Genomic DNA, 144179 nt, shown 5'->3' with positions numbered 1-144179 from the left:
GGCAGTAAAAGGGGTCCAGGCCAATTGGCAAAATAGGTATTGTAGCCCCAAGAGTGGCTGATGGACCTCTTCAGCTAGCCGGGAGATGGGCCTAGCACGAGGCTAGTTCCAGGCTCACTAGTGGTTGCTTCGGGACACAGACGTTATCCAGGGAGTAGCCACTCAGATAGCAGCTAGCTAGCTACGATGATCCAGGTGAAAAGGTGCAGAGCTTGCGGTATGAAATGTGGAGAAAAAGCAGTCCGGTATGTTCTAGGTTGAATCACGCTGTGCAGACTGGCAGGAGTTGACCAGGCTAAGGCTGGCTGATGACCGCTAGCAGTGGCTAACTGACTACTAGCTAGTAGCTAGTAAGCTGGCTAACTTCTGTTGGGGGTTCCGGTTCTAAAGTACAGAAAATAGCAGATCCATACCACATTGGGTGAAAGCGGGTTGTAGGAGAGTATGTTGAAACTGAGGTTAAAAAGATGTACGAAATATATACGAAGGGGAAAAAAAGATATATACACGGGGCACGACAAGACGTCTGAACTCCTACGCCATCTTGGAAATCTACCCCCTGCATCACTTTGTTCTCCCTGCATAGTGAGGGATACAGAGTAATCCCCTCTATTATTCCCCCTGCATACTTATGGATACAGAATAATACACACAGGAGTGTATACACACACACACACACACACACACACACACACACACACACACACGCATGTGGATGCATAATTGTACACAAGTGGATGTGATGCACACACACCCTTACCTAAAGACATAAATTGCAGACGCACAAGTGTAACAGTATAACTTTAGACCGTCCCCTCGCCCATACCCAGGCGCCACCTCGAAGCATCGTCACCCATCGCTCCACAAAAGGTCTCAGAGCAAGTGACGTCACCGATTGAAACGCTATTTAGCGCGCACCGCTAACTAAGCTAGCCTTTTCACATCCGTTACACTAGCACACAGACACGCATGTGGCACACACACACACACACACACACACCTCAGCGGTCCAGTGTGCTCGGCCCTCACTGACCTGTTAAAGGTATCAGGTATCAGTTGACCCTTCACCCTTAACCCTTCACCCTACAGACGAAAGCAGAGTCGTTTCTGTGTGGTTTTAAAGCAGTGTGGAATTGATTGATTTTGGCATCAAAATAGATTTAATTAAACACATGGAATATAGTCTTGTAATGTTATTTATTTTACAGCCAACTGGAAACTATAGTCTTTATAGTCTCTATTTTTCCTCCACCTCTGCAGCAAAGGGGGGGTGTGTGTCATCAGGTGTCATCAAATCCCATTCTCTCCTACTTGACCGTAGCTTAAACCCCACGAACATCATGGGTGTGTGGGTGCATCCAAGCTGCTAATATAAACCTAGACACTAACATTACACGTGTGTGTCACGTGTGCGTCACGTGCACCACGTATGAGTCACTGATTTGTTTTTCTACATCAGTGGGAGTTTCGAAAACAGAGAAGTCTAATTTAGAACAAAAGGACGGGAACACTGCCGCTACCTTGCTTTCCAACCAAGGTGCTAGGAACACTGCCGCTACCTTGCTTTCCAACCAAGGTGCTGGGAACACTGCCGCTACCTTGCTTTCCAACCAAGGTGCTAGGAACACTGCCGCTACCTTGCTTTCCAACCAAGGTGCTGGGAACACTGCCGCTACCTTGCTTTCCAACCAAGGTGCTGGGAACACTGCCGCTACCTTGCTTTCCAACCAAGGTGCTAGGAACACTGCCGCTACCTTGCTTTCCAACCAAGGTGCTAGGAACACTGCCGCTACCTTGCTTTCCAACCAAGGTGCTAGGAACACTGCCGCTACCTCGCTTTCCAACCAAGGTGCTGGGAACGCTGCCGCTACCTCGCTCTCCAACCAAGGTGCTGGGAACACTGTCGCTACCTCGCTCTCCAACCAAGGTGCTGGGAACACTGTCGCTACCTCGCTCTCCAACCAAGGTGCTGGGAACACTGTCGCTACCTCGCTCTCCAACCAAGGTGCTGGGAACACTGTCGCTACCTCGCTCTAAGGTGCTGGGAACACTGTCACTACCTCGCTCTCCAACCAAGGTGCTGGGAACACTGTCACTACCTCGCTCTAAGGTGCTGGGAACACTGCCGCTACCTCGCTCTCCAACCAAGGTGCTGGGAACGCTGCCGCTACCTCGCTCTAAGGTGCTGGGAACACTGTCACTACCTTGCTCTCTAACCAAGGTGCCGGGAACACTGTCGCTACCTCGCTTTCCAATCAAGGTGCCGGGAAAACTACCACTACCTCGCCCTCTAACCAAGGTGCCGGGAAAACTACCATTACCTCGCCCTCTAACCAAGGTGCCGGGAAAACTACCACTACCTCGCTCTCTAACCAAGGTGCCGGGAAAACTACCACTGCCTCGCTCTCTAACTAAAGTGCTGGAATCACTACCTCGCTCTCTAACCAAGGTGCTGCGAACACTACCTCGCTCTCTAACCAAGGTGCCGGGAAAACTACCACTACCTCGCTCTCTAACCAAGGTGCTGGGAACACTACCTCACTCTCTAACCAAGGTGCCGGGAAAACTACCACTACCTCGCCCTCTAACCAAGGTGCCGGGAAAACTACCACTACCTCGCTCTCTAACCAAGGTGCTGGGAACACTACCTCTCTCTAACCAAGGTGCTGGGAACACTACCTCTAACCAAGGTGCTGGGAACACTACCACTACCTCGCTCTCTAACCAAGGTGCTGGGAACACTACCTCGCTCTCTAACCAAGGTGCTGGGAACACTACCTCGCTCTCTAACCAAGGTGCTGGGAACACTACCTCTAACCAAGGTGCTGGGAACACTACCTCGCTCTCTAACCAAGGTACTGGGAACACTACCTCGCTCTCTAACCAAGGTGCTGGGAACACTACCTCGCTCTCTAACCAAGGTGCTGGGAACACTACCTCGCTCTCTAACCAAGGTGCTGGGAACACTACCTCGCTCTCTAACCAAGGTGCTGGGAACACTACCTCTAACCAAGGTGCTGGGAACACTACCACTACCTCTCTCTCTAACCAAGGTGCTGGGAACACTACCTCGCTCTCCAACCAAGGTGCTGGGAACACTGTCACTACCTCGCTCTAAGGTGCTGGGAACACTGCCACTACCTCGCTCTCCAATCAAGGTGCTGGGAACACTGCCACTACCTCGCTCTAAGGTGCTGGGAACACTGTCACTACCTTGCTCTCTAACCAAGGTGCCGGGAACACTGTCGCTACCTCGCTTTCCAACCAAGGTGCAGGGAAAACTACCACTACCTCGCTCTCTAACCAAGGTGCTGGGAACACTACCTCGCTCTCTAACCAAGGTGCTGGGAACACTACCACTCGCTCTCTAACCAAGGTGCTGGGAACACTACCTCTAACCAAGGTGCTGGGAACACTACCTCGCTCTCTCTAACCAAGGTGCTGGGAACACTACCTCTAACCAAGGTGCTGGGAACACTACCTCTAACCAAGGTGCTGGGAACACTACCTCTAACCAAGGTGCTGGGAACACTACCTCTAACCAAGGTGCTGGGAACACTACCTCTAACCAAGGTGCTGGGAACACTACCTCTAACCAAGGTGCTGGGAACACTACCTCTAACCAAGGTACTGGGAACACTACCTCTAACCAAGGTACTGGGAACACTACCTCTAACCAAGGTACTGGGAACACTACCTCGCTCTCTAACCAAGGTACTGGGAACACTACCTCGCTCTCTAACCAAGGTACTGGGAACACTACCTCGCTCTCTAACCAAGGTACTGGGAACACTACCTCGCTCTCTAACCAAGGTGCTGGGAACACTACCTCACTCTAACCAAGGTGCTGGGAACACTACCTCTAACCAAGGTGCTGGGAACACTACCACGACCTCTCTCTCTAACCAAGGTGCTGGGAACACTACCTCTAACCAAGGTGCTGGGAACACTACCACTACCTCTCTCTCTAACCAAGGTGCTGGGAACACTACCTCTAACCAAGGTACTGGGAACACTACCTCTAACCAAGGTACTGGGAACACTACCTCGCTCTCTAACCAAGGTGCTGGGAACACTACCTCGCTCTCTAACCAAGGTGCTGGGAACACTACCTCGCTCTCTAACCAAGGTGCTGGGAACACTACCTCGCTCTCTAACCAAGGTGCTGGGAACACTACCTCTAACCAAGGTGCTGGGAACACTACCACTACCTCTCTCTCTAACCAAGGTGCTGGGAACACTACCTCGCTCTCCAACCAAGGTGCTGGGAACACTGTCACTACCTCGCTCTAAGGTGCTGGGAACACTGCCGCTACCTCGCTCTCCAATCAAGGTGCTGGGAACACTACCTCACTCTCTAACCAAGGTGCCGGGAAAACTACCACTACCTCGCCCTCTAACCAAGGTGCCGGGAAAACTACCACTACCTCGCTCTCTAACGAAGGTGCTGGGAACACTACCTCTCTCTAACCAAGGTGCTGGGAACACTACCTCTAACCAAGGTGCTGGGAACACTACCACTACCTCTCTCTCTAACCAAGGTGCTGGGAACACTACCTCGCTCTCTAACCAAGGTGCTGGGAACACTACCTCGCTCTCTAACCAAGGTGCTGGGAACACTACCTCTAACCAAGGTGCTGGGAACACTACCTCGCTCTCTAACCAAGGTACTGGGAACACTACCTCGCTCTCTAACCAAGGTGCTGGGAACACTACCTCGCTCTCTAACCAAGGTGCTGGGAACACTACCTCGCTCTCTAACCAAGGTGCTGGGAACACTACCTCTAACCAAGGTGCTGGGAACACTACCACTACCTCTCTCTCTAACCAAGGTGCTGGGAACACTACCTCTAACCAAGGTGCTGGGAACACTACCACTACCTCTCTCTCTAACCAAGGTGCTGGGAACACTACCTCGCTCTCCAACCAAGGTGCTGGGAACACTGTCACTACCTCGCTCTAAGGTGCTGGGAACACTGCCGCTACCTCGCTCTCCAATCAAGGTGCTGGGAACGCTGCCGCTACCTCGCTCTAAGGTGCTGAGAACACTGTCACTACCTTGCTCTCTAACCAAGGTGCCGGGAACACTGTCGTTACCTCGCTTTCCAACCAAGGTGCTGGGAACACTGCCACTACCTCGCTCTCTAACCAAGGTGCCGGGAAAACTACCACTACCTCACTCTCTAACCAAGGTGCCGGGAAAACTACCACTACCTCGCTCTCTAACCAAGGTGCCGGGAAAACTACCAATACCTCGCTCTCTAACCAAGGTGCCGGGAAAACTACCACTACCTCGCTCTCTAACCAAGGTGCCGGGAAAACTACCACTACCTCGCTCTCTAACCAAGGTGCTGGGAACACTACCTCTCTCTAACCAAGGTGCTGGGAACACTACCTCTAACCAAGGTGCTGGGAACACTACCACTAACCAAGGTGCTGGGAACACTACCACTACCTCTCTCTCTAACCACGGTGCTGGGAACACTACCTCGCTTTCTAACCAAGGTGCTGGGAACACTGTCGCTACCTCGCTCTCCAACCAAGGTGCTGGGAACACTGTCACTACCTCGCTCTAAGGTGCTGGGAACACTGCCACTACCTCGCTCTCCAATCAAGGTGCTGGGAACGCTGCCGCTACCTCGCTCTAAGGTGCTGGGAACACTGTCACTACCTTGCTCTCTAACCAAGGTGCCGGGAACACTGTCGCTACCTCGCTTTCCAACCAAGGTGCAGGGAAAACTACCACTACCTCGCTCTCTAACCAAGGTGCTGGGAACACTACCTCGCTCTCTAACCAAGGTGCTGGGAACACTACCTCGCTCTCTAACCAAGGTGCTGGGAACACTACCTCTAACCAAGGTGCTGGGAACACTACCTCTAACCAAGGTGCTGGGAACACTACCTCTAACCAAGGTGCTGGGAACACTACCTCTAACCAAGGTGCTGGGAACACTACCTCTAACCAAGGTGCTGGGAACACTACCTCTAACCAAGGTGCTGGGAACACTACCTCTAACCAAGGTACTGGGAACACTACCTCTAACCAAGGTACTGGGAACACTACCTCGCTCTCTAACCAAGGTACTGGGAACACTACCTCGCTCTCTAACCAAGGTACTGGGAACACTACCTCGCTCTCTAACCAAGGTACTGGGAACACTACTACTCGCTCTCTAACCAAGGTGCTGGGAACACTACCTCACTCTAACCAAGGTGCTGGGAACACTACCTCTAACCAAGGTGCTGGGAACACTACCACGACCTCTCTCTCTAACCAAGGTGCTGGGAACACTACCTCTAACCAAGGTGCTGGGAACACTACCACTACCTCTCTCTCTAACCAAGGTGCTGGGAACACTACCTCTAACCAAGGTACTGGGAACACTACCTCTAACCAAGGTACTGGGAACACTACCTCTAACCAAGGTACTGGGAACACTACCTCGCTCTCTAACCAAGGTACTGGGAACACTACCTCGCTCTCTAACCAAGGTACTGGGAACACTACCTCGCTCTCTAACCAAGGTGCTGGGAACACTACCTCACTCTAACCAAGGTGCTGGGAACACTACCTCTAACCAAGGTGCTGGGAACACTACCACTACCTCTCTCTCTAACCAAGGTGCTGGGAACACTACCTCTAACCAAGGTGCTGGGAACACTACCACTACCTCTCTCTCTAACCAAGGTGCTGGGAACACTACCTCGCTTTCTAACCAAGGTGCTGGGAACACTGTCGCTACCTCGCTCTCCAACCAAGGTGCTGGGAACACTGTCGCTACCTCGCTCTCCAACCAAGGTGCTGGGAACACTGTCGCTACCTCGCTCTAATGTGCTGGGAACACTGTCGCTACCTCGCTCTCCAACCAAGGTGCTGGGAACGCTGTCACTACCTCGCTCTAAGGTGCTGGGAACACTGCCGCTACCTCGCTCTCCAATCAAGGTGCTGGGAACGCTGCCGCTACCTCGCTCTAAGGTGCTGGGAACACTGCCACTACCTCGCTCTCCAATCAAGGTGCTGGGAACGCTGCCGCTACCTCGCTCTAAGGTGCTGGGAACACTGTCACTACCTTGCTCTCTAACCAAGGTGCCGGGAACACTGTCGCTACCTCGCTTTCCAACCAAGGTGCAGGGAAAACTACCACTACCTCGCTCTCTAACCAAGGTGCTGGGAACACTACCTCGCTCTCTAACCAAGGTGCTGGGAACACTACCTCGCTCTCTAACCAAGGTGCTGGGAACACTACCTCTAACCAAGGTGCTGGGAACACTACCTCTAACCAAGGTGCTGGGAACACTACCTCTAACCAAGGTGCTGGGAACACTACCTCTAACCAAGGTGCTGGGAACACTACCTCTAACCAAGGTGCTGGGAACACTACCTCTAACCAAGGTGCTGGGAACACTACCTCTAACCAAGGTACTGGGAACACTACCTCTAACCAAGGTACTGGGAACACTACCTCGCTCTCTAACCAAGGTACTGGGAACACTACCTCGCTCTCTAACCAAGGTACTGGGAACACTACCTCGCTCTCTAACCAAGGTACTGGGAACACTACCTCGCTCTCTAACCAAGGTGCTGGGAACACTACCTCACTCTAACCAAGGTGCTGGGAACACTACCTCTAACCAAGGTGCTGGGAACACTACCACGACCTCTCTCTCTAACCAAGGTGCTGGGAACACTACCTCTAACCAAGGTGCTGGGAACACTACCACTACCTCTCTCTCTAACCAAGGTGCTGGGAACACTACCTCTAACCAAGGTACTGGGAACACTACCTCTAACCAAGGTACTGGGAACACTACCTCTAACCAAGGTACTGGGAACACTACCTCGCTCTCTAACCAAGGTACTGGGAACACTACCTCGCTCTCTAACCAAGGTACTGGGAACACTACCTCGCTCTCTAACCAAGGTGCTGGGAACACTACCTCACTCTAACCAAGGTGCTGGGAACACTACCTCTAACCAAGGTGCTGGGAACACTACCACTACCTCTCTCTCTAACCAAGGTGCTGGGAACACTACCTCTAACCAAGGTGCTGGGAACACTACCACTACCTCTCTCTCTAACCAAGGTGCTGGGAACACTACCTCGCTTTCTAACCAAGGTGCTGGGAACACTGTCGCTACCTCGCTCTCCAACCAAGGTGCTGGGAACGCTGCCGCTACCTCGCTCTAAGGTGCTGGGAACACTGTCACTACCTTGCTCTCTAACCAAGGTGCCGGGAACACTGTCGCTACCTCGCTTTCCAACCAAGGTGCAGGGAAAACTACCACTACCTCGCTCTCTAACCAAGGTGCTGGGAACACTACCTCGCTCTCTAACCAAGGTGCTGGGAACACTACCTCGCTCTCTAACCAAGGTGCTGGGAACACTACCTCTAACCAAGGTGCTGGGAACACTACCTCTAACCAAGGTGCTGGGAACACTACCTCTAACCAAGGTGCTGGGAACACTACCTCTAACCAAGGTGCTGGGAACACTACCTCTAACCAAGGTGCTGGGAACACTACCTCTAACCAAGGTGCTGGGAACACTACCTCTAACCAAGGTACTGGGAACACTACCTCTAACCAAGGTACTGGGAACACTACCTCTAACCAAGGTACTGGGAACACTACCTCGCTCTCTAACCAAGGTACTGGGAACACTACCTCGCTCTCTAACCAAGGTACTGGGAACACTACCTCGCTCTCTAACCAAGGTACTGGGAACACTACCTCGCTCTCTAACCAAGGTGCTGGGAACACTACCTCACTCTAACCAAGGTGCTGGGAACACTACCTCTAACCAAGGTGCTGGGAACACTACCACGACCTCTCTCTCTAACCAAGGTGCTGGGAACACTACCTCTAACCAAGGTGCTGGGAACACTACCACTACCTCTCTCTCTAACCAAGGTGCTGGGAACACTACCTCTAACCAAGGTACTGGGAACACTACCTCTAACCAAGGTACTGGGAACACTACCTCTAACCAAGGTACTGGGAACACTACCTCGCTCTCTAACCAAGGTACTGGGAACACTACCTCGCTCTCTAACCAAGGTACTGGGAACACTACCTCGCTCTCTAACCAAGGTGCTGGGAACACTACCTCACTCTAACCAAGGTGCTGGGAACACTACCTCTAACCAAGGTGCTGGGAACACTACCACTACCTCTCTCTAACCAAGGTGCTGGGAACACTACCTCTAACCAAGGTGCTGGGAACACTACCTACCTCTCTCTAACCAAGGTGCTGGGAACACTACCTCGCTTTCTAACCAAGGTGCTGGGAACACTGTCGCTACCTCGCTCTCCAACCAAGGTGCTGGGAACACTGTCGCTACCTCGCTCTAATGTGCTGGGAACACTGTCGCTACCTCGCTCTCCAACCAAGGTGCTGGGAACGCTGTCACTACCTCGCTCTAAGGTGCTGGGAACACTGCCGCTACCTCGCTCTCCAATCAAGGTGCTGGGAACGCTGCCGCTACCTCGCTCTAAGGTGCTGGGAACACTGTCACTTCCTTGCTCTCTAACCAAGGTGCCGGGAACACTGTCGCTACCTCGCTTTCCAACCAAGGTGCCGGGAAAACTACCACTACCTCGCTCTCTAACCAAGGTGCCGGGAAAACTACCACTACCTCGCTCTCTAACCAAGGTGCCGGGAAACCTACCACTACCTCGCTCTCTAACCAAAGTGCTGGAATCACTACCTCGCTCTCTAACCAAGGTGCTGGGAACACTACCTCGCTCTCTAACCAAGGTGCCGGGAACACTACCTCTCTCTAACCAAGGTGCTGGGAACACTACCTCTAACCAAGGTGCTGGGAACACTACCACTACCTCTCTCTAACCAAGGTGCTGGGAACACTACCTCGCTCTCTAACCAAGGTGCTGGGAACACTACCACTACCTCGCTCTCTAACCAAGGTGCCGGGAACACTACCTCTCTCTAACAAGGTGCTGGGAACACTACCTCTAACCAAGGTGCCGGGAAAACTACCACTACCTCGCTCTCTAACCAAGGTGCCGGGAAAACTACCACTACCTCGCGCTCTAACCAAGGTGCCGGGAAAACTACCACTACCTCGCTCTCTAACCAAGGTGCCGGGAAAACTACCACTGCCTCGCTCTCTAACCAAAGTGCTGGAATCACTACCTCGCTCTCTAACCAAGGTGCTGTGAACACTACCTCGCTCTCTAACCAAGGTGCCGGGAAAACTACCACTACCTCGCTCTCTAACCAAGGTGCTGTGAACACTACCTCGCTCTCTAACCAAGGTGCCGGGAAAACTACCACTACCTCGCTCTCTAACCAAGGTGCTGGGAACACTACCTCTAACCAAGGTGCTGGGAACACTACCTCTAACCAAGGTGCTGGGAACACTACCTCTAACCAAGGTGCTGGGAACACTACCTCTAACCAAGGTGCTGGGAACACTACCTCTAACCAAGGTGCTGGGAACACTACCTCTAACCAAGGTACTGGGAACACTACCTCTAACCAAGGTACTGGGAACACTACCTCTAACCAAGGTACTGGGAACACTACCTCGCTCTCTAACCAAGGTACTGGGAACACTACCTCGCTCTCTAACCAAGGTACTGGGAACACTACCTCGCTCTCTAACCAAGGTGCTGGGAACACTACCTCACTCTAACCAAGGTGCTGGGAACACTACCTCTAACCAAGGTGCTGGGAACACTACCACTACCTCTCTCTCTAACCAAGGCACCTTGGTTAGAGGTAGTGTTCCCAGCACCTTGGTTAGAGAGAGGTAGTGTTCCCAGCACCTTGGTTAGAGAGCGAGGTGTTCCCAGCACCTGGTTAGAGTAGTGTTCCCAGTGCCTGGTTAGAGGTAGTGTTCCCCAGCACCTGGGCTGGAGGTAGTGTTCCCAGCACCTGGTTGAGTGTTCCCAGCACCTGGGTTGGAGGTGGTGTTCAGCACCTGGTTAGAGAGTGAGGTAGTGTTCCCAGCACCTTGGTTAGAGAGAGAGGTAGTGGTAGTTTTCCCGGGAAAACTACCACTACCTCGCTCTCTAACCAAGGTGCCGGGAAAACTACCACTACCTCGCTCTCTAACCAAGGTGCCGGGAAACCTACCACTACCTCGCTCTCTAACCAAGGTGCCGGGAAAAATACCACTGCCTCGCTCTCTAACCAAAGTGCTGGAATCACTACCTCGCTCTCTAACCAAGGTGCTGGGAACACTACCTCGCTCTCTAACCAAGGTGCCGGGAACACTACCTCTCTCTAACCAAGGTGCTGGGAACACTACCTCTAACCAAGGTGCTGGGAACACTACCACTACCTCTCTCTAACCAAGGTGCTGGGAACACTACCTCGCTCTCTAACCAAGGTGCTGGGAACACTACCACTACCTCGCTCTCTAACCAAGGTGCCGGGAACACTACCTCTCTCTAACAAGGTGCTGGGAACACTACCTCTAACCAAGGTGCCAGGAAAACTACCACTACCTCGCTCTCTAACCAAGGTGCCGGGAAAACTACCACTACCTCGCGCTCTAACCAAGGTGCCGGGAAAACTACCACTACCTCGCTCTCTAACCAAGGTGCCGGGAAAACTACCAGGGCCTCGCTCTCTAACCAAAGTGCTGGAATCACTACCTCGCTCTCTAACCAAGGTGCTGTGAACACTACCTCGCTCTCTAACCAAGGTGCCGGGAAAACTACCACTACCTCGCTCTCTAACCAAGGTGCTGTGAACACTACCTCGCTCTCTAACCAAGGTGCCGGGAAAACTACCACTACCTCGCTCTCTAACCAAGGTGCTGGGAACACTACCTCACTCTCTAACCAAGGTGCCGGGGCAACTACCACTGCCTCGCCCTCTAACCAAGGTGCCGGAAAACTACCACTAACCAAGGTGCTGGGAACACTACCACTACCTCTCTCTCTCTAACCAAGGTGCTGGGAACACTACCTCGCTCTCTAACCAAGGTGCTGGGAACACTACCTCTAACCAAGGTGCTGGGAACACTACCTCTAACCAAGGTGCTGGGAACACTACCTCTAACCAAGGTGCTGGGAACACTACCTCTAACCAAGGTGCTGGGAACACTACCTCTAACCAAGGTGCTGGGAACACTACCTCTAACCAAGGTACAGGGAACACTACCTCTAACCAAGGTACAGGGAACACTACCTCTAACCAAGGTACTGGGAACACTACCTCGAACCAAGGTACTGGGAACACTACCTCGCTCTCTAACCAAGGTACTGGGAACACTACCTCGCTCTCTATCCAAGGTGCTGGGAACACTACCTCGCTCTCTAACCAAGGTGCTGGGAACACTACCTCTCTCTAACCAAGGTGCTGGGAACACTACCTCACTCTAACCAAGGTGCTGGGAACACTACCTCTAACCAAGGTGCTGGGAACACTACCACTACCTCTCTCTCTAACCAAGGTGCTGGGAACACTACCACTACCTCTCTCTAACCAAGGTGCTGGGAACACTACCTCGCTCTCTAACCAAGGTGCTGGGAACACTGTCGCTACCTCGCTCTCCAACCAAGGTGCTGGGAACACTGTCGCTACCTCGCGCTCTAACCAAGGTGCCGGGAAAACTACCACTACCTCGCTCTCTAACCAAGGTGCCGGGAAAACTACCACTGCCTCGCTCTCTAACCAAAGTGCTGGAATCACTACCTCGCTCTCGAACCAAGGTGCTGTGAACACTACCTCGCTCTCTAACCAAGGTGCCGGGAAAACTACCACTACCTCGCTCTCTAACCAAGGTGCTGTGAACACTACCTCGCTCTCTAACCAAGGTGCCGGGAAAACTACCACTACCTCGCTCTCTAACCAAGGTGCTGGGAACACTACCTCACTCTCTAACCAAGGTGCCGGGGCAACTACCACTGCCTCGCCCTCTAACCAAGGTGCCGGGAAAACTACCACTAACCAAGGTGCTGGGAACACTACCACTACCTCTCTCTCTAACCAAGGTACTGGGAACACTACCTCGCTCTCTAACCAAGGTGCTGGGAACACTGTCGCTACCTCGCTCTCCAACCAAGGTGCTGGGAACACTGTCGCTACCTCGCTCTCCAACCAAGGTGCTGGGAACACTGTCGCTACCTCGCTCTAATGTGCTGGGAACACTGTCGCTACCTCGCTCTCCAACCAAGGTGCTGGGAACGCTGTCACTACCTCGCTCTAAGGTGCTGGGAACACTGCCGCTACCTCGCTCTCCAATCAAGGTGCTGGGAACGCTGCCGCTACCTCGCTCTAAGGTGCTGGGAACACTGTCACTACCTTGCTCTCTAACCAAGGTGCCGGGAACACTGTCGCTACCTCGCTTTCCAACCAAGGTGCCGGGAAAACTACCACTACCTCGCTCTCTAACCAAGGTGCCGGGAAAACTACCACTACCTCGCTCTCTAACCAAGGTGCCGGGAAACCTACCACTACCTCGCTCTCTAACCAAGGTGCCGGGAAAAATACCACTGCCTCGCTCTCTAACCAAAGTGCTGGAATCACTACCTCGCTCTCTAACCAAGGTGCTGGGAACACTACCTCGCTCTCTAACCAAGGTGCCGGGAACACTACCTCTCTCTAACCAAGGTGCTGGGAACACTACCTCTAACCAAGGTGCTGGGAACACTACCACTACCTCTCTCTAACCAAGGTGCTGGGAACACTACCTCGCTCTCTAACCAAGGTGCTGGGAACACTACCACTACCTCGCTCTCTAACCAAGGTGCCGGGAACACTACCTCTCTCTAACAAGGTGCTGGGAACACTACCTCTAACCAAGGTGCCAGGAAAACTACCACTACCTCGCTCTCTAACCAAGGTGCCGGGAAAACTACCACTACCTCGCGCTCTAACCAAGGTGCCGGGAAAACTACCACTACCTCGCTCTCTAACCAAGGTGCCGGGAAAACTACCAGGGCCTCGCTCTCTAACCAAAGTGCTGGAATCACTACCTCGCTCTCTAACCAAGGTGCTGTGAACACTACCTCGCTCTCTAACCAAGGTGCCGGGAAAACTACCACTACCTCGCTCTCTAACCAAGGTGCTGTGAACACTACCTCGCTCTCTAACCAAGGTGCCGGGAAAACTACCACTACCTCGCTCTCTAACCAAGGTGCTGGGAACACTACCTCACTCTCTAACCAAGGTGCCGGGGCAACTACCACTGCCTCGCCCTCTAACCAAGGTGCCGGGAAAACTACCACTAACCAAGGTGCTGGGAACACTACCACTACCTCTCTCTCTAACCAAGGTGCTGGGAACACTACCTCGCTCTCTAACCAAGGTGCTGGGAACACTACCTCTAACCAAGGTGCTGGGAACACTACCTCTAACCAAGGTGCTGGGAACACTACCTCTAACCAAGGTGCTGGGAACACTACCTCTAACCAAGGTGCTGGGAACACTACCTCTAACCAAGGTGCTGGGAACACTACCTCTAACCAAGGTACAGGGAACACTACCTCTAACCAAGGTACAGGGAACACTACCTCTAACCAAGGTACTGGGAACACTACCTCGAACCAAGGTACTGGGAACACTACCTCGCTCTCTAACCAAGGTACTGGGAACACTACCTCGCTCTCTATCCAAGGTGCTGGGAACACTACCTCGCTCTCTAACCAAGGTGCTGGGAACACTACCTCTCTCTAACCAAGGTGCTGGGAACACTACCTCACTCTAACCAAGGTGCTGGGAACACTACCTCTAACCAAGGTGCTGGGAACACTACCACTACCTCTCTCTCTAACCAAGGTGCTGGGAACACTACCACTACCTCTCTCTAACCAAGGTGCTGGGAACACTACCTCGCTCTCTAACCAAGGTGCTGGGAACACTGTCGCTACCTCGCTCTCCAACCAAGGTGCTGGGAACACTGCTCTACCTCGCGCCTAACCAAGGTGCCGGGAAAACTACCACTACCTCGCTCTCTAACCAAGGTGCCGGGAAAACTACCACTGCCTCGCTCTCTAACCAAAGTGCTGGAATCACTACCTCGCTCTCGAACCAAGGTGCTGTGAACACTACCTCGCTCTCTAACCAAGGTGCCGGGAAAACTACCACTACCTCGCTCTCTAACCAAGGTGCTGTGAACACTACCTCGCTCTCTAACCAAGGTGCCGGGAAAACTACCACTACCTCGCTCTCTAACCAAGGTGCTGGGAACACTACCTCACTCTCTAACCAAGGTGCCGGGGCAACTACCACTGCCTCGCCCTCTAACCAAGGTGCCGGGAAAACTACCACTAACCAAGGTGCTGGGAACACTACCACTACCTCTCTCTCTAACCAAGGTGCTGGGAACACTACCTCGCTCTCTAACCAAGGTGCTGGGAACACTACCTCTAACCAAGGTGCTGGGAACACTACCTCTAACTAAGGTGCTGGGAACACTACCTCTAACCAAGGTGCTGGGAACACTACCTCTAACCAAGGTGCTGGGAACACTACCTCTAACCAAGGTACTGGGAACACTACCTCTAACCAAGGTACTGGGAACACTACCTCTAACCAAGGTACTGGGAACACTACCTCGCTCTCTAACCAAGGTACTGGGAACACTACCTCGCTCTCTAACCAAGGTGCTGGGAACACTACCTCTCTCTAACCAAGGTGCTGGGAACACTACCTCACTCTAACCAAGGTGCTGGGAACACTACCTCTAACCAAGGTGCTGGGAACACTACCACTACCTCTCTCTCTAACCAAGGTGCTGGGAACACTACCACTACCTCTCTCTAACCAAGGTGCTGGGAACACTACCTCGCTCTCTAACCAAGGTGCTGGGAACACTGTCGCTACCACTCTCTCCAACCAAGGTGCTGGGAACACTGTCGCTACCTCGCTCTCCAACCAAGGTGCTGGGAACACTGCCGCTACCTCGCTCTCCAATCAAGGTGCTGGGAACGCTGCCGCTACCTCGCTCTAAGGTGCTGGGAACACTGTCACTACCTTGCGCTCTAACCAAGGTGCCGGGAACACTGTCGCTACCTCGCTTTCCAACCAAGGTGCTGGGAACACTGCCGCTACCTCGCTCTCTAACCAAGGTGCCGGGAAAACTACCACTACCTCACTCTCTATCCAAGGTGCCGGGAAAACTACCACTACCTCTCTCTCTAACCAAGGTGCTGGGAACACTACCTCACTCTCTAACCAAGGTGCTGGGAACACTACCTCTAACCAAGGTGCTGGGAACACTACCTCTAACCAAGGTGCTGGGAACACTACCTCTAACCAAGGTGCTGGGAACACTACCTCTAACCAAGGTACTGGGAACACTACCTCTAACCAAGGTACTGGGAACACTACCTCGCTCTCTAACCAAGGTGCTGGGAACACTACCTCTCTCTAACCAAGGTGCTGGGAACACTACCTCTAACCAAGGTGCTGGGAACACTACCTCACTCTAACCAAGGTGCTGGGAACACTACCTCTAACCAAGGTGCTGGGAACACTACCTCACTCTAACCAAGGTGCTGGGAACACTACCTCTAACCAAGGTGCTGGGAACACTACCTCTAACCAAGGTGCTGGGAACACTACCACTACCTCTCTCTCTAACCAAGGTGCTGGGAACACTACCTCGCTCTCTAACCAAGGTGCTGGGAACACTACCTCGCTCTCTAACCAAGGTGCTGGGAACACTACCTCTCTAACCAAGGTGCTGTGAACACTACCTCTAACCAAGGTGCTGTGAACACTACCTGTAACCAAGGTACTGGGAACACTACCTCTAATCAAGGTACTGGGAACACTACCTCGCTCTCTAACCAAGGTACTGGGAACACTACCTCGCTCTCTAACCAAGGTGCTGGGAACACTACCTCGCTCTCTAACCAAGGTGCTGGGAACACTACCTCGCTCTCTAACCAAGGTGCTGGGAACACTACCTCTAACCAAGGTGCTGGGAACACTACCACTACCTCTCTCTCTAACCAAGGTGCTGGGAACACTACCTCGCTTTCTAACCAAGGTGCTGGGAACACTGTCGCTACCTCGCTCTCCAACCAAGGTGCTGGGAACACTGTCGCTACCTCGCTCTCCAACCAAGGTGCTGGGAACACTGTCGCTACCTCGCTCTAAGGTGCTGGGAACACTGTCGCTACCTCGCTCTCCAACCAAGGTGCTGGGAACACTGTCACTACCTCGCTCTAAGGTGCTGGGAACACTGCCGCTACCTCGCTCTCCAATCAAGGTGCTGGGAACGCTGCCGCTACCTCGCTCTAAGGTGCTGGGAACACTGTCACTACCTTGCTCTCTAACCAAGGTGCCGGGAACACTGTCGCTACCTCGCTTTCCAACCAAGGTGCCGGGAAAACTACCACTACCTCGCTCTCTAACCAAGGTGCCGGGAAAACTACCACTACCTCGCGCTCTAACCAAGGTGCCGGGAAAACTACCACTACCTCGCTCTCTAACCAAGGTGCCGGGAAAACTACCACTGCCTCGCTCTCTAACCAAAGTGCTGGAATCACTACCTCGCTCTCTAACCAAGGTGCTGTGAACACTACCTCGCTCTCCAACCAAGGTGCCGGGAAAACTACCACTACCTCGCTCTCTAACCAAGGTTCTGGGAACACTACCTCTCTCTAACCAAGGTGCTGGGAACACTACCTCTAACCAAGGTGCTGGGAACACTACCACTACCTCTCTCTCTAACCAAGGTGCTGGGAACACTACCTCGCTCTCTAACCAAGGTGCTGGGAACACTACCTCTAACCAAGGTGCTGGGAACACTACCTCTAACCAAGGTGCTGGGAACACTACCTCTAACCAAGGTGCTGGGAACACTACCTCTAACCAAGGTACAGGGAACACTACCTCTAACCAAGGTAATGGGAACACTACCTCTAACCAAGGTACTGGGAACGCTACCTCGCTCTCTAACCAAGGTACTGGGAACACTACCTCGCTTTCTAACCAAGGTACTGGGAACACTACCTCGCTCTCTAACCAAGGTGCTGGGAACACTACCTCTCTCTAACCAAGGTGCTGGGAACACTACCTCACTCTAACCAAGGTGCTGGGAACACTACCACTACCTCTCTCTCTAACCAAGGTGCTGGGAACACTACCTCGCTCTCTAACCAAGGTGCTGGGAACACTACCTCGCTCTCTAACCAAGGTGCCGGGAAAACTACCACTACCTCGCTCTCTAACCAAGGTGCTGGGAACACTACCTCACTCTCTAACCAAGGTGCCGGGGCAACTACCACTGCCTCGCCCTCTAACCAAGGTGCCGGGAAAACTACCACTACCTCGCTCTCTAACCAAGGTGCTGGGAACACTACCTCTCTCTAACCAAGGTGCTGGGAACACTACCTCGCTCTCTAACCAAGGTGCTGGGAACACTACCTCTAACCAAGGTGCTGGGAACACTACCTCTAACCAAGGTGCTGGGAACACTACCTCTAACCAAGGTGCTGGGAACACTACCTCTAACCAAGGTACAGGGAACACTACCTCTAACCAAGGTACTGGGAACACTACCTCTAACCAAGGTACTGGGAACACTACCTCGCTCTCTAACCAAGGTACTGGGAACACTACCTCGCTCTCTAACCAAGGTGCTGGGAACACTACCTCTCTCTAACCAAGGTGCTGGGAACACTACCTCACTCTAACAAAGGTGCTGGGAACACTACCACTACCTCTCTCTCTAACCAAGGTGCTGGGAACACTACCTCGCTCTCTAACCAAGGTGCTGGGAACACTACCTCGCTCTCTAACCAAGGTGCTGGGAACACTACCTCTAACCAAGATGCTGGGAACACTACCTGTAACCAAGGTACTGGGAACACTACCTCTAACCAAGGTACTGGGAACACTACCTCGCTCTCTAACCAAGGTACTGGGAACACTACCTCGCTCTCTAACCAAGGTGCTGGGAACACTACCTCGCTCTCTAACCAAGGTGCTGCGAACACTACCTCGCTCTCTAACCAAGGTGCCGGGAAAACTACCACTACCTCGCTCTCTAACCAAGGTGCTGGGAACACTACCTCACTCTCTAACCAAGGTGCCGGGAAAACTACCACTACCTCGCCCTCTAACCAAGGTGCCGGGAAAATTACCACTACCTCGCTCTCTAACCAAGGTGCTGGGAACACTACCTCTAACCAAGGTGCTGGGAACACTACCACTACCTCTCTCTCTAACCAAGGTGCTGGGAACACTACCTCGCTCTCTAACCAAGGTGCTGGGAACACTACCTCGCTCTCTAACCAAGGTGCTGGGAACACTACCTCGCTCTCTAACCAAGGTGCTGGGAACACTACCTCTAACCAAGGTGCTGGGAACACTACCTCTAACCAAGGTACTGGGAACACTACCTCGCTCTCTAACCAAGGTACTGGGAACACTACCTCGCTCTCTAACCATGGTGCTGGGAACACTACCTCGCTCTCTAACCAAGGTACTGGGAACACTACCTCGCTCTCTAACCAAGGTGCTGGGAACACTACCTCTAACCAAGGTGCTGGGAACACTACCACTACCTCTCTCTCTAACCAAGGTGCTGGGAACACTACCTCTCTCTCTAACCAAGGTGCTGGGAACACTACCTCGCTCTCTAACCAAGGCGCTGGGAACACTACCACTACCTCTCTCTCTAACCAAGGTGCTGGGAACACTACCTCTAACCAAGGTGCTGGGAACACTACCACTACCTCTCTCTCTAACCAAGGTGCTGGGAACACTACCTCGCTCTCCAACCAAGGTGCTGGGAACACTGTCGCTACCTCGCTCTAAGATGCTGGGAACACTGTCGCTACCTCGCTCTCCAACCAAGGTGCTGGGAACACTGTCACTTCCTCGCTCTAAGGTGCTGGGAACACTAACGCATCCTCGCTCTAAGGTGCTGGGAACACTGTCACTACCTTGCTCTCTAACCAAGGTGCCGGGAACACTGTCGCTACCTCGCTTTCCAACCAAGGTGCCGGGAAAACTACCACTACCTCGCTCTCTAACCAAGGTGCCGGGAAAACTACCACTACCTCGCTCTCTAACCAAGGTGCCGGGAAAACTACCACTGCCTCGCTCTCTAACCAAAGTGCTGGAATCACTACCTCGCTCTCTAACCAAGGTGCTGGGAACACTACCTCGCTCTCTAACCAAGGTGCCGGGAACACTACCTCTAACCAAGGTGCTGGGAACACTACCTCTAACCAAGGTGCTGCGAACACTACCTCTAACCAAGGTACTGGGAACACTACCTCGCTCTCTAACCAAGGTACTGGGAACACTACCTCGCTCTCTAACCATGGTGCTGGGAACACTACCTCGCTCTCTAACCATGGTACTGGGAACACTACCTCGCTCTCTAACCAAGGTGCTGGGAACACTACCACTACCTCTCTCTCTAACCAAGGTGCTGGGAACACTACCACTACCTCTCTCTCTAACCAAGGTGCTGGGAACACTACCTCTCTCTAACCAAGGTGCTGGGAACACTACCTCTCTCTAACCAAGGTGTTGGGAACACTACCTCTCTCTAACCAAGGTGCTGGGAACACTACCACTCTCTAACCAAGGTGCTGGGAACACTACCTCACTCTCTAACCAAGGTGCTGGGAACACTACCTCACTCTCTAACCAAGGTGCTGGGAACACTACCTCACTCTCTAACCAAGGTGCTGGGAACACTACCTCACTCTCTAACCAAGGTGCTGGGAACACTACCTCACTCTCTAACCAAGGTGCTGGGAACACTACCTCTCTCTCTAACCAAGGTGCTGGGAACACTACCTCTCTCTCTAACCAAGGTGCTGGGAACACTACCTCTCTCTAACCAAGGTGCTGGGAACACTACCTCGCTCTCTAACCAAGGTGCTGGGAACACTACCTTGCTCTCTAACCAAGGTGCTGGGAACACTACCTCTCTCTAACCAAGGTGCTGGGAACACTACCTCACTCTAACCAAGGTGCTGGGAACACTACCACTACCTCTCTCTCTAACCAAGGTGCTGGGAACACTACCTCGCTCTCTAACCAAGGTGCTGGGAACACTACCTCGCTCTCTAACCAAGGTGCCGGGGCAACTACCACTGCCTCGCCCTCTAACCAAGGTGCCGGGAAAACTACCACTACCTCGCTCTCTAACCAAGGTGCTGGGAACACTACCTCACTCTCTAACCAAGGTGCCGGGGCAACTACCACTGCCTCGCCCTCTAACCAAGGTGCCGGGAAAACTACCACTACCTCGCTCTCTAACCAAGGTGCTGGGAACACTACCTCTAACCAAGGTGCTGGGAACACTACCACTACCTCTCTCTCTAACCAAGGTGCTGGGAACACTACCTCTAACCAAGGTGCTGGGAACACTACCTCTAACCAAGGTGCTGGGAACACTACCTCTAACCAAGGTACAGGGAACACTACCTCTAACCAAGGTACTGGGAACACTACCTCTAACCAAGGTACTGGGAACACTACCTCTAACCAAGGTACTGGGAACACTACCTCGCTCTCTAACCAAGGTACTGGGAACACTACCTCGCTCTCTAACCAAGGTACTGGGAACACTACCTCGCTCTCTAACCAAGGTGCTGGGAACACTACCTCTCTCTAACCAAGGTGCTGGGAACACTACCTCACTCTAACCAAGGTGCTGGGAACACTACCACTACCTCTCTCTCTAACCAAGGTGCTGGGAACACTACCTCGCTCTCTAACCAAGGTGCTGGGAACACTACCTCGCTCTCTAACCAAGGTGCTGGGAACACTACCTCTAACCAAGGTGCTGGGAACACTACCTGTAACCAAGGTACTGGGAACACTACCTCTAACCAAGGTACTGGGAACACTACCTCTAACCAAGGTACTGGGAACACTACCTCGCTCTCTAACCAAGGTGCTGGGAACACTACCTCGCTCTCTAACCAAGGTGCTGCGAACACTACCTCGCTCTCTAACCAAGGTGCCGGGAAAACTACCACTACCTCGCTCTCTAACCAAGGTGCTGGGAACACTACCTCACTCTCTAACCAAGGTGCCGGGAAAACTACCACTACCTCGCCCTCTAACCAAGGTGCCGGGAAAATTACCACTACCTCGCTCTCTAACCAAGGTGCTGGGAACACTACCTCTCTCTAACCAAGGTGCTGGGAACACTACCACTACCTCTCTCTCTAACCAAGGTGCTGGGAACACTACCTCGCTCTCTAACCAAGGTGCTGGGAACACTACCTCGCTCTCTAACCAAGGTGCTGGGAACACTACCTCTAACCAAGGTGCTGGGAACACTACCTCTAACCAAGGTACTGGGAACACTACCTCTAACCAAGGTACTGGGAACACTACCTCGCTCTCTAACCAAGGTACTGGGAACACTACCTCGCTCTCTAACCATGGTGCTGGGAACACTACCTCGCTCTCCAACCAAGGTACTGGGAACACTACCTCGCTCTCTAACCAAGGTGCTGGGAACACTACCTCTAACCAAGGCGCTGGGAACACTACCACTACCTCTCTCTCTAACCAAGGTGCTGGGAACACTACCTCTAACCAAGGTGCTGGGAACACTACCACTACCTCTCTCTCTAACCAAGGTGCTGGGAACACTACCTCGCTCTCCAACCAAGGTGCTGGGAACACTGTCGCTACCTCGCTCTCCAACCAAGGTGCTGGGAACACTGTCGCTACCTCGCTCTAAGATGCTGGGAACACTGTCGCTACCTCGCTCTCCAACCAAGGTGCTGGGAACACTGTCACTTCCTCGCTCTAAGGTGCTGGGAACGCTGCCGCTACCTCGCACTAAGGTGCTGGGAACACTGTCACTACCTTGCTCTCTAACCAAGGTGCCGGGAACACTGTCGCTACCTCGCTTTCCAACCAAGGTGCCGGGAAAACTACCACTACCTCGCTCTCTAACCAAGGTGCCGGGAAAACTACCACTACCTCGCTCTCTAACCAAGGTGCCGGGAAAACTACCACTACCTCGCTCTCTAACCAAGGTGCCGGGAAAACTACCACTGCCTCGCTCTCTAACCAAAGTGCTGGAATCACTACCTCGCTCTCTAACCAAGGTGCTGGGAACACTACCTCGCTCTCTAACCAAGGTGCCGGGAACACTACCTCTCTCTAACCAAGGTGCTGGGAACACTACCTCTAACCAAGGTGCTGGGAACACTACCTCTAACCAAGGTACTGGGAACACTACCTCGCTCTCTAACCAAGGTACTGGGAACACTACCTCGCTCTCTAACCATGGTGCTGGGAACACTACCTCGCTCTCTAACCAAGGTACTGGGAACACTACCTCGCTCTCTAACCAAGGTGCTGGGAACACTACCACTACCTCTCTCTCTAACCAAGGTGCTGGGAACACTACCTCTCTCTAACCAAGGTGCTGGGAACACTACCTCTCTCTAACCAAGGTGCTGGGAACACTACCTCTCTCTAACCAAGGTGCTGGGAACACTACCTCTCTCTAACCAAGGTGCTGGGAACACTACCTCTCTCTAACCAAGGTGCTGGGAACACTACCACTCTCTAACCAAGGTGCTGGGAACACTACCTCACTCTCTAACCAAGGTGCTGGGAACACTACCTCACTCTCTAACCAAGGTGCTGGGAACACTACCTCACTCTCTAACCAAGGTGCTGGGAACACTACCTCACTCTCTAACCAAGGTGCTGGGAACACTACCTCACTCTCTAACCAAGATGCTGGGAACACTACCTCACTCTCTAACCAAGGTGCTGGGAACACTACCTCTCTCTAACCAAGGTGCTGGGAACACTACCTCTCTCTCTAACCAAGGTGCTGGGAACACTACCTCTCTCTAACCAAGGTGCTGGGAACACTACCTCGCTCTCTAACCAAGGTGCTGGGAACACTACCTCTCTAACCAAGGTGCTGGGAACACTACCTCTCTTTAACCAAGGTGCTGGGAACACTACCTCTCTCTCTAACCAAGGTGCTGGGAACACTACCTCTCTCTCTAACCAAGGTGCTGGGAACACTACCTCTCTCTAACCAAGGTGCTGGGAACACTACCTCTCTCTAACCAAGGTGCTGGGAACACTACCTCACTCTCTAACCAAGGTGCTGGGAACACTACCTCTCTCTCTAACCAAGGTGCTGGGAACACTACCTCTCTCTCTAACCAAGGTACTGGGAACACTACCACTACCTCACTCTCTAACCAAGGTGCTGAGAACACTACCACTACCTCACTCTCTAACCAAGGAACACTACCTCACTCTCTAACCAAGGAACATTACTTCACTCTCTAACCAAGGTACTGGGAACACTACCACTACCTCGCTCTCTAACCAAGGTACTGGGAACCCTGCTGCTAGTACAGTCCTTGAGTTGATGTTACTCCAGTCTAGCCTTCCTCTTCCCACAGCCACTGTAAATTCGAGAAAATTAGTCTTACAATAACTAGCTACCTGTACAATTACTACTGTCTTGAGTTCTGGTCCAGGGTGTTAATGCAGCTTCCTCCAGGTTGAACAATGAGCACTAATGCCCTGGACCAGAGCTATCCTCTCCGTTGGTTGGGGGGGTGCTGTCCTGCAGCAAGTATATTCACAGCTTGCCTTGGGGCTGGTATCCACCCACTGGGTTTAACTTGAAACTGCACCTTGTAAAAGAGTCCTGTCCTATACAAGCTGTGAGCTGGCTCTCTGTCTGACGCAGCATGCCTTCATTCACCTTGGCAGTGTCCCGAATGGCACCCTATTCCCTATATAGTGCACTACCTTCGACCAGAGACCTATGGGCCATGGTCAAAATGAGTGCACTATATAGGGAATATACGTGCCATTTGGGACGTAGATCTTCTTGGCTCTGTGGTCCTGACTGCGACTCTCTCCTCTAGGTGATGCCATCATCATCATCCAGATATACATGCTCTCCTCTGAGTCAGGCCAATATAAAAAAATCACTCGCTCCGTGTCTTTCAATTCAATAGGGCTTTATTGGCATGGGAAACATGTTTACATTGCCAAAGCAAGTGAAATAGATAAATCAGAAATTAACAGTATATATTACACTCACAAAAACCTCTACCTCTCTCTCTACCTCTCTCTCTACCCCTCTCTCTACCCCTCTACCTCTCTACCCCTCTACCTCTCTCTCTCTCTCTCTACCCCTCTCTCTCTACCCCTCTCTCTCTACCCCTCTCTCTCTACCCCTCTCTCTCTACCTCCCTCTCGGCATGGGAAACATTGCCAAAGCAAGAGAAGTAGATAATAAACAAAAGTGAAATTAACACAAAAAAAAGGAACAGTTAACATTACACCCACAGAAGTTCCAAAATATGTTCTTATTCTGTTTTAACTAGGCAAGTCAATTAAGAACAAATTCTTATTTACAATGACGGCCTAGGAACAGTCTGTTCGGGGGCAGAACGGCAGAGTTTTATTTGACCTTGTTTGATCTACCAACCTTTTGGTTACTGGCCCAATGCTCTAACCACTAGGCTACCTGCAAACATGTCAAATGTCATATTATGGCTATACACAATGTGGCTATACACTGGTTGGGTTTCTTTTCAATTATTTGGGGGGTCTGTGTAATCGGAGGGAAATATGTGTCTCTAATATGGTCATACATTTGGCAGGAGGTTAGGAAGTGCATCTCAGTTTCCACCTCATTTTGTAGGTTGTGTGCACATAGCCTGTCTTCCCATGAGAGCCAGGTCTGCCTATGGCGTCCTTTCTCAATAGCAAGGCTATGCTCACCGGGTCTGTACATAGTCAAAGCTTTCCTTAAGTTTGGGTCAGTCACAGTGGTCAGGTATTCTGCCACTGTGTACTCTCTGTTTAGGGCCAAATAGCATTCTAGTTGTGATCGTTTTTTTGTGAATTCCTTCTTATGTGTCAAGTAATTATCTTTTTGTTTTCTCATGATTTGGTTGGGTCTAATTGTGTTGCTGTCCTGGAGCTCTGTGGGGTGTTTGTGAACAGAGCCCCAGGACCAGCTTGCTTAGGGGACTCTTCTCTAGGTTGGGGCGGCAGGGTAGCCTAGTGGTTAGAGCGTTGGACTAGTAACCGGAAGGTTGCAAGTTCAAATCCCCGAGCTGACAAGGTACAAATCTGTCGTTCTGCCCCTGAACAGGCAGTTAACCCACTGTTCCTAGGCCGTCATTGAAAATAAGAATTTGTTCTTAACTGACCTGCCTAGTAAAATAAAGGTAAAATTAAAATTAAATAAATAGGTTCATCTCTCTGTAGGTGATGGCTTTGTTATGGAAGGTTTGGGCATCGCTTCCTTTTAGGTGGTTGTAGAATTTAACATCACCTCTGGATTTTTATAATTAGCAGGTATCGTCCTAATTCTACTCTGCATGCATTATTTGGCGTTTTATGTTGTACACAGAGGATATTTTTGCAGAATTCTGCATGCAGAGTCTCAATTTGGTGTTTGTCCCATTTTGTGAATTCTTGGTTGGTGAGCGGACACCAGACCTCACAACCATAAAGGGCAATGGGCTCTATAACTGATTCAAGTATTTTTAGCCAGATCCTAATTGGTATGTCAAATTTGATGTTCCTTTTGATGGCATAGAAGGCCCTTCTTGCCTTGTCTCTCAGCTTGTTCACAGCTTTGTGGATGTTACCTGTGGCGCTGATGTTTAGGCCAAGGTATGTATAGTTTTTTTGTGTGCTCTATAGCAACGGTGTCTAGATGGAATTTGTATTTGTGGTCCTGGTGACTGGACCTTTTTTGGAACACCATTATTTTGGTCTAACCGAGATTTAGTGTCAGGGCCCAGGTCTGGCAGAATCTGTGCAGAAGATCTAGGTGCTGCTGTAGGCCCTCCTTGGTTTGTGACAGAAGCACCAGATCATCAGCAAAGAGTAGACATTTGACTTCAGATTCTAGTAGGGTGAGGCCAGGTGCTCCAGATTGTTATAGTGCCCTTGCCAATTTGTTGATATATATGTTGAAGAGGGTGGGGCTTAAGCTGCATCCTTGTCTCACCCCACGGCCCTGTGGAAATAAATGTGTGTGTTTCTCTCTCTCTATCGCTCTCTCCAATAGAAGCACAGTGTCTCTCTACCGCTCTCGCTCTCTCTTCCCCTCTCACTGCAATATAACACTTTCTCTCGGTCTCTCTCTCTCTCCAATAGAAGCACAGTGTCTCTCTACCGCTCTCGCTCTCTCACACTGCAATATAACACTCTACCTTTCTTGCTCTCTCTTCCCCTCTCACTGCAATATAACACTTTCTCTCGGTCTCTCTCTCTCTCTCCAATAGAAGCACAGTGTCTCTCTACCGCTCTCGCTCTCTCACACTGCAATATAACACTCTACCTTTCTCGCTCTCTCTTCCCCTCTCACTGCAATATAACACTTCCTCTCGGTCTCTCTCTCTCTCTCCAATAGAAGCACAGTGTCTCTCTACCGCTCTCGCTCTCTCACACTGCAATATAACACTCTACCTTTCTCGCTCTCTCTTCCCCTCTCACTGCAATATAACACTTCCTCTCGGTCTCTCTCTCTCTCTCCAATAGAAACACAGTGTTTTTCTGTAAAACTGTAGAGCTGTAGACTGGGACGTTATATCGATCCTGCTGCTGAAATGATGCTTTTTAAAAAGACAGACCGGCAGAAAATAAAAGAGGAGCACTGTAAGCACATCTCAGCTGTCGTCCGGCTCGTACACACACACACACGCACACACACACACACACGCACACGCACGGTGAGGCCGGACTCGGTTTAGTGAGGCTATAGCCAGAGATATATCAGCATTCTCAGCATATTGCTTTATATCCAGCCACACCCACCCACACAGGGGGAAATAGGATTTGCGCTCCCGGACAGCTAAGTGGAGAGTAATTCTAGTCCGGAACATGGAACAAGAGCTGATTTACTTCCAGACAACACTTCATCACGTTGCACATTCATGGACAAATACGGTTATTTATTGATCTTGTCATAGGTCAAATTAAAATGCTATTATGATCAGGTGATAAGTATCAACATTAGCCGGATGAAAAGAGAAAGACGTAACTGAGTGAGCTATTGCAGAATAATAGCCGAATATTGGGTTTTTATGCTTTTTTATAATCATGATCACGTTAAGTGACTTTTCTGTGTCTGTCTCCTATTATTTGCACAGGATTCCAAGTCAGTCACTTTGAATAAAAAGTGTCTCTTAACACGAACTAAGGTATAATCTCAGAACTGTGTGCATTGAAGTCACTAGATGGCAGTAGAGTCCTTCTACCGGTGTATCATATCGACTAATACATACATTTTTACAGTGACGTCACCGGTGCAACACAGTACATCTATAATCACATAGAAAGCTAGCATAATGTAAGTAGGAAGGAATGATATCAAGTGCACTTGACATCTACATAAGGAATACCTTGAAACAGTTAGTGGGGTCTTTGTGATGTGTCGTGTTTATATACCATATCAATAGGGTTATAACATGACTGGAACAGCACAGGACCCAGGATGACATGTAATAAGTCAGGGCTCCTTGCACATCTTATATTCACAAACTAACACCACAGGGAGTTAATTACTCAGTCCAAACTAACACCACAGGGAGTTAATTACACAGTCCAAACTAATTCCCCAGAGAGTTAATTACACAGTCCAAACTAATTCCCCAGAGAGTTAATTACACAGTCCAAACTAACACCACAGGGAGTTAATTACTCAGTCCAAACTAACACCACAGGGAGTTAATTACTCAGTCCAAACTAACACCACAGGGAGTTAATTACTCAGTCCAAACTAACACCACAGGGAGTTAATTACTCAGTCCAAACTAACACCACGGGGAGTTAATTACACAGTCCAAACTAACACCACAGGGAGTTAATTACTCAGTCCAAACTAACACCACAGGGAGTTAATTACACAGTCCAAACTAATTCCCCAGAGAGTTAATTCCACAGTCCAAACTAACACCGCAGGGAGTTAATTACTCAGTCCAAACTAACACCGCAGGGAGTTAATTACTCAGTCCAAACTAACACCGCAGGGAGTTAATTACTCAGTCCAAACTAACACCGCAGGGAGTTAATTACTCAGTCCAAACTAACAGCGCAGGGAGTTAATTACTCAGTCCAAACTAACAGCGCAGGGAGTTAATTACTCAGTCCAAACTAACACCACAGGGAGTTAATTACTCAGTCCAAACTAACCCCACATGGAGTTAATTACTCAGTCCAAACTAACACCACAGGGAGTTAATTACTCAGTCCAAACTAACACCACAGGGAGTTAATTACTCAGTCCAAACTAACACCACAGGGAGTTAATTACTCAGTCCAAACTAACACCACAGGGAGTTAATTACTCAGTCCAAACTAACACCACAGGGAGTTAATTACTCAGTCCAAACTAACACCACAGGGAGTTAATTACTCAGTCCAAACTAACACCACAGGGAGTTAATTACACAGTCCAAACTAACACCACAGGGAGTTAATTACTCAGTCCAAACTAACACCACAGGGAGTTAATTACTCGGTCCAAACTAACACCACAGGGAGTTAATTACTCAGTCCAAACTAACACCACAGGGAGTTAATTACTCAGTCCAAACTAACACCACAGGGAGTTAATTACTCAGTCCAAACTAACACCACAGGGAGTTAATTACTCAGTCCAAACTAACACCACAGGGAGTTAATTACTCAGTCCAAACTAACACCACAGGGAGTTAATTACTCAGTCCAAACTAACACCACAGGAGTTAATTACTCAGTCCAAACTAACACCACAGGGAGTTAATTACACAGTCCAAACTAACACCACAGGGAGTTAATTACTCAGTCCAAACTAACACCACAGGGAGTTAATTACTCAGTCCAAACTAACACCACAGGGAGTTAATTACACAGTCCAAACTAACACCACATGGAGTTAATTACACAGTCCAAACTAACACCACAGGGAGTTAATTACTCAGTCCAAACTAACACCACAGGGAGTTAATTACTCAGTCCAAACTAACACCACAGGGAGTTAATTACTCAGTCCAAACTAACACCGCAGGGAGTTAATTCCACAGTCCAAACTAACACCGCAGGGAGTTAATTACTCAGTCCAAACTAACACCGCAGGGAGTTAATTACTCAGTCCAAACTAACCCCACAGGGAGTTAATTACTCAGTCCAAACTAACACCACAGGGAGTTAATTACTCAGTCCAAACTAACACCACAGGGAGCTAATTACTTAGTCCAAACTAACACCACAGGGAGTTAATTACTCAGTCCAAACTAACAGCGCAGGGAGTTAATTACTCAGTCCAAACTAACCCCACAGGGAGTTAATTACTCAGTCCAAACTAACCCCACATGGAGTTAATTACTCAGTCCAAACTAACACCACAGGGAGTTAATTACTCAGTCCAAACTAACACCACAGGGAGTTAATTACTCAGTCCAAACTAACACCACAGGGAGTTAATTACTCAGTCCAAACTAACACCACAGGGAGTTAATTACTCAGTCCAAACTAACACCACAGGGAGTTAATTACTCAGTCCAAACTAACACCACAGGGAGTTAATTACTCAGTCCAAACTAACACCACAGGGAGTTAATTACTCAGTCCAAACTAACACCACAGGGAGTTAATTACTCAGTCCAAACTAACACCACAGGGAGTTAATTACACAGTCCAAACTAACACCACAGGGAGTTAATTACTCAGTCCAAACTAACACCACAGGGAGTTAATTACTCAGTCCAAACTAACACCACAGGGAGTTAATTACTCAGTCCAAACTAACACCACAGGGAGTTAATTACTCAGTCCAAACTAACACCACAGGGAGTTAATTACTCAGTCCAAACTAACACCGCAGGGAGTTAATTCCACAGTCCAAACTAACACCGCAGGGAGTTAATTCCACAGTCCAAACTAACACCGCAGGGAGTTAATTACTCAGTCCAAACTAACACCGCAGGGAGTTAATTACTCAGTCCAAACTAACACCGCAGGGAGTTAATTACTCAGTCCAAACTAACACCGCAGGGAGTTAATTACTCAGTCCAAACTAACACCGCAGGGAGTTAATTACTCAGTCCAAACTAACACCGCAGGGAGTTAATTACTCAGTCCAAACTAACACCGCAGGGAGTTAATTACTCAGTCCAAACTAACACCGCAGGGAGTTAATTACTCAGTCCAAACTAACACCGCAGGGAGTTAATTACTCAGTCCAAACTAACACCGCAGGGAGTTAATTACTCAGTCCAAACTAACCCCACAGGGAGTTAATTACTCAGTCCAAACTAACACCACAGGGAGTTAATTACTCAGTCCAAACTAACACCACAGGGAGTTAATTACTCAGTCCAAACTAACACCACAGGGAGTTAATTACTCAGTCCAAACTAACACCACAGGGAGTTAATTACTCAGTCCAAACTAACACCACAGGGAGTTAATTACTCAGTCCAAACTAACACCACAGGGAGTTAATTACTCAGTCCAAACTAACACCACAGGGAGTTAACTAACTCAACTCCGATCCCTACAGGCTCTGGGGCCTAAGAGGGAAGAGTATCTTTGGACAGTATTCCTTGCAATGTTTCGGGCCGTGAAGTCCTGGGGAGAATCTCTATTGCATCCTCACTCGCGTCCTTCTCAAAACGCATTGGATGATAAAGTCAGATGTCCCTCCCCTCTGACCTCTCTTCCAATGGGTTTTGAGTAGGAGGAGAGGGGAGAGGACATGAGGAGTATACGATCGAGATTCTTTCCTGTAGACCCATGAACTTTTCTATGGCGAGTTGCTCAGTAGGGAGACTCAAGCAGCGGTGTCCAACTCCTTCCATAGAGGGCCAAGTGTCTGCTGGTTTTGTGTTGTTTTCCCTTTCAATTAAGACCTAGACAACCAGGTGAGGGTAGTTATTTACTAATTAGTGACCTTAGCTCGTCAATCATGGACAAGGGATGAGCGGAAGCCTGCAGACACTCAGTGCTCAGTGGAATGAGCTTGACGCTGGAGAATGATAGATGCCTCTTGTGGCCAATAGGCCATATTAGCATGGGTAGCACCATATAGTACCACTGTATGAGTCATGAGCAGCACCACTGTATGAGTCATAATGCCCCTAAAACCTAATGGTAAAACAGGGAAATGGTTATAATTTTTCCACCATACATTTTTCCCATAGGGGATTTTAGAAACACTTCAAATAAGGTCTGTGTTTTGTGTAGGCTTTACCCTGACGTGACGTTTTGATAAAGGCGCAAATCTCCCTCGGACAAGGTGACTTCTATCAATATAAATCGGCTCTATTTACTCTCAGATTCAAAATGGTTAATTAAAATCAAAGTAGACATCATGCAAGATTACACATCCCTGCAATATCCTGCACCCAATCTCTAGCTGGCACCTCTGCTAAAGAAATGTTGTCAATTTATTAATTACTAGATTTAGCTAACATTAGATAGTTATTCCAGAGATTCTTACCTTTTCCTCGATTTGGCAGTCTCGTTCAGATCATCCTGGCATTTCTAGTTCTTTATGATAGCCACATTAGCAGCATATTAACATTTCATTTGTTGGGGGTAAATATAGGCAAATATATTGACAAGACACCTTGTCCGAGAGAGATTTACATGGTTATAAACGTCACGAAACACAGCCCTTATTTTAAGTGTTTCTAAAATCCCCCATGGGATAAATGAATGTGGAAAAACGATTGGAATCTCCCTGTTTGACCACTAGGTTTTATGGGTATTATGACACCTCCACTGTGGGGCTCTATTGAGGGCAATCCACCATTTTAATGTCGTAAACTGGGTGGGATTTCCAATTTAATTGGCTGATTCCCTCCAAACGGTAAGAAAACGTTTGTTATGAGATCCGGGTAGTTCCTCCCCGTTTGGTTCCTAATGAATTTACCCCAACAAGGCATCTGGGCGCTATTGGACCACGTGACCACGTGACTGGTTAGGACAGCCATCGTTTTACCTAATTCATGTCCAACCCAAAATGGGAAAGGGGTGCGAGGACTGCAGAGGATAAAACGAACAGCAATGGTATCGTTTAGGAGTTTTGTTTCAATCTCAAAACCTCGTTTTTCAAATCCTCTGTAGGTTCTATTGGTTGAAAAAAAAAGTAACCAAGCAAAGGTGAGTTTTATTTAGTTCGGTTTTTTTTAAGAGGTTTTGTTTTCGGTTTTACTTATGCTGTTTTCATGTCTAGATCGCTAATTGACATTTAATGTTTTTAGTCGCAAACAACAAAACATGTCATGAGAGCAGTTGATAACTTAACAAGTATCAAATGCCAAGAAGTCAATTGTATTAATATATTTTCAACAATGAATCTACTCTGTTGTTGTTGTTGACACACTTTCTCTGTTAGAGCTACAAAGTCACTGTGAAGTACCTTCACCTTGCTTGGTGTTAGAGAGACGTTCTTGCATGGAACTCAAGTGGCGCAGTGTCAAAGTTTACTTCCAGTTTTGAGTGAATGTTACGGAATAACTACTAGCTAGGAGCAGACGGACATCACCGGAATCCCACTAGACGTTCATTATTCTCAAATCAGGACAGCGTTCTGCCGGTGTGAGATATGGCTTGGAAAACGTATCTCAATCCTGGGATGGCAGTATACTCTAATTATCTCAAATGACAAATTGAGAAGATTGAAATACTGCTAGTTTTGTCCTCTACGTACTAGGTTAGCTAATGGTATAACAGCCCATTGAATTCCATGAAAATGTGACGCTTAGTGTTGAGGTGAGAAGCTACCGGAAGTGTTGTCGAATCACAATGGGCTGCAATAACATTAAATAGCCTAGCATACTGATAAACTATCCGTCATTTGGAAAACTAGGGTTATTTTAAATCTTCTCGATTTGCTAGTTGGGTTAATGGGATAATTAGGATTACACTGCCATCTCCCATCCCTGGATTGAGGTATGTTTTCAGAGCCATATATCTCTCGCCGGCTCAGAGCTCAGTGATGTATCCTTGTTCCAACTACAGAATGTGATGAACATCTAGTCGGATTCTGGCTACTGCCTCGCTAAGAATTTAACTCGTGTTTGAATGTAATGAACTTCGATTTGTAAAACGTAATCTCTTTTTAAATCATAGTTATAAACCACACTGTAAAACGCATGTGTTTACGGTCATTTACAGGCAGCCAATTACCTGGAGATTACTGTAATAATTAGTACAGTATGTTACCAGGAATTCCAAAAACGTTGGTTTAACAGTACATTACTGTAAAGTTTACGGTATTGTTCAAAGTTTCTTTAGAATTTATGGTAGCATACTGCATTTTTATTTACAGAAAATTACAATTAAAACTAGTTTTTTTTTTAACAGTGCATGTTTCCATCCAGTTTTTATGCGAGTAAAGTTCTTTTGTACAAAATTAAAAAGAAACAATTTTATAAATGTTGACAATTTGTTTGTTTGACAGTGGCATCTATTTGTTTTGGTAATTTAAACTATGCAATGAATCGAAGTGGACACAATTGATTGTGTAATTGTTGAAAGAATAACCACCATTTTGAGTTAAATTTGCTGTCATGCATTGCTATGTTGTGTGGTCCTCCCACTGTGAACTTGAAAAAGCATGCACAGTTTAGGCTACAGGGTGGTGAAAGTGCACAGTGATGAGCTTGACGCTCTTTTACAATAAAGTCAAGGGTCTTCATTTGTATGCTAGTGACACGATTGGTGCTTAGCTGCCAATTAACACAAAATGTTCTTGCTCTAATCCATCTCATCATAAAATGTAGACTAGACTGGACAGGTAGACTAGACTGGACAGGTAGACTAGACTGGACCGGTAACTTTATCAGTAAACTATTGTCTAGAGAGCATGCGTGAACCACATTGGGCAAGTTGTACTTTTATTGCCACAGTTGGTGTGAATAAACTATTGATAGATTGGAAAATGCAATGGAAATGCATGAAACTCATGTTTTTATTTTAAATTTGGGTCATGGCTTAAGTGTTTTGGTGTACAGTATGTCATCACACAGTCTTTTACCTGCAACAAAGCAATTCTGGTGTGGAAATGCGCATATTTCTTCCATGTTATTTTCTAATATTCATATAAAAATCTGTAGCAAAGATATTGCTCCATGTTGAATAAATCTTTCTTCACCCATGTATATATCTATATCTGGGACTTCCCCAGCAGGTTCAACCTGCTTATTGGCATTGGCTTCTTTCATTTTACTCTTTGTACTCTTTTTAATAGCAACCCAGGATTCAGAAACGGGATGATGGGAGCGTGAAAGTGCGGTGACATCTACATAGTTAGTGTCTTGGCCTAAATGTGGACTTGATCAATGCGAGAGATGAGATGTGGACTCGGTCGATGCGAGAGACTAGTGTTCCTTTGGCTCAGCTAAATCCTTTGGTCCCCTCCACATCTCAATCGGCTCCTTACTAACCCCGGGGTCCAGAAACCCCAACAAGCCCAGCTGCAGGATTATTACACCAAGGCACTCACCCTCACATTTATTTATGGATGGTATGAATAGGGACTGGTACGAACACGTTGAATAAACAATCAAATTGGTCATTTTCAACATCCGTCCTTATTCAATTTAAGACTAAAAATGAAGGAATTTACAAAAGTTTCTGCTATTGGCAGACCACCATGGAAGGGTAGTACAAAACTCAGCCTAAAACCCCAAACAGCAAGCAATGCAGGTGTAGAAGCACGGTGGCTAGGGAAAAACTCCCATACTCCCTATCCTGAGGCCCTGAAGGCTGGACGGGCATTGAGGGACGATTGATTAAACCAGGCTGTGATGATTGTAAACGCCTCTCTATTTAGTGCCCTACTTTTGACCAGGACTTGTTAGAGTGCTCTATTGGTCTCTATGTAAGGAAAAGGGCACCGTTTGAGCCATGTGGCCACCCACTGCAGGGCTATTCTCCCTCTGTTTTGGCCATCCACTGAGGAGACATGACCCACTTAAAATAGTTGTTTACTTGCATTAGAAAAAGAGCCAAAACACTTCTCAATGAACTCTTGTCTACAATTAAATTAGTCGGGCCTTTCCCTTCTCAGCAGCAGCTTGCACAGTTCAGTTTCTGATGCCACAGCTCCCTGGCTGTCTATAGCTCCCTGGCTGTCTATAGCTCCCTGGCTGTCTATAGCTCCCTGGCTGTCTATAGCTCCCTGGCCGTCTATAGCTCCCTGGCCGTCTATAGCTCCCTGGCCGTCTATAGCTCCCTGGCCGTCTATAGCTCCCTGGCCGTCTATAGCTCCCTGGCCGTCTATAGCTCCCTGGCCGTCTATAGCTCCCTGGCCGTCTATAGCTCCCTGGCCGTCTATAGCTCCCTGGCCGTCTATAGCTCCCTGGCCGTCTATAGCTCCCTGGCCGTCTATAGCTCCCTGGCCGTCTATAGCTCCCTGGCTGTGTGGTGATGCCACAGTTCCCTGTGTGTCTATAGTTCCCTGGCTGTGTGGTGATGCCACAGTTCCCTGGCTGTGTGGTGATGCCACAGTTCCCTGTGTGTAATTCGTTTCATGTGTGTCTTCATGACCTCCTAGCAACATGGACAGAAATAGATTAAATCAAACCTGTCGAGGGGGAAATGACATCTGAGGTGTTCCAGTAAAGTGAGTCATCAGGACTTCCTGTGAGATGTTCTGAACTCACTGGCAAACAAACAAAACAGATGTTTGGTTGAAAAGAAATGGATTTGAGTTGGCAGTTATGGATGCGTTTGTTTTCCAAGCTATGCCAACTGTTATTGCATACAATTACAGAATTTGAGTTAGTCAAGAAATTCTCCTATTAATTGATTTTGAAAAAGTAAGGGCTTATGTGAGTTACCTGTATCTGAACATGGTGTCCATCTAGTCCTACACACTGCATTTCTCAAAGTGCAGTGCGTCAAGCTTTCACTTAGGACTTGGTGAAAAGTCTGTAGGGTTGTAGCGCTGTCCAGTAGTAGCCGGTCAGTGTAGCCAGACCAGTAGCCTTGTGTTATCCTGCCCTTGAAAACAACAATATTTTAAAGTTTTGATTGCTTTTCCTGTTAACTGTATAACAGTGAACAACCGGCCCCGACCAGACGACTGTCAACGGCCGGCCCCGACCAGACGACTGTCAACGGCCGGCCCCGACCAGACGACTGTCAACGGCCGGCCCCGACCAGACGACTGTCAACGGCCGGCCCCGACCAGACGACTGTCAACGGCCGGCCCCGACCAGACGACTGTATAATAGGAAACGACTCGAGCTTTCTGCCCTCTATTTCCCAGTTGTGGGCATATATTTAGTTTGTCTGAATATATAAGTTTACTACAGAGATGGAAATCTAGGCCTTAGCAGCTGTCTTGCCCTCTGTCTGCTTACACTAGCAGGGCCTCAGTTGCAAATATTGAGGTTATGTTTTTCCCACTTGCTGTATATGAAACCACAAATATTAGTTGGTTTACACACCCAGTCTTCCCAAGTCTTGAAGGCTGTGTCAGTTGTTTTGAGTCATTTCTGATAATTTAAGGACCTACATTTAGCTGGGGCAAAAACAACATTAAATCCGGTTCAGCTAATCTATTCTGTTTGCATCTCAAATTGCTGACCGTTGAGCTCAGTTGTACTTTTATGCACCATTATTGAGTTAGTTAGGCCTACTAGGTCTTTCCAGGAGGGGAATTTCTTTCGGCAATGACCTATGACGTTGCCCTCGACCTTTCTTCAAGCATTTCTTGGAATAATTGTCGTGGAATTTAAAAAGAAGATTCTGAAGACGTGATTTCATAAAGCCTTAATGATTTCATATCCAGTATCCCCATGAGTTGATGACACCTGGTCCCGTATCCACTGAAGCTTCTCAGAGTAGGAGTGCAGATCTAGGCACTGACCACACAATCTTACTCATTATGAACTAAAAAGGCAAAACGGGATCCTAGAACAGCACTCCTCCTACTCCGAGAAGCTTTTCTGGATACATACGGGTCCTGATTTAGGATCCATTTTAGCCTTTTTGTTTTAATGATTATAATTATATGGATGAGGAGGGAGACCTGATCCTGGATCAGTAATCTTGCTTTGTGAATATGTCCCTGAAGTCGTTTCAAGGCTTGCTCTGATTAAGCAGCATGATCATTACACAGGTGCACCTTGTGCTGGGGGTAATAAAAGACCACTAAAATGTGCAGTTTTTTCACACAACGCCTCGAATGTCTCAAGTTTTGAGGGAGCATGACTAAAGGAATGTCCAGGCTATTACCAACAGAGTCACACAGGACCATAGTATAACTGCTGCTCCAGTTTCAACTGTTCTGCCTTATTATTATTCGACCATGCTGGTCATTTATGAACATTTTAACATCTTGGCCATGTTCTGTTATAATCTCCACCCGGCACAGCCAGAAGAGGACTGGCCACCCCACAGCCTGGTTCCTCTCTAGGTTTCTTCCTAGGTTTTGGCCTTTCTAGGGAGTTTTTCCCTAGCCACCATGCTTCTACACCTGCATTGCTTGCTGTTTGGGGTTTTAGGCTGGGTTTCTGTATAGCACTTTGAGATATCAGCTGATGTACGAAGGGCTATATAAATGAATTTGATTTGATTAGGAAGCAGGGTACTGTGGTGTAATGATTAATGTTCTACCTCTCTTCTCCTTTCCCATCTCTTCGCAGGTGGGATTGAACCCGCAGCTGGTCTGAACCTGTTAACTGGCAACCAGGAGCAGGGACACCAATCCAGCCTCCTGATTGGCTGTGACAAACAGGCTGTGGAGAGGGGGAAACTAACAATCAACTGATTTTGATTTGCTCCCCCCTTTTTTATTTATTTTTTGAGGACTCAGCAGGAGGACTCAGCAGGAGGACTTGGGCTCTGTGTTCTAACTTCCCAGACGAGCATGGGGCAGAGCATCCCTGGAGGCATAAAGACTATTGACATGAGAGACCCGGCGTTCAGGCCTCTGAAGCTGGAGTTGGCAGCCCTGGACCACGCCAAGCCCTCCAGGCTGGATCTGCTGCTGGACATGCCCCCTGCTGGACAGGAGGTCCAGATGCAGCACTCGTGGAACAACAACGACCGATCGCTCAACATCTTCGTCAAGGACGACAACAAACTGGTCTTTCATCGGCACCCCGTGGCTCAGAGCACGGACGCCATCCGGGCCTGTATCGGCTACACCCGGGGGCTCCACGTCTGGGAGATCAGCTGGGCCATGAGACAGCGGGGAACGCACGCCATTGTCGGCGTGGCGACAGGAGACGCGCCGTTACATTCTGTAGGCTACACGACCCTGGTGGGTAATAACCACGAGTCCTGGGGCTGGGACCTGGGACGAAATAAACTGCACCACGATGGGAAGAACCAGCCCAGTAAGACGTACCCTGCGTTCCTGGAGCCGGATGACACGTTTCTAGTCCCCGACTCATTCCTGGTAGTGTTGGACATGGACGAGGGGACTCTGAGCTATATAGTGGACGGACAATACCTTGGGGTGGCTTTCAGAGGACTCAAGGGGAGGAAACTGTACCCTGTCGTCAGTGCTGTGTGGGGGCACTGTGAAATACGAATCCGCTACATCAATGGACTCGATCGTAAGTATATTTTAAGGGGTTCAGGGTTGGCTTTTGTCTTTTTCTCTGAGACTAGGGCTGCACCTTTTTGGACAAAGTATCTAACAAAATTATAATAATACTAATTATTAATAATACAAAATTCTTTGGCCAGATATTGCGATTATGAATTAAAGACTCAATTTTAGAAATCTGTGCGAGATGTAATCTTGTATTTCCTTTCCAGCTTGTTTATGATCTTCTAAAAACTGACTGTCACGACAGGTGTAGACCTGACCTGACCCCACCTTTATTTAACCAGGTAGACCTGACCTGACCCCACCTTTATTTAACCAGGTAGACCTGACCTGACCCCACCTTTATTTAACCAGGTAGACCTGACCCCACCTTTATTTAACCAGGTAGACCTGACCTGACCCCACCTTTATTTAACCAGGTAGACCTGACCTGACCCCACCTTTATTTAACCAGGTAGACCTGACCTGACCCCACCTTTATTTAACCAGGTAGACCTGACCTGACCTGACCCCACCTTTATTTAACCAGGTAGACCTGACCCCACCTTTATTTAACCAGGTAGACCTGACCCCACCTTTATTTAACCAGGTAGACCTGACCTGACCCCACCTTTATTTAACCAGGTAGACCTGACCTGACCCCACCTTTATTTAACCAGGTAGACCTGACCTGACCCCACCTTTATTTAACCAGTTAGACCTGACCTGACCCCACCTTTATTTAACCAGGTAGACCTGACCTGACCCCACCTTTATTTAACCAGGTAGACCTGACCTGACCCCACCTTTATTTAACCAGGTAGACCTGACCCCACCTTTATTTAACCAGGTAGACCTGACCTGACCCCACCTTTATTTAACCAGGTAGACCTGACCCCACCTTTATTTAACCAGGTAGACCTGACCTGACCCCACCTTTATTTAACCAGGTAGACCTGACCTGACCCCACCTTTATTTAACCAGGTAGACCTGACCTGACCCCACCTTTATTTAACCAGGTAGACCTGACCTGACCCCACCTTTATTTAACCAGGTAGACCTGTTCTGACCCCACCTTTATTTAACCAGGTAGACCTGACCTGACCCCACCTTTATTTAACCAGGTAGACCTGACCTGACCCCACCTTTATTTAACCAGGTAGACCTGACCTGACCCCACCTTTATTTAACCAGGTAGACCTGACCCCACCTTTATTTAACCAGGTAGACCTGACCCCACCTTTATTTAACCAGGTAGACCTGACCTGACCCCACCTTTTATTTAACCAGGTAGACCTGACCTGACCCCACCTTTTATTTAACCAGGTAGACCTGACCTGACCCCACCTTTTATTTAACCAGGTAGACCTGACCCCACCTTTTATTTAACCAGGTAGGCCAGTTGAGAACACCTTTATTTAACCAGGTAGACCAGTTGAGAACACCTTTATTTAACCAGGTAGGCCAGTTGAGAACACCTTTATTTAACCAGGTAGACCAGTTGAGAACACCTTTATTTAACCAGGTAGGCCAGTTGAGAACACCTTTATTTAACCAGGTAGGCTAGTTGAGAACACCTTTATTTAACCAGGTAGGACTAGTTGAGAACACCTTTATTTAACCAGGTAGGCTAGTTGAGAACACCTTTATTTAACCAGGTAGGCTAGTTGAGAACACCTTTATTTAACCAGGTAGACCAGTTGAGAACACCTTTATTTAACCAGGTAGGCCAGTTGAGAACACCTTTATTTAACCAGGTAGGCCAGTTACATTACATTTAACATTTAAGTCATTTAGCAGACGCTCTTATCCAGAGCGACTTACAAATTGGTGCATTCACCTTATGACATCCAGTGGAACAGTAGTGCATCTAAATCTTTTAAGGGGGGGGAGGTGAGAGGGATTACTTTATCCTATCCTAGGTATTCCTTAAAGAGGTGGGGTTTCAGGTGTCTCCGGAAGGTGGTGATTGACTCCGCTGTCCTGGCGTCGTGAGGGAGTTTGTTCCACCATTGGGGGGCCAGAGCAGCGAACAGTTTTGACTGGGCTGAGCGGGAACTGTACTTCCTCAGTGGTAGGGAGGCGAGCAGGCCAGAGGTGGATGAACGCAGTGCCCTTGTTTGGGTGTAGGGCCTGATCAGAGCCTGGAGATACTGAGGTGCCGTTCCCGTCACAGCTCCGTAGGCAAGCACCATGGTCTTGTAGCGGATGCGAGCTTCAACTGGAAGCCAGTGGAGAGAGCGGAGGAGCGGGGTGACGTGAGAGAACTTGGGAAGGTTGAACACCAGGCGGGCTGCTGCGTTCTGGATGAGTTGTAGGGGTTTAATGGTACAGGCAGGGAGCCCAGCCAACAGCGAGTTGCAGTAATCCAGACGGGAGATGACAAGTGCCTGGATTAGGACCTGCGCCGCTTCCTGTGTGAGGCAGGGTCGTACTCTGCGGATGTTGTAGAGCATGAACCTACAGGAACGGGCCACCGCCTTGATGTTAGTTGAGAACGACAGGGTGTTGTCCAGGATCACGCCAAGGTTCTTAGCGCTCTGGGAGGAGGACACAATGGAGTTGTCAACCGTGATGGCGAGATCATGGAACGGGCAGTCCTTCCCCGGGAGGAAGAGCAGCTCCGTCTTGCCGAGGTTCAGCTTGAGGTGGTGATCCGTCATCCACACTGATATGTCTGCCAGACATGCAGAGATGCGATTCGCCACCTGGTCATCAGAAGGGGGAAAGGAGAAGATTAATTGTGTGTCGTCTGCATAGCAATGATAGGAGAGACCATGTGAGGTTATGACAGAGCCAAGTGACTTGGTGTATAGCGAGAATAGGAGAGGGCCTAGAACAGAGCCCTGGGGTACATCAGTGGTGAGAGCACGTGGTGTGGAGACGGATTTTCGCCACGCCACCTGGTAGGAGCGACCTGTCAGGTAGGACGCAATCCAAGCGTGGGCCGCGCCGGAGATGCCCAACTCGGAGAGGGTGGAGAGGAGGATCTGATGGTTCACAGTATCGAAGGCAGCCGATAGGTCTAGAAGGATGAGAGCAGAGGAGAGAGAGTTAGCTTTAGCAGTGCGGAGCGCCTCCGTGATACAGAGAAGAGCAGTCTCAGTTGAATGACTAGTCTTGAAACCTGACTGATATGGATCAAGAAGGTCATTCTGAGAGAGATAGCGGGAGAGCTGGCCAAGGACGGCACGTTCAAGAGTTTTGGAGAGAAAAGAAAGAAGGGATACTGGTCTGTAGTTGTTGACATCGGAGGGATCGAGTGTAGGTTTTTTCAGAAGGGGTGCAACTCTCGCTCTCTTGAAGACGGAAGGGACGTAGCCAGTGGTCAGGGATGAGTTGATGAGCGAGGTGAGGTAAGGGAGAAGGTCTCCGGAAATGGTCTGGAGAAGAGCGGAGGGGATAGGGTCAAGCGGGCAGGTTGTTGGGCGGCCGGCCGTCACAAGACGCGAGATTTCATCTGGAGAGAGATGGGAGAAAGAGGTCAGAGCACAGGGTAGGGCAGTGTGAGCAGAACCAGCGGTGTCGTTTGACTTAGCAAACGAGGATCGGATGTCGTCGACCGTCAACCATTTTGAAAAGAAGAAGTCATCTGCAGAGAGGGAGGAGGATTCAGGAGGGAGGAGAAGGTGGCAAAGAGCTTCCTAGGGTTAGAGGCAGATGCTTGGAATTTAGAGTGGTAGAAAGTGGCTTTAGCAGCAGAGAGAGAAGAGGAAAATGTAGAGAGGAGGGAGTGAAAGGATGCCAGGTCCGCAGGGAGGCGAGTTTTCCTCCATTTCCGCTCGGCTGCCCGGAGCCCTGTTCTGTGAGCTCGCAATGAGTCGTCGAGCCACGGAGCGGGAGGGGAGGACCGAGCCGGCCTGGAGGATAGGGGACATAGAGAGTCAAAGGATGCAGAAAGGGAGGAGAGGAGGGTTGAGGAGGCAGAATCAGGAGATAGGTTGGAGAAGGTTTGAGCAGAGGGAAGAGATGATAGGATGGAAGAGGAGAGAGTAGCGGGGGAGAGAGAGCGAAGGTTGGGACGGCGCGATACCATCCGAGTAGGGGCAGTGTGGGAAGTGTTGGATGAGAGCGAGAGGGAAAAGGATACAAGGTAGTGGTCGGAGACTTGGAGGGGAGTTGCAATGAGGTTAGTGGAAGAACAGCATCTAGTAAAGATGAGGTTGAGCGTATTGCCTGCCTTGTGAGTAGGGGGGAAGGTGAGAGGGTGAGGTCAAAAGAGGAGAGGAGTGGAAAGAAGGAGGCAGAGAGGAATGAGTCAAAGGTAGACGTGGGGAGGTTAAAGTCGCCCAGAACTGTGAGAGGTGAGCCGTCCTCAGGAAAGGAGCTTATCAAGGCATCAAGCTCATTGATGAACTCTCCGAGGGAAACTGGAGGGCGATAAATGATAAGGATGTTAAGCTTGAAAGGGCTGGTAACCGTGACAGCATGGAATTCAAAGGAGGCGATAGACAGATGGGTAAGGGGAGAAAGAGAGAATGACCACTTGGGAGAGATGAGGATCCCGGTGCCACCACCCCGCTGACCAGAAGCTCTCGGGGTGTGCGAGAACACGTGGGCAGACGAAGAGAGAGCAGTAGGAGTAGCAGTGTTGTCTGTGGTGATCCATGTTTCCGTCAGTGCCAAGAAGTCGAGGGACTGGAGGGAGGCATAGGCTGAGATGAACTCTGCCTTGTTGGCCGCAGATCGGCAGTTCCAGAGGCTACCGGAGACCTGGAACTCCACGTGGGTCGTGCGCGCTGGGACCACCAGATTAGGGTGGCCGCGGCCACGCGGTGTGGAGCGTTTGTATGGTCTGTGCAGAGAGGAGAGAACAGGGATAGACAGACACATAGTTGACAGGCTACACAAGAGGCTACGCTAATGCAAAGGAGATTGGAATGACAAGTGGACTACACGTCTCGAGTGTTCAGAAAGTTAAGCTTACGTAGCAAGAATCTTATTGACTAAAATGATACAGTACTGCTGAAGTAGGCTAGCTGGCAGAGGCTGCGTTGACTATGTAGGCTAGCTGGCAGTGGCTGCGTTGTTGACACTACACTAATCAAGTCGTTCCGTTGAGTGTAATAGTTTCTACTGTGCTGCTATTCGGGGCTAGCTGGCTAGCTAGCAGTGATGATTACGTTACGTTGCGTTAAAAGAACGACAGTTGAGAACACCTTTATTTAACCAGGTAGGCCAGTTGAGAACCTTTATTTAACCAGGTAGGCTAGTTGAGAACACCTTTATTTAACCAGGTAGGCTAGTTGAGAACACCTTTATTTAACCAGGTAGACCAGTTGAGAACACCTTTATTTAACCAGGTAGGCCAGTTGAGAACACCTTTATTTAACCAGGTAGGCCAGTTGAGAACACCTTTATTTAACCAGGTAGGCCAGTTGAGAACACCTTTATTTAACCAGGTAGGCCAGTTGAGAACACCTTTATTTAACCAGGTAGGCCAGTTGAGAACACCTTTATTTAACCAGGTAGGCCAGTTGAGAACACCTTTATTTAACCCGGTAGACCAGTTGAGAACACCTTTATTTAACCAGGTAGGCTAGTTGAGAACACCTTTATTTAACCAGGTAGGCTAGTTGAGAACACCTTTATTTAACCAGGTAGACCAGTTGAGAACACTTTTATTTAACCAGGTAGGCCAGTTGAGAACACCTTTATTTAACCAGGTAGGCCAGTTGAGAACACCTTTATTTAACCAGGTAGGCTAGTTGAGAACACCTTTATTTAACCAGGTAGGCTAGTTGAGAACACCTTTATTTAACCAGGTAGGCTAGTTGAGAACACCTTTATTTAACCAGGTAGGCTAGTTGAGAACACCTTTATTTAACCAGGTAGGCTAGTTGAGAACACCTTTATTTAACCAGGTAGGCTAGTTGAGAACACCTTTATTTAACCAGGTAGGCTAGTTGAGAACACCTTTATTTAACCAGGTAGACCAGTTGAGAACACTTTTATTTAACCAGGTAGGCCAGTTGAGAACACCTTTATTTAACCAGGTAGGCCAGTTGAGAACACCTTTATTTAACCAGGTAGGCTAGTTGAGAACACCTTTATTTAACCAGGTAGGCCAGTTGAGAACACTTTTATTTAACCAGGTAGGCTAGTTGAGAACACCTTTATTTAACCAGGTAGGCTAGTTGAGAACACCTTTATTTAACCAGGTAGACCAGTTGAGAACACTTTTATTTAACCAGGTAGACCAGTTGAGAACACTTTTATTTAACCAGGTAGGCTAGTTGAGAACACCTTTATTTAACCAGGTAGACCAGTTGTGAACACCTTTATTTAATCAGGTAGGCCAGTTGAGAACAAGTTCTCATTTACAACTGTGACCTGGCCAAGATAAAGCAAAGCAGTGCGACAAAAACAACGACACAGAGTTACACATAAACAAACACACAGTCAATAACACAATATAAAAATCTATGTATGGTGTGTGCAAATGGAGAAGATTAGGGAGGTAAAGGCAATAAATAGGCCACAGAGTCCACATCGGTGGCTGAAGCGCGATTGGCCGACATGCCATGCAGAGTTAGAGAGCCCGCTTGTGATTGGTCAACATCTTCTTGTGCATGTAGAAAGTGAATGAGTCTAGCGCATCTCATTGGAGGAGGTACCGTAGTCTAGTTTGTTGTTGTGTCTCAGGAAGGAGGAAATGGCAGCCTCCCTCTTGTTATATGGATATTACATATTGTCATTATCACAATTTGGATCTGAATTGGAGTATTCGTGCAGCCCTACCAGAGACATTGGTTTAGACTTTCTAAACGCCTTAGACGTCACGTCTCACGGGCCTGTAGGGCGCTTTCAGCACAACACAATGTTTTTGGAACGTTCAGATAGAAACCTGCTATGTAGATCAAACATGCTTCTCTGCGACACAACCCAACCATGCAGTAGGATAAGGAATAATGTTGGCTCAATTAATTTGATCTGTAACGTTAGGGCTATACTGCTCGCGTTCCTAGCGATCCCATGAACACTTCCTTCTAGGGATTCAAAAATAAATAAATGTAAACCCTTTTTCCTCCCCAATTTCGTGGTATCCAATTGTTAGTTACTCTCTTGTCTCATCGCTACAACTCAGGAGAGGCGACGGTGTAGAGCCATGCGTCCTCCGAAACACAAGCCGCACTGCTTCTTAACACAGCGCGCTTCCAACCCGGAAGCCAGCCGCACCAATGTGTCGGAGGAAACACCGCTGACCTGGTCCTGCGCGATGAGACAAGGATATCCCAGCGGCCAAACCCTCCCTAACCCGGATGACGCTGGGTCAATTGTGCGTCGACCCATGGTCCCCCCCGGTTGCGGCCGGCTGCGACAGAGCCTGGGCTTGAACCCACAGTCTCTGGTGGCACAGCTAGCGCTGCGATGTTGTGCCTTAGATCTCTGCGCCACCCAGGAGGCCCCTCCTAAAGACCTTTAGCAGCTGGGTCTGGTCTTTCATTGTACAGACATTTCCCATGGTTACTGTTTTTAATGTGTATATGTTGGTTTGTGTTGCCTTGCCAACACTAATCTGGGACCAGCCTAGAACAGACTACATTTAGGCTTGCCTGGTCCCAGATCAGTTTGTGCTCTCTCGCTTATTTATATTTTGATCATTTTCGCACATTTTGTCTTGCTGGCCGTGACTATTTACAGAGGAGTTAACAAACAGATCTGGGATCAGGTTAGAGGCTTACAGACTGCAGTTAGGCTAGCATGATCCCAGATCTGTTTGTGCTGTTCTCTCAAACTGGAGCTTGCCAAATCAGCAAGATCTGTTTAGGCTAACAGAGCCATTGATCCTAACTATTATCCCAGACAGTTGGGCACTACGTGATAAGGTGCCACTGGCATCGTGATGACATCACTTGATCTCTCTGACCTATGCCCCAGAGAACAACAGTAAATGAATAACTGAACAAGCCTGTTGATCACGTTTATTTTCTTTTTTTCTTCTCTTCTACCATCTTGACTGTGCTGCCTCGTCTCGGGCTTGACTGTGCTGCCTCGTCTCGGGCTTGACTGTGCTGCCTCGTCTCGGGCTTGACTGTGCTGCCTCGTCTCGGGCTTGACTGTGCTGCCTCGTCTCGGGCTTGACTGTGCTGCCTCGTCTCGGGCTTGACTGTGCTGCCTCGTCTCGGGCTTGACTGTGCTGCCTCGTCTCGGGCTTGACTGTGCTGCCTCGTCTCGGGCTTGACTGTGCTGCCTCGTCTCGGGCTTGACTGTGCTGCCTCGTCTCGGGCTTGACTGTGCTGCCTCGTCTCGGGCTTGACTGTGCTGCCTCGTCTCGGGCTTGACTGTGCTGCCTCGTCTCGGGCTTGACTGTGCTGCCTCGTCTCGGGCTTGACTGTGCTGCCTCGTCTCGGGCTTTGGGTAGCATTGTCTGCAGTAAGGTGTCACGAGAATGATCACTGATCTGACATGAGTAGAAGAGTGTACTACTGTACTAACGTGTCTCTGGCTCCTAGATTCTCTCTAGTTTAAATAACAACGTCTCTGGCTCCTAGATTCTCTCTAGTTTAGGTAACAACGCGTCTCTGGCTCCTAGATTCTCTCTAGTTTAGGTAACAACGCGTCTCTGGCTCCTAGATTCTCTCTAGTTTAGGTAACAACGCGTCTCTGGCTCCTAGATTCTCTCTAGTTTAGGTAACAACGCGTCTCTGGCTCCTAGATTCTCTCTAGTTTAGGTAACAACGCGTCTCTGGCTCCTAGATTCTCTCTAGTTTAGGTAACAACGTGTCTCTGGCTCCTAGATTCTCTCTAGTTTAGGTAACAACGCGTCTCTGGCACCTAGATTCTCTCTAGTTTAGGTAACAACGCGTCTCTGGCACCTAGATTCTCTCTAGTTTAGGTAACAACGTGTCTCTGGCTCCTAGATTCTCTCTAGTTTAGGTAACAACGCGTCTCTGGCTCCTAGATTCTCTCTAGTTTAGGTAACAACGTGTCTCTGGCTCCTAGATTCTCTCTAGTTTTAGGTAACAACGTGTCTCTGGCTCCTAGATTCTCTCTAGTTTAGGTAACAACGCGTCTCTGGCTCCTAGATTCTCTCTAGTTTAGGTAACAACGCGTCTCTGGCTCCTAGATTCTCTCTAGTTTAAATAACAACGTCTCTGGCTCCTAGATTCTCTCTAGTTTAAATAACAACGTCTCTGGCTCCTAGATTCTCTCTAGTTTAGATAACAACGCATCGTGTTTTGTTAAGTGTGGAAATGACTGTCACTGGACTGACTGGTCCTCATGACTGCTCCTCTCGGGGTAATGTGGTTTCTAATGAGAATGATTATCAAAACATGTTGTTGTACAGCAACGACTCACTCTGTGTACACTAGTAAATGTTCATCAACTTGTTGTACAGCAACGACTCACTCTGTGTACACTAGTAAATGTTCATCAACTTGTTGTACAGCAAGACAGTTCTGATTGGACATGTGGGGGGGGTGTGTGATTATGTGCTCTATCTCTCTCTCTATCTCTATCTCTCTCTCTCTCTCTCTCTCCCCAGCTGAGCCTCTCCCTCTCTCTCTCTCTCTCTGATATTTAAGGTAAACTAAATGTGAAAGTATTGCTGTACTCTAAATCTCTCTCTCTCCCCAGCTGAGCCTCTCCCTCTGCTGGAGCTGTGTCGGCGCTCTGTGAGGGTAGCTTTAGGCAGAGAACGACTGAGTGAGATCCATGGTCTGCCTCTACCGGCCTCTCTCAAGAATTACCTTCTCTACCAATGACCTCGGGACCCTCAGCACAACAGAACATGCCTCCGATCCGTCGGCTGCCCCCCTGTGCCCCCTCATAATATACACTGAGTGTCACTGTCAGCCTCTGTCCATAGGGCTGTCCCTAATCAACTACTACCAATTACAACTCAAGGGACGGTCCTGTCCCCTCACTAGGGACTGCCTTGTCCCTTCACAACCCTCATCTTGTACACTGAGCACAGGCTCAGAACCACATTCCACCTCTACTGGCCTCCATCAAGAACTACCAATGACCAAGGGAGGGTTTGGGACTGGGACTCACAACATCTCTCTCCCCCGACTCTCCCGTCTGCGCCCACCAATAGATACACAGAGCACGCCTCACCCTCGCTCACCTTCTTTGGGATTGTTCCCACTGAGGGTAAACTAACCAGTTTAACAACCCAACATAACTCCAGCTTCTGTGTTTCATCTCCATGACTAATCCTCCCAACCCAGGGCTCATTTCTACTAATCACATTACACCACAGAGTGAGAAGAACACTGTGTGATGCTTGGCATGTTCAAGAAGCTATAGAGACAGTGGTTGGTGTTGGGTCAGTTTTTAAGATATATTTTTTAATAATCGGCGCATACAATGAACACCCGCCAAATGCGGGAAGATTTAGGTTTTGGCGGGTGGTCAATTTGCAGGGCTCCACAGTGCCAGCGTTACATTCACCAATTAAATAAACAAATAGTCTGAAGAATTATGCAATAGCTGTTTTCAAAGTATTTCTGTTTTATTTCGTAGCTGCTAATTATACTCATCCTATATCCCACCTGGTGCATCAACACCGCCTGGCAGGGGAGCTGAGCTCACATTCTATATCCCACCTGGAGCAGCAACACCGCCTGGCAGGGGAGCTGAGCTCACATTCTATATCCCACCTGGAGCAGCAACACCGCCTGGCAGGGGAGCTGAGCTCACATTCTATATCCCACCTGGAGCAGCAACACCGCCTGGCAGGGGAGCTGAGCTCACATTCTATATCCCACCTGGAGCAGCAACACAGCCTGGCAGGGGAGCTGAGCTCACATTCTATATCCCACCTGGAGCAGCAACACCGCCTGGCAGGGGAGCTGAGCTCACATTCTATATCCCACCTGGAGCAGCAACACCGCCTGGCAGGGGAGCTGAGCTCACATTCTATATCCCACCTGGAGCAGCAACACAGCCTGGCAGGGGAGCTGAGCTCACATTCTATATCCCACCTGGAGCAGCAACACAGCCTGGCAGGGGAGCTGAGCTCACATTCTATATCCCACCTGGAGTAGCAACACAGCCTGGCAGGGGAGCTGAGCTCACATTCTATATCCCACCTGGAGTAGCAACACCGCCTGGCAGGGGAGCTGAGCTCACATTCTATATCCCACCTGGAGCAGCAACACCGCCTGGCAGGGGAGCTGAGCTCACTGAGTGAAGTGCTGATAGATTCATGCTCCTGAACATTTGTCTAATTTACTCAAGTCTACAAAGTGAGACTTTGTCCCCGTGTTTCTTGGCTCTTTCAATTGTTTTGTTCACAAGGTTGTTTTTCAACGTTCGTTTTGAGTCCGCTGCTTCAATGGATAGCAAAAACTCCCTAGTCAGAGCCCAAATCTCTCTCTCTCGCACACACACACACACACACACGACAGAATGCGAGTGGCCCCGTTACCACGGTAACTTCCCTCCCTTAAAGGGGCAACTGAGCATTTTGTCTCAGATATTTTGATTTAAAAGACTGAGGTCACAATTTTAAATGTATTAAATTGTACTTCTTACTAACACATTTCTTTTTTAGAAATATTACAAAGCATGATTGTCAGTTTTTGTTGTAATTATGGCCAAAATATTTCAGCTGGTTAAAGAATTTGAGTGGCTGGTTGATTTTTGTTTCTACCTTCAACAATGACTGCTGGACCAAAAACAACATTTTAGGCCCTGTTTTATTATCCAGTTTTTATGGCATACTTTAATCATTTACTGGGACATCCACAGCTGTGACACATGACATGCAGACAGGACTTTTATCCAGATCTCTGCTGTTCCTGAGGACTACCATGTAAAGACATAAGTTGGTGTCCTGTCTGTCCGTGTTAAAGTGCAATGAGTTTGACGCCAGTCTGTCAGTCTGTTTTGACTGCAACACCTTGGGATTTTACTTTTCTCCTTTTTGTTTGCAGTTTGATTAAAAAAAATAAAAAAAATAAAATCAAAGCCAATCACTTGATGGTTGTATGACATGTCCTGTTGGGGAAAAAGTTGGAATATTGTGTTGAAATCAAACCTAAGTTCGTTGGGGGGGGTTGTGTTGTGTTGTAGAATAGATTTGTCTTTTATTTTTTATGATCCCCATTTGAAGTGCTGAGATTCTTAAATAATAATTTTCCTAACACTTTCTGACCACAAGGTGTCGCCATTTCTCATGTCTTTACAATTCCCCTAGTCGACGGCCCATAATAATATGCTGTTTAGCACTCTTTTATCCAAAGGGACTTAGTCATGAGTGAATACATTTTACGTATGGGTGTATTCGGGAATTGAACCCATTACCCTGTCGTTACAAGCACCGTGCTATACCAATGGCGCTACAGAGGACCACCGTGAGATGGTGCTCCTTTATATACTTGTTGAGACTTAGGGGATTTAACCCTGTGTGTGTGTACTCTCTGGGGGGGTTCAGCCCTGTGTGTGTACTCTCTGGGGGGGTTCAGCCCTGTGTGTGTACTCTCTGGGGGTTCAGCCCTGTGTGTGTACTCTCTGGGGGGTTCAGCCCTGTGTGTGTGTGTGTACTCTCTGGGGGGGGGGGGGGGGGGGGGGGGGTAGCCCTGTGTGTGTACTATCCAAGGGGGATTTAGCCCTGTGTGTGTGTGTGTGCTCTCCAGGGGGGATTTAGCCCTGTGTGTGACCTCTACAGTGGGGTGGTGGGGGGTTTAGCCCTGTGTGTGTGTGTGTGTGTGACTTCTACAGTGGGGGTGGATTTAGCCCTGTGTGTGTGTGACTTCTACAGTGGGGGTGGATTTAGCCCTGTGTGTGTGTGTGACCTCTACAGTGGGGGTGGAGGGGATTTGGCCCAGTGTGTGTGTGTGACCTCTACAGTGGGGGGGGATTTAGCCGTGTGTGTGTGACCTCTACAGTGGGGGGATTTAGCCCTGTGTGTTAGACCTCTACAGTGGGGTGGGGGGGGTGGGGGTTAGCCCTGTGTGTGTGTGTGTGACTTCTACAGTGGGGGTGGATTTAGCCCTGTGTGTGTGTGTGACCTCTACAGTGGGGGTGGAGGGGATTTGGCCCAGTGTGTGTGTGTGACCTCTACAGTGGGGGGATTTAGCCCTGTGTGTTAGACCTCTACAGTGGGGGGGGGGTTAGCCCTGTGTGTGTGTGTGTGACTTCTACAGTGGGGGTGGATTTAGCCCTGTGTGTGTGTGTGACCTCTACAGTGGGGGTGGAGGGGATTTGGCCCAGTGTGTGTGTGTGACCTCTACAGTGGGGGGGGATTTAGCCCTGTGTGTTAGACCTCTACAGTGGGGGGGTTAGCCCTGTGTGTGTGTGTGTGACTTCTACAGTGGGGGTGGATTTAGCCCTGTGTGTGTGTGTGACCTCTACAGTGGGGGTGGTGGGGGATTTGGCCCAGTGTGTGTGTGTGACCTCTACAGTGGGGGGGGGGGTTTAGCCCTGTGTGTTAGACCTCTACAGTGGGGTGGGGGGGGGTTTAGCCCTGTGTGTGTGTGTGTGTGTGTGTGTGTGTGACTTCTACAGTGGGGGTGGATTTAGCCCTGTGTGTGTGTGTGACCTCTACAGTGGGGGTGGAGGGGGGATTTGGCCCAGTGTGTTTTATACTGCAGTACTATCTGCTGGACAGACCAGCACTGACCTCTAATGTTGAGGTGATCGGATGCAATTTCTCCTGGAAGCACCACCATTACTACCACTGTTTTATATCTCAAGGTGACCATTACCCCTCTACCCTTACCCCGCCCCCTACCCCGATCTTTTAAAAGGGATAGTTCAACCAAATTACATATTTAGTTCACAATCATTCTAGTGCCACGCTTTGGGTTAGTTTACCTAGCCTCCCCTTGTCCATAGAATACGTCCAGGGTAAGGAGACCAAGATGTGAAGTATTTTCTATGAACAGTCCCTTTTAACTCAACCTGAGAGGAGCAGAGTATTATTTCTGTAGTATTTGAAGTGCCAAGCTGTTTTATGTTTGGGGGGGGGTGACAGATTTAAGACTTTTTAAAATTTAATTGGAGAGCTTTTTCTATAAACTGAAGGATGACATCGCTGTGATCGTTTGTAGCATGCACCAGCAACTGATGTTTTCTCATTGCCCACCAAGCCAATCACGGTCCATGTTCATTCATTTTTCTTCCTGCTTTGGGATCCATACATATTGTTTTATTTGGAAAATCATAGGTTCAAATGGCACCCTATTCCCTACATAGTGAACTACTTTTGACAAGGGTCCATAGGGCTCTGGTCAACAGTGCACTGAATAGGGTGTGATTTGGGATGTAATAATGGAGACAAGCCAATCCACACGTGCTGCTGCAACGTGATGCCAAGAGGGTACAAATTGACAGCATATTGTCAAATTCTGAGATTTATTTTTTTCTTCATTTTTGAGTAATTTTCAGATGTTCAGATGTGGTCCGAGTTCGGCATTGTGTCTAGCCTTTTGACCATGCGACGTCGATGGGTTTTTATTTCCATCTCACTTGCAACCGCTCGTTCTGTTTTGTGTTCCTTGATGAAATTATTTGTAACTATATATATATAATAAAAGTTTATTTCAAATGTATATATTTTGTGCTGTTTAAGTGACTTATCTGTATGATTTAATTGGTGCTCAAAGTATCAACAAGGTAGCAGAAGCAAGTGGAAATGGAACTGAATTGTGTGACGATATTTCAACCTCTGTCGTTTTGCTGTGATCATAGGTTTGATTCCCGCTGTGGCCACCCAAACGAAAAATATCCACTTTATCTAAAAGCTTCTGATTTTAGTAGGAAATGGGAGCTCTATAGGCATTTTCATTATCTAGCCTGCAGGGGGCGCCAAAGAACAGATACTGGCCTTACTGCACCAACTACCTTAGGACCGTTTTTAGTTCAATTGCAAAAGTCAAAGAACCTCTTCTTATTAAACATTAAACCCCAAAGTGAAAGGTTTACTGTAGCGGCTTAGTGTGTGTGTGTGAGATCATAATGAAGACCTTTGTATCGATACAGATCCACTCAAAATAACTTCTGCAATGTTGCTTATTGCAAACAAAAAACGTGAACATTGACTAAGTCTATGGAAAAGTCAACAACAAGTTGTATTTGTGCCCAGAGTAAACTATTTATTTTATTAGATTTAAAAAAAAAAATTTAAACCGATCAAGCAGCAGATTTCCACTGCCAAACATCCCAATTTACCACGTGGTTGAATGAATGACTTCTGTCTGTACTCCATAGGATATGAACCTTGATACCTTGTAAAGTAGTACTTTAGGAAATAGTTTAATCAATCCGTATCATCAATTAAATCACTATGGACAAAACATGTAACCATGACAAGAAAAAACACCCACATGACGCACCTGCACCTTTTGTAGCCATGTAGGAAGAGTCCCGATTTAAAAAAAAAAAAAAAAATTTAAATATATTTTTTAAAGGCGTTAAATGCTGTTGGCGATCTCACTCATAGAGAATGATCGAGGCCTCCAATAGCCAAAAGACTGTATTCGTATGGGCAGCACCATTTTAGGGCTTCCACCATTTTTTTTTTTATGTAGTCAACTGAGTGAGTGGGACTTTTAACTTCACTGGCTGATCCCTCCTGGTGACCTTGTTGGAGTCATGTCCAACCGGGGTCATCATGAGGAATCGGCCAATCAGGAAATATACTATTTCAAAATAGAGAGAGAATGGGTTGAGGCTGTCGCAGGTAGTTGACCTTGCATCATTTCACAAAGGACTCCTCCGTTGTGTGCCTGCGATGAGCTTCGTCCCCTCTGACACAGATTACTATAGCAGAGTCATCAGAGAAGTTCTGTGTCTGTTCATTGTGTGTGTGTGTGTGTGAAGTCATGTGTTAACAGGAAAGGTTTATTTTCCCTTAGTAAGAATGTGAGTTATCCAGTGACATATTCCATTTTCTCTTTATACCTCCAGAACTGGGTCCAAACGCAATTCGAAATCGTTCAAATACGTCAAACATTTGCTTTAGCCTGTCTGGAGTGCCAGATGGCTTTTTCCTGTTGGTTCCAGTTCAACAGACAAGCTCAATCAAGCAGAACTAAAGTATTTCAAAATTATTTCCAATAGTGCTTGGGTTCCCGTCAGGGAAACGGACCAGAGTTCTTACTAACACATTTCTTTTTTTAGAAATATTACAAAGCATGATTGTCAGTTTTTGTTGTAATTATGGCCAAAATATTTCAGCTGGTTAAAGAATTTGAGTGGCTGGTTGATTTTTGTTTCTACCTTCAACAATGACTGCTGGACCAAAAACAACATTTTAGGCCCTGTTTTATTATCCAGTTTTTATGGCATACTTTAATCATTTACTGGGACATCCACAGCTGTGACACATGACATGCAGACAGGACTTTTATCCAGATCTCTGCTGTTCCTGAGGACTACCATGTAAAGACATAAGTTGGTGTCCTGTCTGTCCGTGTTAAAGTGCAATGAGTTTGACGCCAGTCTGTCAGTCTGTTTTGACTGCAACACCTTGGGATTTTACTTTTCTCCTTTTTGTTTGCAGTTTGATTAAAAAAAATAAAAAAAATAAAATCAAAGCCAATCACTTGATGGTTGTATGACATGTCCTGTTGGGGAAAAAGTTGGAATATTGTGTTGAAATCAAACCTAAGTTCGTTGGGGGGTTGTGTTGTGTTGTAGAATAGATTTGTCTTTTATTTTTTATGATCCCCATTTGAAGTGCTGAGATTCTTAAATAATAATTTTCCTAACACTTTCTGACCACAAGGTGTCGCCATTTCTCATGTCTTTACAATTCCCTAGTCGACGGCCCATAATAATATGCTGTTTAGCACTCTTTTATCCAAAGGGACTTAGTCATGAGTGAATACATTTTACGTATGGGTGTATTCGGGAATTGAACCCATTACCCTGTCGTTACAAGCACCGTGCTATACCAATGGCGCTACAGAGGACCACCGTGAGATGGTGCTCCTTTATATACTTGTTGAGACTTAGGGGATTTAACCCTGTGTGTGTGTACTCTCTGGGGGTTCAGCCCTGTGTGTGTACTCTCTGGGGGTTCAGCCCTGTGTGTGTACTCTCTGGGGGGTTCAGCCCTGTGTGTGTACTCTCTGGGGGGTTCAGCCCTGTGTGTGTGTGTGTACTCTCTGGGGGGGGGGTATTTAGCCCTGTGTGTGTACTATCCAAGGGGGATTTAGCCCTGTGTGTGTGTGTGTGCTCTCCAGGGGGGATTTAGCCCTGTGTGTGACCTCTACAGTGGGGTGGGGGGGGTTTAGCCCTGTGTGTGTGTGTGACTTCTACAGTGGGGGTGGATTTAGCCCTGTGTGTGTGTGACTTCTACAGTGGGGTGGATTTAGCCCTGTGTGTGTGTGTGACCTCTACAGTGGGGGTGGAGGGGATTTGGCCCAGTGTGTGTGTGTGACCTCTACAGTGGGGGGATTTAGCCGTGTGTGTGTGACCTCTACAGTGGGGGGGGGATTTAGCCCTGTGTGTTAGACCTCTACAGTGGGGTGGGGGGGGTGGGGGTTAGCCCTGTGTGTGTGTGTGTGACTTCTACAGTGGGGGTGGATTTAGCCCTGTGTGTGTGTGTGACCTCTACAGTGGGGGTGGAGGGGATTTGGCCCAGTGTGTGTGTGTGACCTCTACAGTGGGGGATTTAGCCCTGTGTGTTAGACCTCTACAGTGGGGGGGGGGGGTTAGCCCTGTGTGTGTGTGTGTGACTTCTACAGTGGGGGTGGATTTAGCCCTGTGTGTGTGTGTGACCTCTACAGTGGGGGTGGAGGGGGATTTGGCCCAGTGTGTGTGTGTGACCTCTACAGTGGGGGGGATTTAGCCCTGTGTGTTAGACCTCTACAGTGGGGGGGGGTTAGCCCTGTGTGTGTGTGTGTGACTTCTACAGTGGGGGTGGATTTAGCCCTGTGTGTGTGTGTGACCTCTACAGTGGGGGTGGTGGGGGATTTGGCCCAGTGTGTGTGTGTGACCTCTACAGTGGGGGGTTTAGCCCTGTGTGTTAGACCTCTACAGTGGGGTGGGGGGTTTAGCCCTGTGTGTGTGTGTGTGTGTGTGTGTGTGTGACTTCTACAGTGGGGGTGGATTTAGCCCTGTGTGTGTGTGTGACCTCTACAGTGGGGGTGGAGGGGGATTTGGCCCAGTGTGTTTTATACTGCAGTACTATCTGCTGGACAGACCAGCACTGACCTCTAATGTTGAGGTGATCGGATGCAATTTCTCCTGGAAGCACCACCATTACTACCACTGTTTTATATCTCAAGGTGACCATTACCCCTCTACCCTTACCCCGCCCCCTACCCCGATCTTTTAAAAGGGATAGTTCAACCAAATTACATATTTAGTTCACAATCATTCTAGTGCCACGCTTTGGGTTAGTTTACCTAGCCTCCCTTGTCCATAGAATACGTCCAGGGTAAGGAGACCAAGATGTGAAGTATTTTCTATGAACAGTCCCTTTTAACTCAACCTGAGAGGAGCAGAGTATTATTTCTGTAGTATTTGAAGTGCCAAGCTGTTTTATGTTTGGGGGTGACAGATTTAAGACTTTTTAAAATTTAATTGGAGAGCTTTTTCTATAAACTGAAGGATGACATCGCTGTGATCGTTTGTAGCATGCACCAGCAACTGATGTTTTCTCATTGCCCACCAAGCCAATCACGGTCCATGTTCATTCATTTTTCTTCCTGCTTTGGGATCCATACATATTGTTTTATTTGGAAAATCATAGGTTCAAATGGCACCCTATTCCCTACATAGTGAACTACTTTTGACAAGGGTCCATAGGGCTCTGGTCAACAGTGCACTGAATAGGGTGTGATTTGGGATGTAATAATGGAGACAAGCCAATCCACACGTGCTGCTGCAACGTGATGCCAAGAGGGTACAAATTGACAGCATATTGTCAAATTCTGAGATTTATTTTTTTCTTCATTTTTGAGTAATTTTCAGATGTTCAGATGTGGTCCGAGTTCGGCATTGTGTCTAGCCTTTTGACCATGCGACGTCGATGGGTTTTTATTTCCATCTCACTTGCAACCGCTCGTTCTGTTTTGTGTTCCTTGATGAAATTATTTGTAACTATATATATATAATAAAAGTTTATTTCAAATGTATATATTTTGTGCTGTTTAAGTGACTTATCTGTATGATTTAATTGGTGCTCAAAGTATCAACAAGGTAGCAGAAGCAAGTGGAAATGGAACTGAATTGTGTGACGATATTTCAACCTCTGTCGTTTTGCTGTGATCATAGGTTTGATTCCCGCTGTGGCCACCCAAACGAAAAATATCCACTTTATCTAAAAGCTTCTGATTTTAGTAGGAAATGGGAGCTCTATAGGCATTTTCATTATCTAGCCTGCAGGGGGCGCCAAAGAACAGATACTGGCCTTACTGCACCAACTACCTTAGGACCGTTTTTAGTTCAATTGCAAAAGTCAAAGAACCTCTTCTTATTAAACATTAAACCCCAAAGTGAAAGGTTTACTGTAGCGGCTTAGTGTGTGTGTGTGTGAGATCATAATGAAGACCTTTGTATCGATACAGATCCACTCAAAATAACTTCTGCAATGTTGCTTATTGCAAACAAAAAACGTGAACATTGACTAAGTCTATGGAAAAGTCAACAAACAAGTTGTATTTGTGCCCAGAGTAAACTATTTCTTTTATTAGATTTTTTCAAATTTTTTAAACCGATCAAGCAGCAGATTTCCACTGCCAAACATCCCAATTTACCACGTGGTTGAATGAATGACTTCTGTCTGTACTCCATAGGATATGAACCTTGATACCTTGTAAAGTAGTACTTTAGGAAATAGTTTAATCAATCCGTATCATCAATTAAATCACTATGGACAAAACATGTAACCATGACAAGAAAAAACACCCACATGACGCACCTGCACCTTTTGTAGCCATGTAGGAAGAGTCCCGATTTAAAAAAAAAAAAAAAAATTTAAATATATTTTTTAAAGGCGTTAAATGCTGTTGGCGATCTCACTCATAGAGAATGATCGAGGCCTCCAATAGCCAAAAGACTGTATTCGTATGGGCAGCACCATTTTAGGGCTTCCACCATTTTTTTTTTTATGTAGTCAACTGAGTGAGTGGGACTTTTAACTTCACTGGCTGATCCCTCCTGGTGACCTTGTTGGGAGTCATGTCCAACCGGGGTCATCATGAGGAATCGGCCAATCAGGAAATATACTATTTCAAAATAGAGAGAGAATGGGTTGAGGCTGTCGCAGGTAGTTGACCTTGCATCATTTCACAAAGGACTCCTCCGTTGTGTGCCTGCGATGAGCTTCGTCCCCTCTGACACAGATTACTATAGCAGAGTCATCAGAGAAGTTCTGTGTCTGTTCATTGTGTGTGTGTGTGTGTGAAGTCATGTGTTAACAGGAAAGGTTTATTTTCCCTTAGTAAGAATGTGAGTTATCCAGTGACATATTCCATTTTCTCTTTATACCTCCAGAACTGGGTCCAAACGCAATTCGAAATCGTTCAAATACGTCAAACATTTGCTTTAGCCTGTCTGGAGTGCCAGATGGCTTTTTCCTGTTGGTTCCAGTTCAACAGACAAGCTCAATCAAGCAGAACTAAAGTATTTCAAAATTATTTCCAATAGTGCTTGGGTTCCCGTCAGGGAAACGGACCAGAGTTCTTCCGGGTCACGTCACACGAACGTCTCACGACACCAAACGGAACACAGGCGATACATCTGCCTAGACGCTCCCAGTCACACCAAGACAAGGAGAGGATACATGGACGTGTGGTTTACAAAATTAGCACTTTATAGTAAGAAAAATAAACTACACAATGTTATTTTTTTTGCAACTATTGTATTTCAATTACCCTCATTGCAGTTTTGTTTGTTTGTTTTACAAAGGACAAAGCGAATAGCTGTAGTTAGAAAATAACTGTTTGGACCTGAATTGCAAAATATTTCGGAGAGGTGCTACCTCAGAGTTGACCTTTTCTTCATCACTGGAAGAGCTAACGGTTGAGTTTGATTTAATTTAAACGTTTTCAAACAGGGTTGTCAAACTATTTGATAATTTCTTGGTTATTATAATTTTTAATAAAAATGTATTTTTACCTTTAACATCAATTATCTAAAAACGCATAAAATCTTTATGTACTCACTTAGTACACTGGCTAAGTGAAAGTAGCATGTTAAGGTTTTATCACCCTTATTTCCACCTACCCAGTTCTTTCTTATCAGTAACCTGGACTAATAAAAGGGCAGGATAGGACATCAGATCCACTCCTTTGGGTATGTTGTTTAATTGGATAAATGATTTATCTCTCTCCGTGGTCAACTGTTCTGTCAATCTTCTTTCCATAAATAAATAGAGGCCCCCCACTTGTATCGTTGCCAGACCTCTCCACGTCACCGTCAACTCCCCCGACCAGCCCCTATGACGTCGATTCTTCAGAATTGGATTACTGTTCTCCTAGCAGCAGGATATTATCTTTTGCCGGCATGATCGCGGATTTTTTTTTCAACATAAGAGTCCCCTTTCAAAGAAACACTAAACTGGGAATATCATATTTTTTTTGCATTGCATTACAGTGCAATACAACTGTTTTTCACACCACTGAAACCACCTTTGAAAAAAATTAATGAATAATTTGCCATATCTTCATTTTAATAGTGTATTTATGTCAGCATTTATTTTGAACGTTTACACAAATACTGTTATGTTGAAAACATTTGTGTAGGCTATATTTAAAGAAATACACTTTAATGAAATACAAATGTGTTATTTGACATACTCAATAGTCTGCAAAACTTAAATGGGTCTCTTGTGCTGAGCAAAGAGTTTAATACAGAGTGCTGGTGAGTCCTTAAAGGCTCTGCATGGTCTTGTGCTTAGCGGAGCAGAGCAATTGTGAAGGAAGTTGTCATGGAAGTAAGTTTGTGTTTATACAGGATGTACTGCCACCACCTACCGTCAACCAAACATGTCAATGCAGAGCTATACAGAGTCCTCCAAGCTGTCCGAGCCCTCCGCATTGTTAAAACATTTGAGAGGCACACAGCGATGCCGTACGAAGCTTGATTTGGCCGTTGCATGCCTCTGGAGGCTCCACAATCGTGTCACACCTTCCATACGAAGCCTCCAACCAACTTTTCAGATCAAGCATAAATTGGCTTTAACTCCACCCACTCTATTCACTGCAATGCAATACACGGTATATGGTATACTTATTGACTCCAGTCCCCCTCCCAAACTAACCACATTCGGTTAGTAGAGACTCTACTGGGTATTTTCCAACCCACTTTCACTCAGATAGGTAGAAAAGTTTTCCTTCTACAGTCCAATATTCTCAACATACCAATGTCAATTTTTTTTTCATTATATTTGTCTTTCAAAAATGTTTTCAAAAACATATTTTATATTTGTTTTCAGAAATGACTTATTAAATGTTTTATATTGGCACAATAAAAGTGGCCATTGATTATTTTTTTTATGAGGTATCCAGATTGCAATGTTTTCAAATGCAGGCTATTATTTTGAAGGTTTCTTCGTTACCATACGAAAAAACTGACATGATCGTTTGTGCTGCTGGCAGAATTAGTAGTCAGAGTTTGAGACCGCCGGCTGGACGACTGGCTAGTGACAGCAGCTGACAAGCAAGATAAACCACATTTTCGCCTCTGACTTGTAGAGATTACATTTACGAGAAGACAAAGAAGATTATGGTTAGATTTTTTAAACATGGCACATAATAATAATACGCTATTACATCTCTTCGCAGGCGGGTAGGTGTTCCTTTTACGACATTTAATTGTTTATTTTTTATCTAGCTAGCATTAGCATAGCTGAATATCTATATTTTTTAATAGTCTAGCGGCTTCTGCTTTTGTCCTGGTAAATTTATGTTAGCTATTGTGTTAGATTGATGGGTTACTCGGCAGCTTGCGTTGTCGTTTTAAGATATTTGTGCCACATCTTGACCAAACGAGTCATTCTCACTAAACCGAAATGTGTTTAACAAGCTAACGTTACTCTCCCCCCTCCACTCAAGGAGTGAGAAGGCCTCGCTACAGCATGAGGTTGCGACCTAAACTCTAATGGTGAACAGTGTGATTTTAACAATTTTGCCAAAGATTTCAGAATAGTATTTTTAACTGGCTAACAAGTGTTTATTGTATCATTCGTCTAGTTATTCAATGTCAGGTGGCCCAACTATTGTCCTTCTCACTGCTAGCATGCTAGCTAGGCTAATCAAACCGGATATTAATTTTTATGAATCGTCTATCCCGACTGGCGTTATAAACAGTTAGCTAACTTAAAAAATAAATAAAAATTAAGTGAAAATCCTAGCCATTTGCAATGACCTCTATTTCTACGAAGGTCCGTAACACTTGAGCTATGAACTCGAATACAACATTCAAGAGTATTCATGTTTTATATTTGATGTGGCATTTAGTTAACTGGTAAGTGTCGCAGTCTATTCTGACCTTAGAATATGTCCTCGAGTTACATAATCGTTCCCCAGTCAATCAGTCATCCATGTGACCATGTAAAGTGCTGCAGCTAGCAAGCTATCTCGTTTTAGCTACTGTAGCTTAGCATAGAGGAATCTACTATATTTATAGCTAGCGATATATTTATTATATTCTAAGATGTATAAAATAAAAAAAAAGATCAAAAGTAACCTAAAATTTATTTGAGCTAATATGTAGCTAGCAATTCATGAGAGAAATATTATCCGGCTTAAACTTGGAAGTTTATAAAGATTTTTTCTTTTGGAAGCTAGCAGGACTATTTGACACTCAAGGTCACCCATTGACAGCTCTTGACATTTGGGAAAGCACTATTCAAAACCTAGAACTGATAATCCATTTAGTTGGGGATATATGATCCTGTATTGGACCCATAGAGAAATAGAAATGCAAGTCGTATAGTTATGTCTATATAGGCCCTATATTTCATAGAACAGCTAATGTTAAGAAGTGCCATAGTGGTGAGGATAATGGTAATAACGCTTACTTTATTTATAAAATCAGAACATAATAATAATAGCCCATCTGTATACAGCCCATCTATCTACCTCATCCCCATACTGTATTTATTTATTTAGTTATTTTTGCACCACAGTATCTCTATTTGCACATCCATCTTTTGCACATCTACAATTCCAGTGTTTAATTGCCATATTGTAATTACTTCGCCACCATGTCCTATTTATTGCCTTTAACACCCTTATTTGACCTAATTTGCACTCACTGTATATAGACTTTGTTTTCTTTTTTTCTACTGTATTATTGACTGTATGTTTTTTTCATTCCATGTGTAACTCTGTTGTTGTATGTGTCGAACTGCTATGCTTTATCTTGGCCAGGTTGCAGTTGTAAATGAGAACTTGTTCTCAACTAGCCTACCTGGTTAAATAAAGGTGTTCTCAACTAGCCTACCTGGTTAAATAAAGGTGTTCTCAACTAGCCTACCTGTTTAAATAAAGGTGTTCTCAACTAGCCTACCTGGTTAAATAAAGGTGTTCTCAACTAGTCCTACCTGGTTAAATAAAGGTGTTCTCAACTAGCCTACCTGTTTAAATAAAGGTGTTCTCAACTAGCCTACCTGGTTAAATAAAGGTGTTCTCAACTAGTCCTACCTGGTTAAATAAAGGTGTTCTCAACTAGTCCTACCTGGTTAAATAAAGGTGTTCTCAACTAGCCTACCTGTTTAAATAAAGGTGTTCTCAACTAGCCTACCTGGTTAAATAAAGGTGTTCTCAACTAGTCCTACCTGGTTAAATAAAGGTGTTCTCAACTAGCCTACCTGGTTAAATAAAGGTGTTCTCAACTAGCCTACCTGGTTAAATAAAGGTGTTCTCAACTGGCCTACCTGGTTAAATAAAGGTGTTCTCAACTAGCCTACCTGGTTAAATAAAGGTGTTCTCAACTAGCCTACCTGGTTAAATAAAGGTGTTCTCAACTAGCCTACCTGGTTAAATAAAGGTGTTCTCAACTGGCCTACCTGGTTAAATAAAGGTGTTCTCAACTGGCCTACCTGGTTAAATAAAGGTGTTCTCAACTGGCCTACCTGGTTAAATAAAGGTGTTCTCAACTGGCCTACCTGGTTAAATAAAGGTGTTCTCAACTGGCCTACCTGGTTAAATAAAGGTGTTCTCAACTGGCCTACCTGGTTAAATAAAGGTGTTCTCAACTAGTCCTACCTGGTTAAATAAAGGTGTTCTCAACTAGTCCTACCTGGTTAAATAAAGGTGTTCTCAACTAGTCCTACCTGGTTAAATAAAGGTGTTCTCAACTAGCCTACCTGGTGTTCTCAACTGGCCTACCTGGTTAAATAAAGGTGTTCTCAACTGGCCTACCTGGTTAAATAAAGGTGTTCTCAACTGGCCTACCTGGTTAAATAAAGGTGTTCTCAACTAGTCCTACCTGGTTAAATAAAGGTGTTCTCAACTAGTCCTACCTGGTTAAATAAAGGTGTTCTCAACTAGTCCTACCTGGTTAAATAAAGGTGTTCTCAACTAGTCCTACCTGGTTAAATAAAGGTGTTCTCAACTAGTCCTACCTGGTTAAATAAAGGTGTTCTCAACTGGCCTACCTGGTTAAATAAAGGTGTTCTCAACTAGCCTACCTGGTTAAATAAAGGTGTTCTCAACTAGTCCTACCTGTTTAAATAAAGGTGTTCTCAACTAGCCTACCTGGTTAAATAAAGGTGTTCTCAACTGGCCTACCTGGTTAAATAAAGGTGTTCTCAACTGGCCTACCTGGTTAAATAAAGGTGTTCTCAACTGGCCTACCTGGTTAAATAAAGGTGTTCTCAACTGGCCTACCTGGTTAAATAAAGGTGTTCTCAACTAGTCCTACCTGGTTAAATAAAGGTGTTCTCAACTGGCCTACCTGGTTAAATAAAGGTGTTCTCAACTGGCCTACCTGGTTAAATAAAGGTGTTCTCAACTGGCCTACCTGGTTAAATAAAGGTGTTCTCAACTGGCCTACCTGGTTAAATAAAGGTGTTCTCAACTAGTCCTACCTGGTTAAATAAAGGTGAAATAAAAAAAATACGACAGTTTAAAAAAAATATTAGTCGCTATAGTAGAATAGAGCAAATATCATAAGTGACAAGCTCACACTGAATATCATTGTCACGGCAATACTACATTTATTTTGGGATTGAGAGCCAAGAGTTTAGCCTGCCTTTCCAAGCTGCACACTGACTGCAGACATAACATCAAGAACTGTATTTACAGAGGCTGTTACATGCCGTGGTCTCTTCTGAGCTAGTAAATGTTTTTAATGGTGGCTTCTGGTTTCACATTTGAACCGATTCAAAAATGTTAACTTTGGTTGTCTGGAGGACACCGTGATATGGCCTTTTGCCATACCGTGTTTAGTATGCATATCACTGTCACACATAGGGTTATGCAACTCCGTCTCGTCCACAGTACGTTTTTCTCATTGCGTCCCAGACGGCCAGGAGATGCTTATGATAAGCCGAGTGAATGGATAGCTATTTGTTTGTTATTGGAAGCAACTGCATTTGGCACAATGTGCCCTTTAGACATCTAGTCACTCTGACTTGAGCTCCAGAGTTCCTCTGTGGAGATACGAGAGAACCTTCCAGAAGGACAACCATCTCTGTAGCACTCCACCAATCAGATGTGATATATCAGAAATTGTCTAATATAATTGTCAATCTAAAATATTATCATATAATTATAAATAATTTATACAGGTTTGATCCGTCTAAATAGCCTCTTAAAAAATATGTAACATACTATAAATGTCTCTGAGCACAGTTACATGCACACAGTAATGCGATGCATTTTGGATAGTCAGATTAATGTAAGTTTGATTTAAACTTTTACATGCTTTGTAAGAACGATGATTCCCCCTAATACTCCTGTTTTTACATGGACATATCTGAAATCAGGCTACCTTATGTCACTTTGATAGATGAAGAAAATCGGCCATCTAAATAAATGTTCTTCCACAGCCTTGCATGTTATTTTTGGGAAGCATTTTTTTTTTTTTTTTTGAGTTTGGACATATAAAGTTTGTGAAAACGACTTCTAGTTCAGTTGTTCCGAACTCGCTAAAGGATGCTGGTGCTAACACGTGCGCAGTACAAATTAAACGCAGATAAAAAAAAAAAATTAAAAGCCGTTTTGCATGTCCTAATAATTTGAAAGATTGCTCAGAAAACCAGGTGTTTTTAATCGGGGTATGTTTACTTCGATTTTTTGACCTTACGCCGGTTTTAAGATAAGGTGTCTTCAGCCGATGTTAGTTTATGGGTGAGGATTTAACGGAATTGTTTGAATGGAATGTTGGCATATTGGCGGTTAATTTGAAAATTTGAATCATTAACGGTATCGTTCCTAAAACTGGCAGTCTAGCTTTGGTAACAAATATACAGTGCAGATTAATTCCTCAAATTCATTATTTTACACTATTTTATCACAGCACTGGCAAACCATGGTTGACGAATTCCCTGACCAAAACGGCCGACCTAAATTTGTGTCAAACATATCCGTCCTGCGGGTGGTTTGAGTAAAAAAATAATATAATATTATACTGAACAAAAATATGAATGCAACATGCCCAAATGAAAAAATATTTTAGAGTTACAGTTCATATAAGGAAATTAGTCAATTGGAAAAATGATTTAGGCCCATATCTATGGATTTCAACACGACTGGGCAGGGGTGCAGCCATGAGTGGTCTTGGGAGGGCATTGGCCCACCCACTTGGCAGCCAGGCCCAGCCAATCAGAATTGGTTTTTCCCCACAAAAGGGCTGTATTACAGACAGAAACACTCCTCAGCAGGTCTTGCGCCTCCCGTAGTCTTGGCTGTGTGGCGTTGTTACACGTGGTCTGCGGTTGTAAGGCTTGTTGGACGTACTGCCAAGTTCTCTAAAACGACGTAGGAGGCAGCTTATGGTAGAGAAATTAACATTACATTCTCTGGCAACAACTCACTCTGGTGGACATTCCTGCAGTCAGCATGCCAATTGTCCGCTCCCTCATCTTGAGACGTGACATTGTTGTGTGACAAAACGGCACATTTTAGAGTAACCCTTTATTGTCCCCAGCATAAGGTGCACCTGTGTAATGATCATGCTGTTTAATCAGCTTCTTGATATGCCACACCTGTCAGGTGGATGGATTATCTTGGGAAAGGAGAAATGCTCACTAACAAGGATGTAAACAAATTTGTACACAATTTAAGAGGTTCTTGTGCGTATGGAACATTTCTAGGTTTTTATTTATTTCATCTCATGAAACATGGGACCAACAATTTACATGTTGCGTTTTATATTTTTGTTCAGTGTATGAAAACGTGTGTGTGTAGATACACATTGTATTCGGAAAGTATTCAGACCACTTCAGTTTCCACATTTTGTAACGTTACAGGCTCATAATGTTTTTTAGGTTTTTTTACTAATCTACACACAATACTCCATAATGACAAAGAAAAAACCGTAATTTTTTTTCCCCCAATGGAAATACCACATTTACGTAAGTATTCAGACCATTTTACTCAGTACATTGAAGTACCTTCGGCAGCGACTACAGCCTCGAGTCTTCTTTGGTATGACGCTACAAGCTTGGCACACCTGTATTTGGGGGAGATCCTCTCATTCTTCTCTGCAGATCCTCTCAAGCTCCGTCAGGTTGGATCGGGAGTGTCGCTGCACAGCTGTTTTTAAGTCTTTCCAGAGATGTTTCGATCGGGTTCAAGCCCTGGCTCTGGGACGTTCAGAAATTTGTCCCAAAACCACACCTGTGTTGTCTTGGCTGTGTGCTTCGGGTCGTTGTCCTGTTGGAAGGTGAACCTTCGCCCCAGTCTCAGGTCCTGAGCGCTCTGGAGCAGGTTTTCATCAAGGATCTCTCTGTGCTTTGCTCCATTCAACTTTCCTTTGATCCTGACTAGTCTTCCAGTCTCTGCCTCTGAAAAACATCCCCACAGCATGATGATGCTGCCACCACCACCATGCTTCACCGTAGGGATGGTGCCAGGATTCATCCAGACGTGACGCTTGGCATTCAGGCCAAATAGTTCAATCTTCGTTTCATCAGACCAGAGAATCTTGTTTCTCATTGTCAGTCCTTTTGGCAAACTGAGGAGTGGCTTCCGTCTGGCCACTCTACCATAAAGGCCTGATTGGGGGAGTGCTGCAGAGATGGTTGTCCTACTGGAAGGTTCTCCCATCTCCACAGAGGAGCTCTGTCAGAGTGACCATCGGGTTCTTGGTCACGTCCAAGAGCAGGCCCTTCTCCGCCGATTGCTCAGTTTGGCCGGGCGGCCATCTCTAGGAAGAGTCTTGGTGGTTCCAAAATTCTTCAATTTAAGAATGATGGCGGCCACTGTGTTCTTGGGGACCTTCATTGCTGCAGAAATTTTTTGATACCCTTCCCCAGATCTGTGTCTCAACAATCTTTTCTCAGAGCTGTACGGACAATTCCTTCGACCTCATGGCTTGGTTTTTGCTCTGACATGCACTGTCAACTGTGAGACCATATATAGACAGGTGTGTGCCTTTCCAAATCATGTCCAATAAATTGAATTTTCCACAGGTGGACTTCAATCAAGTTGTAGAAACATCTCAAGGATGATCAATGGGAACACAATGCACCTGAGCTCAATTTTGAGTCTCATAGCAAAGGGTCTGAATACTTATGTAATTAAGGTTTTCTGTTTTATTGTTAATATATTTGTAAAAAAAATGTCTAAACCGGTTTTTGCTTTGTCATTATGGGGTGTTGTGTGTAGATTGATGGAGGATTAAAAAAATAAAAATATATATATATATATCTTTTTTAGAATCAGTCTTTAATGTATCCACACAATACCTCATAATGTCGGTGGAATAATGTTTACAAATCAATTAAAAATGAAAAATAAGTTGGTAAAAATGTCCTCAAGAACCACAAAAAATTACGTACACCCACTGTGTGTTACTTAACATGACTTCCTCATCTCTGTTCCCCACACATGAAATTATATTTAAGGTCTCTCAGTCTAGCAGTGAATTTCAAACGGATTCAACCAAAAAAAACAGGGAGGTTTTCCAAAGCCTTGCAAAGAAGGACACCGATGGGTAAAAATGTAAAAAAATACATTGAATATCCCTTTAGAGCATGGTGAAGTCATTAATTACACTTGGTTTATCAATACACCCAGTCACTACAAAGATACAGGCGTCCTTCCTAACTCAGTTGCCAGAGAAGAAGGAAACCGCTCAGGGATTTCACCAGAGGACCAATGGTGGACTTTAAAACCGTTACATCGTTTAATGGCTGTGATGGTAGAGCTGAGGATGGATCCTCTTGAAATTCTATGATAAGACTTGAAAATGGCTGTCTTGCAATGATCAACAGCCAACTTGGCAGAGCTTGAAGGCTTTTTAAAAATCCAGGTGTGCAAAGCTCTTAGACTTACCCAAAAAGACTCGCAAGCTGTAATTGTTGCCAAAGGTGATTCTAGCATGTGTTTTACTCGGGGTTGTCAATACTTATGTAAATTCGATTTTTCAATACATTTGAAGAAATTTCCATAAACATGTTTTCACTTTGTCATTATGGGGTATTGTGTGTAGATGGCCAAGGGACTTTTTGTAAAAAAAAAAAAATTGACATTCAATTTATTTAACACAACAAAATGTGGAAAAAGTCAAGGGATATGAATACTTTCTGAAGGCACTGTATGTTTTTATTATATATATATATATATATTTTTAAATCACTAAAACCAAATCTGAACTGTGTCTAGCTCGCTAATAATCACCAAAACGGTAAGAAAATAACCTCTGGACCTCGTTGAAGACTGAATGCTTGCCCCCTTAGGGCAAAACGAATCTAATTCCTTCTGTCACACCTTGTCTTAGATGGACAGGGGTTGTATAGAGAGGTTAATATCTTCTGTGACGCAAGACTATTCCTCACTTCTGTTTTTTAGGTCATAATTTAGGTCAAATGAAGTGCGTGATTTGGACATTTTTAAACGGCTATGTAGGCTTAGGCTGTAAGACCTCTTCTCTCTCTCTAGCTTTTAGTCAAATTAGAGCTTCTTGGTTCAATTACCTTTTGTGCCAGATGTGTATAGAGTCAATGTGAGAGCCTGTTCATGACACTGTCTCTTTTAGTAATGCCATAAAAGTACTGCGCGGCTGCTACTGTTATGTAAATTGATGGTAAATTACATTCCCTGAGAGAGGGAGAAATAAAATAAATTCTCACTGATAACACTGCAACAGACAGCGGGTCTACTTCACCCGGTATAATCATAGCACACTACAAATTGGACAAATGTAAATACGTGTTTTTGTGTTTTTATAGTCTACCATGCCCTGACAAAAGGCTGGTTCAGGTATGTAAGAGCAACAACTAAGGCTCTCCACTTCCTGAAATCTCTTTGGTAATCCTTTCCACCATCATTGGAGTTCAATCTCCATTGTCATTCGCCGTGTTAATTCATTAATGCCATATTAATGTTTTGCTAATCTCTGTGTAGATGTTGTAAACCTGACTTTTAAATGACCTGAGATTAGTGTGTATATATTATTACTGTATTATAAATGTTACTGTATTTTCCCATCTTTCTCTCTGCAGATGTAGTGGCACGGTGGGAGCCATCGTGACTTGTCCTCTGGAGGTGCTGAAGACCAGGCTGCAGTCGTCAGGCCTCGCGCTCCGGCCCGTGTTCCAGGTCCAACTGGGCACGCTCAATGGTACTGGGGTCATCAGACCAGGCTCGGGCACCGTTACGCCACCTGGCCTGCTGCAGGTCTTACGGTAAGGGTTTGTCCCTCTTCTTATTCCTAGCGTGTGGCTAGTCTACTATGGGTCTTACGATAAGGGGTTGTCCCTCCTTATTATCTTGGGGCTAGTCTACTATGGGTCTTACGGTAAGGGGCTCTTATAAGTGTGGGGCTGCTGCTACAGGTCTCGTGGTAATGGTTTCACCATGTTGTGTACAGTGCTGTGAAAAAGTATTTGTCCCCTTTCTGATTTTCTATAATTTTGATACGGAATGTTATCAGATCTTCAGACAACCGCTAATATTAGATAAAGGGAACCTGAGTTTTTCAAATAACAAAAACAAATATACTTAATTAAATAAAATAAAGTTATTCAATACCAAACTCCTCAGTTTGTATTTTTTTATGGATCCCCATTAGTTCCTGCCAAGGCAGCAGCTACTCTTCCTGGGGTTTATTATGGATCCCCATGGATCCCTAAGAGTTCTTCCTGGGGTTTATTATGGATCCCCATTAGTTCCTGCCAAGTCAGCAGCTACTCTTCCTGGGGTTTATTATGGATCCCCATTAGTTCCTGCCAAGGCAGCAGCTACTCTTCCTGGGGTCCGGCAGAATTAAAACAGTTATACAATTTTAAATTTAAAAAACATTACAATACAAGCGTTACAGAATTCACAACACACTGTGTCCCCTTGGACCCCTGCTCAACTACCTACAACACAAAATCCATGTGTGTGTATAGTGTGTGTGTATGTGTTTGTTCCTATGTTTGTGTTGCTTCACACTCCCCACTGTACAATAAGGCTTGCATCAGTTATCTGATGTGGAATAGAGTTCCATGTAGTCATGTCTTTATGTAGTTTCTGTGCGCCTCCCATAGTCTGTTCTGGACTTGGGGACTGTGAAGAGACCTTTGGTGGCATGTCTTGTGTGGTATGCACAGGTGTTTGAGCTGTGTGCTAGTCGTGTAAACAGACTGCACGGTACTTTCAACATGTCAATACCTTTTACACATATAAGTAGTGATGAAGTCAATCTCTCCTCTACTTTGAGCCAGGAGAGATTGACATGCATATGATGAATTTTTAGCTCTCTGTGTACATCCAAGGCCCAGACGTGCTGCCCTGTTCTGAGCCAATTGCAATTTTCCTAAGTCCCTCTTTGTGGCACCTGACCACACGACTGAACATTAACCCAGGTGTGATAACTAGGGTCTGTAGGACCTGCCTTAGGTTGAGGTTTAGGATTTAGTAAATGATTTGTCCCAAATACTATGCTTTTAGTTTTTTAATATTTAGGACTAACTTATTCCTTGCCACCCGTTCTGAAAGTATCTGCATCTCTTTAAGTATTGGAGTCATTTCAGTTGCTGTAGTGGCTGATGTGTATAATGAGTCATGCCAGTGGCATGTCGTTAAAGATTGAAAAAAGGAAGGGGCCTAGACAGCTGCCCTGGGGAATTCCTGATTCTACCTGGATTATGTTTGAGGCTTCCATTAAAAAACACCCTCTGTGTTCTGTTAGACAGGCAACACTTTATCCACAGTATAGCAGGGGGTGTAAAGGCATAACACATCAGTTTTACCAGCAGCAGGCTGATCGATAATGTCACAATAATGTCGGAAAAAAGACTGACGTCTAACAAAACAGCCTCCCACAATCTTTTTATCAGCAACTTCTTTCAGCCAATCATCAGTTATTTGTGTAAGTGCTGTGTTTGTTGAATGTCCTTCCCTTATAAGCATGCTGAAAGTCTGTTGATTTGTTTACTGTAAAATAATGTTGTATCTGGTCAAACACCCAAAACATTTTGGGCTGTTTGAGCCAGTAAAGGGGCTTTACTATTCTTAGGTAGTGACTTTTGCTTCCCCCCCATGATTGGGGGGGCACACTTTCTAGTAGGCTAGGATTGAAAAGCAGGCTAACGGGAGTGGCAATATCATCCCCAATATCATCCTCAGTCATTTTCCATCCAAGTTGTCAGACCCCGGGGGCTTGTCATTGTTGATAGACAATACTTTTTTCACCCCTTCCACACTCACTTTACGGAATTTGAAATTACAATTCTTGTTTTTAATAATTTAGTGAGATATACTTGGATGTGTAGTGTCAGCATTTGTTGCTTGCATATCATGCCTAAGTTTGCTAATCTTGCCAATTACTTTAAGGAATATTTAAATATCTGTCGGTATTCAGTTTAGTCACACGATATCTCTATTTGCAGTACGTTTGCCAATTGGTTGTGCAACCAGACTTATTTGCCAATCCTTTTTCCTCATCAATCCACTCGGATTTAAGTTTTCAGTAATTTTCTTAATGGGTGCATGCTTATTAGTAACTGGAATAAGCAATTTCATAATGTGTTAACACATTGATCTTAACTTCTTATGGCTGCAATCCCATTAACGGGATCATTTTCATCAACAACCGCTGAATTGCATAGTGCCACATTCAAATAATATTATAAAAAATATTTACATTCATGAAATCACAAGTGCAATATAGCAAAACATAGTTTAGCCTTTTGTTAATCCACCTGTCGTGTCAGATTTTGAAAATATGCTTTACAGCGAAAGCAATCCAAACGTTTGTGTAAGTTCATCGATCGCTCGACAAAACATTATGTACACCTAGCATCAAGTAGCTTGGTCACGAAAATCAGAAAAGCAATCAAATTAATCGTTAACCTTTGATCTTCGGATATTTTCACTCATGACACTCCCAGTTAGACAACAAATGTTCATTTTGTTCCATAAAGATTATTTGTATATCCAAAATACCTCCGTTTGTTTGGCGCATTATGTTCAGAAATCCACAGGAAAGAGCGGTCACGACAACGCAGACAAATTCCAAATACTATCCATAATGTCCACAGAAACATGTCAAACGTTTTTTATAATCAATCCTCAGGTTGTTTTTAAAATATATAATTGATAATATATCAACCACAACTGTCTTTCAGTAGGAGAGGGAAAGGCAATGGCTGCCCAAACTCTGTTGCGCATAGAAAACGCTGCTGGCACCCGGCCAGATAATGACTCGATGTTATCTTTCTCGCTCATTTTTTCAAAATAAAAGACTGAAACTATGTCTGAAGACTGTTGACACCTTGAGGAAGCGATAGGAAAAGGAATCTGGTTGAAATCCCTTTAAATGGAGCAAAGGCAGGCTATGGAACATGGAGTTTTCAAAATAGAAGCCACTTTCTGGTTTGATTTCCCTCAGTGTTTCGCCTGCAATATCAGTTATGGCACACTCACAGACAATATTTTTGACAGTTTTGGAAACTTTAGAGTTTTCTATCCAATACTAATAATAATATACATATATTAGCAACTGAGACTGAGGAGAAGGCCGTTTACTTTGGGCAACTTATTAATCCAAGCTACTCAATACTGCCCCCCCAGCCATACGAAGATCCATCCTCATTACACACCACAGACCAACACATTCTTTACACCAAACAACATAGGAATCACTACAACACGTATTGTATGACCTCTTATACACTGTGTTAGGCCCAGCCTTTGGAACTATGGTTTTCCTCGATACGGCTACTATATTGTGATCACTACATCCAATGGATCTGGATACTGCTTTAAAGCACATTTCTGCAGCATTAGTAAAGATGTAATCAATCCATGTTGATGATTTCATTCCTCTGCTGTTTGTTGCTACTCTGGTAGGTTGACTGATAACCTGAACCAGGTTGCAGGCACTGGTTACAGTTTGAAGCTTTGTCTTGAGTGGGCAGCCTGATGAAAGCTATTTCATATTTAAATCCCCTAGAAAATATACCTCCTCTATTGGTATCACATACATTATCAAGCATTTCACACATATTATCCAGATACTGACTGTTAACACTTGGTGGTCTATAGCAGATTCCCACCAGAATGGTCTTTTAGGTGAGGCAGAGTAACCTGTAGCCATATTACTTCAACAGTATTTAACATGAGATCCTCTCATCTTTACAGGAATGTGGATCTGAATATAAACAGCAACTTGTTGTGACATCTTTAGCTGCAATGACTCCAACCAAACGCTTCCTGTAGTTGTTGATCAGTCTCTCACATCACTGTGGAGGAAGTTTGGCCCACTCTTCCTGTAGTTGTTGATCAGTCTCTCACATCACTGTGGAGGAAGTTTGGCCCACTCTTCCTGTAGTTGTTGATCAGTCTCTCACATCACTGTGGAGGATGTTTGGCCCACTCTTCCTGTAGTTGTTGATCAGTCTCTCACATCACTGTGGAGGAAGTTTGGCCCACTCTTCCTGTAGTTGTTGATCAGCCTCTCACATCACTGTGGAGGAAGTTTGGCCCACTCTTCCTGTAGTTGTTGATCAGTCTCTCACATCACTGTGGAGGAAGTTTGGCCCACTCTTCCTGTAGTTGTTGATCAGTCTCTCACATCACTGTGGAGGAAGTTTGGCCCACTCTTCCACACACAACTGATTTAACTCAGAGACATTTGTGGGTTTTCAATCATGAGCTGCTCCTTTCAAGTCCTGCCACAACATCTCAATTGTAATTAGGTCTGGTCTTTGACTGGGCCATTCCAAAACGTAAAAATGTGTTGCTTTTTAACCATTTCCATGTAGACTTGATTGTGTGTTTTGGATCATTGTCTTGCTGCAGAATGTAGCCTTCGGGATCTGTGGTTGTGCCAGGCCACCCACTGGGCTGCCAGGCCACAAGGAATTACTAGGCTAAGAATGTTTTGTCCTATGGTCCCTGGTCAGAAATAGTGTACTGTAGGGCATAGGGTGCAATTTGGGATGCTGCTCTAGTTGTGTGAATAGGCCTGTGTCTTTACTCTACCACTCCGTCTAAATAGGAGGAAACGAGCCCGCCTCCACCCTGTCTGACGAGGGCCCGCCTCCACCCTGTCTGACGAGGGCCCGCCTCCACCCTGTCTGACGAGGGCCATTACTGTTATCCTGTTTTATACACAAAAACTAGAGACTAAAGATAGAGCTATCTTGTTCTAATCTAAGAGCTGTTTGCCAGCTGTGGGGAACGCACGCACACGCACTGACGCACAGTGCAGCGAGGACACTTATGTAAGTGCTGATGCCACCTGTGGAAATGTCCCTCACCCCCGAGGCCCAGGGAGGGTTGCCTCCGACCGCAGACTGGGTGAGAGTGATGGCGTGACTGTGCCTCTGCCAAATTGAACACGAGGAGGAAGCCGTGCCGACTGACATCCCGAAATGTGGTCTGTGGTTTCTCATGTTTCTCGCCTCAAGGGTTTAGTGCCCGGAGGCCTTTTGCTGAATGTGACTGAACCAGTCTGGACTGGACTCAGCTGAATGGTTCAGAGGGGAATGGCTCAAATAGTATTGTCAACCTGTTCACCCCAGTGCAGTTTAAAAAAAAAAAATCCTTTGAAACTGACCAACAATGGCATTTTGGAGGTGAGCCATTGTAATTCTAAGTGATTCTACAACCTTCAAGCATCCATTTGAGTTAATTTCACCAATAATTGTTGTGAATGAAACTCTTCTCTCCAAAATCCTTGTTTATCCAGTGTTGTCTGTTGTAACAGTAGAAGGTTGCGGCTCATTTCCAAACGCCGTTGTTGGTCAGTTTTAAAGGTAAAATGTTAAAACTCTTCAAACTCTGTAAATCCATAACATGTTATGAATAAACAGGATAACTTTTAAAATCCTTTATTTACTTGGCCTGAAGGGTGTTTTTATTTTATTTTTAATCTATTTGAACAAAATGACATCGTTACAGTGTGGGAAAACAACCGGTGGGATTAATCGTGTCCTTTTTCAAATAAATAATAAATAAATACAAATCTGCCTTTACAGCAGAGTGCAGGACGAATACATCAGTCCTGTTGTGTCCCTGTGTCTACTCACCTGGCCTATTTGTCTGCCCACCTGGCCTATTTGTCTGCTCACCTGGCCTATTTGTCTACTCACCTGGTCTATTTGTCTACTCACCTGGCCTATTTGTCTACTCACCTGGCCTATTTGTCTACTCACCTGGCCTATTTGTCTACTCACCTGGTCTATTTGTCTACTCACCTGGCCTATTTGTCTGCTCACCTGGCCTATTTGTCTGCTCACCTGGCCTATTTGTCTACTCACCTGGCCTATTTGTCTGCTCACCTGGCCTATTTGTCTGCTCACCTGGCCTATTTGTCTACTCACCTGGCCTATTTGTCTACTCACCTGGCCTATTTGTCTGCTCACCTGGCCTATTTGTCTGCTCACCTGGCCTATTTGTCTGCTCACCTGGCCTATTTGTCTGCTCACCTGGCCTATTTGTCTGCTCACCTGGCCTATTTGTCTACTCACCTGGCCTATTTGTCTGCTACGGGACTAAGTGTGTGTATGTGTGTGTTTTTTTTAATTTTATTTTTTTATTTAACCTTTATTTAACCAGGTAGGCAAGTTGAGAACAAGTTCTCATTTACAATTGCGACCTGGTGTGTGTGTGTGTGTAAAGTCAATCCCACAGAGGCGACGGAGTTCACAGTGCATCTCCAGTTTCAAAGGGTATACTGGGTTGAGAGTAGGGTCTTGGCCAAAACCATAGTCCTGTGATATGGAGGGGGGGGGGAAATGTCAAATCACGATTAATTAACTGAATTATCACTAACGATTCAATTTAACAATATACCCATGGCAGTACATGCTGTGTTGCCAATGCAGACGTCAGATTACGACTTGCGGAGTGACCGTACAGCATCCTGAACCCTACCACAGTTGTCCCTACTACTGAATCCACATCCTAAATAGATGTTCTTGTCATTCAAACATAACATTTAAAAAAAAAGTGTGTATATTCAATTAACTGGTCTGTTTTTCTTCCCATTTCTAGGTCAATTCTAGAAAAAGAGGGACCAAGGTCGCTTTTCCGGGGACTGGGTCCCAATCTTGTTGGGGTGGCCCCTTCAAGGTAAGCCTGCTAAATGAGACACGGACTGCATTTGAAAGGGTGGATTCGTTTTGGTGTAAGTAATGTTTGGGTGTGGATGTGTTTTTGTATGTCCACACCCTTAACAGCCTACACACTCACCCTTTTATCATGTCATTACCAAGGACCGGCTTTTAGACTGCAACATGTTATTACTGCTGTGTTGTTGAATTAAGACATACGAGGACAGAACGGTGGGGTGGGGTGAGGGAGGACGGAACGGCGGGGTGGGGTGAGGGAGGACGGAACGGGCGGGGTGGGGTGAGGGAGGACGGAACGGCGGGGTGGGGTGAGGTGAGGGAGGACGGAACGGCGGGGTGGGGTGAGGTGAGGGAGGACGGAACGGCGGGGTGGGGTGAGGTGAGGGAGGACGGAACGGCGGGGTGGGGTGAGGTGAGGGAGGACGGAACGGGGGGGTGAGGGAGGGAGGACGGAACGGCGGGGTGGGGTGAGGGAGGACGGAACGGGCGGGGTGAGGAGGGAGGACGGAACGGCGGGGTGAGGGAGGGAGGGAGGACGGAGGGGTGGGGTGAGGGAGGACGGAACGGCGGGGTGAGGGAGGGAGGACGGAACGGCGGGGGGGGGGAGGTGAGGGAGGGAGGGAGGGAGGAAGGACCGGCGGGGTGGGGTGAGGAAGGGAGGACGGACCGGCGGGGTGGGTGAGGGAGGACGGGGTGAGGGAGGGAGGACGGGGTACAGAGTGGCGGGGTGAGGGTAGACGGGGCGAGGGAGGACGGCGGGGCGAGGGAGGACGGGGGCGAGGAAGGACAGAGCGGCGGGGTGAGGGAGGGAGGACGGAACGGCGGGGTGGGGGAGGTGAGGGAGGGAGGGAGGAAGGACCGGCGGGGTGGGGTGAGGAAGGGAGGACGGACCGGCGGGGTGGGTGAGGGAGGACGGGGTGAGGGAGGGAGGACGGGGTACAGAGTGGCGGGGTGAGGGAGGACGGGGCGAGGGAGGACGGCGGGGCGAGGGAGGACGGGGGGCGAGGGAGGACGGAGCGGCGGGGTGGGGTGAGGGAGGACGGAACGGCGGGGTGAGGGAGGGAGGACGGAACGGCGGGGTGGGGGGAGGTGAGGGAGGGAGGGAGGAAGGACCGGTGGGGTGAGGAAGGGAGGACGGACCGGCGGGGTGGGTGAGGGAGGACGGGGTGAGGGAGGGAGGACGGGGTACAGAGTGGCGGGGTGAGGGAGGACGGGGCGAGGGAGGACGGCGGGGCGAGGGAGGACGGGGGGCGAGGGAGGACGGAGCGGCGGGGTGAGGGAGGAGGAGGACGGAGCGGCGGGGTGAGGGAGGACGGAGCGGCGGGGTGAGGGAGGACGGGGCGGCGGGGTGAGGGAGGACGGGGCGGCGGGGTGAGGGAGGACGGAGCGGCGGGGTGAGGGAGGACGGAGCGGCGGGGTGAGGGAGGACGGAGCGGCGGGGTGAGGGAGGACGGAGCGGCGGGGTGAGGGAGGACGGCCTTATTCTAAAATGTATTAAATTGTTTTTTCCCCCCATCATCAATCTACACACAATACCCCATAATGACAAAGCAAACACAGGTTTTTAGAAATGTTTGCAAATGTATTTAAAGTAAACAACTGAAAAATGACATTTACAAAAGTATTCGGACCTTTTGCTCTGTGCTTTGCTGAAGCTCCTTTGGCAGCGATTACAGCCGCTAGTCTACAGAATGTGGTGAAGGTGAAGGGGTCTGAATACAGCCGCTAGTCTACAGAATGTGGTGAAGGTGAAGGGGTCTGAATACAGCCGCTAGTCTACAGAATGTGGTGAAGGTGAAGGGGTCTGAATACAGCCGCTAGTCTACAGAATGTGGTGAAGGTGAAGGGGTCTGAATATAGCCGCTAGTCTACAGAATGTGGTGAAGGTGAAGGGGTCTGAATACAGCCGCTAGTCTACAGAATGTGGTGAAGGTGAAGGGGTCTGAATACAGGCGCTAGTCTACAGAATGTGGTGAAGGTGAAGGGGTCTGAATACTTGCCGACTGCACCGTATTACAGTCCTCACTAAGGGGTTTGTCTGTCCCCCTCTCTCTACATTATACCATCGCCCAACTTACAGGCGCTGCCATTCAGATAGATAAGACATGTTTACACTCCTTGGGTTTGTACAGTAATGTAGTATCCATCCTCAGTAAGCAGGGTGGGAATGGGGGGGTGTCACTCTGGAAACTCACCAACGTACCGCCAAAATGATTTCACTCCCAGAAATAGTTAGCATGGGGGTGGGTCAGCTGGCCCCACGCTGTCAGCCAGCTGACCCGCCCCCATGCTATCAGCCAGCTGACCCGCCCCCATGCTATCAGCCAGCTGACCCATGCTATCAGCCAGCTGACCCATGCTATCAGCCAGCTGACCCATGCTATCAGCCAGCTGACCCGCCCCCATGCGATCAGCCAGCTGACCCGCCCACATGCGATCAGCCAGCTGACCCGCCCCCATGCTATCAGCCAGCTGACCCGCCCCCATCAGCCAGCTGACCCGCCCCCATGCTATCAGCCAGCTTCCAAACCCTGCCTGGCATTCAGAATGAGAATAGCACTAGTCCAGACCCATCTCTCTCTCTCTCGACCACACCCGTGGCCTGCCTCTGTGCTTATTCAACCCATTCTGCTGCTGCCTGTGACACACACTGTATGGGACGGACTGTTCCAGAAGCATAGCAGACTGGCCTGGACAGGACACACGTGGCACGCTTTGCTGGCTCTGTCAAAGGCTGCTGCTACTGCTTCACAGGTTTCGAGCAGCACCTGGCCGTGTGATGTTACATAAAGGCACGCTGACGTTTTATAAAACACAGTGAAAGATGGACACCCACTTACTGAGAAAGATACGTTTGTTTAAACATTTTAAAGAGGGAATCTGATTTCTCACCCTTATCTTTTTTTTTTTTTTTGTCTTCTGTCTTTTTCTTGTAGAGCTATTTATTTTGCTGCCTACAAGAAGTCTAAGGAGACGTTCAATGGCTTCTTCGTCCCCAACAGTGGAGTGGTGCACATGTCCTCAGCTGGCTGTGCAGGTGAGACCGTCTGAAGCAAACCACGGCGACCCCAGCGTAAGGGGGACGGCGACCCCAGCGTCTGTGGGAGCACTCTACCCTCATTCTATATGAAACACAAAGCAATAGAGCCAAAGCAATGAGCTCCTGAGTTGGGAAAATCTTGTGCAATACACCGAAGCATGTCTTGTATTCAAGATCCTAAATGGCCTGGCTCCTCCCCCTCCACTCAGTATTTTTGTTAAACAAACAAAACAAAAAACTATGGCAGTAGATCCACTAGGTCTGCCATGAGGTGTCTGTATAGTTCCCTTAAGGAAAAGCACCTTTAGTAAATGTGCTTTCTCTGTGAGAGCTTCTCATGTCTGGAATACACTGCCTTCAGACACATATAACTGCACCACCTATCACACTTTCACAAAATGCATGAAGACCTGGCTAAATGTCAATCAGATTTGTGAACATGGTCCCTAGCTGTGTGTTGCCGCTTTCCATGTTTTCTGTTGTCTGTGAGGTGTGGAAACACTTTGTTGCTTTTATGAATTTTGTCTTGCTGCTTTTTGTCCTATGTTGCTCTGTCTGTATGCTACGTCTTGCCTGTTCTATGTTGCTCTGTCTGTATTCTATGTCTTGCTTGTCCTATGTTGCTCTGTCTGTATTCTACGTCTTGCCTGTTCTATGTTGCTCTGTCTGTATTCTACGTCTTGCCTGTTCTATGTTGCTCTGTCTGTATTCTACGTCTTGCCTGTTCTATGTTGCTCTGTCTGTATTCTACGTCTTGCCTGTTCTATGTTGCTCTGTCTGTATTCTATGTCTTGCTTGTCCTATGTTGCTCTGTCTGTATTCTACGTCTTGCCTGTTCTATGTTGCTCTGTCTGTATTCTATGTCTTGCTTGTCCTATGTTGCTCTGTCTGTATTCTACGTCTTGCTTGTCCTATGTTGCTCTACGTGTGCTCACTGCTCAATGATTGTCTATATTGTAATTGTTTTTAATAACCTGCCCAGGGACTGCGGTTGAAAATTAGCCGGCTGGCTAAAACCGGCACTTTACTGAAACGTTGATTAATGTGCACTGTCCCTGTAAAAAAAAAAAAAACTAAATAAACATGTAGGTTCTAAGCCTGCTGGGTAAACCATGTAGGTTCTAAGCCTGCTGGGTAAACCATGTAGGTTCTAAGCCTGCTGGGTAAACCATGTAGGTTCTAAGCCTGCTGGGTAAACCATGTAGGTTCTAATCCTGCTGGGTAAACCATGTAGGTTCTAAGCCTGCTGGGTAAACCATGTAGGTTATATGCCTGCTGGGTAAACCATGTAGGTTCTAAGCCTGCTGGGTAAACCATGTAGGTTCTAAGCCTGCTGGGTAAACCATGTAGGTTCTAAGCCTGCTGGGTAAACCATGTAGGTTCTATGCCTGCTGGGTAAACCTTGCAGGTTCTATGCCTGCTGGGTAAACCTTGCAGGTTCTATGCCTGCTGGGTAAACCATGCAGGTTCTAAGCCTGCTGGGTAAACCATGTAGGTTCTAAGCCTGCTGGGTAAACCATGTAGGTTCTAATCCTGCTGGGTAAACCATGTAGGTTCTAAGCCTGCTGGGTAAACCATGTAGGTTATATGCCTGCTGGGTAAACCATGTAGGTTCTAAGCCTGCTGGGTAAACCATGTAGGTTCTAAGCCTGCTGGGTAAACCATGTAGGTTCTAAGCCTGCTGGGTAAACCATGTAGGTTCTAAGCCTGCTGGGTAAACCATGTAGGTTCTAAGCCTGCTGGGTAAACCATGTAGGTTCTATGCCTGCTGGGTAAACCATGTAGGTTCTAATCCTGCTGGGTAAACCATGTAGGTTCTAATCCTGCTGGGTAAACCATGTAGGTTCTAATCCTGCTGGGTAAACCATGTAGGTTCTAATCCTGCTGGGTAAACCATGTAGGTTCTAATCCTGCTGGGTAAACCATGTAGGTTCTAATCCTGCTGGGTAAACCATGTAGGTTTTAAGCCTGCTGGGTAAACCATGTAGGTTCTATGCCTGCTGGGTAAACCATGTAGGTTCTATGCCTGCTGGGTAAACCATGTAGGTTCTATGCCTGCTGGGTAAACCATGTAGGTTCTATGCCTGCTGGGTAAACCATGTGGGTAAACCATGTAGGTTCTAATCCTGCTGGGTAAACCATGTAGGTTCTAATCCTGCTGGGTAAACCATGTAGGTTTTAATCCTGCTGGGTAAACCATGTAGGTTCTAAGCCTGCTGGGTAAACCATGTAGGTTCTAAGCCTGCTGGGTAAACCATGTAGGTTCTATGCCTGCTGGGTAAACCATGCAGGTTCTATGCCTGCTGGGTAAACCATGCAGGTTCTATGCCTGCTGGGTAAACCATGTAGGTTCTATGCCTGCTGGGTAAACCATGCAGGTTCTAATCCTGCTGGGTAAACCATGTAGGTTCTAAGCCTGCTGGGTAAACCATGTAGGTTCTATGCCTGCTGGGTAAGCCATGTAGGTTCTATGCCTGCTGGGTAAACTATGCAGGTTCTATGCCTGCTGGGTAAACCATGTAGGTTCTATGCCTGCTGGGTAAACCATGTAGGTTCTAAGCCTGCTGGGTAAACCATGTAGGTTCTAAGCCTGCTGGGTAAACCATGTAGGTTCTATGCCTGCTGGGTAAACCATGTAGGTTCTAAGCCTGCTGGGTAAACAACAGTTTTTGTTGCGCCCAAATGTGGCGATTTTCTTTTTTTTGTTTGTTGCCATTTTGTCCACTAAAATGTGTGTGTATATATATATATATATATATATATATATATATATATATATACACATATTTATTATATAACTCTATAACTATGTGTTGTATAATGATTGAATTTCTGCTCTGTCAGGAATCCTGGAGGATTTGCCCTTCCTGGCCTTCTGTTCTTTCCCTGAACTCCCATCCAGAGATATAAAATGAACTCTGTCCCTTTCTCTTGCTCCATCCAGTGATACGACACAACTCTCTGTTTCTACTTCCTGTTTCAGCCTTTGTTACAAACTCCCTCATGAACCCCGTCTGGATGGTTAAGACCAGGATGCAGCTGGAGAGGAAGTATGTACATTTATATTATTCAACCGTTGTTTAATTTTACTTTTATTAAGTCTCTTTTTTAAAAGTTTTTTACAGGCTTTAAATGCAGACATATTTTAGATACTAGTTTTGTACTAATGGAGTCAGAACATTCATTAAAGCGTTTCTGTAGGTAGTGTGTAATTACAGTTCTGTCACCACCACCATTTTAATGTGATCTTTGACGGGCCCCCATCTTGGCTGCTGTCCTGTCCTTGGGTTACGCAGTGTGCGTGGTGTAATGTGACCGGGCAGATCCATAAATACCCTAGCTGCTGACGCATTAGGCTGCGTTGGAGGAAGAGGCTATATTTACACAGAATCTGTATCCCAAATGGCGCCCTATATAGGGACACTACTTTTGACCAGAAACGTGTTCCAAAGTAGTGACCCTATGTAGGAAATGAGGTGGCGTTTGGAACGCATGGAGCAATAGAACTATGTGAGGTCACCGTTACGGGGACACGCATGTCTGGTGACCTAGTGTCCTATTTACCCTGCAGACCTGTTCATATAGGTAGTCACTCAAACTATAGTTAACTAGTGGGGATTGGGGGGGGGGGGGTTATTTGGTAGATGGAAAAATAGGAATATTTATTTATTTATATATATTTAAATTGTGTATATATTTAAATTGTATATATATACACAATTTAAATATATACAATTTAAATATATATCATGCTAAATGTACATTTCATAAAGTAAAAAAAAAAAAAAGTTTTTAAGTAACAGTGGACATTACAATACAGGATGTCTCTTGATTATTTGTCACAAGACTGGAGTGTGAGGTATGACACTTGATCTGCTTGAGGTTGTGTTGTTTACTGGCTATTGTGCCCCTGACACCTCTGTTCTTGGTCATCTGCGTTAGGGCACACCTTCACAAAAAAATATAGCAAAACCATTCTTATAGAACAAGTTCAAATAGTAGGTTACCACCCACAAAATGACGTTCCTGCAGGAAAATGTTTTTCTGATCCAATTTAACCTCTTCTCTAAATCTTCTGCCAAAAACATCCTTTTTTGAAACCTGCTGATGTAGTTTTTTTTTTTTTTGGATCAATACTGACCGTCTTTTCCTCCAGGGTACGAGGGGAGAAGAAGACGAACGCGCTGCAGTGTGCCCGCTACGTTTACAAGACCGAGGGCATGAGAGGTTTCTACCGGGGTCTGACGGCGTCCTACGCTGGCATCTCCGAGACCATGATCTGTTTCCTCATCTACGAGACGCTGAAGAAACGCCTGAACGAAGCGCGCTTCACGTCGCCGAACAGCGAAACGGAAAAAGGGGCGTCGGATTTCCTAGGCCTGATGATGGCGGCTGCCTTCGCTAAGGGTTGTGCTTCCTGCATAGCCTACCCACACGGTAAGCATGGGGATTCATGGGTAGGAATCAAATAAATGCTACGGTATTAACTTGTCATACCACACCTCAAACTACAACAACACACATTGACGTAAGAGGCAAAACAGCTTTTAACTTCTTGCGGCGAGCCATCCCGGATCCGGGATCGTGAATACAGCCTCAAGCTCATTACCATAACGCAACGTTAACTATTCATGAAAATCGCAAATGAAATGAAATCAATATACTAGCTCTCAAGCTTAGCCTTTTGTTAACAACACTGTCATCTCAGATTTTCAAAAATATGCTTCTCAACCATAGCAAAACTAGCATTTGTGTAACAGTATTGATAGCTATTGATAGCTAGCATTAGCATTTAGCGTTAGCATTCAGCAGGCAACATTTTCACAAAAACCAGAAAACCATTCAAATAAAATAATTTACCTTTGAAGAACTTCGGATGTTTTTAATGAGGAGACTCAGTTAGATAGCAAATGTTCAGTTTTTCCTGAAAGATTATTTGTGCAGGAGAAATCGGTCCTGTTTTCTGCGTCATGTTTAGCTACCAAAAAAAAACGAAAATTTGTTCGTCAAAACGCCAAACTTTTTCCCAAATTAACTCCATAATATCGACTGAAACATGGTAAACGTTGTTTAGAATCAATCCTCAACGTGTTTTTCACATATCTCTTCGATGATATATCGTTCGTGGAAGTGTGCTTTCCCCTCTGAATCCCATGGGAAAATGCCTGCCGCTGAAGTTTACGCACCAATTTAGACAAAGGACACCGGGCGGACCCCTGGCAAATGTAGTCTCTTATGGCCAATCTTCCAATGATATGCCTACAAATACGTCACAATGCTGCAGACACCTTGGATGAACGGCAGAGAGCTTATGCTCGTTCATGGCACATTCACAGCCATATAAGGAGACGATGGAAAACAGAGCCTCAAAAATTCTGCTCATTTCCTGTTTGAGGTTACATCTTGGTTTCGCCTGTAGCATGAGTTCTATGGCACTCACAGATAATATCTTTGCAGTTCTGGAAACGTCAGTGTTTTCTTTCCAAAGCTGCCAATTATATGCATAGTCGAGCATCTTTTCGTGACAAAATATTGCGCTTAAAACGGGCATGTTTTTTTATCCAATAATGACATAGCGCCCCCATAGGTTGAAGAGGTTAATTGACGATGGCCCGATCTACAACTGTCTCCTGTACAGTAGCACAGCATACACCCATGACTCAATGTTAACTTGAGTGAGAAGCCTTTAGTAGAAACTCAACACACATCCTTCCGTCTTTAGTCAAAATACTCTGTAAACCGCATTCAAAATCACCTTTTTAATTCTAATTCATCTTAATTTCTCCCCTTCTCCCTCTCTCTCTCTGTAGCACAGCATACACCCATGACTCAATGTTAACTTGAGTGAGAAGCCTTTAGTAAAACTCAACATCTGGGATTATGTTGAGTTCGTATCTGGGATTCCGTCTTTAGTCAAAATACTCTGTAAACCGCATTCAAAATTACCTTTTTAATTCTAATTCATCTTAATTTCTCTCCTCTCTCTCTCTGCGTCTCTTCCATTCGTCAGAGGTGATTCGGACAAGGCTGCGAGAAGAGGGCAGCAAATATCAGTACTTCTTCCAGACAGCCCGGTTGGTGGCAGTGGAGGAGGGCTACGCTGCGTTTTACAGAGGACTCATTCCTCAGCTTATCAGACAGATCCCCAACACAGCCATCGTCCTCTCCACCTACGAACTCATTGTCCACCTGATGGGAGACTCCTCGCAGTAATCGATAACAACAACAATGACGACGACAACAACATGGTAGCTAAGGAAAAGACCAGTTTTGGTCGGCCCATCCTAGATGGAAGGGCAACACAATGTAGTTATATCCCAAGGCACATTGGGCAAGAAAAAGACAATTGTGAAATTGCAGAATTTCTGTTTTGTTGGAAAAGACTGGTTTAGAGACTGTTGGTTTCTCTTGAGGGAATTTGAAGGCAGGTTTTACTGTTATCCAATGAACTGTAACTGATTTTTAGGATACATCCTAAATAGCAAACTATCCCCTATTTAGTGCACTACTTTTGACCAGGGTCCATAGGGCTCTGGTCAAACGTAGTGCACTTTATAAAGGGGCCATTTTGGACTCTATAATAAAACTTTTTTTTTTTTTTTTTCATTGAAGCATGTTATTTAGAAGTTGTTCAGAAGAATTTAAACTCCTCTAAGAATTGTGGTACTACTGACAGGACAACTCTAGCCTGAGTCCCAGATCTGTTTGTGTTGTATCGCCAACTCCATTGCTGTCATGAGTTGAGTTGGCAAGACGGCACAAACGTATCTGGGATTCAGGTAGGACCATATGAGAATAACTGTAGTTGTTTTCATACAAGATAAAGGGGTCATCTGAATAGAAGAGTATTGTTTTAAATTGGAACTAAATTATTTTGTATTGTTTTGTTATTATGTTGTCTGACTTTCTCTGATGCTTATAAATGTTGAATGTCCAAAAGATCAGTCAAGGTCTTGGGCTACAGGTTATATAATTTTATGCTAATTAAGGAAGATCAAGGCATAGCTAGAATTGTTCCTTGCAAGCCACCACACACCATCCATCATGATAGTTCCTGCTTATTCATTTACTACCATAGTGATTTTTGAAGTGTAATTTTTAATTATTTTCCATGACAAATACAGGTTAATTTATATATTGTGTTAGAGAACATAATCGTCTTTTTTTTTTCTTTTTTACACTATAATGACAACGAAAAAGCTTATTTGACCAGTGGCTCAATAAAATTCGGCTTAAGTGTTCGGTTCATTGTTTTTGAATGGTGTAAAACTACAGTAATCTGGTTGAGAAAGATGGACTGAACTAGTGGTGTTAAGATTTCACTTGGTGGTTTACTGTAAAGGTGCTGACTATGTTAACTGGGTTTCCTCACAAATCAAACCACACTTACATAAATTATTTTCACTTGATTGAACCACTATGCCTGATTGAGATTATTACATTACTGTACTTTGAAGGGTACATATTAGCGATTGTCTATTCATCTTTATCTAGTAAAATACTGTAAAGTAGTACATTTAGTGGATTTGGAATGCAATCCCATGGGTTTGTATCCAGTCTTAACATTTTAATTGTGATTATAATAAACTGTATCAGTACTTATCACTATTTATACAGTGAATGAATGAAAAATGTTTTCATGTCAAATTGCCAATTGGCAACCCATCATTTATGGGATGAATTGACACAAACAAACTTTACAATTCACGGAGGTAATTTGGTTGATAATTTTTCTTCCGGGTGTTCTCTGCAGGGTGCATTGCATAAAGAGTGAACAAATGCAATACATAATAGTAAATAAGGTTATCAAAACTAATTATATCACCTAGAGCGGTAAAATAATATAACCTCGGCAAAAATGGAAATGTCCTCTGTTTAATTTCAGGAAACTTAACGTGTGTAAATATGTGTATCAACAAAAGACACAAACTGAACCAGTTCCACAGATATGTGACCAACAGAAATTGAATAATGTGTCCCTGAACGAAGTGGGGGTCAAGATCAAAAGTAACAGTCAGTATCTGGTGTGGCCACCAGCTGCATTAAGTGTTGCAGTGCATCTCCTCATGGACTGTACCAGATTTTCCAGTTCTTGCTGTGAGATGTTACCCCACTCTTCCACCAAGGCACCTGCAAGTTCTCAGACATTTCTGTGGGGAATGGCCATAGCCCTCACTCTCCGATCCAACAGGTCCCAGATGTCCTCAATGGGATTGAGATCTTCGCTGGCCATGGCAGAACTCTGACATTCCTGTGTTGCAGGAAATCACGCACAGAACGAGCAGTATGGCTGGGGGCATTGTCATGCTGGTCATGCATGTCAGGATGAGCCTGCAGGAAGGGAACCACATGAGGGTGGAGGATGTCTTCCCTGTAACGCACAGCGTTGAGATTGCCTGCAATGACAACACGCTCAGTCCGATGCTGTGACACACCGCCCCAGACCATGACGGACCCTCCACCTCCAAATCGATCCCGCTCCAGAATACAGGCCTCGGTGTAACGCTCATTCCTTCGACGATAAATGTGAATCCGACCATCACCCCTGGTGTGCGTTCTCTAATTCTCTCCTTCTCTCTTTCTTTCTCTCTCTCGGAGGACCTGAGCCCTAGGACCATGCCCCAGGACTACCTGACATGATGACTCCTTGCTGTCCCCAGTCCACCTGGCCATGCTGCTGTTCCAGTTTCAACTGACCTGAGCCCTAGGACCATGCCCCAGGACTACCTGACATGATGATTCCTTGCTGTCCCCAGTCCACCTGGCCATGTTGCTGCTCCAGTTTCAACTTCCACCTGACTGTGCTGCTGCTCCAGTTTCAACTGTTCTGCCTTATTATTATTTGACCATGCTGGTCATTTATGAACATTTGAACATCTTGGCCATGTTCTGTTATAATCTCCACCCGGCACAGCCAGAAGAGGACTGGCCACCCCACATAGCCTGGTTCCTCTCTAGGTTTCTTCCTAGGTTTTGGCCTTTCTAGGGAGTTTTTCCTAGCCACCATGCTTCTACACCTGCATTGCTTGCTGTTTGGGGTTTTAGGCTGGGTTTCTGTACAGCACTTTGAGATATCAGCTGATGTACGAAGGGCTATATAAATCGATTTGATTTGATTTTGATTTGAGACAAAACTGTGACTCGTCAGTGAAGATCACTTTTTGACAATCCTGTCTGGTCCAGCGACGGTGGGTTTGTGCCCATGTCTGGTGAGGACCTGCCTTACAACAGGTGTTTTTCAGAGTCAGTAGAAAGGCCTCTTTGGTGTCCTCTTAAGTTTTCATAACTGTGACCTTAATTGCTTACCGTATGTAAGCTGTTAGTGTCTTAACGACCGTTCCACAGGTGCATGTTCATTAATTGTTTATGGTTCATTGAACAGGCATGGACAACTAATGACACCTGCCTCTGATTGAGAACCATACTAGGCCGAAACATAGAAATACCCCATAACATAGAAAAACAAACATAGACTGCCCACCCCAACTCACGCCCTGACCATACTAAATAAATACAAAACAAAGGAAATAAAGGTCAGAACGTGACAATTTATTCCATTCTATCCATACTGGATTTTGCAGGATACCTGAAACATGAAACAGATAGGAAACCGCATTTAAACCCTTTGCAATGAACCTCTGTGAAGTTATTTAGATTTTACAAATTATCTTTGGAAGACGGGGTCCTGAAAAAGGGACGTTTATTTTTTTGCTGAGTTTACATCTGTACAAATACAGAAAAATTAAACAAGGCATTTGAACCCAGTCTGGCACAAAAATAAGATTCAAATGAGAGACAAGCCTATACACAATCTATTTACACCTCCGGTCAAAAGTTTTAGAACAGCTTCTCATTCAAGGATTTATCTTTATTTTTACAATTTTCTACTTTGTAGAATAATAGTGAAGACATCAAAATTATGAAATAACACATATGGAATCATGTAGTAACCAAAAAAGTGTCAAAGAAATCCAAATATATTTTTCATTTTAGATTCTTCAAAGTAGCCACCCTTTGCCTTGGTAACAGCTTTGCACACTCTTGGCATTCTCTCAACCAAAAAAATAAAGAAAAACCCTTGAATGAGTAGGTGTGTCCAAACTTTTGACTGGTACTGTATATGGCTACATGTACACCCGCTTGCACACAGATAGCTTCTCTTTTTGGCACAGAAGATAGACTATTTTCCTCTACAATTTGTGCTTGGTTAGTCCCACTGAGGTATATACACTGCTCAAAAGAATAAAGGGAACACTTAAACAACACAATGTAACTCCAAGTCAATCACACTTCTGTGAAATCAAACTGTCCACTTAGGAAGCAACACTGATTGACAATACATTTCACATTCTGTTGTGCAAATGGAATAGACCCTGGAAATTATAGGCAATTAGCAAGACACCCCCAATAAAGGAGTGGTTCTGCAGGTCATAACCACAGACCACATCTCAGATCCTATGCTTCCTGGCTGATGTTTTGGTCACTTTTGAATGCTGGCGGTGCTTTCACTCTAGTGGTAGCATGAGACGGAGTCTACATCCCACACAAGTGGCTCAGGTAGTGCAGCTCATCCAGGATGGCACATCAATGCGAGCTGTGGCAAGAAGGTTTGCTGTGTCTGTCAGCGTAGTGTCCAGAGCATGGAGGCGCTACCAGGAGACAGGCCAGTACATCAGGAGACGTGGAGGAGGCCGTAGGAGGGCGACAACCCAGCAGCAGGACCGCTACCTCCGCCTTTGTGCAAGGAGGAGCACTGCCAGAGCCCTGCAAAATGAACTCCAGCAGCCCACAAATGTGCATGTGTCTGCTCAAATGGTCAGAAACAGACTCCATGAGGGTGGTATGAGGGCCCGACGTACACAGGTAGGGGTTGTGCTTACAGCCCAACACCGTGAAGGACGTTTGGCATTTGCCAGAGAACACCAAGATTGGCAAATTCGCCACTGGCGCCCTGTGCTCTTCACAGATGAAAGCAGGTTCACACTGAGCACATGTGACAGACGTGACAGAGTCTGGAGACGCCGTGGAGAACGTTCTGCTGCCTGCAACATCCTCCAGCATGACCGGTTTGGTGGTGGGTCAGTCATGGTGTGGGGTGGCATTTCTTTGGGGGGCGCACAGCCCTCCATGTGCTCGCCAGAGGTAGCCTGACTGCCATTAGGTACCGAGATGAGATCCTCAGACCCCCTGTGAGACCATATGCTGGTGCGGTTGGCCCTGGGTTCCTCCTAATGCAAGACAATGCTATACCTCATGTGGCTGGAGTGTGTCAGCAGTTCCTGCAAGAGGAAGGCATTGATGCTATGGACTGGCCCGCCCGTTCCCCAGACCTGAATCCAATTGAGCACATCTGGGACATCATGTCTCGCTCCATCCACCAACGCCACGTTGCACCACAGACTGTCCAGGAGTTGGCGGATGCTTTAGTCCAGGTCTGGGAGGAGATCCCTCAGGAGACCATCCGCCACCTCATCAGGAGCATGCCCAGGCATTGTAGGGAGGTCATACAGGCACGTGGAGGCCACACACACTACTGAGCCTCATTTTGACTTGTTTTAAGGACATTACATCAAAGTTGGATCAGCCTGTAGTGTGGTTTTCCACTTTAATTTTGAGTGTGACTCCAAATCCAGACCTCCGTGGGTTGATACATTTGATTTGCATTGATAATTTGTGTGTGATTTTGTTGTCAGCACATTCAACTATGTAATGAAAAAAAAAAGTATTTAATAAGAATATTTCATTCATTCAGATCTAGGATGTGTTATTTTAGTGTTCCCTTTATTTTTTTGAGCAGTGTAGGCTCATCCACTGACATACAGTATGATATGGATACATTGTAGCAGAGTAGCTAGTGGTGAAAGAGTGACCTCTGTCTGTAGGATGATGGTCACGCATAGAGAATTCCTAATTCCTAATTCTGTAGTCACATGTCAATGACGTCAGAGAAAACAACCTCTGATCAAATAAAAGACCCTTTTTATTTGATCCAACACTTTGTAGACTACCAGTGAAATGCTTACAGGCCTTTCCCAACCATGAGGAAGAGAGGAAAAATACAGACAAAAATAGAAAAAAGAATAACACAAGGAATAAATATACAATGATAACTTGGCTATACACACTAGGTACCAGTACCGAGTTGATGTGCAGTGGTACGAGGTAATTGAGGTAGATATGTACATAAAAATCTAATAAAATTGTATTTGTCACATGCGCATTCATCTTACAGTGAAATGCTTACTTACAAGCCCTTAACCAACAATGCAGTTTAATGAATGAAAAAAATAATGTAAGAGATAAGAATAACAAATAATTAAAGAGCAGCAGTAAAAAAAAACAATAGCAGGTTACCAGTGTCGAGGTAATTGAGGTAATATGTACATGTTGGTAGTTATTAAAGTGACGATGCATATAACAGAAAGTAGCAGCAGTGTAGAAGGATGGGGGGGGGGGGGCATTGCAAATAGTCTGGGTAGCCAAGTCTCATGGCTTGGAGGGTAGACGCTGTTTTAGAAGCCTCTTGGACCTAGACTTGGTGCTCCGGTACCACTTTCCGTGCGGTAGCAGGGGGAACAGTCTATAACTAGGGTGGCTGGAGTCTTTGACAATTTTTAGGGCCTTTCTCTGACACCGCCTGGTATAGAGGTCCTGGATGGCAGGAAGCTTGGTCCTGGTGATGTACTGGGCCGTATGCACTACCCTCTGTAGTGCCTTGCGGTCAGAGGCCTAGCAGTTGCCATACCAGGCAGTGATGCAACCCGTCAGGATGCTCTCGATGGTGCAGCTGTAAAACCTTTTGAGGATCTGAGGACCCATGCCAAATCTTTTCAATCTCTTGAGGGGGAATAGATTTTGTTGTTTCCTCTTCTCAACGGCCTTGGTGTGCTTGGACCATGTTAGTTTGTTGGTGATGTGGACACCAAGGAACTTGAAGCTCTCAACCTGCTCCACTACAGCCACGTCGATGAGAATGGGGGCATGCTAGGTCCTCCTTTTCCTGTAGTCCCCAATCATCTCATTTGTCTTAATCATGTTGAGGGAGAGGTTGTTGTCCTTGCACCACACGGTCAGGTCTCTGACCTCCTCCCTATAGGCTGTCTCATCGTTGTCTGTGATCAGTGTTGTCTGTGATCTACCACTGTTGTGTCATCAGCAAACTTAATTATGGTTTTGGAGTCATGCCTGTCCGTGCAGTCATGAGTGAACAGGGAGTACAGGAGGGGACTGAGCACGCACCCCTGAGGGGCCCCCATGTTGAGGATCAGCGTGGCGGATGTGTTGTTATCTACCCTTACCACCTGGGGGCCGCCCGTCAGGAAGTCCAAGATCCAGTTTGTAGAGGGAGGTGTTCAGTCCCAGGGTCCTTAGCTTAGTGATGAGCTTTGAGTGCACCATGGTGTTGAACGCTGAGCTGTAGTCAATGAATAGCATTCTCACATAGATGTTCCTTTTGACCAGATGGGAAAGGGCAGTGTGGAGTGCAATAGAGATTGCATCATCTGTGGATCTGTTGGGGCGGTATGCAAATTGGAGTGGGCCTAGAGTTTCTGGGATGAGGGTGTTGATGTGAGCCATGACCAGCCTTTCAAAGCATTTTATGGCTACAGAGGTGAGTTCTACGGGTCGGAAGTAATTTAGGCAGGTTACCTTAGTGTTCTTGGGAACAGGCACTATGGTGGTCTGCCTGAAACATGTTGGTATTACAGACAGACAGGGAGAGGTTGAAAATGTCATTGAAGACACTTGCCAGTTGGTCAGAGCATGCTCGGAATACACGTCCTGGTAATCCTTCTGGTCCTGCGGCCTTGTGAATGTTGACCTGTTTAAAGGTCTTACTCACATCGGCTGCGGATGTAAGTAGGGATAAAGTGACCAGTCAACAGGATAGATAATAAACAGTAGCAGCAGCAGCATATGTGATGAGTCAAAATAGTTGCAAATAGGTGAATGCAAATATTCCAGGAATCTATTGGTTAACTATTTAACTAACTATTTTGCAATATCATGACCTGTGGATTGAGCACCCATGAAATGGGTTATCAGCCTACTCAGTGACACCAACAGAACACAAATATGTAGAGTTTACACCTATATTAGCTTTGCAGCTCTTATTGCAGAGCTTTGAATGTGGGAATTTACCTCACTATTCAGCCTATTGTGCATATTGACATTCATATTGCACGGTACAGCTTTACCTATGGATCCAAGCGGAGACAATCAAGGACGCCACCTCAAGCTGACTGCCTGGCTGCCCTTGGTGGAAACGCCTATTTCTGCACTATGGACCTCACACCAGGGTTCTACAACGTCCCTCTACATACATTTATTTAAAATTTCAGTTAAATGTCAGTTCATTTTTAATTTGCAAATTCATTCATTAAAAATCCTACAATGTGATTTTCTGGATTTTTTTCCCCTCATTTTGTCTGTCATAGTTGAAGTGTCCCTATGATGGAAATTACAGCCCTCTCTCATCTTTTTAAGTGGGAGAACTTGCACAATTGGTGGCTGACTAAATACTTTTGTGCCCCACTGTATGTGGAGTGGAGGAGTTTGATGCATAAGGGGCAGCACAACGCTTCATTTAAGGATGTTGTTTGTTTCTTTATCAGAGAATAAAAGATCAACACCAACCTGTTCTTGTAAGCCGATCAAAACACAACGCAGAGGCCGGTCTACACCGGTCAACATAGTTGTGTTCTGTGGCTGTCACGGAAGTAGGCTGGACATTGCAATACACAATGTTTAACTGGTGAGCTTAATGTTCATTGCAACGGTTTCAGAGTCCCGCAGTAAGAGTCACAATGCTAATATACAGTTGAAGTTGGTAGTTTACATACACCTTAGCCAAATACATTTAAACTCAGTATTTCACAATTCCTGACATTTAATCCTAGTAAAAAAATCCCTGTTTTAGGTCAGTTAGGATCACCACTTTATTTTAAGAATGTGGAATGTCAGAATAATAGTAGAGAGAATGATTAATTTCAGCTTTTATGTCTTTCATCACGTTCCCAGTGGGTCAGAAGTTAACATACACTCAATTAGTATTTGGTAGCATTGCCTTTAAATTGTTTAACTTGAGTCAAACGTTTCGGGTACCCTTCCACAAGCTTCCCACAATAAGTTGGGTGAATTTTGGCACATTCCTACTGACAGAGCTGGTGTAACTGAGTCAGGTTTGTAGGCCTCCTTGCTCGCACACACTGTTTCAGTTCAGCCCACAAATTTTCTATGAGATTGAGGTCAGGGATTTGTGATGGCCACTCCAATACCTTGACTTTCTTGTCCTTAAGCCATTTTGCCACAACTTTAGAAGAATGCTTAGGGTCATTGTCCATTTGGAAGACCCATTTGCGACCAAGCTTTAACTTCCTGACTGATGTCTTGAGATGTTGCTTCAATATATCCACATAATTTTCCTCCCTCATGATGCAATCTATTTTGTGAAGTGCACCAGTCCTTCCTGCAGCAAAGCACCACCTCCGTGCTTCACGTTGGGATGGTGTTCTTCAGCTTGCAAGCCTCCCACTTTTTCCTCCAAACATAATGATGGTCATTATGGCCAAACTGTTCCATTTTTGTTTCATCAGACCAGAGGACATTTCTCCTAAAAGTACGATCATTGTCCCCATGTGCAGTTGCAAACCGCAGTCTGACTTTTTTATGGCGGTTTTGGAGCAGTGGCTTCTTCCTTGCTGAGCGGCCTTTCAGGTTTTGTCGATATAGGACTCATTTTTACTGTGGATATAGATACTTTTGCACCTGTTTCCTCCAGCATTTTCACAAGGTCCTTCGCTGTTGTTCTGGGATTGTTTTGCACTTTTCGCACCAAGGTACAGTCATCTCTAGGAGACAGAACGCGTCTCCTGCCTGAGCGGTATGACAGCTGTGTGGTCTCATGGTGTTTATACTTGCATACTATTGTTTGTACAGATGAACGTGGTACCTTCAGGCGTTTGTAAATTGCTCCCAAGGATGAACCAGACTTGTGGAGGTCATCAATTGTTTTTCTGAGGTCTTGGCAGATTTCTTTTGATTTTCCCATGATGTCAAGCAAAGAGGCACTGAGTTTGAAGGTAGGCCTTGAAATACATCCACACCTCCAATTGACTAAAATTATGTCAATTAGCCTATCAGAAGCTTCTAAAGCCATGACATCATTTTCTGGAATTTTTCAAGCTGTTTAAAGGCACAGTCAACTTAGAGTATGTAAACTTCTGACCCACTGGAATTGTGATACAGTGAATTATAAAAGAAATAGTCTGTCTGTAAACAATTGTTGGAAAAATTACTTGTGTCGTGCACAAAGTAGATGTCCTAACCGACTGGCCAAACCTATAGTTTGTTCACAAGAAATGTGTGGAGTGGTTGAAAAAAAAATTAGTTTTAATGACTCCAACCTAAGTGTATGTAAACATCCGACTTCCAACTGTATTGTGCCCTATGTCAAAGCTCTGCAATAAGAGCTGCGAAGCTAATATAGGTGTCAACTCTACATAGTTGTGTTCTGTTGATGTCACTGAGTAGGCTGATAACCCATTTCATGGGTGCACAGTCCATAGGTTAGGCTGTACATAGGTCTCGAAAAACTCTAGGCGGCATTCTGACTTCTCTCCCTACAGTTCTCAGCCATTAGCTTTGCACACGACTGCCTCATATGATAACTATATTACCGACGCTGTGTTTTAGCGTTTGGGAACGTCAATAATCGTCGCTTGTGATAACGGCTTTCAAAACATATGGCCCTTATCTTTCATCAGAGAGAAGGAATCCTTTAAATAAAAAAAATATACATTTACTGTAGCAGTTTTGCACAGATCAACAGAGTACCAGAGTATGAGTCATAATACCCCAAAAAACCTAGCAGCCAAATAAGGAAATAGTTCCAATCTAATTTTCCACAATTCATTTCTGCCATAGAGAGTTTTAGAAACACTTAAAATAAGGGCGGTTTCGTGTAGGCTTACGTGACGTTTTGATAACCAATTTACAATTTACTCTCAGATTTCAAAAATGCTAATTTCCCTGTTTGACCGCTAGATTTTATGGGTATTGTGACACCTCCACTGTGGGTCTCTATACAGCTACAGGTGCCTAAACTACGTTTCTGCTCCACTTCCCGAGTTACTGAATTCCATTATTTTATTTTTAGATGTATCTATTGTTTTGAATTGTTAGATACTACTGCACCGGTGGACCTAGGAACACAAGCATTTCGCTACACCCATCTACTAAATATGTGTAAGTGATCAATACAATTTGATTTGATGATCAAGGGCTAGGCATATAAGCCCCCAACGCAATTCTGAATCCAAACACATCCACAGTGCGATTTGCACAGATATTTCTTGTAAAAAATTAACTTATTATTTTGTTTTGTTGAATATATGTAACAACATTCCAAACTCGTTCACCATTATTTACTCTAATTGTGGCATGATTCCACTATTATTTTTAAAAATCAGTTTACATGTTTCATTGGCGGCCATTTATTTTGAAGGCGAACCTCCGATTCCACCATAGTTGCTCACGGCAATGTAGTTCCCAAAACACTGGTATAATTCCGTATATATCGATGACCAATAATACTGTATCTACATATTGAATAATTTATGTTTTTAACTATAGAACTTTCGCGTTCTTTAAAACAAGGTTTTGTAGTTAAAGAAGATTAATAGTTACGACATGGGAGTAGTTTTCTCGGTTTGATATTTTGTATAATGTTTGATATACGTTATGAAATGTGAAAGGAAGGACCGGGACGGACCTGAAGTTAGCCAGCTAAACTAACCAGGCATGATCAAACAGTGTCGGTGACAGAAGAAATTTTGCTAGATGCCTGACAGCGAGTAGGTATGTTATAGTCAGCTGTACTACAGGCTAACACACCGAAATCCTTCAGAAAGTATTACGGTAATTTGACTAGTTAGTCAACTATAGTGGTCTCAAGTTGAAGGTCTCCACTCCACTTTTGGGTGCAGTTTGAGTAGACCGTTCCCTCCCCCGAAAACCGCATCAAGCTCAACTTCAGCAGAATCATCTCTCGATTTGCGGTCAAATTAAATGATGACAAAGATGCTGAATATTCTACTTGTCCTTGCAACACTAGTAGGTCAGTGATCATTCGATATTCTTTAAACATTTTCTGTGTGGTATAATTTGTTAATTTTAGAATGAGCTAGTTTAAGTATTTCAATATGCTTGTGTGATGAGTTAAGTATCAGAGACAACCTTGAGTACTGATACTGTAGCAGCTAACATCAATATGACTGCTTTTGCTGAAGTATTGTCAAGATTGTAGATCAAATGTTCAGTTTTCCTCACTCTTTCTGTTGCTGTTCCCATAAAGGCTGTGCTCTTGTTGTACATGCTGTGCTCTTGTTGTACATGCTGTGCTCTTGTTGTACAGGCTGTGCTCTTGTTGTACATGCTGTGCTCTTGTTGTACAGGCTGTGTTCTTGTTGTACAGGCTGTGCTCTTGTTGTACATGCTGTGTTCTTGTTGTACAGGCTGTGCTCTTGTTGTACATGCTGTGTTCTTGTTGTACATGCTGTGCTCTTGTTGTACATGCTGTGCTCTTGTTGTACAGGCTGTGCTCTTGTTGTACATGCTGTGTTCTTGTTGTACAGGCTGTGCTCTTGTTGTACATGCTGTGTTCTTGTTGTACATGCTGTGTTCTTGTTGTACAGGCTGTGCTCTTGTTGTACATGCTGTGTTCTTGTTGTACATGCTGTGCTCTTGTTGTACATGCTGTGCTCTTGTTGTACATGCTGTGCTCTTGTTGTACAGGCTGTGCTCTTGTTGTACAGGCTGTGCTCTTGTTGTACATGCTGTGCTCTTTTTACTTTGGATGGGGTAGGTGCAGACGGTGTGTCACTCAGAATAATTCCAGCTGCAGATGGCTTTTCGTTCATCCGTCTAGTCCGTGGGGACAGTGACTGTGCGGGGCGCGTGGAGCTGTTCCAGGGGAATCAGTGGGGGACAGTGTGTGACAAAGGCTGGGACCTGACAGATGCTGACGTGTTGTGCAAGGAGCTGGACTGTGGGCTGGCTGATAAAGCCGTCCGTGGGGCTGCGTTTGGAAGGGGCACCGGAGAGATCTGGCTGAGGCACGTCAACTGTTCGGGCCAAGAGACGAGCCTGACGCAATGTCCCAGGGTCGTCAACGGGAACCCCACCTGCACCCATGATAATGACGCTGGGGTGAAATGTTCAGGTGAGACTGAGTCCCAGGATTATAGCCTGGTACCAGATCAGTTGAAATTGTTTAAACAGATCTGGGGAAGCCATGCTTCAGGAGGTAAAGACACCTAAAATAGTTTTTTGTTGTTGTTATGGGACAGAAAATATTTTATTATTTTTATTTTAGCTTTATTTTACTAGGCAAGTCAGTTAAGAACAAATTCTTATTTTCAATGACGGCCTAGGAACAGTAGGTTAACTGCCTGTTCAGGGGCAGAACGACAGATTTGTACCTTGTCAGCTCGGGGATTCGAACTTGCAACCTTTCGGTTACTAGTCCAACGCTCTAACCACTAGGCTACCCTGCCGACCAGTTCCACGTTGGATGGAATGTAATTAAGTAATACATATTAACAATAGTAATGTTTTAAGAATTGATAATATGCGTGTGATGTGTTTGTACAGTGCTTCCTCAATTTAAAGTTGCATCATACCATGGTGAAGTGTGCGGTATGCGTTACAGTGCTTGCCGTTAATGCTCGTTCAAACCACCAGAGGGCATCTTTGAGCACTTCTACTCCATTTATTAGTAAGGGCTTTTGAAGCTGAGCAGAGATCATCACCATGCCATGCAATTGTGAGTAGAGGTCGACCGATTAATCGGAATGGTCGATAATTAGGGCCGATTTCAAATTTTCATAACAGTCGGTAATTGTCATTTTTGGACACCGATCATGGCCGATTACATTGTACTCCACGAGGAGACTGCGTGGCAGGCTGACTACCTGTTATGCGAGTGTAGCAAGGAGCCAAGGTAAGGTGCTAGCTAGCATTAAACTTATCTTATAAAAACTATCAATCTTAACATAATCACTAGTTAACTACACATGGTTGATGATATTACTAGTTTAACTAGCTTGTCCTGCGTTGCATATAATCGATGCGGTGCCTGTTAATTTATCATTGAATAACAGCCTACTTCGCCAAACAGGTGATTTAACAAGCGCATTCCCGAAAAAAGCACTGTCATTGCACCAATGTGTACCTAACCATAAACATCAATGCTTTCTTAAAATTAATACACAGAAGTATATATTTTTAAACCTGCATATTTAGTTAAAATAAATCCAGGTTAGCAGGCAATATTAAACTAGGGGAATTGTGTCACTTCTATTGCGTTCATTGCACGCAGAGTCAGGGTATATGCAACAGTTTGGGCCGCCTGGCTCGTTGCAAACTAATTTGCCAGAATTTTACGTAACTATGACATAACATTGAAGGTTGTGCAATGTAGCATCGTTCTGGGGAGAACCATCGCACCTCAGCTGGCCAAAGCTCCAGATCTGTTAAGACGGAAACCTCCGACCTCGACTGCCTTGATGACAATGGTATTAAAACTACTGTGTTATTGCGCATCATGTTTAAGTGTGTGGCTGTGACTGTTACTCTGAGATTGTATGTAGTCTAGCAGTTAAGAGCATTGGCATCGCTGCTCTGGCCCCCCAATGGTGGAACAAACTCCCTCACGACGCCAGGACAGCGGAGTCAATCACCACCTTCCGGAGACACCTGAAACCCCACCTCTTTCAGGAATACCTAGGATAGGATAAAGTAATCCTTCTCACCCCCCTTAAAAGATTTAGATGCACTATTGTAAAGTGGCTGTTCCACTGGATGTCTTAAGGTGAACGCACCAATTTGTAAGTCGCTCTGGATAAGAGCGTCTGCTAAATGACTTAAATGTAAATGTAACAGGAATATTTAGACTTATGGATGCCACCCGTTAGATAAAATATGAAACGGTTCCGTATTTCACTGAAAGAATAAACGTTTTGTTTTCCGGAAATGATAGTTTCCGGATTCGACCATATTAATGACCTAAGGCTCGTATTTCTGTGTGTTATTATGTTATAATTAAGTCTATGATTTGATATTTGATAGAGCAGTCTGACTGAGCGGTGGTAGGCAGCAGCAGGCTCGTAAGCATTCATTCAAACAGCACTTTCGTGCGTTTGCCAGCAGCTCTTTGCTGTGCTTCAAGCATTGAGCTGTTTATGACTTCAAGCCTATCAACTCCTGAGATTAGACTGGTGTAAATGATGTGAAATGGCTAGCTAGGTAGCGGGGTGCGGGCTAAAAGCGTTTCAATCGGTGACGTCACTCGCTCTGAGACCTTGAAGTAGTTGTTCCCCTTGCTCTGCAAGGACCGCGGCTTTTGTGGAGCGATGGATAGCGATGCTTCGAGGGTGGCTGTTGTCGATGTGTTCCTGGTTCGAGCCCAGGTCGGGGCGAGGAGCGGGATGGAAGCTATACTGTTACACTGGCAATACTAAAGTGCCTATAAGAACATCCAATAGTCCAAGGTTAATGAAATTCAAATGGTATAGAGGGAAATAGTGCTATAATTCCTATAATAACTACAACCTAAAACTTCTTACCTGGGAATATTGAAGACTCGTGTTAAAAGGAACCAGCAGTTTTCATATGTTCTCATGTTCTGAGCAAGGAACTTAAATGTTAGCTTTTTTACATGGCACATATTGCACTTTTACTTTCATCTCCAACACACAAATTGAACATGTTTCATGATTTATTTGAGGCTAAATTGATTATTGATGTATTATATTAAGTTAAAATAAGTGTTCATTCAGTATTGTTGTAGTTGTCATTATTGCAAAATAAATATAAATCGGCCGATTAATCGGTATCGTCTTTTTTTTTTAAAGTCTTCCAATAATCGGTATCGGCGTTAAAATAATAATCGGTCGACTTTTAATTGTGAGCACACTTCATGATTAAAATGGAATTATATATTTCATTTTTGGTCAATGGGAAGCGAAAGGGGAGAAGATCAAGCAAGCCAAATCCTAACATGGGCAGAATATTGCATGAAATATTTGGATGGTTAAAGGCCGACATTTAGTCGTTTCAATTACATCTGGTTATTTCAATTCAAATGTGACTTGTTCCATTCTACATTCTCTTGTTGATATTTTATTTAGGATTATTTTAGTGGTTTCACAGCGCTGTATGGGTTTGACTGGCAGAAGTTAGAAACTTCAGCACCGCGCAACAAGAAGATGCCCCATCCCTCCAGCTAATTGGGCTACTTTTGCAAAACATGTTGTTCTCTTAGTGAGGGAAATGCTGTAAATCGAGATGCTACAAGATTCTTCTTTCTGTTGTTGTCATCTGTTCGGTAACATAACATAATAATTCATTCATTCATCAGCAGGATAAACCCATTCCTGGCACAAATTGGGGGGTTTTCACACCTATCCCTTTGTAAATGAATGGAGCTGTGAATGTTTCTGTCTGAGAGTCTCTCTCCTCTCGCACTATAGTCCTGCATCCGGACAAAAAGAATCAGCTGGCGGGTAGTTGAGAGAACTTGAGTAATGGCGCAATTACACTTCACGTGGACTGACGATTTTCAAAAAAAAAAGGATACAGTCCATTTACATAAACAAAGAGTGGTTGCTCGTCTATCATGGAGTGGGACAGTTCCCAGCGCAAAACTGCAGATAACACAAGGCCAGCTATTGTGAAAGAATACTTGGGGCTCTTGTTGAATTCCTCTCGCTTCAAAGAGACCAGACGACTCTTTATATGTATTTCACTGCACCCCTCACTCTATTCAAGACCACATTGTCTGCCTCCATATGACGCGTTCATTTAGGAAGGTCATAAAAAAACATGATACTAAGACGATGTATTTCAAAAGAACAGAATAGCATGTTTTGAGTTGTATTTATCTGTGCTTAGTAACCGAGGATATATGGTTGCGTCATCAACTCATTCATTTAGTAGACACCAATCGCGTATATTCAATCAACACACATATTTTACAGTAAGAATTTAATGAAAAATTAATGTAACATTTTAGTTTCTTTTAAAAACATTATAGTGTAACAACAGTTATAGTTAGTCATATTCTACAGTCCAGTTACAGCTTCTTCTGACAAAGTTAAAAAAAAAAAAAAAAAGTGTATTTGTCCAGGTGTGAGCCTTTGTGCACATGGGACAGAGGAAGGACAATTCTTACACTGTTGTTCTAAACTCAATCATCATTATTCAGTTCGTTCAAATATATTTGTGAAGTCATGTGCACAATTTTCAGTTTCTATCTGGTTTTCACCCATTCATCAATTGACGTCATTCATTCAGTGAAACACTGATTCAACCACAAAGACCAGGAGGGGGGAGGTTTCCAAAACCTCGCAAAGAAGATCACCTATTTGGTAGATGGGTAAAAAAAATATCCCCTTAGAGCATGGTGAAGTTATTTAATTACACTTTGGATGGTGTATTAACATACCCAGTCACTACAAAGATACAGGTGTAACTCAGATGCCTGAGAGGAAGGAAACCGCACAAGGATTTCACCAATGAGGCCAGTGGTGAATTTTAAAATAGTTACAGAGTTTAATGGCTTTGATAGGAGGAAACTGAGGATGGATCAACAACATTGTAGTTACTCCACAATACTACATAATTGACAGAATTAAAAAGGAAATCCTGTGTATAGAATAAAAAAACATTTTTTAAAAATGCATCCCGTTTGCAACAAGGGACTGAAGTAATACTGCAAAAAATGTGGCAAAGCAATACATTTTTTGTCCTGAATACAAAATGTTACATTTGGGGCAAATCCAACACAACACATTACTGAGTACCACTCTCCATATTTTTAAGCATAGTGGTAGCTGCACCATGTTATGGGTATGCTTGTATTTGTTAAGTACTGGGGAGTTTCAAGATAAAAAATGTAAAAAAGAAACGGAATGGAGCTAAGCACAAGCAAAATCCTAGAGGAAAACCTGGTTCAGTCTGCTTTCCACCAGACACCGGAAAATGAATTCACCTTTCATCAGGACAATAACCTAAAACACAATGCCAAATCTACACTGAGGTTGCTCATCAAGAAGGCAGTGAATACTCCTGTGGCCGAGTTACAGTTTTGACTTAAATCTACCTCTTAAGGATCCGCCCCCCTTTTTTTCCATTTTCACCTGAAATGACACGCAAATCTAACTGCCTGTAGCTTAGGACCTGAAGCAAGGATACGCATATTATTGATACCATTTGAAAGGAAACACTTTAAAGTTTGTGGAAATGTGAAATTAATGTAGGAGAATATAACACATTAGATCTGGTAAAAGATGAAACAAAGAAAAAAAAAAAAAGTTTTGTATTTTTTGTTGTACCATCTTTGAAATGCAAAAGAAAGGCCATAATGTATTATTCCAGCCCAGGTGCAATTTAGAGTTTGGCCACTAGATGGCAGCAGTGTATGCACACCGTTTTAGACTGATCCAATTAACCATTACATTTCTGTTCAAAATGTTGTATCAAGACTACCCAAATGTACCTGATTGGTTTATTAATAACTTTTCAAGTTCATAATTGTGAACTCTCCTCAAACAATAGCATGGTATTATTTCACTGTAATAGCTACTGTAAATTGGACAGTGCAGTTGAATTAACAACAATTTAAGCTTTCTGCCAATATCAGATATGTCTATGTCCTGGGAAATTTTCGTGTTACTTACAACCTCAGGCTAATGTGATTAGCATATGTTAGCTCAACCGTCCAGTGGGGGACCCACCAATCCTGTAGAGTTTTTAAATCTATGGCAAGACGTGAAAATGGTTGTCTAGCAATGATCAACAACCAATTTGACAGAGATTGAATAATTTTCAAACGAATAATGGGCGAATGTTGCACAATCCAGTTGTAGAATGTTCTTCGAGTACTACCCAGAAAGACCTCACAGCTGTAATCTCTGCCAAAGCTGATTCTAACATGTATTGACTCAGGGGTGTGAAAATCTCATGTAAATGAGATTTCAGTATTTCATTGTCAATAAATAGGCAACATTTTCTAAAAACATTTTTAATTATGGGGTATTGTGTGTAGATTGGTGAGAAAAAAGGATCCATTGAATCCATTTTGAATTCAGGCTGTAACATAACAAAATGTGGAATAAGTCAAGGGGTCTGAATACTTTCTGAATACTTTTTCTGTCTCCCTGACAGGTACACTGTTGATGCCCACCCTGTCCCTGCTCTCCCCTCACACCGTCTTATCTCCCGGGGAGGCAGTTCGCTTCAGCTGTACTGTGCTACTGGGCCACCACCTGAATGACTTCCACCTGTATAAGAGAGGCATAGCCACCCCGTTGAGGACTCAGCAGGTGGCCTTTGCCCAGTCCAGGGTGGAGTTTACTCCGTCAAACCAGAAGACTCAACAGGGCAGCTATAGCTGTCTGTACAGGATCAAGGGTATCCCTCCCTCCTCCTCCATGCTTAGCTCTCCACCCAGCAACTCTATCAACATCACTGTGGGTGAGTCATCTAGGGCCTGTTCAGTTAGAGGAAGATGGAAGGGATCTGCTCCAATGGAAGAGGAAAAAGGGATTTACTATAGTATGCTTTAAAGTTCATTAGGGCACAATGTAGAGAAATGTTTTTGACACATAAAAAGGGACAACTTTTAAAAGATGTTTATTGGACGAGTTCAGGACAGGTAGTACTGCCTCGTTTCACTCTGTTCTCCCTACTGAACTTATCTTTTATCATTTTGGTTTTGTCATGAGATCCTGACATCTTTTCCAGTAACAAAGAAGAAAAAGACTGACTTTGTTTTTTGCCATTTTGATCTGTCCTGAAACGCAATGACGGGTCAAATTGATCCAAAACCCCCTGTCTCCCTCCCATCTCGTCAGTGGAGCTGCTCACCCCTCGGCACTGGTACAACACGTCCACCGAGGCTCCCACAGGCTTTGTCATCAAAGGCCACAGCTTCAACATCACCTGCTTCACTGAGAAGCAGTATCCTGGAGGTAGCTTAATTGATTGATACATTAATTGATTAGATTTATTTTAAAAAATATATATTTTTATAATAATACTAATTGGTCTGGTTTATTTTGACATTAAGCCTAGTTCTGGACTAAATAGCCATTTCAATGGAGATTCTCCAATAAGAAAGCTTTTTAGTCTAGTGCTAAGCTGTCTCAGGAAAACCGTCCCATATAGGCAAGAACAAGCAGTACATACAGTGCCTTGCGAAAGTATTCGGCCCCCTTGAACTTTGCGACCTTTTGCCACATTTCAGGCTTCAAACATAAAGATATAAAACTGTATTTTTTTGTGAAGAATCAACAACAAGTGGGACACAATCATGAAGTGGAACGACATTTATTGGATATTTCAAACTTTTTTAACAAATCAAAAACTGAAAAATTGGGCGTGCAAAATTATTCAGCCCCCTTAAGTTAATACTTTGTAGCGCCACCTTTTGCTGCGATTACAGCTGTAAGTCGCTTGGGGTATGTCTATCAGTTTTGCACATCGAGAGACTGAATTTTTTCCCCATTCCTCCTTGCAAAACAGCTCGAGCTCAGTGAGGTTGGATGGAGAGCATTTGTGAACAGCAATTTTCAGTTCTTTCCACAGATTCTCGATTGGATTCAGGTCTGACTTTGACTTGGCCATTCTAACACCTGGATATGTTTATTTTTTAACCATTCCATTGTAGATTTTGCTTTATGTTTTGGATCATTGTCTTGTTGGAAGACAAATCTCCGTCCCAGTCTCAGGTCTTTTGCAGACTCCATCAGGTTTTCTTCCAAAATGGTCCTGTATTTGGCTCTATCCATCTTCCCATCAATTGTAACCATCTTCCCTGTCCTTGCTGAAGAAAAGCAGGTCCAAACCATGATGCTGCCACCACCATGTTTGACAGTGGGGATGGTGTGTTCAGGGTGATGAGCTGTGTTGCTTTTACGCCAAACATAACGTTTTGCATTGTTGCCAAAAAGTTCAATTTTGGTTTCATCTGACCAGAGCACCTTCTTCCACATGTTTGGTGTGTCTCCCAGGTGGCTTGTGGCAAACTTTAAACAACACTTTTTATGGATATCTTTAAGAAATGGCTTTCTTCTTGCCACTCTTCCATAAAGGCCAGATTTGTGCAATATACGACTGATTGTTGTCCTATGGACAGAGTCTCCCACCTCAGCTGTAGATCTCTGCAGTTCATCCAGAGTGATCATGGGCCTCTTGGCTGCATCTCTGATCAATCTTCTCCTTGTATGAGCTGAAAGTTTAGAGGGACGGCCAGGTCTTGGTAGATTTGCAGTGGTCTGATACTCCTTCCATTTCAATATTATCGCTTGCACAGTGCTCCTTGGGATGTTTAAAGCTTGGGAAATCTTTTTGTATCCAAATCCGGCTTTAAACTTCACAACAGTATCTCGGACCTGCTTGGTGTGTTCCTTGTTCTTCATGATGCTCTCTGCGCTTTTAACAGACCTCTGAGACTATCACAGTGCAGGTGCATTTATACGGAGACTTGATTACACACAGGTGGATTGTATTTATCATCATTAGTCATTTAGGTCAACATTGGATCATTCTGAGATCCTCACTGAATTTCTGGAGAGTTTGCTGCACTGAAAGTAAAGGGGCTGAATAATTTTGCACGCCCAATTTTTCAGTTTTTGATTTGTTAAAAAAGTTTGAAATATCCAATAAATGTCGTTCCACTTCATGATTGTGTCCCACTTGTTGTTGATTCTTCACAAAAAAATACAGTTTTATATCTTTATGTTTGAAGCCTGAAATGTGGCAAAAGGTCGCAAAGTTCAAGGGGGCCGAATACTTTCGCAAGGCACTGTAGCTACATTTACAAAAACTATCCAGGATAACACAATTGTTTTATTTCCTTATTGAGGTTCCTTCCAGCTGCGTCTGATCCGTTCCAACGACACGGTACGCCAGTCGCTGCCCGCCCTCACTCCCGCTGTCACCTTCAGCTTCTCAAACGCACAGCTCTCCAACGAGGGCTACTATTACTGCCTCTATATGGTCCAGCTTGACGGGAGAATCTTCGTGTCCCGGGAGAGCCAACCGCTTCATGTCTCCATCAGAGGTGAGGGCAGGCCAGTCAGCAACTACGGCAGGGATGAAGCCCTTGGATTAACTTCCCCCAAAATAGTAAAATAGAAATAGAATAGTAGAATAGAAAATATGCAATTTCAAAATGTTGTTGTACATTTGCAGTTTTTTGTTTCCATTGATCATCCTTGAGATGTGTTTGTTTGAGATATTCGTGTTTGTTTGTGTCCACACACCTTAAGACCTGGAAGTTATTGACCGTAATATAAAACATTTCTCACTTCTCATATTGTCTGTCCATCTGTGTTGCATCCTCCCTCATCAGACCCAGACCCAGTGTTGAGCCTTATGGTGATCAGCTGGCTAGCTTCTGCTCTGGCCTTCCTCGTGGCTCTCGTCGTCGTCGTCATCATCATCATCATCGTTGCCAGAGTCGAGCTCTGCAAGAAACAGGAGAACCCCTTGGCGCTAGAGCTAGAGACCAGAACCTGTGAGTCCTTGTATCGTCTCACTCCTAGCTTTTATCCTGGAATCCAGGTTTGGGTCAGTTCCATTTCAATTCCAGTCAAATCAGAAAGTAAACCCAATTCCATATTTTCCTCTTTGAAAATAATTTGACTTAAACTCTGCTGGAATCCTAACGGATAGAAACACTGGTGAAACTGGGCTTAGCAGTTTGGATTCTTGGCTATCTTTGCTTACCACGGTCAAGTTAATTTAGAAGAATCATCCTGTATAACCACTAACAGACTGACGCATCTATTTATACATGTCTGATTTGACCAACAGGTGTGGACAACACGTACGTTGCCTTGGATGATGAGCTGGGCAGATGTATTGGATAAAGAGAAGGACCATGTGTTTGTGAGAGAACCATCAAGATGGAACCCACAATGCAGACATTCCTGAGCTTGACAATCTTCCTCAGGGATGGGTCACAGACAGAGATAGTGACACAAGACGAGTACCAAAGCACTACGTAGGAGCCATACACACGACATCTACTAGAACCTGGTAGAATCCTGCATTAGAACATGACAACAATACTTGTAGGTAGATATGTTAAGCCATCATACATATACCAGGCACACTGTAATGAACACTACAATCAACTAACTATAAAAGGACAATGACTACAATGACCCTATGGGACACTTTGGCTTTTCTAGGCCAGTTCTCATGACAAAAAAATCAGGTACAACTGACGAGACTGGACATGAATTCGACTGAGCACTAAGTTCCAAAGCCAATGATTTTAATTGTTAAATGATGGTTGAATAAGACTGACGGTCAGTTAAACTTTTTCACTGTTGACGTCAACAAGGGAACAGCGGACACTTGTTGGACTGAAGATTGATTCTAGCTGATGTCCATCTCCACTAGAGACTGACTAGCTGATGTCCATCTCTAGTAGACTGACTAGCTGATGTCCATCTCCACTAGAGGACTGACTAGCTGATGTCCATCTCCACTAGAGGACTGACTAGCTGATGTCCATCTCCACTAGAGACTGACTAGCTGATGTCCATCTCTAGTAGACTGACTAGCTGATGTCCATCTCTAGTAGACTGACTAGCTGATGTCCATCTCCACTAGAGAATGACTAGCTGATGTCCATCTCTAGTAGACTGACTAGCTGATGTCCATCTCTAGTAGACTGGCTAGCTGATGTCCATCTCTAGTAGACTGACTAGCTGATGTCCATCTCCACTAGAGACTGACTAGCTGATGTCCATCTCTAGTAGACTGACTAGCTGATGTCCATCTCCACTAGAGACTGACTAGCTGATGTCCATCTCTAGTAGACTGACTAGCTGATGTCCATCTCTAGTAGACTGGCTAGCTGATGTCCATCTCTAGTAGACTGGCTAGCTGATGTCCATCTCCACTAGAGACTGACTAGCTGATGTCCATCTCTAGTAGACTGACTAGCTGATGTCCATCTCCACTAGAGGACTGACTAGCTGATGTCCATCTCCACTAGAGACTGACTAGCTGATGTCCATCTCTAGTAGACTGACTAGCTGATGTCCATCTCTAGTAGACTGGCTAGCTGATGTCCATCTCCACTAGAGACTGACTAGCTGATGTCCATCTCTAGTAGACAGGCTAGCTGATGTCCATCTCCACTAGAGACTGACTAGCTGATGTCCATCTCTATTAGACTGGCTAGCTGATGTCCATCTCTAGTAGACTGACTAGCTGATGTCCATCTCTAGTAGACTGGCTAGCTGATGTCCATCTCCACTAGAGACTGACTAGCTGATGTCCATCTCTAGTAGACTGGCTAGCTGATGTCCATCTCTAGTAGACTGACTAGCTGATGTCCATCTCCACTAGAGATTGGCTAGCTGATGTCCATCTCTAGTAGACTGACTAGCTGATGTCCATCTCTAGTAGACTGGCTAGCTGATGTCCATCTCTAGTAGACTGACTAGCTGATGTCCATCTCCACTAGAGACTGGCTAGCTGATGTCCATCTCCACTAGAGACTGGCTAGCTGATGTCCATCTCTAGTAGACTGACTAGCTGATGTCCATCTCCACTAGAGACTGACTAGCTGATGTCCATCTCTAGTAGACTGACTAGCTGATGTCCATCTCTAGTAGACTGGCTAGCTGATGTCCATCTCCACTAGAGACTGACTAGCTGATGTCCATCTCTAGTAGACTGACTAGCTGATGTCCATCTCCACTAGAGACTGGCTAGCTGATGTCCATCTCTAGTAGACTGACTAGCTGATGTCCATCTCTAGTAGACTGGCTAGCTGATGTCCATCTCTAGTAGACTGACTAGCTGATGTCCATCTCCACTAGAGACTGACTAGCTGATGTCCATCTCTAGTAGACTGACTAGCTGATGTCCATCTCTAGTAGACTGGCTAGCTGATGTCCATCTCCACTAGAGACTGACTAGCTGATGTCCATCTCTAGTAGACTGACTAGCTGATGTCCATCTCTAGTAGACTGACTAGCTGATGTCCATCTCTAGTAGACTGACTAGCTGATGTCCATCTCTAGTAGACTGGCTAGCTGATGTCCATCTCCACTAGAGACTGACTAGCTGATGTCCATCTCTAGTAGACTGACTAGCTGATGTCCATCTCCACTAGAGACTGGCTAGCTGATGTCCATCTCTAGTAGACTGACTAGCTGATGTCCATCTCTAGTAGACTGGCTAGCTGATGTCCATCTCTAGTAGACTGACTAGCTGATGTCCATCTCCACTAGAGACTGACTAGCTGATGTCCATCTCTAGTAGACTGACTAGCTGATGTCCATCTCTAGTAGACTGACTAGCTGATGTCCATCTCTAGTAGACTGGCTAGCTGATGTCCATCTCTAGTAGACTGACTAGCTGATGTCCATCTCCACTAGAGACTGACTAGCTGATGTCCATCTCTAGTAGACTGACTAGCTGATGTCCATCTCTAGTAGACTGACTAGCTGATGTCCATCTCTAGTAGACTGACTAGCTGATGTCCATCTCTAGTAGACTGGCTAGCTGATGTCCATCTCCACTAGAGACTGACTAGCTGATGTCCATCTCTAGTAGACTGACTAGCTGATGTCCATCTCCACTAGAGACTGACTAGCTGATGTCCATCTCCACTAGAGACTGACTAGCTGATGTCCATCTCTAGTAGAGACTGACTAGCTGATGTCCATCTCCACTAGAGACTGACTAGCTGATGTCCATATCTAGTAGACTGACTAGCTGATGTCCATCTCCACTAGAGACTGACTAGCTGATGTCCATCTCTAGTAGACTGACTAGCTGATGTCCATCTCCACTAGAGACTGACTAGCTGATGTCCATCTCCACTAGAGACTGACTAGCTGATGTCCATCTCTAGTAGACTGACTAGCCGATGTCCATCTTTAGTAGATAAAGTTTGCCCTTTAGTATCTAGTATCTATGGGTGTCAGGGTTTTATATTTCACTCAGTTACCACATTCGCCGCTATCACTAAGTTCTGTTCACCGTATGTTGCTGGGAATAAATAAAAAATATTTATATTCTGTGATCACATTTTATTCTCTACTAACCTGTATTCAATCATTTTAAAGAAAGAAATGACAGAAATTCTGTTTGATACAGAAACATTTATTTTAAAGTTGGGAGATTCATAGGAATGACTCAAAATGGCTGGATACAAAATATATGAACAGTTACTGTCTCGCTGAAAAGTATTTACTTGTAGACCGCATCCTATTTATTCCCACTACAAAAGTAGTGCACTATATAGGGAATAGGGTGCCATATGGGACGCGGCCTGTGCTCAATAAACATTCTTGTGTGACCAAAGTGATCTCTGATAAAAAACAGACAAGTGTATGGTAACGTCAAAGTGAGTATTACAAATGATACTGCAGGTGTAGAAACATGTACTTGTGACGTCACCATAAGACAATTAACAGAACCACCTCCCACACTGAACATTTGAATGACAATACACCTGTCACAGCAATTGCATTTGTATAATAGTACGAATGGAACCATTAACAGGTCAAAATGATAAGGCACTTCATTTTCAACTTTAATGCCATTTAGAACCTTGGAATTTAGAACTTTAATGCCATTTAGAACCTTGGAATTTGGAAATAACAATTGATTTTCATGTTCATGAAGAAAGCTTAACTTGTGTTTTTGATTCAATTAGACCATGCCCATTTCAAGCTTATCTTCCAAATAAATACAGTTTTTCACAACAGTTAGGCAAGAGTCATTGTTGCTGATGTGTAGTATACCCCCCCCCAGGATGCAGAGAGAATACTGCGTATGGCTGACTAAGCCAGACTATACAACTAGATAGCACATTGTGTCAGGACATTTACACAAATAGCCATTACCAAATCATAATACACTACATGACCAAAAGTATGTGGACACCTGTTTGTCGAACATCTCTTTCCAATATCATGGATATTAATATGGAGTTGGTCCTCCCTTTGCTGCTATAACAGCCTCCACTCTTCTGGGAAGGCTTTCCACAAGATGTTGGAACATTACTGCAGGGACTTGCTTCCATTCAGCCACAAGGATTAGTGAGGTTGGGCGATTAGGCCTTGCTCGCAGTCGGCGTCATCCCAAAGGTGTTCGATGTGGTTGAGGTCAGGGCTCTGTGTAGGCCAGTCAAGTTCTTCCACACCGATGTCGACAAACCATTTCTGTATGGACCTCGCTTGGTGCACAGGGGCATTGTCATGTTGAAACAGGTAAGGGCCTTCCCCAAACTGTTGCCACAAAGTTGGAGACACAGAATGATCTAGAATATCATTGTATGCTGTAGCGTTAAGATTTCCCCTCACTGGAATTAAGGGGCCTAGAACCATGAAAAACAGCCCCTGACAATTATTCATCCACCAAACTTTACAGTTGGCACTATGCATTGTGGCAGGTAGCGATCTGGCATCTGCCAAACCCAGATGGTGAAGTGTGATTCATCACTTCAGAGAACTGATTTCCACTGCTTCAGTCCAATGGCCGCGAGCTTTATACTTGTGTGTGGCTGCTCGGCCATGGAAACTAATTTCATGAAGCTCCTGACGAACAGTTCTTGTGCTGACGTTGCTTCCAGAGGCAGTTTGGAACTCGATAGTGAGTGTTGCAACCGAGGACAGATGATTTTTACACTCTAGGCGCTTCAGCACTCAGGTCCTGTTCTGTGAGCTTGTGTAGCCTAACACTTTGTGGCTGAGCCGTTGTTGCTCCTAGACGTTTCCACTTCACAATAACAGCACTTACTGGGGCAGCACTAGCAGGGCAAAAATTTCAGGAACTGATGTTGAAAGTGGCCATTCTACTGTTTGTCTATGGAGATTGCATGGCTGTGTGCTCAATTTTATACCCGTCAGCAACAAATAGCCTAATACAACAATTTGAAGGGGTGACCACATACTTTTGTGTATATAGTGTATTTCTGATTTGATACTAACACACATATATATATATATATATATATATAATGTGGTAGATGTATTTACTATGAGCTGTGGACACTACATTTTTTGGGAGATGATGAAGATAGTGATGACACTTTCTCACAGTACTATTACCCATAGTAGAAGCACCCTGTTTTGGTAACATAGTTGTATGATAACAGAATACTATACATCATCTACATAGTAGAAGCACCCTGTTTTGGTAACATAGTTGTATGATAACAGAATACTATACATCATCTAGTAACTAAATACAAGTCTGGACGGGAGGAAATGTTCTGGCTTTCCTTTGGCAGAATCCAATGTCAGTCACCTTTTTATATAAACCACAAGCACAAAGAATGACAGGCATGGGATTTCCATAATTCATCTGTCAAAATATGAACACAGGGACGTATTCATTCACACTGTAGCAAAACGTTTTAAAAACGTTGTCCAACAGAAAATTTGCTATTCTATTATTGGACAAGTAAAATAAAAATAAATGTTTCACTTCCATTTTGGACTGTTTTCTTTAAAATGTTCTGCCTAATGAACTTATCCCATATTTTGTAAAAATGTGATCATTGGATTCTGTTAAAGGGGCTACTCTCTACGGACTCCATGTTGATAAATATGAAGTAGAGGAACCCGGCTACGATCAGGAAGACCAGAAACTGGATCCAGAGAGGGACCAGTCTCCCAGAACTCTCTGTTTTTTCCTCCTTTACAACGACACCTCCAGACTTCACCACAGGCGTTGGTTTGGAGTAGGATGAGTATGATGGTGTGTTGTAGACATGGGGCCTGAAAACAGGGGGGGGGGGGGAATTGGGGTTAGTCTCACATGACTATATTCAGGTATGTGATCAGAACATAGAAAAGCAGGCTCTTAGCTAGGGTCAGTTTCCATATACACTGAGTATACCAAACATTATGTACAACTTCTTAATATTAGGTTACTTCTCCCTTCAGAACAGCCTCAATTTGTCGGGGACATGGACTCTACAAGGTGTCAAAAGCTTTCCACCAGGATGCTGGTCCATGTTGACTGCAGTGGAGGCTGCTGAGGGGAGGACGGCTCATAATAATGGCTGGAACGGAAACCATGTGTTTGATGTATTTGATATCATTCCACTTATTCTGCTCCAGCCATTACCGCGAGCCCGTCCTCCCCGATTAAGGTGCTAACAACCTCCTGTGGTTGACTGCAATGCTTCCTCACAGTTGTGTCAAGTTGGCTGGATGTCCTTTGGGTTGGTGGACCATTCTTGATACACACAGGAAACTGTTGAGTGTGGAATAACAACCACAGCGTTGCAGTCCTGATAAACCGGTGCATTTGGCACCTACTATCAAAACCCGTTCAAGGGCACTTTAATCTTTTGTGTTGACCATTCACCCTCTGAATGATACACAATCCATGTCTCATTTAATCTCAATGCTTAAAAATCCTTCTTTAACCCGTCTCCTCCCCTTCATCTACACTGATTGAAGTGGATTTAACAGGGGACATCAATAAAGGATGATAGACTGACTAGGTGAATGCTGTCATTGGAAAGAGTGTTCTTAATGTTTTGCTCAGTGTATATACAGAGCCTTCTAGAAAGTATTCACACCCCTTGACTTTCCCCATATTTTGTTGTGTTACAGCCTGAATTTAAAATGGATTCCATTGAGATGTGTCACTGGCCTACACACAATACCACATGTGAGGGTGGAATGTTTTTTAAATATTTTTTTGTACAAATAATAAAGGAAAAGCTGAAATATCTTTAGTCAATAAGTATTCAAGCCTAAATCAGTTCAGGAGTAAAAATGTGCTTAACAAGTCACATAAGCTGCATGGACTTACTATGTGCAGTAAGTGTTGAACATGATTTTTGAATGACTACCTCATCTCTGTACCCCACACATACAGATAATTGTAAGGTCCCTCAGTCGAGAAGTGAATTTCAAAACACAGATTCAACCACAAAGACCAGGGAGGTTTTCCAATGCCTCACAGAGAAGGACACCTATTGCTAGATGGGTATAAATAAATAATTAAAAAAAATAAAAAAGACATTGAATATCCTCTTTGAGCATGGTGAAGTTATTTATTACACTTTGGATGTTGTATCAATACACCCAGTCACTACAAAGATACAGGTGTCCTTCCTAACTCAGTTGCCGGAGAGGAAGGAAACCGCAAAGGGATTTAACCATTAGACCAATGGTGACTTTAAAACAGAGTTTACTGGCTGTGATAGGAGAAAACTGAGGATAGAGCAACAATACTAACCTAATTCACTGTGAAAAGAAGGAAGCCTGTACAGAATAGAAAACTTTCCAAAACACATTGAGTACCATTCTCCATATTTTCAAGCATAGTGGTGGCTGCATCATATTATAGGTATAGGTATGGTTGTAATCGTTAAGGATGGGGGAGTTAAAATAATAATAATTATGTTTACTGAATGGAGCTAAGTACAGGCAAAACTAGAGGAAAACCTGGTTTCAGTTTGCTATCCACTGGGAGACTAATTCACCTTTTAGCAAGACAACCTGAATCAAGGCTAAATCTACACTGGAGTTGCTTACCAAGAAGAAAGTGAATATTCCTGAGTGGCCAAGTTACAGTTGACTTAAATCTGCTTAAAATCTATGGCAAGACTTAAATGGTTGCCTAGCAATGATCAACAACTAATTTGACAGAGCTTAAAGAATTTTGAAAAGAATAATGGGAAAACATTGTACAATCAAGGTGTGCAAAGAGCTTAAGACTTACCCAGAAAGACTCACAGCTGTAATCGTTGCTACAGGTGATTCTAACATGTGTTGACTCAGGGGTGTGAATACTTATGTAAATGAGATTTCTGTATTTAATTCAATACATATGCAAAAATGGCTCAAAATGTGTTTACACTTTGTCATTATGGGGTATTGTGTGTAGATGGGTGAGGAAAAAAAACTCATATTTAATCCATTTTGAATTCCGGCTGAATTCAACAATGTGGAATAAGTCGAGGGGTACGAATACCTTCTGAAGGCACGGAATATGAATGGAGGATAAATGTCAGAACAGTAGGAATCACATCCCTGAACATTAGCATTGTTTTAGTATCTGTTTGTCAAGTATTGACAAGTATTGTCAACTCATATGGTTCTTGTCGGCATGACAACGAGGACTTGGCAAGACAGCATTAAAAAAAAAACAGATCTGGGACCAAGCTAATGAAAACATTATTATACATAAACAATTTGAAATCTTTCAAAACAAGAGACTCACTCATCAACGTATTGCCTTCCTCTGCTGTACTCTGGTCTTGATCTCGAATAGAGTTTTCTGCAAAGGAGAGAGAAACAAGGGGATTCGTTTTTTATTGGTCCACTTTAAAATCAACTGACCATTAAAAAAAAAACACTGGATAACAAAGAAATCTGTAAACAAACGTACTCATCCACAAAGTCCATCTCACTATACTCTGGTCTTGACCTCATGTAGGGTTTTCCATCTCCTGAAGGCCCTTCGCTTATAACCTAGAAATATGAGAAACAGAAGAATATTGATGGTTTGATTTTCCAACTATAAAATGTGTTTATTTTTCATTTAACTAGTCAAGTCAGTTAAGAACAAATTCATATTTACAATGTAGAAGCAACTATGAACTAATGAATCAACCCAAGGTTGGATACTTACTGGTGTCCGATAGGTAACGTAAGTGACTTCTTCCTCTGAAATGAAGAAAGAAAAACTGTCTCTGTGCCCTTGAGCAAGGCACTTAACCCTCATTGCTCCTGTAAGTCACTGGATAAAAGCCTCTGCTAAACGACAAAAAATATCATTCCTGATTTCCACTTAGCTCAGTCTAAAGATAGTATATGTATGCATAATGTAGCATTGTGTTATCATGCATGAATAACTTACGCTCTTCTCTGTAGAAGGTTTTGTCTGAGGATGGTTTTGTGACTTTCTTGTCTTTGGCCATGGCCTCTTTTAGCTTCTTTTCATACAGGGGTCTTGTAGTGTCTCCAAAAATGCAGAAATGTTAGACGTGGCTCAGTAATGCAATGAAACCATTGCTACATGACTATTATAATATCCTCAATACATTTGAGACTGTCTGGTCATAAACAGAACGTTAGTCTATTTATTAGGCAGGCCTACTCAGTAGGCTAGGAATTATTAGCTACAGTAGCTAGCTAAAACATTATTCAGCTATGGGCTGGGTAAGCTTAGCTAGCTATCGTTAACGTTAAAAAATGAAAGCATGACTTACCAACGATAGGCCCGTGCTTAATTCCATACTCGTCCAACAGTTCCCTGATTTCTTGGTCAGACTTACTTTTCAGTGTGGCCATACTGTCGCCTATATATTTTGCTCTTTGATTGCAACGGAAAATTACTCGTGTTGACTGGCTACATTAACTACAGTTTAATTTGCAAAAATCAACAATGTTCTGGCACCACCCACTTCCACACATTGCTACCATAGAAATATTATGAATAGAACGGACTTGGACCCTCTAACCACAAAGTTTCTAAAAACCCAGAGGGGTAACATCGCGAGACTTCCGGGGAACGCTTATGAAAATGGAAACAAACAGTTTTTCATTTTCGTCAAACGAGATTTTAATCGAAGGAGTGCGTTTGAATTGACGGTTGGCACATGCGCAGTTCGGTGCGAGACGACGGTTAAACCCGACGACGTGTTTCTAAGGCATGAGATTAGCTAGCTAACATCGGCTACAAGTGTTACCGGGGATTTATATTTGGATAAGATAAGAATGTAAATCTATTTTTTTAAGAAATAGAAAAAATCTATTTGGATAAGCAGTTTTGGCCCCTTCATACTGTACTGTCTTTGGTACTACCCTGTCAGTTTGACTGGTACACTCGCAATGGCTGCCTGTTATTGTGATGCGATAATTTCCATGGTAATGTAGAGTTGTTCATTTACATTATATTACCTAATGTGGCTCATGCAATAGAATGTACGTATTGTAATGTCAATTGAGTTGGATCAACAAATCCACAGCGTAAGTAAGCATTTCACTGTTAGTCTACACCTGTTGTTTACAAAGCATTCTATTGATGGGTGCACTTCCTGCTTTGCCCCTATGGGTGGGTACACTCCCAATGACCACCAGTCCGATCATTATACCGTCATTGACTTGAATGGCGGATGTCCGATTGATTCATTCTATTTATATGATTGTTACAACGTTGTTTCAGGTTCCTCTTTAAAAAAATCATTCACCCGTGACAGCAGCTTCTTAGGTATATCTTACGCTCTGGCAAGAGTCACATAGTACCAGAGAATTTAGACAATAAGGCTTATATTTGTGTGGAAAAGCCAAGCTTTATGTATCTGTGATGTAAAACAATATATAAAATGCTGAACCTTAAAGTTAAATGGGAATATAAATAGACCCCTTTTTATTATCCATCAAAACAAATGAAGACATGATGAAAATAAAAGTGACAGCAACTACAGTATAAGGAGAGAGTATTTTCCTTACAAGTAAGCATTTTCTACTTAGCTGCTGCTACTTTATTATGTAATTATTTTCAGGCATAGGCATATTGACAATACAGTACAGTCGTTTGCAAAAACTGTATTTGGTCCAGATCACCAGTCCAAGTCCTTTAGGTCTGTTGTCCACCAGAATGTCAAAAGTCCAATCAATGTCAAAAGGGCCATCTTCAGCAGGAACTTCAGCACCCTCAGACACTACACAAACACAGTGTGTCAGAGGAATCCCATCAATTTCATGAAGCCCTTTTTTTTTACAGAAAGTTGTGGGGTAAAGACTTACCCAGTCTCTCTTGCTGTGTGTCCGAGGTATTTTGCTGAGATCTTGTAGTTCTCCTTGTGGCTTCTGGCTCTCCTGAGTCTCAGGCTCACGCTGCTCCTGAAATAGACACACTGCATTGTCATGTGCTGCTGGTGGCTAAGCGAGAGAGAGAGAGAGAGCGAGAGAGAGAGACAGAGGAGAGAGAGAGAGAGACAGAGGAGAGAGAGAGAGACAGAGGAGAGAGCGAGAGAGAGAGAGAGAGAGCTCTCACTTCAAGCCTTGCTGTAGAATCCAGGTCCTCATCTCTGTCAGATGCGCTGTCGACCAAATCCGTGTCACTGCTGCTAAGAACGTAGTAGACAGACAGTAATATAGGAAATGATTTCACTTATCTATCTACCACAGTGACAGTACAAATTACATGTCTTGTGCAAGTAGAAATAAGCATTTCCTGGTTGGCGCGTGTATTTATGTAATTTTATGTAGGCAATTTCTCTTACCTGTCTGTATATTCAATGACTTGAGGCAGGGGATCCATGCAGAACTGAACTCTAGGCTTCCTCCTTGAAAAATCACCTTCTGTTTCCATGGCCTCCTTCTCCTCTTCGTCATTATAAAACTTGTAGAATGCCTCGATTCTCACTCTCTCTTGTTTCCAACTCCTCTCCTCGTCTTCTTCATCATCTGCAAATTGTTCCTCTCCGACTGTGATTCCGCTCCCCTCGTACTTGTAATCTAGAATGAAACCACTCCTGTCCACGTTATTATCCGCCGTGTCCCAGTTTATATTGGTGTGAAGGTGGTTCTCCAACTTTCCTTCTATCTCCGGCGGGATTTCTCGAAGATACTCCTCTTTACCCCAAATCCAAGTCTCCCCTTTGTCCTTTCTTAGTTCAGTCTCCAACGTACAAAATTCTCCCGGAAAATTATCCTCAGAGTCAGATGATGACATGTTGCCTGTACTCCTCTTACCCCTGTTACACCTGGTTACGTCTGCTGTACTGAGTCCAGCCTCACTGTGAAGGGTAAAAGTGGGGACATCAGAGATGGTGTCTGAAAGATGCAGGTCGGCAACACTCTGCTTGGAGATGTTCTCCTCTCCACCCTCCCAGTCAGGTAAAACATCAGATCTGCAGTCTCTCTGAGGAAGAGCCTGGTATCTTGGCAGGGCTGGGTGTTCTTCATTATCCTTCTCATCCTCACTGGAACTATCACTGGAGCTATCAGTGGAGCTATCACTGGAACTATCACTGGAGCTATCAGCTTCGAGATTGTCTTCAATAATCTTGCTCATGCTAATGTCAATATTGATATTACACATCGCACAATCTGCAAAATCTTGTTTGCCTTCTACGCTCAGAGAGATAGCAGGTCTCACATCAACCTTTTCATCTTCCTCTCCCTGTACATGGCTATCCTTCTGCTCGGTTATCTCTCTCTCTGGGTCGACATTCTCGTCTATCTTTAAATGACCCTCAGAGGGACTAGACAGTGTGCTCCCATTTTTGTTTCGCTCTCTCCCTTTCCCTCCATCCTTGTCGTATTCACTTGGAAAGAAGTCAGAGGGGTAATCTGCAAAGCTTTCACCCGCCTCTTGGTGGTCATCCCCTAGGAAGTCCTTAATTTTCGCCTCAAGTGGGTGTTCCACAAAGGTATTGACCATAATAGATTGCAGATTCTGTGTTGCTGCGGGATCAGGACAATCAGAAACAATCTCTGGAGCTCCAGGTTCATCTTGCTCTTCTTCCTCTTCATTCTCCTGGGGAAAATGTGGGGAGAGTAAGTTCACTCCTTTCTTTCCCTCTTCTATCTGGTTTTCAGTGATAGAGCTTGTCAGGACCTCCAGGTCTGAATCAGATGATTTCTCCTGGTTTTCTTCAGCTGCCAGTCTCTCCTCTTCTTCAATCCCTTCACTTATATCTGCTGTGATCTCCATGGTGTCATCTTCAGTAACACCCTCAAAACAACTCACATCACTGTTCTCGTAAGTACCTTGCTCTATGTTTCTGATGTTAGGGTTTTCCCTATCCTCTTGGGCAAAAGGTTGTCCTGTAGTTACAATATTTTCTATATTCTCTTCGTCGTAGTGAACAACCACAGACCTACCCCCTGGGGAGCCAATGTTCTCTATTCCTGTGTCCTCTTCTTCTCCTGAGGTGATCTCCTCTTCATCTTCCTCCTCTTCCTTGCCCTCCTCTTCCTCCTCCTCTTCCTTGCCCTCCTCTTCCTCCTCCTTGCCCTCCTCTTCCTCCTCCTCCCACTTCTCCTCATCATCAATATGTTGTGTATCCTCTTCAGTCAAACTCACATCATATGTCTTCACTGAGATAGGGTCAGGTACAGTTCCAGTTTCTCCACCAGGCTCTTCCTCTTCCTGTCCTTCATCCACATCTTCCTCTTCCTCTCTCAGCACTGGTAATCTTCCAGAGGACATTTCTGTCTTGGCTTCGTCAAAATCAAGAGGCTCAAAGTCAAACCCACCTTCAGGGAAAGATGGGAGGGATGTGTCTGCAACAACAACATCAACATGTCGAATAATGACAGAAAACCCAAGCAATAATATATTTCTTGTAACTTTCAGGAAATGATTGTACTAAATGTCAGTGAAGTTGCAGTGCTCTAGCTTCAACCTGCATAATGCTTACCTGAAAATGCATCCGTTAACAAATCAGCAAAGTTCTGTTCCATCTTCTCTAGGTAATAGGTAAAGTCAAACTATATGTCATAAGATTTCTGTGCCTTTTAAGTTAGTCAATTTACCAAGAGACACGTTTCGGCAACATTTGAAAGCATCTTTTACAACAAAATACTTCTGATTTCTGACAGGAAGTGTGTTAGGTTTCTCGTCTGTTATTGCTTCAACTAGCTTCCTGTCAGAATAGGGGATGCAGAAATATATCAAAACACATCGACAAGTAGTGACAGTCAGGACAAAGAGAACAACAACTTAATTTAAAAAAATATGCAAATTGAAATGTCACAAAACCCAAGTCTGTTAAAGGCTTTGGTTGTTCATAAATAAAATCACATATAGGAAGATGTTGATGTACTCACCGTAGATTTAGCACATAAGCCGTGCTGTGGTTTTACTTTCTGATGTCTAACACAAGACCCAGCCCTCCCTCCCTCAGAGATGTAGGCTACCACTTCCACCCTGCCTGTGTCTGGCTCTATCAAATTAAGCATCGTCTGTATAGGGCAGGCCCTAATTTATACTGAACAAAAATATAAATGCAACATGTAATGTGTTGATCCCATGTTTCATGAGCTTAAATAAAACATCCCAGAAATGTTCCACGCGTACAAAAAGCTTATTTCTCTCAAATTTTGTGCACAAATTTGTTTACATCACTGTTAGTGAGCATTTCTCCTTTACCAAAATAATATATGCACCTGACAGCATGATCATTACACAGGTGCACCTTGTGTTGGGGACAATAAAAGGCCACTCTAAAAATGTGCAGTTTTGTCACACAACACAATGTCAAAGATGTCTCAAGTTTTGAGAAAGTGTGCAATTGCCATGCTGACTGTAGGAATGTCCACCAGAACTGTTAACTGAGAATTGAATGTTCATTTCTCTACCATAAACCAGCCCAGGACCTCCACATCCGGCTTCTTTACATGCGGGATCTTCTGAGACCAGCCACCAGGACAGCTGATGAAACCGAGGAGTATTTCTGTCTGTAATAAAGCCCTTTTGTGGGGGAAAACTCATTCTGATTGGCTGTGCCTGGCTCCCCAGCGGGTGGGCCTATGCCCTCCCAGGCCCACCCACGGCTGCGCCCCTGCACAGTCATGTGAAATCCATAGATACGGGCCTAATGAATTTATTTAAATTGACTGATTTCCTTATGTTAGTCTGAGTTAGGGATTAATCCAAAGTAGAATTAATTCTACATCACAATATTTAGATATCCAATATATTATGTTTATTAGTCTCTGTGCAGACAAAGACACCGTTTGTTTATTTTCCTTAATAGTATATACAGTTTGGTACAGTATAAATTCCAACAAAAATCACTCTTAACTTTTTTTCTAAACTCCTACATAATTTAATTTAAGTACCTAAAATAATTTGAAATAAATAAATACAACTGAAATAATTGGGAGTAAAAACATGATTGCAATGGTTGTTGGTAATGTTGATGGTGCAGTGGGGTCTAAAGTTCATGGCGCAGGAGATAGCGATGGATGGGCTTCAGGTCAACTTCTACTGGGAAGTGGTCGCTGACTTCCAAGGCCTAAATGTAAACAAACACATAATCAAAATCGGTCAATCAAAAAATAATACAGGTTAATTTAAACTTATATTATACATATCAACTGATTTAAAATGTCTGAGAAGTTACCTCTTCTTCAGTAAGGTGGAACTCCTCTTTAAAGTTGAAGGGTTTAGCTGAATCTGGAACTATCCCAGAGATCATCTCTCTGCCATGAATAACTATCCTGGAGTATGACGTACAGAGAGAGAGGAGACACATCATGATTACAGCAAGAAGAAGCTTCACCCACAGATAAACATACAGAACACATGTACCAGCACACATCCAAGTCTTCTACAATGATTCTATTGTATGGGTCACTGACCTGTCGTAAGCGCAGTGTGTCTTCTGCCGAACGGTTGTATCCTGTTCATCTCCAATCAGCCAGCGGAACTTGGGGTCGCTTCTCAAACGCACAGCTTTAAAGCCCTTGATGGTGATGTAGCTGCAGGCTGCGTTCAGGTCCCCTAAGATCACCACATTCTAGAGGAAGACAGATGACCAGTATCAAACAAATTAACACAAAATAGTTAGTTATTATCAAGAGAAAGGAATAAAATGCTAGAAATCTGAGGAGCTTCTAGTAATGTTATCTGATATCAATGATTTAAACCAACTAACCTCAGTCTTCCACTTCTTGCAGATCCCATTGAAAACAGTGTAGAGTTCATCGATCTCTTTCATTGCCGTTTTGGGACAGGTGTGTTGGCCCACCAAGACAAAATCCTTCACCACTGCAGAAGGAGAGATTTAAAAGAAATTCCTCTTATATCATTTATAATTTTGGGAGTTTGATAGGAGTATCTTAGCCTTGTCCCAGATCTATTTCTGACAGTGTTGTCGAGTCTGGTCTCGAGACCACATGTTGAGTGTCATGATCTTGTCTCGGTGTCAGATACATTTTTACTCAGTTTTGACTCGGTCTCGGACAGTGAGGACTTATCATTTCCTCCCAAGACCAACGGAATATTTGTATTTGTATTTATTATGGATCCCCATTACATTACATTTCACAACAGATTTCGCAACACATTAAGTGTGTTCCCTCAGGCCACTACTCTACTACTACATATCTACAACACAAAATCCATGTGTACATGTTGTATAGTGCGTATGTTATCATGTGTGTGTGTGTGTGTGTGTGTCTCTTCACAGTCTGCAGATTTTTTATCTGTTAAAAAAAAAAAATCTAATTTTACTGCTTGCACGAGTTATTTGATGTGGAATAGAGTTACATGTAGTCATGTCTCTATGTAGTACTGTGTGCCTCCCATAGTCTGTTCTGGACTTGGAAGAGACCTTTGTTGGCATGTCTTGTGGGGTATGCATGGGTGTCTGAGCTTTGTGCTAGTAGTCTAAAAAGACAGCTCGGTGCATTCAACATGTCAATACCTCTAACAAATACAAGTAGTGATGAAGTCAATCCCTCCTCTACTTTGAGCCAGAAGAGATTGACATGCATGTTATTAATGTTAGCTCTCTGTGTATATTTTAAGGGCCCGCTGTGCTGCCATGTTCAGGGCCAATTGTAATTTTCCTAAGTCCCTCTTTGTGGCACCTGACCACACGACTGAACAGTAGTCCAGGTGTGACAAAACAGCACTTTATTATGGAAAGACCCCAGCTTAGCTACTGTTGCATCAATAGGTTTTGACCATGACAGTTGACCTCAACTGCCTCAATTTCCACATTATTCATTACTAGAGTTAGGGTTTAGTGAATCATTTGTCCCAAATACAATGCTTTAAGTTATTGAGGACTAACTTATTTCTTGCCACCCATTCTGAATCTGACTGCAGCTCTTTGTTAAGTGTTGCAGTGATTTCACTTGCTGTGGTAGTTGACGTGTTTAGTGTTGAGTCATCAGCATTAAGAAAATGCTAAAAAAAGCATGGATAAAGGTTAAAAAACATACATAGACACACAGACCTTAAACTCAGAGCCAGTGGCATGTCATTAGTAAAGACTGAAAAAAAGTAAAAGGGGCCTAAACAGCTGCCCTGGGGTATGCCTGACTCTACTTGAATTATGTTGGCGAGGCTTCCATTAAAGAACACCCTCTGTGTTCTGTTAGACAGGTAACTCTCAATTCACAGTATAGCAGGGGATGTAAAGCCATAACACATCCGTTTTTCCAACAGCAGATTATAATCAATAATGTCAAAAGCTGCACTGAAGTCTAACAAAACAGCTCCCACAATATTTTTATTATCAATTTCTCTCAAATTTCTCTCCTTCCCTATAAGCATGCTGAAAACCTGTTACTGTGAAATATCTGGTCAAACACCATTTTCCCCAAAAGTTTACTAAGGGTTGGTAACAGGCTGATTGTGTCACACACTGATCTGTTTCACCTGTCTTGTGCTTGTCTCCACCCCCCACCAGGTGTCTCCCATCTTCCTCCATTATCCCCTGTGCACTTATACCTGCATTTTCTGTTGGTTTGTTGCCAGTTCGTCTTGTCAAGTCTTACCAGCATGTTTTCCAGTATCTCTAGTTTCTGTTTTCTAGTCGTCCCAGTTCTGCAGGCCCTTCTGTCCCATATTGACTCTGCCCTGGATTACTGACCCTTGACCTGCCGTTTGCCTGTCCCCTGTTTTGTAATAAACATCTGAGATTCAAACTGTCTGCTTCCTGTGTCTGCATCTGGGTCTTATCCTGAGTTGTGTTAGATTGATCGGCTGTTTGAGCCAGTAAAGTGTGCTTTTCTATTCTTGGGTAGTGGAATGACTTTTACTTCCCTCCAGGCCTGAGGGTACACACTTTCTAGTAGGCTTAGATTGAAGAGATGGCTAATAAGAGTGGCAATATTATCTGCTATCATCCTCAATATCATCCACTATCATCCTTAATATTGTCCACTATCATCCACTATCATCCTCAATATCATCCTCAATATCGTCCACTATCATCCTCAATATCGTCCACTATCATCCTCAATATCGTCCACTATTATCCTCAACATCATCCACTATCATCCTCAGTAATTATTCATCCAAGTTGTCAGGTCATTGTTGATAGACAATTTATTCACCTCTTACACACTCACTTCACGAATTGCAAAATTATTTTTTCTCTCTTCAAATTTGGTGAGTAATGCTTAGATATGAAGGTTCAGAATTTGTGGCTGTCATGTCATGTGATGTGATTGTGATGCCATGTCTAAGTTTGCTAATCTTGCCAATGAAAAAAATTATTAAAGTAGTTGGCAACATCAGTGGGTTTTGTGACAAATGAGCCATCTGATTCAATGAATGATGGAGCCGAGTTTGCCTTTTAGCACTTTTCCGGGATTGTTGATTGTTTTTAATCGCTTTACAGGGAGACTTATCAGAGGTAGATATGACAGTGTTATTTTTGTTTGAGCTGATAGTGCAGGGTGAGCTGCACACAGTGGACCTCCTAATAGGGCCCACCGCCTCAGTGCTAACAGTATAACTCAGGTTCATAGGCGCAAGATTACTGCATACAATATCTGTAGGATTAACAGAGGTATTCAGGGGAGTTAAGAGGGGACATAAATTAGGTTGCTTACATTATTGCCAATGACCCATAGCAGCACTATGACAACTCAGCGACACAATGGTAGGGATCATCTCAGCAGGGTTTTGGTTCACTGGTAAGTCATTGTCTCAACGCAGCCTTGAAATGCGCGGACAGGGTCCAGGAGCCAAGATGACTTGGATGGACTCCCATCATTTCTGTAGAACACATTCTGTTTCCAGAAGGTGTTATTTATAGAGGCCAACAACGCTACAGTAGACTTAGGTGTGTAATGCCAGTAGCTTGATGAATATTTCACAGCAGTGGCACAGCGATGTTATCGGGCCTGCAATAATTGGCCGCTTTAAAAATATATATATATTTCAGACCTAGAATCAGTTCTTTAAAATCAATTTTCAGCAGTTCCGAGCTAGCCCTCCTAATGTCGTTTGATCCCAACATGGACTACGACAGCGTCAGTCCGCCTGTGTCAGCCCCCAGCAGCTGCCGTTGAATGGTAGGAAGCAGCCTTGTAATGACCTGTACTCAAGCTCCAGGATAGTATAGGGTTTCCCCCCCTGGAACTGAGATGTTTCTCACCATAGAGCTGCAGGTGACAGCTGGTGAAGTAGAAGGAGTAAAAAACTCAAACAGTAATTATCAGCTTTCATTCAGTCAGCGCATAAAACTGCTTCACCAGGCCAAATATATATGTTTTTTTATTTAACTAGGCAAGTCAGTTAAGAACAAATTCTTATTTACAATGAAGGCCTACCCCAGCTAAACCCTCCCCTGACAATGCTGGGCCAATTGTGCGCGGGTCTATGGGACTCCCGATCGATCACAGCCGGTTGTAATACAGCCCGGGATCAAACCAAGGTCTGTAGTGACGCCTCTAGCACTGCGATGCAGTGCCTTAGACCGCTGCGCCATTCGGGAGCCCAATATAGACACATTCATGAAACAATATCTTAACGCCTATTGAAACCTGGGCCTCCTACTTTACTCATAACATTACTGTTCTTTACTTTAATTGAAAAATATCCTCAAAACCTTGTCTCTCTCGCTGGTAGCTCAGCGGAGTTGAGTGGTTGGAAATACAGGTCATCACTCACGCGCACCGCTCCATGTCCTTTACTACGGCTCTGTTAAAAACTGCTCCATACTAAAAAAAAATCCCGTTACAATTTCGCTCCATTCATTTAAAATCACAATTTAACCAGCACCCATCTGTTTTTGTGACTACCTGGATCTACCATTTGGTATTTAAGTATTGAAACTAAACCATGTGGATTTGAATTACAATTATTTGAATAGACATGAAAAGGTGAATGCAAGAAGCGTACACCATTTCAAATAGGCTACATGTCATTTTAAACAGCATATAAACACCCGTTCTACCAGTCACATTCGGTTAAAGGTCCCCAAAGCACACACATCTCTGGGTCGCTCCTCTTTTCAGTTCGCTGCAGCTAGCGACGGGAACAAGCTGCAACAAACACTCAAACTGTACAGTTTTATCTCAATCTCTTCATTCTGTGACTCACTCACGGACACTCTTACTGACAGTTGTGGTTGCTTCGCGTGATGTATTGTTGTCTCTACCTTCTTACTCTTTGTGCCGTTGTCTGTACCATGTTTTGTGCTTCTACCATGTTGTGCTGCTACCGTGTTGTTGTCATGTTGCGTTGCTAACATGCTGTGTTGTCATATGTTGCTGCCATGCAGGTCTCTCTTTATGTAGTGTTGTGGTGTCTCTCTTATCGTGATGTGTGTTTTGTCCTATATCATTATTAGATTTTGAATTTTTAATCCCAGCCCCGTCCCCGCAGGATGCCAATTACCTTCTGGTAGGCCGTCATTGTAAATACGAATGTGTTCTTAATTAACTGGCTTGCCTAAGGATACATTAAATAAACACTCTAGATAGGTCAGGAGCCAGACAGGGAGCCTAAGAAGGAACGGAAATGAATTATTAAGGCTATATTATTTCAATTAGTTCCAAGGCTATAGCCTACAAATGAATACATTGTGAAGTATTTGCGAGCGCGACATAATTGGCTGGTGGGTACATAAAGCGCGCAGCATTTAAATACATTTCGTTGTATTAAATAATTATAGTCTATACATTGCGCATATAGGCTGTGACTTACTTAGAATTAAATAGCCTACAAATTAAACCAAAAATGACTTATTAGTGCCTTTTGAATTCATTTTTAAAAATTTGAATTCATTTTTAAAGTTCACTCGCACACTCGCACATCTGAGCAATCTTTTTTTGCAGGTGCATGGTAAGAGGAGAACAAGATGAAGGAAAAAAGAAACCGCACACTGCTATTGATGGTATCTTTTACGCCCTCTTCCAAATGGTAGCTTTAAACGCAGAGGTGCACAGTGCAACAAAATGATGAAGTGTGAATATGTCTGCCACCCACATACAGGAAAACGCTTCAAAATAAATGACATTATTACGTGTTCGACCACCCATGTTATTTACATTATTAAATGTCCACGTGTGCTGTGCTATGTAGGTAAAACCTCTCGTTCGCTCAAACAGAGAATTAGTGAACATAAAAGTTCAATCAGGAGAAACGACAGGGATTATCCAGTCGCAGTACATTTTAATGACCTGAAGCATGACATTTCTACCTTTAGATTATGTGGCATTGAGAAAGTTAAAATATCAGACAGGGGAGGTGATATTAATAATACTCTGAGTAAAAGATAATGTTTTGGGATTTTCACCCTCCAGACATTATTTTCTAAAGGACTTAATGCTGAAATGCCTATGTATGTTATGTTGTGAATTTGAACATGAACATGAATTTTGCCCCTATTTAAAACGATGTTTTTCGTACGATGTACCCAATGATTAATGCAAACTTGCTCGGTAGGTCTATGTCCTCATTGTGGTTTTACAGACGTGTTTCATACATCGTATTTACACACTTTATTTGAATATCTATAAAATGCATATTGTTATATTTGGTAGCACTTATTTGTTTTTCCTTCGCCTGCAACCCCATTCGACGCGTGGAACGGATGTGGGCGGGGCTAGGTCTACTTAAGGGTGCTAATTTAAAAATAAACTCACAAAAGCTCTGACTGTGGCCGAAACGTAAGCTTATTAAATATCAGTTATAGTATACTATCAAGAACAGTGTGCGGTTTCTTTTTTCCTTCATCTTGAATTCTTTAGAAACACGAGTTTGGCCAGTCTGTGACTTCCGGCTCATGCGATGGTGGATGGAGGAGAACAGGTGTTGTGCTGAAAATCTCCCCCCCTGCCAGAATCCGCCCCTTGGCGTTCTTCATTGCTGCGACTTGCTTGCTAGTTGAGATTTCTGCTATTCATTCCGTTGTCAGTTTAGCCTACATTTCACTGATCATTTGTGTCTGTAGTTTTCGTTTTGGATATTTGTTTCAAGTGTATATGGCGGTTCTAGCTTGTATGGCGCCCTTGCCTGCCAACATTTTACTCCCTCTGTTTAATATAACACCCATACATTCATTATTCATTTCCGATGCCTATCCTGACGCGAAGTTTGTTCTATAGAAAGTATTTGACTCTGTGTGCCACAAAAAGTATTGGACTCTAGCCACAAAATAGAAGGGGGGAATTCCAGCAGGGGGAGATTTTCGGCACAACACCGGCCAGCAGCGGATCATTTCCTCTACACACTTGCAGATACACTAGGGATGCGAAACACCCCCTTGGTCACTCCTGCCAGGCTGGGCAGATCAAATGGAAAGCTCCTTGAACGTGGGAATATGCCAGGCCTATTGTTTCAAAATCAATTATGGCCTATTGTATAGATAATAACGAAAATGAACGAGAAGTTTAAGATATCAGATTTTGAGTTTATAAACACCTCTCTACAATAACACACGTAGTTATCTACCCACCTCGTTCCTTTATTCCAGCATGTGCACGTAGTAAAGTACACCAGCATACTTTTGAGACGTCTTTTCAGATTCCACAATGATTTAGTTGTGGATGTTTCATGTAGCCAGCATGTAACAACTGTCATTTCCCACAGATAGAACAACGTCATCCGGTCTGTAAGTCGCTCTGGATAAGAGCGTCTGCTAAATGACTTAAATGTAAATGTAAATGTAACCTAACAGTTTAGCACCATACCAGCAGGTGGCATCCAAGCCTTACACATACCAGTGGACACTATATCACCACACTCCTTCTCTTGCTCTTGGACCTCATCTTTCACCTTGATTTAGCACATGTGTTTAAAAAACAGTTTCTTCATGAAAATATTTAGCGAACTCTATGACAGTAGCTAAAGCAAGGGGCTATCATCAGCTCACAATTAGACTACAATTGCATGCTGGGGCAGGCATGCTCTGAGCTCCTGAGGTAAGCGCTACTGGAGTGGGCTCCAGTCAAATTGAGCACTCTCTGCTCCTCGCTCTGCTCCAGCTCCACTCAGCTCACCTGGCTGGTAGGGAAGAGTGGAGGGGGTATTGTTTGAAAGTTGCTCACTCACTATTAATAAGGAGAGACCCCCCCCCCCACCGGGAGAATTGTAACAGTCTTTATAAATTGACATGTTTGGGCAGTGGCGAACCGTGGCTATTGGACCTTCCAACACGCTGTACCAAATTTGGAAAAATCATGAAAATAACTGAAACATTTAATCACTTAATGCACCCAACTGAGTCAAACCGGCCTGAGGCTGAGCCGATCTTCGAGCTGCCACTCAAACACAGGGATAATGCTACCAACAACATAGTCCAACAACACAGTCCCCATAGTCCAACAACACAGTCCCCATAGTCCAACAGCACAGTCCCCATAGTCCAACAACACAGTCCCCATAGTCCAACAGCACAGTCCCCATAGTCCAACAACACAGTCCCCATAGTCCAACAACACAGTCCCCATAGTCCAACAACACAGTCCCCATAGTCCAACAACACAGTCCCCATAATCCAACAACACAGTCCCCATAGTCCAACAACATAGTCCCCATAGTCCAACAACACAGTCCCCATAGTCCAACAACACAGTCCCCATAGTCCAACAACAGTCCCCATAGTCCAACAACACAGTCCTCATAGTCCAACAACACAGTCCCCATAGTTCAACAACACAGTCCCCATAGTCCAACAACACAGTCCCCATAGTCCAACAACACAGTCCCCATAGTCCAACAACACAGTCCCCATAGTCCAACAACACAGTCCCCATAGTCCAACAACACAGTCCCCACAGTCCAACAACACAGTCCCCATAGTCCAACAACACAGTCACCATAGTCCAACAACACAGTCCCCATAGTCCAACAACACAGTCCCTAAATCCAGATTAAATTAAAGAAAGCTACAATATTGTTACGCCCTGATCTGTTTTCACCTGTCCTTGTGATTGTCTCCACCCACTCCAGGTGTCGCTGATTTTTCCCCAGTGTATTTATCCCTGTGTTTCCGGTCTCTCCTTTGCCAGTTCGTCTTGTACTGTATGTTTTGTCAAGTCAACTAGCGTGTTTATCTCATACTTCTTTTTGCTCTTCTCTTTTGTCTAGTCCTCCAGGTTTTAACCCGTGCCCGTTTCTGGACTCTACACCAGCCTGCCTGACCATTCTGCCTGCCTTGACCACGAGCCTGTCTGCTACTCTGTACCAGCCTGCCTGACCATTCTGCCTGCCTTGACCACGAGCCTGTCTGCTACTCTGTACCAGCCTGCCTGACCATTCTGCCTGCCTTGACCACGAGCCTGTCTGCTACTCTGTACCAGCCTGCCTGACCATTCTGCCTGCCTTGACCACGAGCCTGTCTGCTACTCTGTACCAGCCCGCCTGACCATTCTGCCTGCCTTGACCACGAGCCTGTCTGCCACTCTGTACCTCCTGGACTCTGATCTGGTTTTGACCTATTTTCCTGTCCACAACCATTCTCTTGCCTACCCCTTTGGATTAATAAACATTGTAAGACTCCAACCATCTGCCTCCTGTGTCTGCATCTGGGTTTCACCTTGTGTCGTGATACAGTATTATATAGAGCCATTATTGCATGGAACTCCCGTCCATCTCATATGGCTCAAATGAACAGCAAACCTGGTTTCAAAAACAGATAAAGCAACACCTCATGGCACAAAGCCTCTCCCCTATCTGACCTAGATAGTTTGTATGTATGTTTTGATATGTATTTCTTTTTAAACTGATGTAGTTCTGTCCTTAAGCTGTTGTTGTCTATTAACGTTCTGTATTATGTCAGGTTTCATGTTCGATGTGGACCCCAGGAAGCTGCGGCTTTTTTTTGCAACAGCTAATGGGGATCCTAATAAAATACCCAAAGCAACAACCACAACCACAACCACACTGTTCACACAACCCTATGGTAGCCTAACGCCATCACTATCACCAAAAGCGACAAGTGTGACACGTCCAAGGATGTGTGTAACGGGCTCGTGATGCTGTAAAGACAGCGCCCATAATACCAGCGCACTCCATATAGGAGTGCACTTTTTGTAAAACACATCAGACCGATATAATTGTTTTCATTTAACTAGGGAAATCAGTTCAGAACTAAATTATTTTCACCATTCTGTATGTCTGAAGAATCCATATGTTCTTCTGAAATATGAACTTGGAAATCCTGGACTTGTTGAAGTCTTATTATTGTGTCGATTTGACAAAATTACATTCATGATCTTGAGTTGAACTCACATTTTTCTGTTCAAGGTGTCTAGCTCTTGAAATGGTCTCGCCCCCCTCCGGTCTATGTCTTGAATCGGTCTCGCCCCCCTCCGGTCTAGGTCTTGAATCGGTCTCGCCCCCCTCCGGTCTAGGTCTTGAATCGGTCTCGCCCCCCTCCGGTCTATGTCTTGAATCGGTCTCGCCCCCCTCCGGTCTATGTCTTGAATCGGTCTCGCCCCCCTCCGGTCTATGTCTTGAATCGGTCTCGCCCCCCTCCGGTCTTGAATCGGTCTCGCCCCCCTCCGGTCTTGAATCGGTCTCGCCCCCCTCCGGTCTTGAATCGGTCTCGCCCCCCTCCGGTCTAGGTCTTGAATCGGTCTCGCCCCCCTCCGGTCTAGGTCTTGAATCGGTCTCGCCTCCCTCTGGTCTAGGTCTTGAATCGGTCTCGCCCCCCTCCGGTCTTGAATCGGTCTCGCCCCCTCCGGTCTAGGTCTTGAATCGGTCTCGCCCCCTCCGGTCTAGGTCTCGCCCCCTCCGGTCTAGGTCTTGAATCGGTCTCGCCCCCTCCGGTCTTGAATCGGTCTCGCCCCCTCCGGTCTAGGTCTTGAATCGGTCTCGCCCCCTCCGGTCTTGAATCGGTCTCGCCCCCTCCGGTCTAGGTCTTGAATCGGTCTTGCCCCCTCCGGTCTAGGTCTTGAATCGGTCTCGCCCCCTCCGGTTTAGGTCTTGAATCGGTCTCACCCCCTCCGGTCTAGGTCTTGAATCGGTCTCGCCCCCTCCGGTCTAGGTCTTGAATTGGTCTCGCCCCCTCCGGTCTTGAATCGGTCTCGCCCCCCTCCGGTCTTGAATCGGTCTCGCCCCCCTCCGGTCTAGGTCTTGAATCGGTCTCGCCCCCCTCCGGTCTTGAATCGGTCTCGCCCCCTCCGGTCTAGGTATTGAATCGGTCTCGCCCCCTCCGGTCTTGAATCGGTCTCGCCCCCTCCGGTCTAGGTCTTGAATCGGTCTCGCCCCCCTCCGGTCTAGGTCTTGAATCGGTCTCGCCCCCCTCCGGTCTAGGTCTTGAATCGGTCTCGCCCCCCTCCGGTCTAGGTCTTGAATCGGTCTCGCCCCCCTCCGGTCTAGGTCTTGAATCGGTCTCGCCCCCCTTCGGTCTAGGTCTTGAATCGGTCTCGCCCCCCTCCGGTCTAGGTCTTGAATTGGTCTCGCCCCCCTCCGGTCTAGGTCTTGAATCGGTCTCGCCCCCCTCTGGTCTTGAATCGGTCTCGCCCCCCTCCGGTCTAGGTCTTGAATCGGTCTCGCCCCCCTCTGGTCTTGAATCGGTCTCGCCCCCCTCCGGTCTAGGTCTTGAATCGGTCTCGCCCCCTCTGGTCTTGAATTGGTCTCGCCCCCTCCGGTCTAGGTCTTGAATCGGTCTCGCCCCCTCTGGTCTTGAATTGGTCTCGCCCCCTCCGGTCTAGGTCTTGAATCGGTCTCGCCCCCTCCGGTCTAGGTCTTGAATCGGTCTCGCCCCCTCCGGTCTAGGTCTTGAATCGGTCTCGCCCCCTCCGGTCTAGGTCTTGAATCGGTCTCGCCCCCCTCCGGTCTAGGTCTTGAATTGGTCTCGCCCCCTCCGGTCTAGGTCTTGAATCGGTCTCGCCCCCTCTGGTCTTGAATCGGTCTCGCCCCCTCCGGTCTAGGTCTTGAATCGGTCTCGCCCCCTCTGGTCTTGAATCGGTCTCGCCCCCTCTGGTCTTGAATCGGTCTCGCCCCCTCCGGTCTAGGTCTTGAATCGGTCTCACCCCCTCTGGTCTTGAATTGGTCTCGCCCCCTCCGGTCTAGGTCTTGAATCGGTCTCGCCCCCTCTGGTCTTGAATCGGTCTCGCCCCCTCCGGTCTATGTCTTGAATCGGTCTCGCCCCCTCCGGTCTAGGTCTTGAATCGGTCTCGCCCCCTCTGGTCTTGAATCGGTCTCACCCCCTCTGGTCTTGAATCGGTTTCGCCCCCTCCGGTCTAGGTCTTGAATCGGTCTCGCCCCCTCCGGTCTAGGTCTTGAATCGGTCTCGCCCCCTCCGGTCTTGAATCGGTCTCGCCCCCTCCGGTCTAGGTCTTGAATCGGTCTCGCCCCCTCCGGTCTTGAATCGGTCTCGCCCCCTCCGGTCTAGGTCTTGAATCGGTCTCGCCCCCCCCCCCCTCCCGGTCTAGGTCTTGAATCGGTCTCGCCCCCTCCGGTCTAGGTCTTGAATCGGTCTCGCCCCCCTCCGGTCTATGTCTTGAATCGGTCTCGCCCCCCTCCGGTCTTGAATCGGTCTCGCCCCCTCCCCGGTCTAGGTCTTGAATCAGTCTCGCTTTAGGTAGACACGAAAACAACACTGCTGAACTTGACAACCCCATATGGTCACATGGCTGGCAAGACAGCACAAACAGATGTGAGACCAGGCTAGGACTATCTGTCTAAGGTATCCTAAAATCCTTTAACACATGGCATGTTCCTATCTCCAAATTGCATGATATGAGGTGATATGACATTATAACTTAAGACAGTGATTGATATATGGAAAGTTCTCACAGGTAGTGGGTGAGTGAAACCGGACAATGAAAGGCTCTCTGGAGAAAACCTCAGTGTCGTTATTCGTCCCCTCTCCTCCCTCTAGCTCAGGATACTGGCATTGCTCTCGGACCTGCAGCACATCTTTCCTAGAGATGATTCAAGCCAATTAATCAATCAACCAACCAACCAATCAAACGAGAGAGAGTATACTAGAAATTAGGAGTGCTGCAGTGTTTTAAAGATTCTTATCTAAAATGTAAAGTTGAATGTAAAGCCTGTGTAAAAATGTAAACGGCTTACTTGTAAATGTAGACATATTGCTCTTTGTAGGTTTTCTTCCCCAGTCTCTTACTCTCCACGTAGGAGTATGCATGCGATTTGTCAAAGCTGACGGTGGAAAGACAAACAGACATCAGGTGACGATTAGAACCCTAACCCTGATAAGACTTCATCTGTACATATTTTATAAAGGATTCATTCTGTAATGGTGGACCCCGCTGTATACAGCCTGTATTGTTGCCATATTACTTCAGTAAACATGTTAACCTGACTCACTCTCTCTGCCTCATCCATATCTAAAAACATAACACACATTTTTTTTAAAGGTCAACAAAGCAATTTCAAGACCCCCCCCTGTTATGTACCTGTTAAGATCCTGTTATGTACCTGTTCAGATCCTGTTATGTACCTGTTAAGATCTTGTTATGTACCTGTTAAGATCATGTTATGTACCTGTTAAGACCCTGTTATGTACCTGTTAAGATTCTGTTATGTACCTGTTAAGACCCTGTTATGTACCTGTTATGATCCTGTTATGTACCTGTTAAGATCATGTTATGTAACTGTTAAGATCATGTTATGTACCTGTTATGTACCTGTTAAGACCCTGTTATGTACCTGTTAAGATCCTGTTATGTACCTGTTATGTACCTGTTAAGATCATGTTATGTAACTGTTAAGATCATGTTATGTACCTGTTATGTACCTGTTAAGACCCTGTTATGTACCTGTTAAGATCCTGTTATGTACCTGTTATGTACCTGTTAAGACCCTGTTATGTACCTGTTAAGATCATGTTATGTAACTGTTAAGATCATGTTATGTACCTGTTAAGACCCTGTTATGTACCTGTTAAGACCCTGTTATGTACCTGTTAAGATCATGTTATGTACCTGTTAAGACCCTGTTATGTACCTGTTAAGATCCTGTTATGTACCTGTTAAGATCCTGTTGTGTACCTGTTAAGATCCTGTTATGTACCTGTTCAGATCCTGTTATGTACCTGTTAAGACCCTGTTATGTACCTGTTAAGATCATGTTATGTAACTGTTAAGATCCTGTTATGTACCTGTTATGTACCGGTTAAGACCCTGTTATGTACCTGTTAAGACCCTGTTATGTACCTGTTAAGACCCTGTTATGTACCTGTTAAGACCCTTTTATGTACCTGTTAAGATCCTGTTATGTACCTGTTATGTACCTGTTAAGATCCTGTTATGTACCTGTTCAGATCATGTTATGTACCTGTTATGTACCTGTTAAGACCCTGTTATGTACCTGTTAAGATCCTGTTATGTACCTGTTAAGATCATGTTATGTACCTGTTAAGACCCTTTTATGTACCTGTTAAGATCCTGTTATGTACCTGTTAAGACCCTGTTATGTACCTGTTAAGACCCTGTTATGTACCTGTTAAGATCATGTTATGTACCTGTTAAGACCCTTTTATGTACCTGTTAAGATCCTGTTATGTACCTGTTATGTACCTGTTAAGATCCTGTTATGTACCTGTTCAGATCATGTTATGTACCTGTTATGTACCTGTTAAGACCCTGTTATGTACCTGTTAAGATCCTGTTATGTACCTGTTATGATCCTGTTATGTACCTGTTAAGATCATGTTATGTACCTGTTAAGACCCTGTTATGTACCTGTTAAGATCATGTTATGTAACTGTTAAGATCCTGTTAAGACCCTGTTATGTACCTGTTAAGACCCTGTTATGTACCTGTTAAGACCTGTTATCAACCTGTTAAGACCCTTTTATGTACCTGTTAACATCCTTTATGTTACCTGTTATGTAAAATACCTGTTAAGATCCTGTTATGTACCTGTTCAGATCAGTTGGAAATCCTGTTATGTACCTGTTAAGACCCTGTTATGTACCTGTTAAGATCCTGTTATGTACCTGTTAAGATCATGTTCCATTCATTAAAATCCTGTTAAGACCCATCTTTTATGTACCTGTTTTGTATTTAAGATCCTGTTTGATGTACCTGTTTCAAATAGACCCTGTTATGTACCTGTTACCCTGTTATGTTGTGACCTTTAAGATCATGTTATGTACCTGTTAATAAAGCCCAGCATTTAAACAACACCTGTTAAATCATCCTGTTATGTAGGCCTGTTATGTAAACGTTAAATTATTAGTGCTGTTTCGTTTTTACCTGTTCAGAAACATGTTTGACCTGTTATGTGGCTTAAGACCCTGTTATGTACCTGTTAAGATCCTGTTGTGCTGATGTACCTGTTAGAATTCTGTCAACCCCTCCTGTTATTGTACCTTGTTAAGATCATGAGATTTATGTACCTGTTTCAGACCCTTTTATGTTATGTACCTGTTAAGATCATGTTATGTAACTGTTAAGATTTGTTAAGACCCTGTTAGTCTTTAAATATAAATTAAGATCCTTCTTATTGTTCAGTGAAATGTTTATGGCTTCACCTTTTGCATCTCGAACCTCCTGGATCAAACACAGGTCACAGCGGGCAAGAATCTGGGAAGGGGAGGGAAACAGCTTTTGGTTATATTGTTGGATATCAAAAATACCATAATAATGAACACAGAATAGTTGTGACCAGAGTTCGTGAGCCGAGATGAGCAGTTGGAAATCACGCTCATCACTCATGGTGCTTCATGTATTTTCCTGCCGCTCCAAGCCTCCACTAAAAACGCTCCATGCGCACAGGGGGAAAAAAAAAATGCAAATTCGCTCCATTCATTAAAATCACAATTTAAGCAACACCCATCTATTTTTGTGACTACCTGGACCTACCAATTTGTATTTAAGTATTGAAACCAAACCATGTGGATTTGAATGAAGAGTATTTGAATAAACATGAAAATGTGAATTTAAGAAGCGAACATCATTTCAAATAGGTTACATGTCATATTAATTAAACAGCATATAAACACCCTATATATGTCAGAAGCCAGACAGGGAGCCTAAGAAGGAACGCAAATTAATTATTTAGGCTATATTATTTTAAGGCTATAGCCTACAAATAAATACATTGTGAAGGATTTGCGATTGCGACATAATAGGCTGGTAGGTACATAAAGCGCGCAGCATTTAAACAACATTTCGTTGTATTAAATCATTACAGTCTATAAATTGCGCATATAGGCTGTGACTTACTTAAATACATATTAAACGAAAAATGAGAATTATTAGTGCCTTTGAATTCGTTTTTAGAATTCGTATTTAGAAACACGAGTTTGACCATTCTGTGGCTTCAGACTCATGTTTAGATGGCTGTCTTGTTTAGTAGTAGCCGGTGTTGTGTAGAAAATCCCCCCTGCCAGTAGTAGCTTCTGTCAGTTCGCGTGAACGTTGTTTACGAACTCAATTCTTCATTGCTTCGACTTGCTTGCAAATTGAGATTTCTGATCACGTTAGGCTGCGTTTCATTTTTTTTTATGTTGGTGTGATCGCTGGGAGGCACTAGTAATGTCTGCAGTTTTCGGTTTGGCTATTTGCTTCAAGTGTATTAGTCTTTAAATATAAATGCGTCATCTCTCCCATGTCTTATTGTTCTGAAATGTTTATTGCTTGCCTACATTTTACTCCATCCTCTATGTTTAATATAACACACATACATTAATTATTCATTTCGGTTGAAGTTTGTTCTATTTAAAGTATTTGACTCTGATGTGTGCCACAAAAAGAACTTGACTCTAGCCACAAAATTAAGGAAATTAGAAGGGGGGAGGAAAAAACAAATGAAACGCAGCCTAACATGAACAGAAATCTCAACCAGCAAGCAAGTCGCAGCAATGAAGAATTGCGTGCGTGTGCGTTCACACGAAGCTGAGGGGGGATTCTGGCAGGGGGGAGATTTTCAGCACAACACCAGCCAACAGCGGAGAACTTTCTCTCCACACCTGCAGAGCCACTGGGGATGCTAAACAGACGTTTGGCCAGTCTTGCCAGGCTAGGCAGAGACACAGAGTTGTTTCTACACATTTCTATAGGTAGGCCTAAAGGTTTTTAGACAAAATAACCCAATCAAAGCTGTTTAGTTGTTTAGTAGTAGCTCCTTGAGTTGTTTAGTAGTAGCTGTTTATTGTTTAGTAGTAGCCCATTTAGTAAAATCAGTAGTAGCCTATTGTTTAGATAATAGAACAAAAATTTGTAGCTGTTTACAGTAGTGTCTCGTTTAGTCGCCTTAATCGAGCTGTCAATCTTTAAGGCATTGTTTAGTAGTATCTGTTTAGTAGTAGCTATTTCTGTTGAAAAGCCAATGAAAGATTGAGCTCAACTAAAGGCTGTTTAGTTGTAGTTTTCTAGCAGTCTAGTTGTTTAGTAGTAGCTGTCTGGTTGTTTAGTAGTAGCTGTTTAGTTTAGTAGTTTAGTTGTAGCTGTTTAGTTGTTTAGTAGTAGCTGTCTAGTTGTTTAGTAGTAGCTGTCTGGTTGTTTAGTAGTAGCTGTCTCGTTTAGTAGTTTAGTAGTAGCTGTCTGGTTGTTTAGTAGTAGCTGTCTCGTTTAGTAGTTTAGTAGTAGCTGTCTGGTTGTTTAGTAGTAGCTGTTTAGTTGTTTAGTAGTATCTGTTTAGTAGTAGCTGTCTAGTTTAGTTGTTTAGTAGTAGCTGTCTGGTTTAGTTTAGTAGTAGTAGTAGTTTGGTTTAGTAGTAGCTGTCTAGTTGTTTAGTAGTAGCTGTTTAGTTGTTTAGTAGTAGCTGTCTAGTTGTTTAGTAGTAGCTGTCTGGTTGTTTAGTAGTAGCTGTTTAGTTTAGTAGTTTAGTTGTAGCTGTTTAGTTGTTTAGTAGTAGCTGTCTAGTTGTTTAGTAGTAGCTGTTTAGTTGTTTAGTAGTAGCTGTCTAGTTTAGTTGTTTAGTAGTAGCTGTCTGGTTGTTTAGTAGTAGCTGTCTCGTTTAGTAGTTTAGTAGTAGCTGTCTGGTTGTTTAGTAGTAGCTGTTTAGTTGTTTAGTAGTATCTGTTTAGTAGTAGCTGTCTAGTTTAGTTGTTTAGTAGTAGCTGTCTGGTTTAGTTGTTTAGTAGTAGCTGTCTAGTTTAGTTGTTTAGTAGTAGCTGTCTAGTTGTTTAGTAGTAGCTGTCTGGTTGTTTAGTAGTAGCTGTCTAGTTGTTTAGTAGTAGCTGTCTAGTTGTTTAGTAGTAGCTGTCTAGTTTAGTTGTTTAGTAGTAGCTGTCTGGTTGTTTAGTAGTAGCTGTCTAGTTGTTTAGTAGTAGCTGTCTAGTTGTTTAGTAGTAGCTGTTTAGTTTAGTTGTTTAGTAGTAGCTGTCTGGTTGTTTAGTAGTAGCTGTCTAGTTGTTTAGTAGTAGCTGTCTAGTTTAGTTGTTTAGTAGTAGCTGTTTAGTAGTAGCTGTCTAGTTTAGTTGTTTAGTAGTAGCTGTCTTGTTTAGTAGTAGCTGTTTAGTTGTTTAGTAGTAGCTGTCTGGTTGTTTAGTAGTAGCTGTCTAGTTGTTTAGTAGTAGCTGTTTAGTTTAGTTGTTTAGTAGTAGCTGTTTAGTTTAGTTGTTTAGTAGTAGCTGTCTGGTTGTTTAGTAGTAGCTGTCTAGTTGTTTAGTAGTAGCTGTCTAGTTGTTTAGTAGTAGCTGTTTAGTTGTTTAGTAGTAGCTGTTTAGTTTAGTTGTTTAGTAGTAGCTGTCTGGTTGTTTAGTAGTAGCTGTCTAGTTGTTTAGTAGTAGCTGTCTAGTTGTTTAGTAGTAGCTGTTTAGTTTAGTTGTTTAGTAGTATCTGTCTAGTTGTTTAGTAGTAGCTGTCTAGTTGTTTAGTAGTAGCTGTTTAGTTTAGTTGTTTAGTAGTAGCTGTCTAGTTGTTTAGTAGTAGCTGTCTAGTTGTTTAGTAGTAGCTGTTTAGTTTAGTTGTTTAGTAGTAGCTGTTTAGTTGTTTAGTAGTAGCTGTTTAGTTTAGTTGTTTAGTAGTAGCTGTCTAGTTGTTTAGTAGTAGCTGTCTGGTTGTTTAGTAGTAGCTGTCTAGTTGTTTAGTAGTAGCTGTCTGGTTGTTTAGTAGTAGCTGTCTAGTTGTTTAGTAGTAGCTGTGTAGTTGTTTAGTAGTAGCTGTCTGGTTGTTTAGTAGTAGCTGTTTAGTTGTTTAGTAGTAGCTGTTTAGTTTAGT

General features: G+C 44.8%; 6 protein-coding genes across 9 annotated transcripts in view; 3 read left to right on the top strand and 3 right to left on the bottom strand.

Annotated features, from left to right (window-relative positions):
- The first annotated feature begins 32855 nt into the window (after positions 1-32855).
- spsb1 (splA/ryanodine receptor domain and SOCS box containing 1) lies at positions 32856-51396 on the top strand. Its single transcript, XM_029665304.2, has 3 exons — positions 32856-33074; positions 38573-39490; positions 49049-51396. The coding sequence occupies exons 2-3, from the start codon at positions 38797-38799 to the stop codon at positions 49174-49176; spliced, it is 822 nt and encodes a 273-aa protein (XP_029521164.1). The 5' UTR covers positions 32856-33074; positions 38573-38796; the 3' UTR covers positions 49177-51396.
- Positions 51397-61982: 10586 nt separating this feature from the next.
- LOC115132554 (solute carrier family 25 member 33) lies at positions 61983-88510 on the top strand. Its single transcript, XM_029665303.2, has 7 exons — positions 61983-62164; positions 70995-71177; positions 77980-78057; positions 80993-81093; positions 84080-84146; positions 85253-85533; positions 87107-88510. The coding sequence occupies exons 1-7, from the start codon at positions 62121-62123 to the stop codon at positions 87307-87309; spliced, it is 957 nt and encodes a 318-aa protein (XP_029521163.1). The 5' UTR covers positions 61983-62120; the 3' UTR covers positions 87310-88510.
- An 11301-nt stretch (positions 88511-99811) lies between these two features.
- LOC115132875 (uncharacterized) lies at positions 99812-110555 on the top strand. The gene is made up of 6 exons (XM_029665614.2): positions 99812-100318; positions 106324-106632; positions 107013-107129; positions 109025-109222; positions 109514-109678; positions 109978-110555. The coding sequence occupies exons 1-6, from the start codon at positions 99850-99852 to the stop codon at positions 110031-110033; spliced, it is 1314 nt and encodes a 437-aa protein (XP_029521474.2). The 5' UTR covers positions 99812-99849; the 3' UTR covers positions 110034-110555.
- Positions 110556-113274: 2719 nt separating this feature from the next.
- Positions 113275-119670, bottom strand: LOC115132553 (emerin-like). Its single transcript, XM_029665302.2, has 6 exons — positions 119375-119670; positions 119023-119124; positions 118795-118829; positions 118552-118634; positions 118384-118440; positions 113275-115919 (listed from the first exon to the last, which is right to left on the bottom strand). Exons 1-6 carry the CDS (start codon positions 119454-119456, stop codon positions 115697-115699), a joined length of 582 nt encoding a protein of 193 aa, XP_029521162.1. The 5' UTR covers positions 119457-119670; the 3' UTR covers positions 113275-115696.
- An 830-nt stretch (positions 119671-120500) lies between these two features.
- On the bottom strand, positions 120501-124029 carry LOC115132551 (uncharacterized). 4 transcript variants are annotated; one of them, XM_029665299.2, is made up of 6 exons: positions 123948-124015; positions 123539-123763; positions 121394-123401; positions 121165-121237; positions 120915-121010; positions 120501-120829 (listed from the first exon to the last, which is right to left on the bottom strand). In XM_029665299.2, exons 2-6 carry the CDS (start codon positions 123579-123581, stop codon positions 120728-120730), a joined length of 2322 nt encoding a protein of 773 aa, XP_029521159.2. In that variant the 5' UTR covers positions 123582-123763; positions 123948-124015; the 3' UTR covers positions 120501-120727. The 4 variants fall into 4 exon arrangements, with proteins under 4 accessions (XP_029521159.2, XP_029521158.2, XP_029521157.2 ...); XM_029665298.2 differs by having other exon boundaries at positions 121165-121234; positions 123539-123581; positions 123948-123983; XM_029665297.2 differs by having other exon boundaries at positions 123539-123581; positions 123948-123982.
- Positions 124030-124731: 702 nt separating this feature from the next.
- dnase1l1l (deoxyribonuclease I-like 1-like) overlaps positions 124732-144179 on the bottom strand; it is a 20386-nt gene continuing 938 nt past the window's right edge. Inside the window, exons 2-7 of the mRNA XM_065021106.1 lie at positions 138121-138207; positions 137839-137966; positions 125780-125892; positions 125484-125641; positions 125246-125342; positions 124732-125137 (exon numbers count right to left, since the gene is read on the bottom strand). Coding sequence (XP_064877178.1) covers positions 125057-125137; positions 125246-125342; positions 125484-125641; positions 125780-125892; positions 137839-137966; positions 138121-138207 — 664 coding nt within the window. The 3' untranslated portion in view covers positions 124732-125056. The remainder of the gene's footprint in view (positions 125138-125245; positions 125343-125483; positions 125642-125779; positions 125893-137838; positions 137967-138120; positions 138208-144179) is intronic.

Source organism: Oncorhynchus nerka, linkage group LG7 (genome assembly GCF_034236695.1).
Source record: "Oncorhynchus nerka isolate Pitt River linkage group LG7, Oner_Uvic_2.0, whole genome shotgun sequence".
Classification (NCBI taxonomy): Eukaryota; Metazoa; Chordata; class Actinopteri; order Salmoniformes; family Salmonidae; genus Oncorhynchus; species Oncorhynchus nerka.
This window is presented reverse-complemented; position numbering and strand designations above follow the sequence as displayed.

Bases quoted from the DNA above. Each gene is read 5' to 3' on its own strand.
- spsb1 (XM_029665304.2), top strand. From the start codon at position 38,797: ATGGGGCAGAGCATCCCTGGAGGCATAAAGACTATTGACATGAGAGAC. The intron at 39,491-49,048 runs GTAAGTATATTT...CTCTCTCCCCAG, and splicing joins CTACATCAATGGACTCGATC to CTGAGCCTCTCCCTCTGCTG.
- LOC115132554 (XM_029665303.2), top strand. From the start codon at position 62,121: ATGGCACATAATAATAATACGCTATTACATCTCTTCGCAGGCGG. The intron at 71,178-77,979 runs GTAAGGGTTTGT...TCCCATTTCTAG, and splicing joins GGCCTGCTGCAGGTCTTACG to GTCAATTCTAGAAAAAGAGG. The intron at 85,534-87,106 runs GTAAGCATGGGG...TCCATTCGTCAG, and splicing joins CTGCATAGCCTACCCACACG to AGGTGATTCGGACAAGGCTG.
- LOC115132875 (XM_029665614.2), top strand. From the start codon at position 99,850: ATGCTGTGCTCTTGTTGTACATGCTGTGCTCTTGTTGTACAGGCTGTG. The intron at 107,130-109,024 runs GTAGCTTAATTG...TTCCTTATTGAG, and splicing joins TGAGAAGCAGTATCCTGGAG to GTTCCTTCCAGCTGCGTCTG. The intron at 109,223-109,513 runs GTGAGGGCAGGC...CTCCCTCATCAG, and splicing joins GCTTCATGTCTCCATCAGAG to ACCCAGACCCAGTGTTGAGC.
- LOC115132553 (XM_029665302.2), bottom strand. From the start codon at position 119,456: ATGGCCACACTGAAAAGTAAGTCTGACCAAGAAATCAGGGAACTGTTG. The intron at 119,125-119,374 runs GTAAGTCATGCT...GCATTTTTGGAG, and splicing joins TAAGCACGGGCCTATCGTTG to ACACTACAAGACCCCTGTAT. The intron at 118,441-118,551 runs GTACGTTTGTTT...TCTCCTTTGCAG, and splicing joins GAGATGGACTTTGTGGATGA to AAAACTCTATTCGAGATCAA.
- LOC115132551 (XM_029665299.2), bottom strand. From the start codon at position 123,581: ATGGAACAGAACTTTGCTGATTTGTTAACGGATGCATTTTCAG. The intron at 121,238-121,393 runs GTAAGAGAAATT...CTACGTTCTTAG, and splicing joins GTCATTGAATATACAGACAG to CAGCAGTGACACGGATTTGG. The intron at 120,830-120,914 runs GTAAGTCTTTAC...GTGTTTGTGTAG, and splicing joins CACACAGCAAGAGAGACTGG to TGTCTGAGGGTGCTGAAGTT.